At 40.0% G+C, this 123,709-nt stretch overlaps 1 protein-coding gene across 5 annotated transcripts; it reads left to right on the top strand.

The window, feature by feature from the left end:
• Positions 1–21,049: 21,049 nt before the first annotated feature.
• Positions 21,050–88,535, top strand: MTPAP (mitochondrial poly(A) polymerase). Of its 5 annotated transcripts, XR_009053200.1 has the most exons (12): positions 21,050–21,232; positions 26,616–26,788; positions 27,282–27,515; positions 28,782–29,006; positions 41,524–41,735; positions 43,925–44,151; positions 52,638–52,730; positions 52,810–52,883; positions 54,560–54,640; positions 56,224–57,157; positions 64,172–64,236; positions 64,600–65,077. XR_009053200.1 is itself a non-coding variant. In XM_057731829.1 (10 exons), the coding sequence occupies exons 1-10, from the start codon at positions 21,079–21,081 to the stop codon at positions 88,265–88,267; spliced, it is 1,491 nt and encodes a 496-aa protein (XP_057587812.1). In that variant the 5' UTR covers positions 21,050–21,078; the 3' UTR covers positions 88,268–88,535. The 5 variants fall into 5 exon arrangements, 3 of the variants coding, with proteins under 3 accessions (XP_057587812.1, XP_057587811.1, XP_057587810.1); XR_009053201.1 differs by lacking the exons at positions 56,224–57,157; positions 64,172–64,236; positions 64,600–65,077 and adding an exon at positions 52,991–53,083 and having other exon boundaries at positions 54,560–54,639; XM_057731829.1 differs by lacking the exons at positions 56,224–57,157; positions 64,172–64,236; positions 64,600–65,077 and adding an exon at positions 88,250–88,535.
• Positions 88,536–123,709: the final 35,174 nt, after the last annotated feature.

Here is a 123,709-nt window from a genome sequence, read left to right as displayed (position 1 = left end):
CTCTATCTGTTGTCTTTAACCAACGAAGGATGAAATTTATAAGCATTTTAAAAATAGAAACAGGGAACCGCCCCCTTGATGAGCTCATGAAAACCACACCTAATCTTCTGGGAACTAAGTATTAGCTTTACTTCCTACATAGAGGTCTTCCAAATATAGCTGCATTTTAGGGAGCTGGTGAAATGGCTGCCCCAGCTGGGTCCCCTCCAGCAGTTCATTGCTTACGCAATAGCAGATTTCATCTGGTGGGGTGAATTAAGAGGTTTTACTCAAACACAGTTTGAAAGTCCAGCGAAGATTGGATCTAGTGACCCGGATTACCGGAGAGAGAGCACAATGGAACAGAAAGAAAAAGTTTGCAGACTACTTGCATTTGTCTCATTAAAGACTTTGTTACACAGGTTTGCAAAAGCAGTCCTGCTCAGTATGCTAGAAAAGTGAGGTTTACACTTGCCAAGGGGCAGCCACCCAAGCAGGAGCCTGCACAGCCTGAGGTGGGTGATTAAAGCCCCTTACAAAACAGCTCTGGAAGTTGTTTGCACACAACAAAATGCACTTGAAAATTGAGTTGCAAGGTTGCAGTTTACTTGAAGAGGCTTTCTCCATTGGCAGCTTGGGACTCATAGGTTTGTCATCTGTGGTTTGGAAATCAGAGCTCATCTACTCACAGAACCAAAACGATTAACAATGGTAGGTGACCCGGTCAGTGCATTGGCCCTATGTAACCCTTCTGGGCTCTATGCTAATGAATAGAATACAGGACACTGCTTTCCAGCCTTTTTCATAGTCATAAAATTTACAATATTTTTAGAGAATACTGGGATAAACTGGAATAAATTGGGGGATACCTGTATGTGGCTTGGTGAAAAAATGTATTTCATTTTCTTCAATTATAATAACAATAAAATGCAAAGTGTTTGAGGAAGATCATTAAATACTGAATTTTAGTAAAGCTGTAAATTAGATTTTTTTAAAGTTAAGAGGAGTGTAAGCCTGATTTCATGAGTATAACTTTTTTCTCTCCGGTTTTTGTTGCAACTCTACATATTCACCCATTAAGAGGTTTAAATAATGACCTCTTTAAACTTCTGATAATAACCTTCAGATTAGAAACTGTACAGACACATGAGTAATCAATTTAAAACCACTATTATAATCTTTAAATTTTTCGAATAGTTGAAATAGTATGTTAAAAGTCCAGTAGGTCTTATTTTTTCATGGACATAGGTAAGTTTCTTATGATAATGTGAGTGGATTTCAATGATAATTGAACTGTTTCATATTAGGTCTTTCTGAGTTACAAAGCTGTAGTTTGCAAAACTCGCACTATCAGAGCATTTAGCTTGGATGCCACCGAAAGGACACAGCAGATGGAAGGATGAAGCATCCAGGGGAGGAGATTCAGGACCACCAGCCCCACCCCCACTGCTGATGTTCCTTGGGCTTTGGTCTCGCTCCCCTGGTACCTGAAACACGAACTGCTTCCTCCAGCCCAGTCTGGGCCCCCTGCAGCTGCTGGCGGCGGGCCTCACTCAGCATCTTGAGGCGGATTAGGATTCCATCAGACCTGTGGGGACCATGTGTGCATCATTACGTTTGGCTCTGCCTCCGCAGCCACCCAACAGTATCCCAGAGAAGATTGAAGAGGCACCTGAATGCCTTAAGGAATACAGGGGTATCTATATTCCTGCCACATCAGCGTGCTAGGCTTTCCCCTGCAGACTCCCCCTAGGACTCGGGGCAGAGGACAGACAAGGATGAAAAGGGACATTCTCCTCTGTCCTTCTCCCTCCTTTGCCTTCTCCATCACTGTACTCACCAACTTTTGCCATCACTGTGCAAAGTGGGAACGGCAAGGAAGGAGAGCAATGGGGACTGGGGCAGAGATGGAGTCCTCACGTGGGGGGACGGGGCGAGAAATCCCCTGCTCCCAGACTCTCAGCTGTGGCCTTTGTTTATCTCTGAAGGCCATGTGTAAACTGGGCCTGGGTGTGAATCGGAGACCTTCTGTTCTCATGTGCAGAAAGCTAAAAGTCGGGTCTCTCAAAGTACCTGAATCACACGGTTCCGTATGAAATATATTATGTTTTTGTGCATTGCTTCGTGCTGTGACTTCCTCAAATGTGAGGTCCGTGAATCACACTTCGAAAACAGAAACTGTTGCCCCGTGCTTCTCTCTTCCACCTCCCGAATGGAAACTCCTGGTACAGCATTTCTTAATCTCAGGCTTCCGAGATTACCACATGGGTTGGGATCCCCCCAGGAACTGTTTGAGGCTCTCTCCTCTGGCTAATGCGGTAGCTTTCATTTTTTACATTTTTAGAGGGGGGACAAGGGCTCAGCAGTGAGGCTCTCCCAAACTGCATGGGGCCAGACGTTGGAGCAGTCCCCGGGGATCTGTGGAAATTACCACCTAGGCACCTCCCACAACTCCATGTTAACTATGCCTCACCTGCAAACGCCATGTGAGGGACTATTGGCAGCTTATTGCTTGGCGGGGGCAAGGAATTGTTTTAAAAAATTAAGTACAGTCTGGTCTGCAAGTGTAAATGCAGAGATAGAAAAAAAAAATCACCAGAAGAGCATCGTTTCCAAAAACAATCATTATTAACCTCCTCTGAAATACTGTTCTTCATACACTATTAGGAAATTGGTCAGATTACTATTTCAACATCCTTTTTAAAAAAAAAAAAAAAAAAGGTGTTGCGTGCTTATTCTCACATGATTTGTTTAAACCAAGTGAGTTCAACACATTTTGGGTTTTGCCCTTGTAGATACAGCATTAAAAACAATTGCCAGCAGATTCCATCTCAGTGTGTATTGGGGAGACTTCTTCCCTTTCTTAATTAAAGCCCGGGATGAATGTTCATCAGAACTGTTTTCTAAGTATCAAGATCCTTTGATGGATGGATTTTATAATAATGAAGCATCCTGATACATTCCCACCATATTAAAAATAACTATAATAGCTGTCGTATTTTAAGCTCTAACTACGTCCTGGGCACTCTGCTCATTCCTATCCTGAGATTGCCACTAGTTTCTCCTTTTGCCAGTAGGATTTACATGACTTTAAAGAGGTTCAATTAATGTGTCCAAGGAAACCAGATTCTAGTCCTTGTCTGATCCCAGGTCCAAAGAAACAAACAACTTCTTGCATCTACCAGCATGGGGTTGCCTCCCGCAGTGAAGGCGCATGGCTGTTGGTGTTTTTGGAGGAAAAGAGGGCTGAACGTCTGGCCAGCTGTGAAAGGCCTCCCATTGCTTTCCCATCCTGGCCTCTCCTTTGTAGGACGTTGGCTTTCCTTTTCAGGCTCTAGCCTCTGGCCCCCTTCTTCAAGATGTGAATAAATTTCAGATGCACCTGCACCAGGTCTTTAAATGGGTAATCTTTTATCTCTACCCGTTGGGAAGAGAGGTTCTGAAAGCATTTCAGCTGTCTCCCAGGGGGTAGAAATGTGGAAGAGGGCTGAGCCCAGGAAACCTCAGAAATGGAAGACTAGTTTTGCTTATGCTTCAGGGAAACCAGCTTTAATTCCTCTTGGGGTCTGTGGGAACCCAGAGAGACTTCCTGCCGCCTCTCACCCTGGTTCTGGGTGGGACGATGGTTGCGCAGAGACACTGCTGGGGTTTGAGAGCATCCTGAGATGTTCTCACGGATGCTGAGGGCGGATGGATGGGTAGTTTTGTCCACTCACCCACCAGCTCTGGCACAGAGCACAGTGCCCCAGACCAATGCTCTCCCCAAAACAAAAGTCCTCACCCAAAGCCCTGCAGATATGCTGGACGGAGCCTACGTCTACCAGCTCGCAGAGCTGGTGATAATCTCTTCAGGATCTGTGAGAGTTGATGGTTAAATACAGTCATGACTAAAAATAAAATATAAAATTACAAGTGAATGAAATATATATTAAAGACAAGGTAATAAATACAAAAAACTTACCACTTCCTGGTTATTTTATTGCATTTTATTGTTTTCTGGGCTCTCACTCATGTCTGTTACATCCACGTGGTGGAAATACTACACAGTAAGGGGCGCCCCATGTCTCTTTCCAGCTCTGCTTTTGGCGGCCTCAAGTTAGCATCTTAAAATAGGCCATCGTGGGAGTATTTACACCACAGAAACCAGCAAATGCTACAAAGCAAGGCAGGGCTTTCACAAAGCTAGTGGGTTAATATTTATCAGCACAGCACTGCGTCCAGGTACTTTTGACACCCTTTTTAGGTACTTTTGACACACGTTAGGCTATTTGTGTTTGTACGCTACCCTTCCTTTTCTAATATTCAAGAGTATTTCAGAATCACTCTTATTTCTACCCAAGTGACTCTCCAACAATGAAGGGTATTGTGGGCCCCCCTCTCTCTGTCATTCCTGAAGCTTCATCTCTGTTCTAAGAGCAAAGCTGTGGGAAGCGGGGAAGGGCACCGGGGGGGTCTGTCCTGAGAGCCAGGCTGCAGCCTGGGGGGGCCCCTCGGGGGCAGTGGCAGCAAACACGTTCCTTCATAATCTGAACTCCCAAGCTGGTGCTGGCTGGGTTTACCATTAGTGTTGCCCACTGCCGCTCAGGAATCCCCTGGGGAATTCTCACTCAGTATAAGGGGGCTTGGGCCCCTGAGATCTGAATTTCAGAAAGCTCCAGGAGAACAGAAATTCTGACCAGGTAAAAGGAGCCCCATCTTGCATTCGAACCTCTGCTTTACCACTTTCTGTCCATGTGACCATAGGCAAATCAATAAATTTATGGAGCTTTAGTTTCTTTATTTATAGAAGGGGGGAAAAGTAAAAGCTACTTTGTTTTCATTTTACTTTTTACACTTTCCTTTCCTTTTTTTTTTTTTTTTAATAACATCAAGTGCTATCAACAACCCGCAGCTTTGACACCAGGAGAAAAGTGAAATCAATGGTTACATCTTTATACTGTACTAAAATACTTTTGAAAAACACAAGACTTTCATATATTTGTCAGTTATTATCACTCATACAATACCCTTGAAAGTGACTGTCCTTAGGCCTGTTTGACATTTGAGGAATCGGAAATTTAGAGATAAGTAACTCATCTGAGATTATTCAGATAATACACAGAGCCAAAATTCTAACCCACATTTGCTACTTTCAAAACTATGCATCCAGGGCTTCCCTGGTGGCACAGTGGTTAAGAATCCGCCTGCCAATGCAGGGGACACAGGTTCAATCCCTGGTCCAGGAAGATCCCACACGCTGCAGAGCAACGAAGCCCGTATGCCACAACTACTGAGCCCATGTGCCACAACTACTGAACCCCAAACACCTAGAGCCTGTGCTCCGCAACAAGAGAAGCCACCACAATGAGAAGCCCGTGCACTGCAATGAAGAGTAGCCCCTGCTGGCCACAACTACAGAAAGTCTGTGTGCAGCAATGAAGACCCAGCACAGCCAATAAATTAAAATTAATTAATTTTAAAAAAAGCACATTGTATAAAAAAAAAACTATGCATCCACTATACTCCAATATAAAATAAAAATTTTAAATAAATTAAAAAATTAAATAAGTAAATAAATAAACTAAAAAAAACCCAAAACTCATGCAGCTATTAGCATGTGATATTCTTGGACTTAGTGGGTACTAAGTCATTCATTCCAGAGCCACTTATGGGGATCAACAGACTCCAGGGACAAGCCGCATTGTCCATCTGCTGCTATTTATTTCCATGAAGCCACTGGCCAGTCCTCCTACTTCTGCCTGCAGCCCTGTTCTCAGAGGCCACACCAGCCTGCGGCTCCCGCACCTCCTTTGTTGCATGAAACCTGCCACCATGGCTGATTCTAGCTAATTGAACTGCTGCAGAGTCAGTTGCTCCCCGCCCCACTCGCTTCACCCACCAGATCCAAGATTCACAAACATTTCTAGGGCACAGACCGCCAAGTAGGGCTGGAGAGTAAGATGCCTCTTCTCAGCTGTAGAAAATTAAAGATGGGGAAGCTCCAGACACAATACGTGGTTCCCGTAAGCACCCCCATCCCAGTGCCCAGGTTGTAGCTTTAACTGCTTCCAGAAGAACTCCAAATTAGAGATCACACCAAGAGTCTGTACAGTGTAAAATCTTAAATCTGATGGCAAAACAAGTTATGTTCCATAAAGACATTCTGGATAATAGAAATAATAAAGTTTACCCGCAGTCCCAACACTCAGATCAGCGATAAGCACTGTCAAGACAGTAGTGAATATCATTCTGATTTTCTTGGTGATGCACAGAAATTAAGATTTCATTGCCTTTACCCCGGTGACTGCTTCTAAAATTCGCTTTGCAAGTGAGAAGCAAAGAATAACCACCATGCCATTTAAAAGGCAATTTGCTCACTCATTTGTTTTTTCACCAAACACTTGAGTGGGTATTATATGACAGGCACAGTTTCTGGTGCTGGGAAACAACAGTGGACAAACTTGATGGCCTTCAGGGAGCCTGTAGGTTGGAGACAGCAAGACACTGGACAAACAAATACATATAGGAGTTCAACGTCTAAAAAGTGCCCTGACGGAAATGAACAAGGCAGAGGAAATAAAGGGAAGTGAAAGATGCTTCTGAACTGGATCTTGTGAAGCTCAGGGGGGACCTTTCTGAGAATGTGCCCCTCACATGAAGATAATGATGTAGATGATAGCAACCTGGTATAGGTTAAAAGTCACCGGGTAGGTGTAGCTGTTTGTCACTTAAATCCATGCATCCATTTTGTTACGAGCTGATGTCAGTTAGTTCTCAAAGTAGGCAAAGATCTTAATTCAACACCTTCGCTTTATAAAGACTCATGTCACTAGCAGAAAGCAGAACCATGTCTAGTGGCTAACTTTTGTGACCCACAAATCCCATCTGTTATTACTATAACATGCATTTCCTTTTAGAGAAGCATAATATAAAGATACGTTGCTTTATATCGTTCCCATAAATACACTGTAATCAAATATAATCAATTACATAGTATCTTGTATATTTTTTTTCCCTTATGCAAAGTCTGGGTGAAAGAGACAATAGGGTTTCAGTGTTAGTTACATAACATCCCCTGTCATTTCTTTTTCTTCTTTCTTCCTTCCTTTCTTTCTTCCTTTTTCTTTCTTTTTCTTTCTCTTTCTTTCTTTCTTCCTTCCTTTCTCTCTTTCTTTCTCTTTTTCTTTCTTTCTTTTTCTTTCTTTCTTCCTTCCTCCCTTCCTTCCTTCCTTCCTTCCTTCCTTCCTTTGGTCACTCCCTAGCTGTGTGATTTGCAAAAGCTACTTAATCTTCTGAGCTTTAGTGTCCTTACTTATGAAAGCAGGTTGCATCATGTTTTTTATTCCAATGTTTAAATGGAAAAAATAGAGAGAGATTATAAGGGGAAAAATAGCATACATAGAGTGATAAAAGTTAATGTCTTCTACGCAGGGGAAATAGAGTCAAGCTTGCTAGTGGTTGGGTTTTTCTTGCAAAAGCCCTACCCAGAGTAGGGCTCTGGTTAGTAACAGAAACCTTGGGTCAGTGCGTGGAGAAACCTGGTAACCAATCCAGCAGGTCGAAGCTGTAATACTGTGGTTTTTCTCTTTAAGATACCAAAACTTCCGGTTTTCTTTGGTGCCTCTTTTCTAACACTTGTTTTATTTACTGCATCATCAGCCGTGTGGTAGTGGTTTCATTTTTACCAGTGAACTGGATTATCCCTCTGCAAATCTCCCTGGGGTTCTTGGAAACACATATGAAATTGATAAGAGCCAGGACATTTTGAAGGAAATACCCAACTAAGAAATCATTGACTGCTCTGCACAGTTTGCAGAGGTGTTAGGAAGATCTTAACAGTCTCTTTAGAAAGATCAATTTAAAGGTCTATTTTCAGGTCTCAGAGATCTGCATGGAATGCTCATTTTTTCAAGAAAACTGAAAATAGACAGGAAGAAGCCTAATTTTAATGTTTTCCAGCCCTTAGTTCTGAGGTTCCTCAAGCAGGCTGCACTTTTCCTATCCCAGCTAGGTTGCCACAGACCAAGCAGAAGTGGTCTGATCCAGGGAGATGTGTGCTGTAGTTTAAGGATGGGAATCGCACACTTCCCAGATGCCAGTCCGCTCCAACTCGAGACTGCTTTCCTCTGCTTTGTAGCCCCTGGCAGGCATTTCTGCCCCGAAAAAGGCATTCTCACTGTGGCCTGTTGGCAGCAACATTTCCAGAGGGGTGGTCAAGGCAGCCAGTGACAGATGGCCCCGAGAGGGGACACCAGCCTGCAGAGGACAGAAACCTGGTATGGCAATCTTGCTTCCCACTTGCCTCTTCAAAGAACTTTTCTTTCTTCTTTCTTTCCTTTCCTTTTTTTTTTTTTTAAAGAAAATAAAATATAAGTTAGCATTAAATGTGGCAAGAATAAAAATGAGTATTTCTGTGCTGGTGACTATATGTCTGAGTTCACGGGCTTGTTGGCATCTAAGGTCATAGACCTCATCATTAAAGACAGGATCACAATGAAAACTCACCTATAAGTGAATCAGTAGAACTCTTTGTAATCTAAGTAAAAAAATAGTATAAGCAAATATAGCTGCTATTATTATTATTACTATTTCTATTACTTTTAAGAGGGAGCAAAATATACCACCTTAAAATATACCACTTTAGTATACTGATTATTCTGAATTAAAAGTCACTTGAGAAACAGCTGGTGCAAGACACACTGACCCTCCCTTGTCCCTCTGAAAGCAGGAAATGTGTCCTGTGTGAAGTGATCCTCCCTGTACCAGGAGGGTAGAAAGACATCCTTATCAAGGTTGAGAAGACTGTGTAAACAAATCTTGCTATTTCCTCACTAATTTACTACTGCAAGCCCACATTTCTTAGTGTTATTGATTCTTCACAAATTACTCTTTCTTTGTCTAAAAGGGATAAAAGCTCCCTGCTTTAGTCATTTCTTTGAGTCTCACCTTTTTATGGACTCCCCACCACACAAAAATTCAATTTGTTTTTCTCCTGTTCAGTCCGTCTTGTGTCAATTTAATGATTAGATCAGCCAAAGAACTTAGAAGGGAAGAAGAAAAGTTTTCCTCCCCGGTGTTACAACTATGGCAAAAAAGCATCTCCATGGAGAAAAGTGCTTAACTCTAGCAATGACTAGATTAGATGAGGTGTTTTTCATGGGATAAACAACCTCTTCAGAAAAGTGTAGGACTTCCCTGGTGGTGCAGCGGTTAAGAATCTGCCTGCCAATGGAGGGGGACATGGGTTCGATCCCTGGTCCAGGGAAAGTAAGCCCGTGTGCCACAACTACTGAGCCTGTGCTCTAGAGCCCATAAGCCATAACTACTGAGCCCACGTGCTGCAACTACTGAAGCCCCTGCATCTAGAGCCCGTGCTCCACAACAAGAGATGCCACTGCTCTGAGAAGCCTGCACACCACAACTAGAGAAAGCCCATGTGCGGCAATGATGACCCAACACAACCAATAAATAAATAAATAAATAAATAAATAAATTTATATTAAAAGAATTCCATGAGATTCTACACACATACACACACACAGAGCAGTAATTCTAAAGCTTGCGCATACCTAATACTAATAGTTTGTAAAAAAAAAAAAAAAAAAAAAAAGCGTATTCCTGAATCCCACCTCTAGATAATCTGATTAAATAAGTCTGGAGGTACAACCCAGAACTCTCTATTTTACCAAGATCACCAAGTGCTTCTGATGCAAGAATCAGGTTCCTGGACCAACTTCAGAAACTCTAGCATCCCCAAAAGAGAAAGAGCACTTAATGTGAAATATACAAAGTAAAACTGCAGGAACATCTGTGTCACATTTCCAAAGCCAATGTTCACATTTTAAAACATTTGATTATGAGCACTTATTTGCACAGGACTTTCAGTCTAATGCTCCACCTTCCTATCCCCCAAACAGCAGCAACCACTTAGAAAAAAACATCCCAGGAGAAAGAAAAAAGCTGTCAGTGTTGCTAGTTTAAATAAAGCATCTCAGGAGGAAGGAAGAAGATACAAAACGCTTTCAATTAAGGCAACTTGGTAGCTCAGAGCTCTGTTTGATTCACTGAACAGAAGAGATTGTTGTGGTCCTAATAGAAATGTTTCCCAAGATTTGAGGTCGGTACAAAAGCCCTCTATGTGTTTTGAGGTGCCTCAACTACTCTTTTTTTTTTTTAAATAAATTTATTATTTATTTATGTTATTGGTTGTGTTGGGTCTTTTTAGTTTCGGTGAGTGTGTGGGCACCTCATTGCTGTGGCTTCTCTTGTTGCAGAGCACGGGCTCTAGGTGCGTGGGCTTCAGTAGTTGCAGCACATGGGCTCCATAGCTGTGGCGCACGGGCTTAATTGCTCCATGGCATGTGGGATCCTCCTGGAACAGGGATCGAACCCGTGTCCCTGCATTGGCAGGCGGATTCTTAACCACTGTGCCACCTAGGAAGTCCTCAACTACTCTTTCTTTAAGGGTCTTTTGTTGTTGTTTTTAAAAAATATTGTTAAAATATCATATTTTTTTCCTTGAGAAAGAGAGATTGACTGAGCTGGGACTGTTGGTTACCGTAATTACTATTCTACACTTACTCACAGCCCCCCCCCCCCCCCCCCGTTTTTAACCTTGGGCAAATTATTTAATCTCTCTATGCTTCAGTTTCCCCACCTATAAAATGTAGATGATAATAGTTTATCAGTTCTAAGATGAACGTTTTCTCCATATTTTAACATTTCTGAAGTCACAGTGCACCTTACCATTGACAATTTTTAAAAAAGCACCGTGTCCTAGATTAATGGACAGATTTTTCTTAGGGGTGCATAAAATAACGGAGTGTCTCATAATGATGACATCTTAGGCTAGGTGAAATGTGATAGTAACATGGATATCCTAAGGTTTTGGATATCATCAGTGAGTAATTATGATAGTAATATAGATATCCTCAGTGAGTGTTAACTGAGTCAAGAAACAAAATGCTTAGAACTGAGACTTACTAGTAATTAATCACTTAATAAACATAATCTATTAGTATTCTCACCCGTGAATGGGTTATAAATCAACTAGTCCCTCCTTGGTGGCCTTTTAGATTGTCTCCAATATTCTTACCATTATATACTGCATCAAATATCTTTGTATGTAAATCTCTATCTGCACCTGTAATTAGGACAGATTCCTAGAAGTGGAATTACTAGGTCAGAAAGCAAGGAGGAATCGAAAGGATGGACTTAAGAAAGTCAGTCAAACCTGGGTTAAGATCACCAAAGGATCTTAGTCCTTTTACTTAACCCTTCTACGTCTCGATTTTTGCATATATCAAATAGGGATAATAATAAAATTCACAGGTGTTACAGAGAAAAACTACAGGCCCAGAATGGCATCACCTGTGCTAAAGCCTAAGATATCAAGCCTAGACTTAATACCTCACTTATTTGCAGTTTCAACCTCCCCTAGAAATGTAATCTTAATCAGTCTGGAATCTTCTGGTCAGCACCAATGACATCATCTGTCACCTGGGCCCTTTCCATTCCCCCCACCCCACCCCCGGAGGAAGCAGAGGCCAGCTGTGTGATAAAATCCCTGCTGTTCCCTTACCCCTTTGCCACCAAGTGTCCTGGCCTAAAATAATCCTTTTCTTTCGTTTGCTAATAGCTCCCTTGCCCCACCCTTCTCTCTATAAAAACCCTCAATTTTGTACGGCCCCTTGGGGCACCTTTTAGTTGCTCTGTATGGTGATGCCCTGTTCTCAAACCATTGAATAAAACTAATTAGATCTTCAAAATTACCCTGTGGAATTTTGTTTTTTAACACAGGTATACTGTGAGGTTTAAATAAAATTGTGCAATTAGACACCGTACACTACCGGCCCATAGTAAGTTCAAAATGAATATGTAAGCTACTTTACTGGGACATTGAGACCCCAGCAGGACGTACAGCTTCACGCCTGCTTTGGAGGAGTCTGCATTGCGCTACTAGAAATCACCAGCTTCCAACAGTGACCCCGTGTGGCCATAGCAGAAACAGCAGTCGCAGAAAGGTGGCCTGTGTTGTCAGAAATGATGAGATTCCAGTTCTTTCTCCCAGTGTCCATTGCCCAGACCGTCCGTTGGCAGCAGACTGTACCTGGGATTCTTGAAGGACCTGAGATATACAGACTCAGGGATGGGCTAAGGGGCGCTGCCGATCTGAACAGAAGGGGCTGAGCGATTGCTTTAAATGTTGACAGAGATAGACACACTGAACTGGATACACTGAACTAGATACACAGACCTCACAGACACTGAACTAGGGAAACAGTTTGTTATCAATTCCACGGAAACTACATAGGGACAGTTGATCGCTCTGTGTAATCTAAGCATGAGACCTCACTTTGGCAATCGTACTTGTCCCCTATAAATCCTGACGAACTCTTAAGACTGAATTTTACTGAGTGATTGGGATGGGCAGCTGATACCCAGGCTGTGATTCACCAAAGGCCTCCTGGCTTGAACTTCTGGGGCAGCTGAAAGTTTATATAATGAGCGCATTGAATGTATTTAGCAACTGGCTTGTCAGATGATCAATTTTCATAGTTCATCGATTGTATTTCACAGAGCATCATGTCAGCCTTGATTCCCTGGTTTCTGGAAACTACTCATGAGGATTAATTCAAAGAGAATATGATTTTAAAAGAAGCTTTTCGTATGAGTAGATAGCTCCTAGAACTATGGAACTGCAAGTAACAGGTGAAATATGGCTATAAACCATAAAACCCAAAGATATGGATGTGAATCGTCAGTTTGAATTATAATAAATTTAGAATACGTAATTACAAAATTGTATATGATTTTTCAATGTATTTTGACCATATGGTATTTAAGAATGTATATAATAACTTCAAAAACCAAGTTATATGGAAGATCTAAAATGCTTAAAGGTGCATACTTCCTTTCCCCCCCAGATATACATGGTTAAAAAAAAATTTTAAGATGTGAAATGCAGACAATGAAAGTAAGTCTCCCCATGGATGGACCTAGAGATTGTCATACAGAGTGAAGTGAGTCAGAAAGAGAAAAACAAATATTGTATATTAACACATATATGTGGAATATAGAAAAATGGTATAAATCAACCGGTTTGCAAGGCAGAAATAGAGACGCAGATGTAGAGAACAAACATGGATACCAAGTGGGGAAAGCGGGGGGAGGGGGCGAGAGGGGGTTGGGGGGGAGGATGAATTGGGAGACTGGGATTGCCATATATACATTACCAATAAGAAAAAAAAATCTAATTGTACACCTTAAACATATGCAGTTTATTGTATGTCAATTGTATCTCAATAAAAGTTCTTAAAAAAAAAAAAAAGAAAGTCAGTCACCTTGCCTCCCCCAGCCATCAGATCCTCAGTTCATCTCTTTGGAGCCAAGCTGTAGATTTGAGACATTTTACATTTTTAATGAAGAAGTATTTTAAACCTTTAGAATCAAATTTAGAGTTATAATGTCTAAAAATGTTTAAAACTTCAAAAGCTACACAAGGTATAAACAATCCCACTCTTGTCTTCTAGCCTTTCAGTCCCATCTTCAAAGTCAACCAAATCTACCTGATATTTTGTATGTCCTTCCAGAGACAATCTGTACATACACAAGCGATTGTGTGTGTGTGTGTTTACTGTCCTACTCTCTGTTTGCTTTACTTAGCAATTTTGTTTTTACTATTTTATTTATTATTTATCCATTTATTTTTGGCTGTGCTGGGTCTTCATTGCTGCATCGGCTTTCTCTAGTTGCGTTGAGCAGGGTCTACTCTGCATTTCAGTGCACAGCATTCTCTGTGCTGTGGCTTGTTGCAGAGCATGGGCTCTAGGTGAGCAGGCTTCAGTAGTGTGGCACGTGGGCTTAGTTGCTCTGAGGCATGTGAGATCTTCCCGGACACGGACTTCAACCCGTGTCCCCTGCATTGGCAGGCAGATTCTTAACAACAGCGCCAGGGAAATCTCTTTACTTAGCATTTTTAACAATGTATCTTTTTTAAATAAATTTTTTTTCAATTGAAGTGTGGTTGATTTACAACATTGTGTTAGTTTCTGCTGTACAGCAAAGTGATTCAGTTATACACACATATATGCTCATTTTTTTCCATATTCTTTTCCATTATCGTTTATTACAGGATATTGAATTAACAATGTATCTTGAAGATTGTTTCAGATCAGCAGATAAAGAGCCTCCTCTTTCCTCTGGGTTATTTCTTATCACTTCCTCTAAAAGCAAGTATGTCTCTATAATAAATTTCTAAAAATAGAATTGCTGGAACAAAGATTACAAAGATGCATTTGTAATTCTAACAAGTATTGCCAAACCATCTGAAAGACATTCCTAAGAGGTTCAACTGGTTCAAAGAAACTCACACACAGTTGACATTTTAATTTTCATTGCAAAGCCCGTTTTCACAAACAATGGAAAGGTAACTTTAGTCTCATCTCTGTCCAAATTATCTTAACTCTAAATTGGTAGAAGATTAATAAGTTCCTCGTCTTCAAACATGTAAAATTATAGTAAAAAGTCTGTTTACTGTAAAGGAGCAAATGGAAGAAACTCAAGTGGAAATGAAACCAAGTGGAATCAAACCAAGTGGAAATGAAAACTAATAGGTCAGCTGATGGATAGATGCCCTACATCAGCGCTTAATTCAGTGAATTGTGAACGTGTTATGTTCTTACTGCCAGAGGAATGGGGACGAATGAGTCACAATCCCTGTAACATCAAACTGCTCACAATCTTGAGAGAGAGAGAGAACCGCTCTTGCCTGTTCCAGCAGCCCACCCCTCCCTCACAACACACCACACCTTTCTGGAACATCTGCTTCAGGCTCCCTTTCCCTTCTAGCATTTACCACTAGACACAACTTACCTGTGGACCAGTCTGCTTGCCTCAGCAGAGCATGGATTCCCTGAGGGCAGAAACACAGTTTTCTCTTGGTATAACCTTTTAGCACCTTACAGCACTGGCACAGAATTTTAAGGGAATATGTCTTAATTGAACTCTAAGTCTCGCTGTTGTGAGGAAAGAGAAGACCCCATGTTCCTCTTCCTGCAGTTGAGCAGACGCAAATGACAAAAGCAAGAATTTGAGCTTCTTTCCGAAGAACACAGATAGCAGATTCCTGGAATAGGCAGGACCAGAATCCAGTCTCCCAACTCCCAGGTCTGTGCTCTCTCCCCTACCTGCCGGATCCTCAGTTACTAGCCAGGGGCTGCCCTTGTGCCAGGTGCGAGGCTGAGCTTTGAGGAACAGCTCTGAGATTGGTTCTTTGGACTTAAGCAATGAATGGATGGATGGATGGAATTCATATAAATGTATATTTCTGTTTACCAATATATAAGTAAATCTTTCCGCATGTGTTGGTCTAAAGCAAGTAAAAGGGATTTGTGAGCTTTCCTTGCTGCTGAGAGATGAAAAGCTGGGCGAGGCGGAACATGTCGTGAACTAAAGGCCGTTTCCCCAGCGGGGTCTGTCCTGACTAGATGGTGGGATGCAGAGAAGTCTGTGAAAGTCTGCAGTTCCACCTTTGACTGGCCACTTGGGCATTTGATAAAGGAGAGTGAGTCCCCAGCATCAGAGCTGTGTCTTGTACATTGTGTAACCGAGCAGGACCCTAGGAGACCCTCCCAGAATAGACTCCCACCCATGTCCTCTGCCCACCTTTTGTCTGTAGAAGAACTTCAGTCAAAAAAAATTTAATCAGAGAAGTGAGAAAATGCAGAAAGAAAGGAAAACAGTCAGGCAAGACAAAATAATAATATTTTAGCCATTAAACAAAGTCAAGGACCTTTAGTTCCTCTTTAAGGGCTATAGATAATATTCTGAGCCATGTCCTTTGAGCTGTTTTACAGATAGTGAAACCCCCACCAGGTGGAAGAAGGTAACTGTATGCTGCCCACAAGCACGGAGACCCCAGACAGGTTGGAACCAGAAGGTTGATGCTATTGATTCCCATTCACCTCACCACCAACCAGTCAGAAGAGTGTCCACCAGTTGAACACGCCCTGCTCATTTAACACTATAAGACTCCTCACTGCCCCCTCCAGGGTGGGTCACACAGTCTTGAGGGCATTAGCCCGCTGTGGCCCCTTTTGCCTGGCAAAGCAATAAAAGCTACTCTTTTCCACTTCACCCCAAACTCTGTCTCTGTGTTTCTATTCGGCACCGGTGAACAGAGGCCGAGTTTCGGCAGCAGTGGGAGGGCAGGAATCTCAGGCATTTGTGTATGAGAACTGTGGATTTTACTCAAAGATGATTTGAAGGGAGACATAAAGTACAGCATCCCTCAGTATCCTCAGGGGATTCATTTCAGGACCCCTGCAGATTCCAAAATCCACGGATGCTCAAGTCCCTTGTATAAAATGACGTAGTATTATCATATAACCTACACACATCCTCCTGTGTACAGTCCATCTTTGAACAATGAGGGGGTTGGGGTGCTGACCCCCGTGCAGTGGAAAATCCACATATAACTTTGAACTCCTCCAAGACGTGACTACTAACAGCCTAATGTTGACTGGAAGCCCTACCAATAACATAAACAGTCAATTAACACATATTTTGTATGTTGTATGTACTATGTACCGTATTCTAACAATAAAGTAAGCTAGAAAAAAGAAAATGTAATTAAGGAAATCATAAGGAAGAGAAAATACATTTACAGTATCGTATTTATGGATACTGTAAGTTTATGTCATCTGTTTACAAGATGAATTGTCTGTCAGCACCTATGTCAGTATTGTCTTACATGATACAAAACACTGTAGACGTCATACATATTATTAACACTAGACAACAAAAGTTAAAAGATAATGTGAAAAAGAAACTCAGGTATAGTAATTCATGCATTGATAACGGGGAAGCAGAAATATGATTACTTTATGGTCCCCTAGTGTCACGGATAGGATTGCCTCACAGTTCACATACACTAATGAATGAATCATTACAAAACTTTATAGCATACAGTATTACCTCACACTCATAATACAGTATCAGAAAGATTGTTGCATTTTTTAAAATACCACTTACCTATGATGATAGGCTCATACACAGCTTCTCCAATTACAAGAGAGAGGCATTCTGTACAATAATGTAATTCTTTGAAAGCAAAGCTATAAAACAGTAAGGAAACTAACTCATTATTAATTTATATTAAATATCACTCACCTTATGCCTATGTAAGGATAGGCTAGTATCTACATATAGTTTATGAATTCATACCATAACCGTTTTCTTAATTTTTTTTTTTGTATTTCTAGGCTATGAGTTTCATCTGTAAGTTTTTTCAAATTGTCCCAAATCTCCAGAACATTTTCCAATAAATTTATTGAAAAAAATTCACATGTAAGTAGACTCATGCATTTCAAACCCGTGTTGTTCAAGAGTCAACTGTACTTTAAATCATCTCTAGATTATAATACCTAGCACAATGTAAATGTTATGTAAATAGTTGTCTTCATGGGGAAAATTCAGGTTTGGCTTTTTAGAACTTCCTGGAATTTTATTTTTCAAATGTTTTCCATCTGAGTTTGGTTGAATCTGCAGATGTGGAACTTATGGATACAGAGGGCTGACTAATTTCACTCTATAGTGAGGAGAAGTGTTATTTTTCTATTGCAGCAAAAATATAAATATTGTAGAGAATGCAAAATTTTCATGACTTTATAAAAAACATAATTTCAAAGGCGTTGCAAGATTGTAATAGCTCATGCCTTTCAAAATCTCAGTTATAAGTTTGCTTTTCTCTGCTAGTAAAACTGTCCCTGGCACCTCTGCTTGCTGAGCTGTTCTCAGTCAATATATTCATGACATGAAAATCCTTCCTGGTGACTTGAACAGGAAACCAGGATCTGAAAGCACATTAGTAATGTAGCCGGACAATTTATTGTCTGAACTGGAGCACTTCTGAGAGTGAAAGAGTGTGGAGTTAATAACTACATGGGCACAGACTGAATGTATGGTCTCTGGAGACTTAAATCACACATTCACATCATATCAAAGACTAGCTTAACGTGCAAAAAGTATTTTACTGGCATATGAAATGTAGACACAATTTATGAATTTGCTAACTCTTTTTCTATTGGCTTTCCAATCTGCATAGGATTCCTTTTTCTTTTTAATGATAAAAATAATATGTTTGTTTTAAAAAAATGCCAATTCACCCTTCTCCTTCTCCTTCTCAGCTGCGTTGGGTCTTCATTGCTCCACTTGGGCTTTTCTCTAGTCGTGGAGAGCAGGGGCTACTCTTTGTTACAGTGCATGGGCTTCTCAGTGCAGTGGCTTCTCTTGCTGCAGAGCATGGGCTCTAGGCGCATGGGCTTCAGTAGTTGTGGCGCATGGGCTCAATAGTTGTGGCTTGCGGGCTCCAGAGTGCAGGCTCTGTAGTTGTGGCGCACAGGCTTAGTTGCTCCGAGGCATGTGGGAATCTTCCCAGACCGGGGATTGAACCCACATTCCCTGCATTGGCAGGAGAATTCTTAACCACTGCACCACCAGGGAAGCCCTGTCTCACCTTTCTGAAGGATAGACATCCCTCTGAAATCTACAGGAGAATTCTTTCTGTCTGTTCCCAGCTTCTGTGGTTTGCTGGTCATCTTTGGTGTTCTCTGTCTTCTGGTCACATCCCTCCAATCTCTGCCTTATCCTTACCTGGGATTCTCCCTGTGTATCTGACTTCACCTGGCTGTCTTGTTATAAGGACCAGTTGTGTCCCCCTACTCCAGTAGACTTCATCTTAACTGATTACATCTGTAATAACCCTATTTCCAAATAAGGTCACATTATGAGGTCCTGGGGGTTAGGATTTCAACATACCTTTTTTTGTGGGGGGGAGGGCACAATTCAATCCGTAATAGAAGGTAAACTTTGTCAGCCAGTAAATTAAGGCTCCCATCTGTAACAAATACTCAATAACACCTCAAAGTTTAGTTCTTTTTTGCCATGTTTGAGAGAATCTATGGGGTAATTTTTTTTTTATTGAAGTATAGTTGATTTACAATGTTGTGTTAATTTCTGCTGTACAGCAAAGTGATTCAGTTTTATATGTATACATACATATATTCTTTTTCATATTCTTTTCCACTATAGTTTATCACAGGATATTGAATATAGCTCTCTGCGCTATACAGCAGGACCTTGTTGCTTACCCATCCTGTATGTAATAGTTTACATGCTCATCCCACCTCCCAATCCTTCCTCCCCCATCCACCCTCCTCCTTGGCAATATGGGTGCGATTATTGATAGACATAGAGAAACCTGACTGAACTGATCTCAGCTAACCAGAACCTCCAACTTATTGACCAAAATGTATTTGCACTGGTCTTTCCAAAAGAGCAGTCATTAAGGAGAAAACAATCAGATTACATGAGTGTTAACCTTTTATGAAATATTGAATAGATACAAACTAACATGTATAAACATGTGTCTGGTAAGAAGAATTCTAATACAATGAACAACGGTAGCCCCACCACACAGGTTAAAAAATAAAACACTACCATTATCCTTCAAGAATCCTCTATTTAATTTTTTAATGGCTAAATTAATATGTTGACAAATGCTTATTATAAAAACTTTATAATTAGAATTCGATTGAGCAAAAATAGAACGGAATAAATTTATAAAAAGGAAAATAAGAAGTATTGACAAGAATGTGCAGAAATTGGAGCACTCACACACTAGGGGTGAGAATGAAAAGGATGCGGCTGCTTTGGAAAATAGCCCACAGTTCCTCAAAAAGTTAACATATGACCCAGCCATTCTACTCCTAGGTACATACCCAAGAGAAGTGAAAACACATGTTCACACAAAAACTTGTACATGAAAGTTCATGACAGCATTATCTATAATAACGAAAACGTGGAAACAACACAAATGCCCATTACGTGATGACTGGATAACCACCTGTGGCATAGTCATATGATGGAGTATTATTCGGCCGTAGAAAGGAATAAGGTACTGATAGACACTACAACAAAGACGAACCTTGAAACCATTATACCGAGTGAAAGAAGCAGTCACAAAATACACACATTGTGTGATTCCATTTATATGAAATGTCCAGAAAGGCAATTTCATAGAGACACATAGCAGATAAGGGGTTATTCATGGCTGGGAGGAGTGTGGTGATTAGGTGTGGTAACTAACAGGCATAAGGTTTCTTTTGGAGGTGATGAAAATGTTCTAAAAATGATTGTGAGGGAATTCCCTGGTGGTCCAGTGGTTAAGCCTTCGCCTTCCAGTGTAGGGGGTGCTGGTTGGATCCCTGGTGGGGGAGCTAGGATCCCACAGGCCTCCAGCCAGAAAACCAAAACATGAAACAGAAGCAATATTGTAACAAATGCGATGAAGACTTTCAAAAGGGTCCACATCAAAAAACTTAAAAAAAAAAAAAGATTGTCATTATTGCCCATCTTTGTGAATATACTTAAAAACCATTGAATGGTACACCTAAAGGGGTGCATTGTGTTACATATGAATTAAATCTCAATAAAATTGTTACAAAAGAGAGAGAGAAAAAAGAAAGAAAAAGAAAGAGAAAGAAAGAGAGAGAGAAAGAGAGAAAGAAAGATAGACAGAAAGAGAAAAGGAAGAAACCCTGTACCAGGAAACCTAGATTTAACTTCCATCTCTGCCCCTGCCTGGCTGTGCAACTTTAGGGATGTTACTTAACTTCTCTATGCCTTAACCTCCCCATAAACAAATGGAGATTATAAGAGTTCCTACATCACAGGGCTGTTGTACGGATTAAAAATGTCAACACACGTAAAGCACTTAAAACAGTGTTTGGTAAAGGAAGAGTTATCGTTTATTATATTCTAAGTAGAGATTTGCAAGTCAGTGCTCCTCCCTCATGCCCTTGCTCTCTGGTTCTATTTTCATGACTTAGTGTGAAAGAGTAGGTGGCGTGCTCGTTCTCTTGGGAGTCTTCTTTTAGAGAACCGTGGGAGAGTGGAAATAATACACGTCTGAGAGCCTCATTCAAGCCGCAACTCCCTTTATTTTGTAAGCGAACGTCCTTCGCCTAGTTTGACCCTCTAGGCCTCCCATCCTTCTCTCCTGAGCGCGCATGCGCGGAAGCCCGGCGCCCTTTCGTCCGTGCTTCTGCCGCTTTGACAATGGCGGCTCGCGGCGTGGGGCTGTTGACCCGTTTGCCCCTACGTGCTCAGAGAAGTCAAGCCCAGCGTCCCCTCCGCAGGCTCCTCACTTGCCCAGGAACGGTGGCCGCCGACGTCGGGAGGGAAGAGCCGTCTTCGGGGAGCGCGGAGACAGGTGTGGCGCCGGGGCTGTGGCCGCGACCCGCCGCGGGCGAGGGAAGGGAGAAGAGCCCGGGGTCGCGGGCGGGCTCTCGGGCTGTACGAGCGGCGGGGGACCCCACGGCCGAGTCCCGGCCTCGTCTGACCTCGCTGCGGGAGCCTGGGGCCGCCGCCGTGGCTCGTGGTGGCGGCGACGGGGTGTGTGACGTTTCTTCCTTCGGGGACTGGGCGCTCAGTAATGAGGTTCAAAGGTCTGAAGTGCAGGCCAGAAGTAGTTGGTTCGTGTTGCGCGGTTTGGCGAAATACTGCTGCCAGTGATGCCACAGTTCAGTCAGGCGCGGTCCTCGCTCACAGGTGGGATTGGTGTTCTTGCTCCCAAGTTGCCGATGGAGGTCGAGCGCAGCGGAGCCTTGATGAGTAGTCAGGATCCCTGGTCCTCCCGTGGAGGCTCTGCCTCTGAAATTACTGCCGTTTGTCTTATTATTGTGGCCATTTTGGGTAGAATCAGCTTGGTAACAGATTTGCATGGGCTGGAACAGGCAGGCATTCTGAATTTATATGCTGCTGTGTTGAGAAGTCCATTCATCCCTCTTGTGACCCAAGAACTGCGTGTATGTTCTCTACATTTCTTAAAACAATCTGGCAGGAAATGTATCACAGTCTTCAGTTTAGAGATGTAGACAGAGGCGCAAAGGAGCTAAGTGATTTGCAGCCGAGTTAATTTAGACTTCGAGTCCCGCTGTTAAGCAAACTGTGTTGATTTTTGCCATTTCTTGGAGCTGTAGTTTTAATATATGAAATTATTTCTGGGAAGAGTTCTCAAGTAGACTAAACAAGTACAGTAATTTTCCTTAAAATAAATGGTAGGGTTGCTGTCCTCATCAAACTGTATGAAAGACTGGTATTGACAGAGAGTGGGAAATATTACTTTATGTGATAGTTCATTGAAATACTGATTGGGTTGTATTTAGTAGAAGCTGCTTCTGTTGAAAATTATTAAGTGACAGAAAATTTGAGTTAGGCTTTTGCCAAAGAAGTTACAGTGATTTAACATGTGTATAGTGGTTTAAATTTTAGAGTATTTTCATGTGCTCTTTGAGTTGTAAAACTCTGTGAAGTAGGTTTGGAAGGAATTATTATTACTGCATTTTAGAGATGGGGAAACAGTTTGGTTCAGATGGCTTAGGAAGTGGATCAGACTTACTCAGCTATTCAGTAGCAAAGGTAAGAACAAACGTTTTTGATTCCACTGCTTCACTTAATAGAGCTTTGTTGTTTTTCTCAGGAAATGTGTTTCATTTTGTATCATTAGGCTAATATATCTGTCTAAATATTCAGAGACTCTTGTGAGGCGTAACAAGTAACAAAATCCTCATTTGAATTTCTTTTCCATTTTAAAGAGAAGAAGGTGATTACACTATATAACTCACTTAGAAGCATATAGTTTTATAATTAGAAGGAAATTGAGAAATATCCAGTTGAGTTTTTCACTGTGTGAGAACTCATTGCCAAAACTTTGCTAATTACATTTTCTGGTAACAGGGAACACACTGTTTCATAAATCAGTCAGTTCCATTTTTGGTCAGGCTCTAATTGCTGAAAAAATATTTATAATGAGTTAAATCTACTAATTTCCCATTTCCCTGTTGGTCTTAGTTTTGATATAGCTTTCATGTGAGGGGTGGAAAGAACCCTGATTTCAGAACAAGAATATGTAGTGTATTGTTCAGGACTCTACGGGTGCAGGTGACAGAAGCAAACTCAAATTAGCTTAAGTAGAGAAGGGAGGATATACTAACCATTTAACCAGACTCCAGAGAGCGACATGACTGCCTTATGGTCTCCTGGATGGATGTGATCAGAGTGAGGTATTGTTTGCTCAGCTATTGTTTGGTGGCCTCCTTGTCTCAGGTTCTTCTTCTGCATGGGTTGTTGATGGGGGGGCGGCGGGGGGGGAGTTGGCCACCAGCAGCTTGCAGCTTTCTCCAAAGGGAAGAATAAAATGATCTTTTGCCTGAATTTGAAAGATTCTAAGAAAGAGCTGTTGATCAGCACACCCCCACCTCCTGGAGCAAGAGATGCTGTTTGAAATCGTCTGATAGTCCTGGCCCATCTAGTGGGGTGGGGGCATGTGTGATGGAGAATAACTATTGACAGCCCCCCACAACCACACAAGCAGGGTTGTGCTGTTACCAGAACAAGGGGGACAGATGCCAGTCAACCAAACATCAGCTAACCTCTACAGGAGGCTACCCAGCTTGCTAGATGTTTGCCTTTGTGCAGTTTTTTCACCAGTAATGATACCTGCCCTGTCTGTCTCAAAAGGTTATTGTGAGATTCAGAAGGGAATGTTTCTGTGAACACTGGGAAGTGCTACACCAATGGAAGGACAGCTCTCGGGTTCTCATTAGTTTGTTTCCGGGTTGTAAATCCCCACTTTCTCTACAGTAATTCTCTATCAGAGTGTCTAGACCTTTTATTACTCCTTTCCAGATGCTCTCTGGTTCCTCAGTATCCTTCATGTCCGTTGTGTCCAGAGCAGAGCGTGTGCTCCATTGTGGCCTGACCATAAATGGGAAAAAGTGCTATTACCCCTTGGATTTGGATTTTATATCTATATCTGTCTTCTCCCTGTCCTCACCCCAGAAGTTAAGACATTTCCTTGGCTCATTTTGAGCTTTCATCAAATCAAACTTTTGGTCTTCTTTTATATACCTACTGCTAGCTGAATTTTCCCCCATTATGTGCTTGTGTCTTTATGTTGTTTTTAATTCTAAATGCAGGAGGGTATTTTTTGTGTTTATGCTTATCAGATTATGTCATCAAGACCACTGCAAATTTGAGTCTGTCTGAAAATATTAACACTTATTAGTTTTTCCTCCCAAGTTTGTGTCGTTTGTAGATTTGACAAGCCTTTTGCAGGATGATGAACTTACGCTACCTGAACTTTTTGCCCCTTGCATGACTTTGTCCTGTCTACTCCATTTGTGCCTACTGTTGTTCAGGTCAGAGCGGTTAGTCCTGTAGACTCTGCCTCCCCCGTCTTCTCAAGCACCTTACCCCGTCTTTCATCAGACTTCTCCATCTCTTTCTCACGTTTGAATTCCTGCTCTTCCCCAGTAATCCAGCTGCAGGGAAATACCTGCAAAGAAGCGCAAAAACGTTGTATACCGATGACATTGAAATATTGTTAATGAGAGTGAAAAAGGTAAACCATCTCAGTACTTATCTTAGAGGATTTTGACTAAATTACCATAAATATCCAAGAATATTTATGCATTTATTTAAAAGATGAGGTAAATGTATATCTACCGACATGAAAAGATATCCATAATGTATTAAATATTTAAAAGCATATTACAGAATAGAATGTATAGTGCATTTTCAGTAATTTCAGTTGCATGAAAAATGTTTACCTCCAGAGAGATACAAATGTTTGTGTTTATATATGCCTTGAAAATGTATGGAAAGCTAAGTATCAAACCTAATAAATGGGTATTAGAGGGAGAGAACTGGGGGAGGATTTATACTTTTACTCTATGAAATTTTACAGTTTGACTTTACTTTTACAATAAGCAGTTGGACATCAGTCTAGACTCAGTAAATATCAGAGACAAGAAGATAGAGGCGGTAATTACAGCTGGAAAAGTGGGTGAGAAAAGCCTAGATGGAAAAAAAGAAGGAAATAGGGACCAGTTGGAAGGGCTGTCAGTAGACTGAGGTCAAAGAGAGTAAGAGAAGTCCCTGTCCTCAGGATGGAAGATAGATGTTCTTCCGTGTTGTTAAGTAAACACAACACAGTGACTTACATTCTTCTGTAGATGTTGAAGTGAGGCATTGCAGAGGTGGAAGTGATTCTGTCGAGGGGAGTCGGAAGTCTTCACAGAGCTGAGCACGATTTGGAGGATGTGGGAGTTTGCAGGGCAGAAAATGAGAAGGTGGGCATTCCAGCCAGAGAGAAGAAGACGTGAAGAGTTCATAGTGTGTGTGAAGAGCACCGTAGGTGAGCAGGGCGGAGGAGAAGGTGGTGGAAGTTGACTCGGCTGAGGAGAGAGGCCCGGATGCCGGGAGCTGTATACCCAGGCTGCCGGGCTTAGACCTGATCGGGAATGCAGCAGGGAAGCTGTTGACAGGCTTTAAGTAGGGAAGTCAAAGAAGACTTTCTGACAGAGATTATTTTATAGAGATGACTTTGGCAGTGATATGGAGAAGGGCAAGACTGGAGTGAATGAGACCAGTTTAGGAGTCAGGCTGTTAGGTTCCAGGTGTGAAATGAGAGATTAATGTTAAAGAATTGACATCTGGAGTAGAGATGAGGATGCATATTTAAGAGATGTATTTTTAGCATCTATACAGTGAGTGTGGGAAAGATATTCAGTTATGTTTGATGGGTTGTTAGGAATGTGGAGTAGGGCGGGGCCACGCGTGCCCTGGTGAGACTTGCCTCTAGGTGGGTGCTGCCCAGCAGAGTGTAGGGACCCGCCAACTCTTATTACCCGCATTTCTCTGTCTTGTCCATGAGGATGTCTTGGGGTGTGCTGAAACAAAGGTTCAGGGTGTGTGCCGTATTTCCTTTATCCATCAATTCTATAACCTTTTGAAAGAAGATAAGGCTAAAAGCCTTCGCTTATTTCTGTGCATCAGGTAAGTTTTCTAATCTGTTTAATCTCTTCAGAATTAGAACTTGAATGGTTTTCTTTTTTCTTGTATTTAGTTCACTTGTTGATTTGTGATCAGTGGATTAATATTTGCTTCTTGACCACCACAGCTCTTGTCTTCATTTTCTGTGCTTGTAAAATCCCTAACCCCTGAATAGTTTTTAATGAAAAACGAACAAACAAACCCCCCTATTTCTTTAGTAAAAAGTATCATGAGCTCTTTATGGGCAGCAACTAGGTTTCAGATTCTTAGATTTCCCTGTGATGCAGAGCACATGCTAGTTGGTAACTCACTGTTAACTTTTTCAGCCAGATCAAGACCCTTTACAGAGAAAAACTGGTAACTTACTTCAGTACTCATTATCTCATTGCGCCCGGGCTTGGAATAATTTCTGTAGGCTTTGGAATGTTACAGCTCATACAGACTTTGTATGTGTGTATTTGTGGAAGTGGTTTTACTTTTCTGCCTGTGCTTTTAAAATTTTGTGAAACGCTCCCTTTTTAGCACTATGCCTTGAGTGTAGTCAATCAAAACAGAGTGGACAGTGTTGATGGTATCACAGGAGTGTGGTAATAGACTGGGAGAAGTATCGCTTCACCCTTATAAAGGAGGAGAAGAAAGATGAGATTAGGATAAAGTTGGCTATAGTCAGGTGTAAAATCTTTACATACCTTATCAAGAGATGCTTTAAATTTTACGTGTGTATGTGTGTGTTGTGAATGTCTTTGTCTCACTTGCAGGCTCTGAAGACAGGACTCCAAAAAAGAGATTCTCTGAGGTGCAAAAAGAGAGACGAGAACAGGCCCAGCGGACTGTGCTAATTCACTGCCCAAATAAAATCAGCGAGAAAAAACTTCTCAAGCATTTATCCCAGCATGGGCCTATTAACAGCCACTTCTTCTATGAAAGTTTTGTAAGTATTTGAAAAACAATCTAACTTCACAGTCATATTTTTTTAAGTTATTTTTTGCTTTGTTGCCTCTACAGTATGGTAAAGTTAGATTGTTTTGATATCCTACGTCTTTCTTTGTCTAAAATTCTTTAATGAGGTTCTTCTTTGATATTAGAACAGAAATCTTATAGGAGTATCACAGAATTATAAACAGAATTATAACTGAATCATTTCATAATTTGAATACTTTAAATTGTTCCATTATCTTAGGTGTAGAAGCCAGTGGGAGATTTTTGTTTTGCCTTTTAATTTTGTATTTCAGCATTATTTTCAGCTTCTCCTAATATTATTTTATAATGTTTATAACGGTTAAAAACCATGGCTTGTGTTAGAAGCATATAGTAAATTTTAAAAAATTAATATTTTTTGTTATAATTGCTTTGAAATATGAACTGAAGTGCTATGTTAAAAATGGTATTTTGAAATGTGTTCTCTTCTTATATTTTTGGTATAGGGTCTTTATGCTGTTGTAGAATTTAGTCAAAAGGAAAGTATAGCTTCACTGCAGAATGTAACTCGTACTCCAAGCCTGGGCACAGAGGCTGCAATTCCGTTCAGATCACGCTACTTCAATTTAAAGTTGAAGAATCCAGTAAACCAGACTTCTGAGCAGTCAAGTATTCAATGTAGTAATCAGTCTTCTCCTTCAAGCAAGAAGCTTTTTGAATCACTTTGTTGCGCAGGAAGTGTAAGTTTATAGGTATACTTCCCTTACTTGATGTGTGTGTGTGTTTGACTTGTTTTATATAAGTTTTTATTACTAAATATTCAGACTACAGAATATACTGAGTGAAAAGTAAAAGTAATCCTTCCCTATTTCCTGTCACCATGCCCCATTTGTAATCCTCAGAAGGAACCACATTCTTCCAAAGTTTTGTGCCTTTGGATTTTTCTGGTTTTCTTTCTCTTGTCAACATGACATATAACTGTACGTGGCATTCTTTTGTAAGTTGTAAAATATCTTATTTCTGGTTCTATCTCTCTTTTTTTTTCCTGCTCTAATAATGTTTATAGTAGTTTTGGTTTTTCTTACTCAGACTTGTCAAAGGTTTAACTAGTCCTTTCCAAGAATCTGTTTATGGTTTTATTTATCAAAATACTATTTTAGGGGTTGATTTTCTAACTTTTAAAACTTTATTTCTAACCTTTTATATTTCCTCTACTTTCTGTTATTTATTTTTCTTTGGTTAAATGTTTAGTTCAGTTATTTTCAGTGTTATTTTCAAATGTGGACATTTAAGGCTGTGGTTTTTGTTTTAAATACTGAGCTCCAGCGCGCATCTTCACGGTGTGATCGTTTTGACACCGGTCTTCTCGGGAATGTACAGGCCCGTTATTCTAAAGAACTGGGGGATCTTGGGCCTTCATTCCTTGAAGCCTAGCTTATTTCTAGTGTTTCTTGCCTTTAACAATGGTTCTTCTCTTCTCCCCCCCCCCCCCCCCCAACTGTGTTTAAATGTCTAGATTTGTGGTTGTTTCGACCTCCCCTACTGGAGCATTTTACTATTTTCATTTCCCTAAAACAATAATTTATACTCATTGCCTAAGAAAAGTAGTAGTTTTAATTCTAGTCAACTTTTTTTTTGCTGGTGCCCTCATTCCTCCAGTGCTTTTTAAAGGGCATTTGTAAAATCTTCTTTTAAAGCTAAATGTAGAAAGATTGCATATTTTTTTTTTTTATTTTTTTTTATTTTTTTGGGGGTACACCAGGTTCAATCAACTGTTTTTATACACATATCCCCATATTCCCTCCCTTCCTTGACGCCCCCCCCCCCTCGAGTCCCCCCCACCCTCCCTGCCCCAGTCCTCTAAGGCATCTCCAACTCGAGGATGGAAGATTGCATATTTTTAACGTACGTCTCCTAAGCCATCCAACCTCTAGGAGGAAAATGACAGTTATTTTATGTGACCTGAACATTTCCTGTATTCTGTTGTGTTTGTTTTGGCCAGCTAGGTAGATGATCAGCTGAACACTCTCTTGAAGGAATCCCAGCTAACAGAGGAGAACACCAAGCTCCGATATCTCACCTGCTCTCTTATTGAAGATGTAGCAGCTGCGTATTTTCCAGACTGCGCCGTCAGACCCTTTGGCTCTTCGGTGAACAGTTTTGGGAAACTAGGATGTGATTTGGACATGTTTTTGGATCTGGATGAAATTGGAAAAATTAGTGCTCACAAGGTAATTACATTTCTTTACATCATAAAGTTAACATCAGAAAAAATAAAGGAACTCTTTGGACTTAATAAAATTATAACATGATTTCTAAGCTTAAGAAACGATGTGGTTAAAGAATAGGGTCTGTTTGATACCGATTCTTTAGAATTGTAAAGTCCTTCTTTGTATTGGTCTAATATGTGATCTTTTTTTGTGACTATCTTAAACATGTAATAAAATGGTTGTTCTTTTTGAGGGTTGAAAAGTTTTTTGGTTAGGGCAAGGTTACTCACTGTGTTATTCAGATTATGTGTGTATTAACTAATTTTGTTTATCTGCATGATCTAGTTTACTGAAATACTTCTTACGTCTCGTGATTTTTGTTTCTCCTCATTTCTCAGAATCGTTTTGATTTTTGCTTTATTCAAAGACTGTTAGCTACACATAGGTATATGATTATTATACCTTTTTATTGGGTCGTTCATTTATCGTTAAATTATGTCCATCATCTCTGTAAATGCCTTCTCTTTAAATTCTTTTTTGTTTGTTAAGATGGCTGCTTGTTACTGGTCTCACAGACCTTCTCCTACATCAATATTTCCAGCCTTCACATATGTTGTTATATTTTGGGTATAAATAGCAGATCACTGAATTTTATGCTTTTATTCCAATCTGTGAGTCTTTTTTCTTTATTATTACTGGTAATTTTTGGATTTATTTCTACTGTCTTATTTTTTATTTCCTATTTTCTATGCTTTTTCTTTGCTTTCATTCCTTTCCTTTTCTCCTCCTGTTGGAGTCTTTCTTGATTCTGTCCTTTCCTCCCTTCCTTTCTGTCCTCTTTAGCATAGAAATTGTATGTCCCGTTTATGTTCTTATTTTATTTATTTATTTATTTTTTTGGGGGGGGGGGTACACCAGGTTCAATCATCTGTTTTTATACACATATCCCCATATTCCCTCCCTTCCTTGACTCTCCCCCCTCGAGTCTCCCCCACCCTCCCCGCCCCAGTCCTCTAAGGCATCTTCCATCCTCGAGTTGGACTCCCTTTGTTATACAACAACTTCCCACTGACTATTTTACAGTTGGTAGTATATATATGTCTGTGCTACTCTCTCGCTTCGTCTCAGTTTCCCCTTCACCCCCCGCCCCCTCCCATACCTCGAGTTCTCCAGTCCATTCTCTGTATCTACATCCTTGTTCTTGTCACTGAGTTCATCAGTACCCTTTTTAGATTCCGTATATGTGAGTTAGCATACAATATTTGTCCTTCTCTTTCTGACTTACTTCACTCTGTATGACAGATTGTAGTTCTATCCACCTCATTACATATAGCTCCATCTCATCCCTTTTTATAGCTGAGTAATATTCCATTGTATATATATGCCACATCTTCTGTATCCATTCATTTGTTGATGGGCGTTTAGGTTGCTTCCATGTCCTGGCTATTGTAAATAGTGCTGCAGTAAACATGATGGTACAAGTTTCTTTTGGGATTATGGTTTTCTTTGGGTATATGCCCAGTAGTGGGATTACTGGATCATATGGTAGGTTCTATTTGTAGTTTTTTAAGGAACCTCCAAATTGTTTCCCATAGTGGCTGTACCAACTTACATTCCCACCAACAGTGCAGGAGAGTTCCCTTTTCTCCACACCCTCTCCAACATTTGTTGTTTCCAGATTTTGTGATGATGGCCATTCTGACTGGTGTGAGGTGATACCTCATGGTGGCTTTGACTTGCATTTCTCTGATGATGAGTGATGTTGAGCATCTTTTTATGTGTGTGTTGGCCATCTGTATGTCTTCTTTGGAGAAATGTCTGTTTAGGTCTTCTGCCCATTTGTGGATTGGGTTATTTGCTTTTTTGGTATGAAGCTGCATGAGCTGCTTGTATATTTTGGAGGTTAATCCTTTGTCCGTTGTTTCATAGGCAATTATTTTCTCCCATTCTGAGGGTTGCCTTTTAGTCTTGTTTATGGTTTCTTTCACTGTGCAAAAGCTTTTAAGTTTCATGAGGTCCCATTTGTTTATTCTTGATTTTATTTCCAATATTCTAGGAGGTGGGTCAAAAAGGATGTTGCTTTGATGGATGTCATAGAGTGTTCTGCCTATGTTTTCCTCTAGGAGTTTGATAGTGTCTGGCCTTACATGTAGGTCTTTAATCCATTTGGAGTTTATTTTTGTGTATGGTGTTAGGAAGTGTTCTAATTTCATTCTTTGACATGTTGCTGTCCAATTGTCCCAGCACCACTTATTGAAGAGGCTGTCTTTTTTCCATTGTATACTCGTGCCTCCTTTGTCAAAGATAAGGTGCCCATATGTGTTTGGGCTTACTTCTGAGTTCTCTATTCTATTCCATTGATCTTCCTTTCTATTTTTGTGCCAGTACCATACTGTCTTGATCACTATGGCCTTGTAGTATAGTTTGAAGTCAGGAAGCCTGATTCCACCTACTCCATTTTTCCTTCTCAAGATTTCTTTGGCTATTCGGGGTCTTTTGCATTTCCATACAAATCGTAAGATTTCTTGCTCTAGTTCTGTGAAAAATGCCATTGGTAATTTGATCGGGATTGCATTGAATCTGTAAATTGCTTTGGGTAGTACAGACATTTTCACGATGTTGATTCTTCCAATCCAGGAACATGGTATGTCCCTCCATCTGTGTGTGTCGTCTTTGCTTTCTTTCATCAATGTCTTAAAGTTTTCTGCATACAGATCTTTTGCCTCCTTAGGCAGGTTTATTCCTAGGTATTTTATTCTTTTGGTTGCAATGGTGAATGGGAGAGTTTCCTTAATTTCTCTTTCTGCTCTTCTGTTGTTAGTGTATAGGAATGCAAGAGATTTCTGTGCATTCATTTTGTATCCTGCTACTTTACTAAACTCATCAATGAGTGCTAGCAGTTTTCTGGTAGAGTCTTTAGGGTTTTCTATGTATAGTATCATGTCATCTGCAAAGAGTGACAATTTTACTGCTTCTTTTCCAATTTGTATTCCTTTTATTTCTTTTTCTTCTCTGATTGCTGTGGCTAAAACTTCCAAAACTATGTTGAATAATAATGGTGAGAGTGGACACCCTTGTCTTGTTCCTGTTCTTAGAGGGAATTCTTCCAGTTTTTCCCCATTGAGAACGATGTTGGCTTTTGGTTTTTCATATATGGCTTTTATGATGTTGAGGTAATTTCCTTCTATGCCCATTTTCTGGAGAGCTTTTATCATAAATGGATGTTGAACTTTGTCAAAAGCTTTTTCTGCATCTATTGAAATGATCATATGGTTTTTATCCTTCAATTTGTTGATATGATGTATCACATTGATTGATTTGCGTATATTGAAGAATCCTTGCATCCCAGGGCTAAACCCCACTTGATCATGGTGTATGATTTTTTTAATGTGCTGTTGGAGTCTGTTAGCTAGTATTTTGTTGAGGATTTTTGCCTCTATATTCATCAGTGATATTGGTCTGTAGTTTTCTTTTTTTGTGACATCTTTGCCTGGTTTTGGTATCAGGGTGATGGTAGCCTTGTAGAATGAGTTTGGGAGTGCTCCGCCTTCTGCAATATTTTGGAAGAGTTTGAGAAGGATAGGTGTTAACTCTTCTCGAAATGTTTGATAGAATTCGCCCGTGAACCCATCTGGTCCTGGGCTTTTGTGTGTTGGGAGATTTTTAATCACTGCCTCAATTTCCGTATTTGTGATGGGTCTGTTCATGGTTTCTCTTTCTTCCTGGTTCAGTCTTGGAAGATTGTATTTTTCTAATTTTTTCTAAGAATGTATCCATTTCTTCCAGGTTATCCGATTTATTGGCGTATAGTTGCTTGTAGTAGTCTCTCATGATGTTTTGTATTTCTGAGGTGTCCGTTGTGACTTCTCCTTTTTCATTTCTAATTCTGTTGATTTGCATCTTCTCCCTTTTTTTCTTGATGAGTCTGGCTAATGGTTTATCAATTTTGTTAATCTTCTCAAAGAACCAGCTTTTAGTTTTACTTATTTTTCTTATGGTTTCTTTCCTTTCTTTTTCATTTATTTCTGCTCTGATCTTTATGATTTCTTTCCTTCTGCTCACTTTGGGGTTTCTTTGTTCTTCTTTCTCTAGTTGTTTGAGGTGTAAGGTTAGGTTGTTTATTCGATCATTTTCTTGTTTCTTAAGGTAGGACTGTATTGCTATAAACTTCCCTCTTAGAACTGCTTTTGCTGCGTCCCATAGGTTTTGGGTTGTTGTGTTTTCGTTGTCATTTGTTTCTAGATATTTTTTGATTTCCTCTTTGATTTCTTTAGTGATTCCTTGGTTGTTTAAGAGTGAATTGTTTAGCCTCCATGTGTTTGTATTTTTTGCAGTTTTTTTCCTGTAATTGATATCTAGTCTCATGGTGTTGTGGTCTGAGAAGATGCTTGATATGATTTCAATTTTCTTGAATTTGCTGAGGTTTGATTTGTGACCCAAGATGTGATCTATCCTGGAAAATGTTCCGTGTGCACTTGAGAAGAAAGTGTAGTCTGTCGTTTTTGGATGGAATGTCCTATAAATATCAATTAAGTCGAGATGGTCTAATGTGTCATTTAAGGCTTGTGTGTCTTTCTTTATTTTCTGTTTGGATGATCTGTCCATTGATGTAAGTGGGGTGTTCAAGTCTCCCACTATTATTGTGTTCCTGTCGATGTCCCCTTTTATAGCTGTTAGCATTTGCCTTATGTATTGAGGTGCTCCTATATTGGGGGCATAGATATTTACCATTGTGATATATTCTTCTTGAATGGATCCCTTGATCATTATGTAGTGTCCTTCCTTGTCTCTTTTAATAGTCTTTATTTTCAAGTCTAATTTGTCTGATATGAATATTGCTACTCCAGCTTTCTTTTGACTTCCATTTGCATGGAATATCTTTTTCCATCCCTTTACTTTCAGTCTATATGTATCCCTTGGTTTGAAGTGGGTTTCTTGTAGGCAGCATATAGAAGGGTCTTGTTTTTGTATCCATTAAGCCAGTCTGTGTCTTTTGGTTGGAGCATTTAATCCATTTATATTTACAGTGATTATTGACATGTGTGTTCCAATTACCATTTTCTTAATTGTTTTGGGTTTGTATTTGTAGGTGTTTTCCTTTTCTTGTGTTTCCTACTTAGAGAAGTTCCTTTAGCACTTGTTGTAAGGCTGGTTTGGTGGTGCTGAATTCTCTTAACTTTTGCTTGTCTGGAAAGCTTTTGATTTCTCCCTCAAATCTGAATGAGATTCTTGCTGGGTAGAGTATTCTTGGCTGTAGGTTTCTCTCTTTCAGGACTTTCAGTATATCCTGCCATTCCCTTCTGGCCTGCAGAGTTTCTGTAGAAAGGTCAGCTGTTATCCTTATGGGTTTTCCCTTATATGTTATTTGTTGCTTTTCTCTTGCTGCTTTTAATATTTTTTCTTTGTGTTTAATTGTCGTTAGTTTGATTAATATGTGTCTTGGTGTATTTCTCCTTGGGTTTATTCTGTATGGGACTCTCTGTGCTTCTTGGACTTGGTTAATTATTTCCTTTCCCATGTTGGAGAAGTTTTCCACTATAACCTCTTCAAATATTTTCTCAGACCCTTTCTTTTTTTCTTCTTCTTCTGGGATGCTTATAATTTGAATGTTGGTACGCTTAATGTTATCACTGAGGTCTCTGAGACTGTCTTCTAATCTTTTTATTCTTTGTTCTTTTTCCTGCTCTGTGGTGTTTATTTCTCCCATTCTATCTTCCAACTCACTTATTCGTTCTTCTGCCTCAGTCATTCTGCTGGTTATAGCATCTAGAGTATTTTTAATTTCAGTTATTTTGTTATCCATTGCTGTTTGTTTTTCTGAGTTCTTATGAACTGTTTCTTGTACTTTCTCTATTTTGTTATCGAGATTTTGTATCATTTTTACTACCATTACTCTAAATTCTTTTTCAGGCATTTTTCCTATTTCCTCCTCATTTATTTGGTCTTGTGGGTTTTTTTCCTGCTCCTTTGCCTGCATGGCGTTTCTTTGTTTCCTCATGGTTGTCCAAACTTTTGGGGTTGCTTGTCCTGGCGATAGAGGTGTTTATAGAAGACTGTCCAAGCCTCAGACTAATGTCCAAGTATTGGATTAAACGAATATTAAGGTCGGCTATGTCGGGCTCCCCGCAGTCCTTTCTGGTGTCCGAGGCCGTCTGCTGGTGTTCAGCTGGTTCTCTGTGGGAATTACTACGTCCTTCTGTGCATTCCCAATGCATCTGTGGAGAGGGATGCACTCCACGTCTCTACTTCGCCGCCATCTTTTTCCACCCAGCTCATTTGTTTTTAAAGTAGAATTGGGACTTCCCTGGTGGTCCAGTGGTTAAGACTCTGTGATTCCACTTCAGGGGACACAGGTTCAATCCCTGGATGGAGAATTAGGATCCCTGTGGAGGAAGCTCTGAGGCTCTAAAGTGCACTTCAGCTCACTTTCCACTTCTAGGGTTTCATCTGGTAGGGACACTGACATTGATAATGGAAGAGGCTATGTGCTCACGAGTGCAGGGGGTATATGGAAAATCTCTGTATCTTCCTCTCAATTTTGCTGTGAACCCAGAGCTCCTCATGGCTCCTGCAAACGTCTGATGGAAATGTCATAGCCAAGAAGAGTCCAGGGAGACATGACATCTAAATGTAGTCATGGTATCACAGATGACATCAGCATTTACTTGATATATTTAGGTCTTCTCCTTCGTCTACTAACAAATATAGGCCAGGTAAATGTTAAAAATGGTTTTTTTTGTTAACACTTTTAAGTTCTTCTTTTATCTTTGTCCTTTTAAAAAGTTCTTTAGTCATTTATCATCCAGGCTGTGACTATTCAACTCTGACAAATTCTGAGAAATCAATTCATATGGAACATTTACTATATTTAGCTATACTTTAAAACCTTAGCAATAGCAAATTCATTCCTGTTAATTGGAAATCAGAAAAATCACACTTTATATTCCTACTGTACTACCGAGACCAGCTCGGCGACTCGAGGTGAGTGATGGGTGCCACAAGCTTAAAGAAAACACAGACACAGATTTAAGAGAAAGATGAGATGGGGGACTCAAGACCTCTAGGATCAAGAGCCTATGTTCTTATTAATGTGCGTGTCTGACAGAGTGAAGTTAATCAGTGTGTCTGCCATCATCCCAGACAGTGTAAGAGGTGCTTTAATTTCATTACAGCTTTGATTTGAAAAGGCTTCTGTGTTTTTGTAAAATCTTAGGTTTTTATGACTCTGTTCTTTCTTACTTATTTCAAAGTAGTAATCATTTCTGTGTAGCTGTCCAGTTGAAACTTCAAACTTAACACGTTGAAAATAAAACTTTATCTTCATCTCCTTATAAATATTCTTTATAAGTTTTTATAAAAGTTCTTAGTTATGTGTCACATGTTAACTAGTGGCATTTTAGCTTTCCTGACATTTGCTGTCATCTAAGCAAAGATATCGAAGCTAATCCTTCCAGTCTACCTCTTCATTTACATCCTCAGTTATAGTCACACGGTCCCTTATAAATTCTCGCTTAGATGATTGTAACAACATCCTGCTTTCCACCTGTTCCTCATGTCATGCCTTGGTCTGCCAGCCCTCAGTCTCTGCTGGAGTTATCTTAAAACAGATTGGATCATCCACAAGCTTGGAACAGTTCTTTTTAACAGAATTGAAGTGATCTGTCTCATAATTCATTTTATTGGTAATCATTTCTCATTCTATATCTTTACACCCAGTTTTCCAGTCACATCATTTAATTACCTAATTATGAGGCAGTTTTAGAATATGAATAACGACTAAACAGTTGTTCTGTCCTTCTGTTCCTCACTGCCATTCCTAACAGCTTTCAGGGCCTAGTTCTGACTCCACCTTCTTAAAACCATGATTGATTTTGTTTCTCTCCTCCAGTCAGAAGTAATCACTCCCTTTTTTGTAGTGTCCTGCTCATATTTCTGTCTCCAGATTCCTTCTATGTTGCGTTTAGTTAGTGGTCGGTCTGTGTCTCTCATTGTATCGTAAGCGTGGGCAGAGCAGGAACTGTGTCTGTTCATCTTCTCATCCCACACAGGACCGGCACAGGGCCCGCCATACTTTATTTCTCAGTATGTAGTTACTGAGAGTTGAAACTGGCCAAGGAGTAGGAAACACAGTAAAGTGAAACAGATCAGTCTTAATTTGTATTAAATTCCTGGCAGGGACACTTAAGTTATGTGAGGCTATTTTTATATTAAAGACCTTGCTGAATAATTAAAGTGCATAGTAATGTGTTGTAATGGTGAAAGCTTGGGCTTGGGAGCCAAACTGGAGAATAGTAATTCCTTTACTTACTAGCTGTGTGACCCTGGGTAAGTTATTTGCCTTCTCTGTTCCTCCATTTTCCTAGCCATAAAATTGGGAAAGTGCTATAGCACCAACTACTGGAGTGTTTTTGAGAGGACTGATAGACAGTAAGAAACATTTTTTTTCTGTTGGAAGCAGAAGGAGTTGGAAACTTAGTTGGATCTTAGATTTCTGAAATAGAAAGCTATTTAGATAAAGATATTTTAAAAGCCAGTGCTCCAATCTCACTAAAGAATTTAACATCATTTTGTGCATAGGTTTATCTTATGCAGTGTTGTTATAAACATATACTCTGAAATATGTGCTTTTTTAAGATTATAATAGCTTTGCTAATAGAAACATTTTAAAACTGAAATAGGAAAAACAGAAGCACTTTTACATTCATCCTGCCTAAAGCAGCTTCTCTGACTACTGTACGCAGTCGTGAACCTCTCACCTCTTGGTGCTCTGTGTGTCTTGGCACTCCGCCTTGGTTTCTGATTCTCTGGGCTTGTTTTATTCTTCAGCCTGAGTCGAGGGCAGTTAGCAAGAGATTATAATCTATGCAGATTTTAACTTTTTTTTTCCCACTTAATAGTGTCTTAGCAATTCAGTCTACTGCATCCTTTTCAGTGGCTACAGAATGTTCTGTTGAATGAATGTACCATAATTTACTTAATTTTGTAAGCTTATTTGTTAGACAGTTAGGGAATGATATCTTTTCCCCCCGCTTTATTGCCAGCTATATTAGGTAGTATTCTTTGCTTGTGCATAACAGAAACCAACCCAAAACAGCTTAAACAAGCAAACAAAAGAAGTAGAGGAAGCATCCTAGGACCCAGGGTCAGGACTGTGGGTGAGTCTTAGAAAAGGACTAGCACTAGAATGTATGAACGATCAAGAATCCATAAAGGGGGCTTCCTAGGTGGCACAGTGGTTAAGAATCTGCCTGCCAATGCAGGGGACACGGGTTCAATCCCTGCTCCAGGAAGACCCCACATGCCGCGGAGCAACTAAGCCCGTGTGCCACAACTATTGAGCCTGTGCTTTAGAGCCCGTGAGCCACAACTGTTGAGCCCATGTGCTGCAGCTACTGAAGCCCACATGCCTAGAGTCCGTGCTCCGCAACAAGAGAAGCCATGGCAATGAGGAGCCCGCGCACCACAATGAAGAATAGCCCCCACTCACCTCAACTAAAAGAAAGCCCACGCACAGCAGCGAAGACCCAACACAGCCAGTAAAACAAATAAATAAATTAAAAAAAAAAAAAAAAGAATCCATAAAGGGTTCTGTTTCTTCTCCACATATTTGCTCTATGTAGTAACTTCTCCCCTTCATTCCCTTCTTCCCACCCACTTTGATTTTCTTTACATTTTCATCCTCCTGGTATAGAACGTGCCTACCCCAAAGCTTCTGAGTTCTGTTTCAGCCACATGGTCGCCCCAGAACCTCAGCTGCAGTTCCTGGTGGAGATGGCTGGGTGGGTGAGGGTGCACCCCTATGGTGCTTACGTCAGCTGCCCTGCCTTGCCTAGTCCACATGCATCGTCAGGGCCTTGATCCTTTCAGGAGGAATGAGTTCTCCACGAGGGGTGGGTGAAGGAGGGTAGGGGACTTTATTAAGCTAGACAGAGCTCTTGAAAGGAATCTACCACACAAATAATGCTGCAGTGAGAGAACAGCTTTGTAAATCAGCTCATTTGTTTAAGCATTCCTTTGGGATGATTTCCAAGGATTTTAATAGCTAATCAAAATCTTACATATTTAAGTTTTGCTATTTCAATATTGAAGTTGTCCCAAAAGTATATCCCTGTTTATACTCCCACTGACAGGATGTATGTTTCCCCTCACCCACCAATGCTGGTGCTGTCAGCCGTCTTTGCCAGACTGATAAATGAAAAATCTCATCGCTGTTCTAATTTATTCTTAGTTCCTGGAAAACAAGAACATCTTTTACTGTTTCTTACTCATTTTTATTTCCTCTGTTAATTTCTTATTCAAGTGTTTTGGGCCATTTTTACAATTGGATGGGCTTTCTTCCCTTCCATTTGTACAAACCCTTCATAAATTAGGGAAGTTAGCCCTTTATGTGACATACATTATTGTCTTCATTTGTCTTTTATCTAGTAATGAATATGCTTGGCCTTAAGATGGTTTTAGTTTTTACTCATTCATATTCTTTTGTGTGTTCCGGAATTTTGTGTCACGCTAAGAGAATCCTTCACTCTGAGATTGTAAAACATTCACCCAACTGTGTTCTGGTACTTTATTTATTAAAATCATTTATATTTAAGTCTTTGATTCATGTTGAATTTACTTTGGTTTTGGACTAGTCTAGTTTCTTTTTTTAATGGCCACTTGACTCATTCTTTCAGTAGCAATTTTCCTGCAGTAATTTGCAGAGTTCATTTTGTTAGCTATTAAATTCCTATAGTTGCATCGGTTTATACTGTCTCTTTTCTTCTGTTGATCTGCCATTCTTATGTATTTCCTGTTATAACTACTGTGGGTTTATAGATCTTATTAAAATGGAAAGGCTAATTTGGAAAGCGCACATGTATGTTCACTGAATTTATAGAGTCTGTGGTTCTACATCCAATATTACTTTATGATATATACTATGGTATAAAAAGCCAATGAGGGACTTCCCTGGTGGCACAGTGGTTAAGAATCCTCCTGCCAATGCAGGGGACACGGTTTCAATCCCTGGTCTGGGAAGATCCCACATGCCGCGGAGCAACTAAGCCCATGCACCGCAACTACCGAACCTGCGCTTTAGGGCTTGTATGCTGCAACTACTGAAGCCCATGTGCCTATAGCCCATGCATTGCGATGAGAAGCCAGCACACCACTCGCCACAGCAAAGACCCAGTGCAGCCAAAAAAAAAAAAAAAAGCCAGTGATTTTTCAAGTTAGTATTACACTGTAAAGAAGCAAAAGGCAACTGAAGATTTCTTTAAAAAATATTTTTATTGAAACATAGTTGATTTACAATGCTGTTAGTTTCTGTTGTACAGCAAAGTGATTCAGTTATATATATATATATACTTTTTCATATTTTTTTCTATTACGGTTTATCACAGGGTATTTAATGTAGTTCCCTGTGCTATACAGTAGGACCTTGTTGTTTATTTTATAAACTCCTAATTTATCCCTCCCCTACCCCTTTTCCCCTTTGGTAACCAAAAGTTTGTTTTGTATATCTGAGTCTGTTTCTGTTTTGTAAATAAGTTCATTTGCATCATATTTTAGATTCCACATATAAGTGGTATCATATATTTATCTTTCTCTTTCTGACTTCACTTAATATGATAATTTCTAGGTCCATCCATGTTGCTTCAAATAGCACAAATAGCATTGTTTTGTTCTTTTTTTTATAGCTGAGTAGTATTCTGTTGTGTGTATATGTATGTATATATGTATACACACACACACACACACACACACACACCTTCTTTATCCATTCATCTGTTGAGGGACACTAAGGTTGCTTCCATGTCCTGGCTGCTAAAAATAGTGCTGATATGAACATGGGAGTGCATGAATCTTTTTGAATTATTGTTTTGTCCAGATACATGCCCAGAAGTGGGGTTGCTGGATCATATGGCAGCTATTTTTGATTTTTAAGGAACCTCCATGCTATTTCCCATGGTAGCTGCACCAGTTTACATTCTCACCAACAGTGTAAGAGGGTTCCCTTTTCTCCACACCCTCTCTGGCATTTGTTATTTGTAGACATTGTAATGAAGGCCACTCTGACTGGTGTGAGGTGATACCTCATTGTAGTTTTGATTTGCATTTCTCCAATAATTAGCAATGTTGAGCATCTTTTCATGTGCCTGTTGGCCATCTGTATGTATGTCCTCTTTGGAGAAATGTCTGTTTAGGTCTTCTGCCCATTTTTTGATTGGGTTTTTTGTTTTTTTGTTATTGAGTTGTGTGAGCTGTTTATATATATTGGAAATCAAACACGTGTCGGTCACATTGTAAATATTTTCTCTTAGTCTGTAGGTTGTCTTTTCATTTTGACAAATGAAAATTTTTGATCTGCTTTTGGCTGTGATTGCATGAGGAATTTTTTCTGTCTGTGTTTGTGTGGTTATTGATTTTTGTTTGTTTTGGGTGGGTGTGTGGATGTGTGTGTTGGCCAGAAATGACTTAGAGCATCCTTTTAGAAGAGTTTATTTAAGGAATTCCTTTTTATAAAAAGCTCCTATTTACAAATGTTTTTATTATTCAGGCCTCAGGAAATTTTCTGGTGGAATTTCAAGTGAAAAACGTTCCTTCAGAAAGAATTGCAACTCAGAAGATCCTGTCTGTGATAGGAGAATGCCTTGACCACTTTGGCCCGGGCTGTGTGGGAATTCAGAAAATACTCAATGCTCGGTGTCCCCTTGTCAGGTTCTCACACCAGGCCTCGGGATTTCAGTGTGATTTGACTGCTAACAATAGGTATGGTCTCTTATTATCTTAAATGTGAATGTTATAAGGTATTAGCATAGTTTTTCTTGTACAGAAAAAATGGCTTTCGACTCTGATATGCTTTAATAATAATTTTTTAAAAATTCGAACACTTGAATTGAAAAGTAGGAAATACTTTCTCTTCTATTATATGTATCTCTTGGGTTTTTTGGTGTTCTTAATAAAATGTTAAGGTATTGTGTTAGAATGTAAACATAACCTAACAAACATCTTCTGAGAATAACTGATTTCGCTGTTCTTGTTTAGGTATGATAACAACTCAGAAGTTCCTAGTTATAGTCTTACAGTATAGTTAGAAAATAAAGCAGCGACTTGAGTTTGTCCTCTGAATTGCCTCTAGGTATTGTCAACTTTGTGTCCAAATGCAGTATTTGCTTAGGTCAGACGGTGGTCTGAGCAGCCTAATAAAACTGCATAGTTTTTCTTAAGCATGTTTTCATTTTATTATCAACCTGTTTGCTAAAAAAAAAGAAAAAATGGGACGAGAATGGCAAGTTCTTTCATACTCTGATGACTTTTCTTTGGTTCTCAGTAGCTAAGACTTCTCAGCTGGGAAGTTTGTTTCTTTACACTCTAGTGTGCTCGCTGCATACATTTGGTTTCACTGTACTATCTGTTAGATAAATAATCAGAACTAAAAATAGATTCAGAGACTCCAGTCTAAAGCAGTTTTGATTAAACTCAAGTGTTCACTAGCAAGTCAGTGCTAAGTACTTAAGAATTTCTCTCAAGTAGCCCATCAAGTAAAAATATATACTGTACTTTCTGTCATTACTAAATTTTCTTTATAGTATGTAAATAGAATAAAATGACACTTATCTTTGTAATAGTGTTATTTTCATTGTCCTGTTGGTGTAGTTTTTAAAAATGTGTTTTAATATGCCTCAGGTTTTTATATTCTTGCATTATTTCTTTATATCAGATATCTCACACTACTGTATTTTTCAGCTTAATTTAACTTCATTTACATAGATAAGACAGTCACCATGAATTTCTAATTTGCCATTTCCTCTCTCTAAACTCAGGAAGTAAATGCCCCCATGGTGGTACTTAGTAGACAGTTTGGAGTTGATACTGTGAAACGATGTTATGCCCTCTCTCTGTTCTTTGAGAAATTAGTGGACATGTCTTGATCAGTAGGAGCTTAATTTGAAAATATTTCTTATAATCCTTTGCATTGTAACATTATGACTAGAAAACTTATTGAAAATAGGCTCTGAAGATTGATTTCTTAATAGATATTTTATCTTCATGGGTTGTAGTTTTTATAAATATTAAACTTGAGTAATTTGGGCTGAATTTTGAGACATTTGTACTTTATTAATAAGTAGAATATTTTCCTTGCCTGTCAAAGGACTAGATAACCCCTCTTTTCCATTCTAAAGTGTTCTGATTTGGATGAGAAAGTGAAAGGTTGCCTCACCTATATAATCCATAACAAGAAGAAATTGTTTTTTTAGTTCAGTTATCAGGAAGTCTTTACCTTGGAAGCATTGTCATATTTTCTCCTTGTGGCCAGTGTAAATCCTACAAATGACCAGAGATGAGCAGCTTAATTTTAATTAATCTAAAGAACCATCTGGCCGGAATGCCTACAAGCCTGAATAGATTTTGGTGCTGACTTTGTGTATTCTATGTCTTCTCTTGTCTAAATTTAGAGTCATACCTGGACATTTTACTACAGGGGTTCTTAAGTGTCCCCTAAAAACACTAAAAAAGCAATGGGTGCAACAAATAGACACTTGAATTAATGATAACTCAAAAAAAAAAAAGACTAGATAATCTAGGTGTGCAACTGAAGTGTGAAGCCTCTTATTTACAGATGTGCCTTTGTCTTTATTGATAGTTAATAAAGATCACATAGGTAGTGTTTCACTTATTAAGTCATACTGAAGAACTTTGAGTTAAAAATTTTAAGCTTTAGAACTGCATTGTGGTTGTCAGCATTTGAAAGAATGTTTTAATGGTAATGAAAGTATAACCGTTCACATTAAATTTTATATTGCGAATACATAATGCTTTTCATGATCTGTTCTTGTTGTTCTGAATATGTTCAAATAGAGTAAGATATTTAGCTCTGTCCCCAGGTATGTGTTTTGTTCTACTCTGGGATCATAATTTGGGGGTTTGAAAATTCCTGTTGTTTTTCTCTCTTGAAGGATTGCCTTGGAAAGCACTGAACTCCTTTATATATATGGTGCTCTGGACTCGCGAGTGAGAGCCTTGGTGTTCAGTATCCGATGCTGGGCTCGAGCACATTCCTTAACGAGTAGTATTCCTGGTGCCTGGATTACAAATTTCTCCCTTACCATGATGGTCATCTTTTTCCTCCAGAGGCGATCACCCCCTATTCTTCCAACACTAGACTGCCTAAAGACCCTTGCAGGTGAGACTAGAAGCATCTATTTTCTCTCTGACGTTTGGATGGATACAGTTTCCGTGTGTTATCAAAACCATGTGTGTGTGTTTGGGAGTCATGTATTTTCAAAGCCTTGTGAATCTAAACTTTAAGAGCTTTTAATTTTCTTAATGTCCAGCAGGGGTCATGAGAGCAGATGATTTGTGAAGCTGAGGCCTTGACAATTTTTCAAGAGTTCTGTCTTGTTGTGTCAGTTGGCAACATTGTTTACAGTCTCCTGAGCCAGTTGGAGCCTCTCCCTTGGTTGACCAAGCTTGGAATGACCTTGGAAAAAAATATCCCAGATGCAGCTTCTGATTGGATCCCAGCTTCAGAGCTGGCTTCCAAGTCTGAAGCTATTCCAGATTTCTCTTAGAGATGCTGAAAACTGTTTCATGATGTTTTAAGATCCTGGTTTTTTCTTTTTTTGGTTAGAAGTTTATAAGCAATTGTAGGTAAATTGTTTTAAAATTAGTATACTATTTAATTTATATTTTAAGTAAATTGAAATTTTAATATACTGCTGGATGAGATGCTAAAGTATTACAGTCATAAATTCTAAAAGGAAGGTAATTCAGGATTTACTCAAAATGTATATGCACTCCATTTTCTGCCCCTCCTATTCAGGAAGGTGGAGCGGTGGGCCTGCATCTCACCTTTGAGGCTGGAATAAAGGGCATTGTCTGTGCCTGTGCTCATGTCATCTTGGCTCATGCACCAGGGATCTGTTGGTTACTTACTACAGGTCAGGTGTTATTTTTGGCACAGTGAGTTATACAGATGATGTTCTCAGATAACTCATAATCTAGTAAAGAGGTGAGGTACACACAAACAGAAAACATGGGTAGATCTCACCAATAAGCAGCCTGGAAATAGCACTTCCTATTCAGTCCCTGCTGTGTGCCCTGGTGCTTGAAACTCCTCTCCTAGAAACCATTTCGGGGAAACAATGTGGAACTTTGGAGTTCAGAAGCTAAGAAAGAGTAGAAACTGAAAAAAGGAGGAAGAATTGGGGCAGGTGTATGTTAGGGGCTGCCTGCTTCCAACGTTGTGATTGTTCTCTTAAGCTTGATGAGTGCTGCCGCCTGCCACGCTCAGGCACTTCGCATCCCTGCCCGGGAGGTTCATACTGCCTCTCTCCTTCCCCCCACTCTATCCTTAACTGACAGTAATTTTCAGAAATTCACATCTAATTGTATTATTCTCTCTTGAAATCCTTCAGTAATTTCCTAGTATCTTTTTTAATTTCTACTAATTGTATTAGAAAAATAATATGATTTGTGAACAAATTTAAATTGACATGTTGAGTTTTTATTCTAAATCTTTTTTAAACCAAGTTTAAACTTATTCACATCTTATGGTATCAAAACAGACAAAACTAGTTCATTTTCTGCTTAAAAATACCAGATTGGTTGTTTAAAATTTTTCCTGTTAGTTTTTAAACATGGTCAGAGAAATCTTTGGGCCATTTCAGTTGCTTCTCTCTGCACAGCACGTTACAGATTTGACTTGCCAATAAATGTAAATCGAATTTGATGTAATTGTGGCTACTTTTTTTATCTTTGGTTTTTGAAGTTCTAGTGAAATCTTAAACTTGCTATAAAAGAATTTTTCATAGGTGAATGTATATGAAGAATGTGGTGAAGATGATTTTGAGGAAAATTTATCAAAATATTTTTTTCCTACTCCCTTATGTATTTTTAAGAATCCATGATTTTTATACTTTATGATTTTTAACCAGTGGTCCCATACTGATGTATATTCAACAGTGTATGGCTAAGAATGAAAACAGTGTTAAACTGTGAAATAATCAGAGCCATTGTGGGAACTCCATGATTAATCAGCTGAGGGACTTTGAGTCTTGTTAGTCAGTTTCGCCTAAACTGTGCCTCTTAGTTGATATTCAGGTAGAGCCTATCAATTTCTAGTGTGTCAAAAAGAAGACAGTAAGATTGTTTGCTTGAGTGCCTGCTTGTTTGTTGGTACAACACAGCGTCAGTTTCTGAAACACCTGTCAGTACTTCTAGGACTTTGTCAACCACTGTTTGAAATCCAGAAGTTGAAGCCCAAACTTTTTAGCCTCGTGTTTGGGGTCCTTCGTGATCTTTGTTTTCCTCCTCTTTTCGTACCTTCGCTCCTGTGTGCAGATCGGGAGCTGCAGTGCTCCAGGCTCTTCACTGGACCACAGAGCTTCTGCACACCTCTGTGCCTTCTCTTCCTACCCGGAGAACCTCATCTCTATCAAGCCAGGGAGCAGAGAAGACAAACTCAGTCTCAGATATTACTTGTTAGGTCTCTCCTGTCTTCCTGTCTCCACCCTTCCTCGCAGGAGGCGGTGCCCCGTTGGCTTCCAGGCACCTGGAACACACCTGGATTGTAACCACTGTTAGGTTGTTGTCGTTCGTTTCTTTGCCCACCTGGGCCAGGCTTTTCTAGGGCAGGTTGCTTGGTTCATCTCTGCATTTTCTGCTCCTGCTTAGAGGGGTTCAGCACGTAGATTCAAATGATTGGTGAACATTTTAAAGTTGAAGGTTGTTTATAGTGAGCATGATGGCAACTTTCATATTTTGGTTATTCTTGAATTTTCGTTTCTTTGTGTTTTCTTACAATCTCTACTACCTTCCCTCATGTGTCTCTTATTTTCTTGGTTTTTTACCTTTTTTTGGCTTTGCTACCTTTGCTGTGTTTACTTCTTAATGCTTTTAATTTAGCATCTTCCTCTTACAATCAGCTGTTTAATTAGAGTTCTTTTGTTTAGGATTTGATTTTCTCTCCTGTGATGAATTAAAGGTTTGAGAAAGAAACGACTGGGTAGCATTTTCAGCAAATTTGATGCGGAGACCCCGGTAGCATAGAAGAGAGCTTTAGTTGCTAGCTCTCTGTGACCCAGTAACAATTCAATGAGTGCCAGGCATTTGGCTAAAAACTTTTATGCGTCATCTACATTTCCTAAGTTCACATAGTTAGAGCATGCTAGAGCCAGAATTTGAATCCAAGCACGTTTCAGAGCTTATGCTTTTTTTCAAATTGAAATACAATACATATCAAAGTGCATAAATGTGTGTGTATATATATGTGTGTGTGTATATACATATATTTTTTTTTCTTTCCCAAACTGCACACACCCATGTATCCACCATCCAGATTGGACAAAGCAGCTGTAAGTACCATCTGTGCTCCTTCCTGGTCACTGTACCCCCCCGCCTCTACTGAGGGCATAGAGTAATCTTACCTGTCCGTGTCGCTTAGGTAAAAGGCCTCACAGAGCGCACCTTCTGTGTCTGGCTCTTCCCTCTCAGCGTTGTGTTTAGGAGAGTCATTCATCGTATTAGTGCGTTTGTGGGCCGTTCTTTTCCATTGCTCTGTAGTATTCTGTAGTATGAATATTGCAGAAGTTTTTTTAACTTCTATTTTTGGTGAACATTTGAGTAACTTGTAGTCTGGGACTGTGACAGGTAGTGTTGGTGTGACCCTTCTGGCACATTTCTCTTGGTGAGAACTGAACACAGGTACTCACTTCTGTCCAGTTTATCTGAGGAGTGGAGTTTCTGAGTCTCAGGCTTTGGGTATGTTGAGCTTTGGTAGACACTGCCAGACAGTTTTCCCAAGTGTAAACTCCCACAAGCATAATACACAAGTTCTAAGTGCTGTTCGTCTTTGTCAGCACCTGGGATTATCTTTTCTCGTGGTGGTTCTTCTAAATGCATGTGTTGTGGCATCATGGTGAGTTTTGAGTTTCTCTTCCCCTGTGACTAGTGACGTTGAGCACCTTTTCATATATTTATTAGCTATTTGGGTATCTGTGACTTGTGAAGTTTCTGAGCCTTTGCTTGTTTTTCTGTTGGATTATCTGTCATTTTCTTATTCATTCGCAGGAATTCTTTATTCTGCATGTGAGTCCTTGGTCACATGTTATGTATGTTATGCTTGTCTGTGTATCTCAAATATGTGCACACTGGTTCCCTTCACTCTTAATAGTGTCTGATGAAAAGGACTGTGGTTTTTAAAGTTCAGTTCTATCCAAGCTAGAGATGTACATAGTTATTGCAAACTTTGTAACTAGTAACTTACCCTCTGCGCCTGTGCCTTCTACTCCTTTAGTCTCTCACTGTAGGCAACCATTTTTAACCCTTTTACTTGATCTATTTGGTATTTTAAACCATATTTCCAAAATAACATCCCTGAATTGCTGTTTCTTGATTATTTTCCCCCAGCGTTAGGCACTGTCAGTGACTTCCCTTTATGGAAGAAGAGGAATAACTCTTCCTCCTGTGGGGCCCACCCGCCCCCACACACCTGTTCCATCCCTCATATTGTGACTATAGCTGCAGCATAACTTTGCTCTGCACTCTTTACACGCTTGTGACTGTGGAAGTGCTATTCATATCTGATCCGTGGAGTAAACTGAAATTAATTTCCTTTCCTGCTCAACTTTTTATATGTTTTTGGAGTTAACAGGCCTTTTATGTTAATAGTTTTTAATACCACGTATTTTCTTGTTTTTCTGTTTGCTTAGTTTCTCATGTACTTAACATTAATTGAATCTCAAACTTGCTACCAGTTATCTAAATAAATCTTTTCTCAGAATAGTCAGAAGCATCAAATATTCTATTAATTAATTCTTCTTTACCTAGCCTCTGTTTTTTAAAAAATATTTTTTCATTTTATTTTGTTTAGTCTCATGTTAGAGGCCTTCCTCAGGTGTCTGGTAATCTTTGAATTTCTGCTCATGTTTGAGTTAGAAATTAAAAGGCTGAGTCTCTGAGCCCAGGTGGAGCTTGTTGGCTTTGATAGGCCACCTGAGGGTCCTTTGGCTGGGATGTTCGCTGGGGGACTTTAGAGTCCTTATCTCTGGGTCATTCCTCTGGGGCCTCAGGTTCCCCAGAAAGGACTGCTTCAGTCTTTTTTCTTGGCAGAAAAGGCCTGGCTACTAGCATGCTGGAACTTTAGCATTTATTGTGCCATGTGTTGCATTTAGAACAGTTTTTCCACCCTCAGCTGTGTCTTGCATCTTCCAGTCTAGAGACCCTTTCTTCTGCCATGTCCAGGATAAACCTGACATTTTCTGTCAGGAAGAGACCTGGGGGTCTTGCTGCTTCTGTAACCGTCAGGCATCCAAGCTGGACCTGGCGCTTCGGCTCCTGGGCGGTTGGGAGCTCTGCCTGGATATCTGGTTTCTTCTCGGCTTTGTTTGCTGCTCGTTTAGGACCCGGTGTTTTCAGATAACCTGAGTCACTGATGCTTGTGCATCTGTTCTTCAGCTTAAAAATTTTGGTTGTTCTTGTCTCTTCAGTTCTCTGCCTTTAAGATTTTGTGTCATTTTACTGTCATTTCAGCGGTGCTTTGGAAAGAAGCGAAGATAGATGTCTGAGTTTATTTCGCCATCTTTACCCCAGAACGTGTGTTCTGAACCAGCATGTAGGCTGCCACCCAGAGGGGTTGTGTCACTGGAGCGTGAGGCGTGGTGGGAGGAGTAGTAGGACTTGACCTTGTCTGTAGGTTAGCATGAGTGGTTAATAATAAGTAATCTGTGTTATAGATGCGTATGTGTGAGGAACAGCATCGGAGTATGAACTGTTGTGGACCTGAGAGAAGCTACAAGGTGTTAAAGCTGCCTTGGGCGGGGGGCGGGGGGGGGGGTGGGCGGCAATGTAGCCATGACGCTCAGAGTCTTCAGAGTTAGATCCAAGTGCTTGAAAGGCAGTTGCTGCTTGGATGTGCATTTTCAAAAATCATTCTGGGTGGGTGGATTAGAAGGAAATAAAATGGCAGTTGCCTAAGTGTATTACACCCCCCCGCCCCCCCAAATATTAAAGCGTTAGCCTCCTAAGTGAGTAGAGCGGAATCACCTATTGGCGTCTCTCATTTAATGACTGCTGACCCACTGGCATTACTGGAAGGCTTGGCGCTGTTAATAGTTATAATAGAAGCTGAATGTAGTTAGTTACCTAATTTTAGCTGTTGACGTTTAGTTCCAGTAAACTCTTCTTATAAAAGTAGGACATTGTAAAGGATTCGTTACCAAAGAAAAATTAATCAGCTTTCATATAAACTTGACGCCTGTTGTTCTGTCCCTTGTTTAGGTGCCTGTCCACTTCAGGTTGTTTGTTGGAAATGCATGTGACTGGTGCAGTGTTGATGTTGGCTCTTTTGAACAGAAAGATTAACCTAAATAATTACATAACCCATAGATATGATTATCTCTACTGCAGCCCCTAGTAATCTATATACCAACTCTTGCCAGTAGTGATCTCTGTGGCTGATTACGGGTTATGGTAGTACAGTATTAGTTCCCTGAAAAATGTGGGTGAGTTTATCAATCTGGATATGTCTGTGAGAACGTTACTCAGTGAATTTCATATATCATAGGTATCATGTTGAAAAACAGTAACTGCTATACTGTACAACCCTTGAGAATCTAAAGATTTCCAAAGGAAGCAAGAAAGTCAAATTTAGTAATTCCATAATCTTAATTTTTTCACATAGTTTTCAAGTTCACCTAAGGGGAAGGACTCTGTTATGATTTCATTAAGGTGCTTACATGGCTATTTTTTCCACAGCCGAGAAAGTTTGTATTTAGTTAAGAATGTTTGCCAGCTTTTCATACAGTACAGTTAAGAAGAAAGTCATTGGCACAGGAGTTAACAAAGAATAACAGGGTGTCGTATATCTGAGTAGGTTGAGAGTCGTTTCTCTGTGGCAGCACTCTGTCCAGTAGAACTTGCTGTGATCATGTTGTATGCTAGGGCAGCCGCTTGTTACCTGTGGCTCTTAGGCGCTTGAAATATGGTTAGTGTGACTGAGGAACTGAACTTTTAATTTTAATGGCCGCATGTGTCTAACGGCTGTTTTATTGGACTGTGTAGCTGTTATTTGGGTGATAGTTTAATAGCAGGAAAATAGGGGTGAGAGAAAAAAGAGGAAGACTTAACAGCTGAGTTGTCTCTTAGGTTTGAATGCCTTGGGGATTTTGAAAAAACAAAACTGACCCTATCTTAAATCAGAGGATAATTTTTTTCCTTTAAGTTTTACTACTTTCTGTTAAAAACTCTTTTAGTGAAGACCAGCAGTCATAAACACTGTCTGTTTTCCATCACTGTACATTCCTAGAAATACTTCAATGTAGAATTACTTTAATGTGGATCTCATTTTTCTATTGGAAATGTATTCCTGGGAAAGAAAAAGGACATAGCAGCTAAAAGAGCATCAATATATGTGACTGGCCTGTGTCACAAAAAATATAAACTGTTGATAATTTGAAATAATAAAATATGTGCCCAGGTTCCATAAAAAATAGATCTAAGTGGACCTGTATGTAAGTTCTTCAGTTGTATAAAATTTGCTATTAAAATTAATAGAATTAAGTTTAGAATCTAGAATTAATGTTAGAATCTGGAATGATTTTTGAATACTTAAGTCAGTAACAGGTCTTAACCAAAAAATAACCAAAATCACAAAGGGAGACAGAAGTTTGAAGGAACCTTGTTTATCTGGTTCTCAGTTTCTCTCTGGCTGTTATAGATAAGCATTGAAAGTCAAATATCAGCGATCATTCAGATCTTGGTTACATGCCTGCTGGATGCTGGACTCTGTGGTTGTGGACTAGGTGGTGGGGGGAGGGAAGGTCTCACTGCTTAGATTGGACACCGGCCTCTGTAGTTCCAGACTGGGATGAGGGCATAGACAGCACGCACACAATCATAGTGCAGTCGGGTAAGTGCTGATGGAGCACGGTACAGAAAGGCTGGAGCGCCAGCTTGAAGTTAGGAAAGGCCAAAGCTTTTTTTAGGTGGCCGTCGATTAGACTTTTAAGAGTGGGAGTTTGACTGCATGTTGTACAGTGGAAGGTAGATTAGAATGGGTGAGGGATTTCATGGTGGCTGTATGTTTATCAATAACTAGGGAAATGATTACCTCTGAAGATGTAAATGCTGTTAAGAAAGGTGAATGCCTAAGTCCACTGTGCTGTTAAATGTGTGGTACTGAATCCCAGTCTCTCTAGAGGCCTGCATCTAAGAAATTACTGGAAGTTTTTCAGGCCTCTTAGAACAGTTTGTGTATCTCTTGGATGAATTGTTGAAAAGAAACACACAAAAAGATGATAAGAGTGAAAATAGAGATCTAAATTAAATATTATTGATCAAAGATAGTGCCAGGATTTACATTTGTGAAAGATGGGAACTGTCTACATTTTCATTCATAACTAGAAAACTGATGACCTCAGAAGATAGATTAGGAATAGTCAAGTGTTGATAGACAATTCTGGTTTGCTGAAATACATGTAAAGTAGTATAGTTGCTCTCAAATCTTTTTTAATGGAGTTTTAATCCTATTAACCATCTATATATAAAAAGCACTGACTAATAAATAGGACACATTAATCTGTATCTTTAATTTACGTGATTATAGATCTCTGAAGTGGGAAATATCTTTGAAGTAGAATGTGAAATATTTTTCATTTCTGTTTATTTAAGATGCAGAAGATAAGTGTATAATCGAAGGCCACAACTGTACATTTGTTCGTGACTTGAATAGAATTAAACCTTCAGGAAACACAGAAACACTAGGTAGGTGTTTCCCTTTTCTTTGCTATTTTTGGACTGAAACAGACTTTCTTATTATTTTCCTTGTTTTATTTTCTTACAGAATTACTACTGAAAGAATTTTTTGAATATTTTGGAAATTTCGCGTTCAATAAAAATTCCATAAATATTCGACAGGTAAGTACTGTTTTATTATTTGGTTATTGAGTATATGGTCTTCTACTGTACTAATATTTAACGAGTTTTGTTTTCAGAGCACTCTAACAAATGTCATTGCATGTCAGCTGTACGGTGATAGAGAGTAATAAGAAAATTGACGCCTAGTGGAGCTGCGTGACTTGGCTAAGATCAGTCATCCAGTGTCTGGAGGAGCAAAGGCCAGTTCTTTTTGACATCTGCCTTTGTCACTTTGCCATGGTACCTTTGGGTCACTTACTGTTAATACTGTGTCCTTCAAAATGTGGAATATATTCTGAAGGTTTTTTAGAAAGCATAATTTTACATACAGTTCTCTTTAAACTGTGTTTGGGTTTCTGTGGAAGAAATGGAATACCTAGTCCCAAAGATAGAATATTAGTAATTCCCTCAGTTTGAGCCCTTAGGATTTAATTTACTTAGGCAAGGGCATTTATAATTTTTCGTTCATCTGAGTGGCTGGAATGACAGACATTTTCCATAAAGAAAATCTGTCAGAGCAAACCCTAAGCTAGGTTTATTTACAAGTGGGGGATACTTGAGATGGCTCTCTCGGTTTATTCCATTTAGCATGTGATTTGGCATTTGGTTACAGCCCTTCTAAGATTGATTTCATAAAACATATACTCAAATCTTCTTTTTTGTTGTTTCTTCAACTCTTTTTTTTCATTCTTCCCTAACCCTTATCCTACTCATGGACGTTTTGTTTAAAAAAAAAGAGAAAGTGTGGGGTTGCGAGAGGGTTGACACACAGAGCTCTGGAATGCAGTCTAGAGGAAAAAGGGCACGGAACGTAGGACATGCTTTACCCTTTCTATACCCTTACCCCTTAGGGCTCAGAGGTGACGGTCAGGTAGGACCTCTGCTGGAGTTAGGGAGTTAACAGGGGCTGCTCACATTGGCGACTCCTGATGGTTGGTTTTGTAGTGTTGAAGTTATATATGTGATATCATTTGAAAGAGGAAAAGATTATATAGGCTGTGGATCACTGATGTTCAGATGAGTCATAGCTCCAGCTTTTCTTTTTAGTTCTTTATCTTACCTGGCAGAGCCTTATTTAAATTGGATCTTTAGAAATGTATATAGGAAACTTTTAGTATTTTAAAATGAATAATGAATAATCCTTTGTTCCTTCTCTCCCTTTCTCATTTCATACTTGTGCAACATTAATTACTATATTTAATTTAAGGCTTCTAATTTTGTGTGCTTCTGTTCCCACTGTAATAGGTATGTTTTTAGCAAGTCTCAAAAATAACTGAATCTTATTTCTGCCTTTTTTCTTTTTCATTTTTTTTCCCTTCCCAGCTCTATTCTGTTAGGTAAACGTTATGTTATTTTAAAGATACTTTTATTGGTTGACTTAGTCCAGATACCTCTCATCGGAGCAGTGACATCATCGTTCGTAGCTCATAAACCTAACTTATTTTCCTCTGAAGAATACTCATAAAACCACAGTGGAAAAACCAGTCAGAAGCACACACACATGTGTACACTAACGCATAGCAAGCGTACATACCCAGGCCCCTTGGGGAAGAAATTCTTTCCTCTGTAAAGTTAATGCTGCTATTATATGTTTTTTGACATTTTATTAAACCAGTTTTTATATTTGAGCGCTTCATATATTTATACATCTTTTTCTTCCTTGTAATTATCTATAGGGAAGGGAACAAAACAAACCTGAATCTTCTCCGCTTCACATTCAGAATCCTTTTGAAACTTCTCTCAACATTAGCAAAAATGTAAGTCAAAGCCAGCTGCAAAAATTTGTAGATCTGGCCAGAGAAAGTGCCTGGATTTTACATCAGGTAGATAAATATCGCCCTTCGCCATCAAGTCTTCAGCCCTGGGGGCTGGCAGCCCTGCTGCTACCTACCGTAGCAAATACTATGTCTGTTGCCAAGAAGAAAAAGAAGCCTGCAAGTGAAAGAATTAAAAACTTATTGGAATCCATAAAGAGTAGCAGTACAGAAAATTCCACAGCCACCAGTGGGAAAAGAGCAGTTAGTACTCAGGCATAGTGCCTGCTGCTTTGCTTTCAGAACTGGTTTTATCCTGTAAAATGATCTCTGGACTGCTTGGAAGAGCGGTGTGAAACTCTGGCACATCGTGCTTTTATCCCATGTCTCTCTTTTCGTGATCTTCTCACTGGGCCCTTTACACGGGTCTCACGTTCCACGATGATTTCAGTCTGGAAGCCAGGAGTGCTGTGTTAAGACACTAGCCGTGGGAACAGGTGAAAGAAGATTGGAATGTACTTCAGATAAAATGTACAAAGCAAGTGGGAAAAAATCAGTTCTAGAATCAAACCATTGTTGATATCCGCGTCAGTCTGTGGGTGTAAATCATTTAAGAGGACTTCTAGGTATGTACATATGTAGGCAACGAATAAAATAAAGCTGCAGAATTTGACAGTACTCTTTATTTTGTATTCTTCAAAGTACTCTTATTCACCTAGAAAGGAAAAACAGATTGGTACTGATTTCCAAAAATGTCCATATTTTTAAAAGAGATGCATGCAGACGCTTTAGTTACTCTATTCTAGGTATTCTAAGCCAAATATATAAAAATATTGGTACACTGTATTTAAAAATATTATTTAGTTAATTTTTCTATTTTCAAAAATAAAATCCTTTTTCTACTAGTATGTGGTATTCCCAGTATTCCTTCACTTCTCTTTTGAGGATTCCTTTCTGCCTGTGGGAAATAGATATGTGTTGAAATAGAATTTCCGTTACATTCCCTGTAGAGTAGCTTTCAGCTTAGGAAGCAGGTAGTAGTGTTGGAAAACACAGACTTGAGCCAGCTGACTTCCCAGTGAGTTGCTCAGGCTCTTTGGGCCCCAGTTGTCTCATCTGTTAAATGGGGATGATAATAGTGCCTCCTTCGCCAGGTGGTTGTGAAGATCAGGTGAGGCCCGTAGAGAGTGCAAGGTCATGTTTGTGGTATATAATTATTATTCTTGCTGCCAAGAATTCAGATTTAGAGTTTGTACTGGTTTTCAAAATAGTTTCCCATCTAAATTTTAGGTCAGAAACTAATGAACGCTGCTTGGGGTATTATGGGAAACTCACTAATAGAATTGTCATGAAGCAGGTAAGTTCTGTGCCATGTGGCTCTGCTGTTTGATTTCACACCTGAAATCAACAAACAGGCATCAGTGTTCTTCTACGCAGATGGTGTCCTTAAACTGAAAGCCATTTTTCATTTTTTAATTAGGTTAATTCTGTTGGGCTAGAAATATGTATTGAGAGTTAAAAAGAGGTTTTAAAAAGCGTATTTGAGAGTTTTTAAATGAAATGATTCTTTTTTTTTCTGTTCACAGATATTTGATTGGACATTTTCATGTTTAGGTTGGTGTTAAGTCTAAAAGTCATTTTAGCACATAAAGTATGAATATGTGTTACATTTCTTTTCTTTTGTAATTTATAGAATAACTGACATTCTAGGTCTGTTTTACTTTTCAGAATGAATTTTAATCAAAATTGATCTTTTAACATGAAGTATTCATTCTAGTAAACTGCGTATAGACTACAGATTATTATGTTTTCTCATAAGTTCATTGTATCACTTCCCAAATTTTTAAAAGATAGTTTTTATTACATCTTAGGGATAACGAGCAGTTATTTGATTCCATTTCTTAGTTAAAACTAATTGCAGCAATAAAGGTAAGGAAAATTTTTCAAGGTTTTCCTTTTCTAGCTATTATGAGGCTTTCATTCACTAGCTCTTATGAACAATGAGTTTTAGTCTCTGTGTGAAAGTAATTTTGATATGAGCCTACCTGGATGAGATTGATTTCAGTATACCTCATTCCTTATTTCATAGCCCACTAACCTAATTCCTGGAGTTATTATCCCTTTTTAGGAAATTAGAGAATTGTCCAGACAGTCTAGGAAGACAACATATAATCTGTCTCATTCACAAGCCTTCAGTCATCATAGAGAAGAGAGAATAAAGACAGTTGCAGTAGGACTTTCTTCCTGCTCTCATTTACTACTTACCTCTTTGTTTTGCTCTAGGGTGAGACCAGAATTAGACTGTTTCAAGTCACTTCATGTTCCTAGAAATTCCTTGGCCTTAGATGTACAGCTCTGTTAAGTTCCTTACTGCTGCCATAGTAGGAAAATGCTGCATAGACACGTGTAATTTAAACCCGCACAGGGAACATCTGCAGTAGAACCAGCAGAAAGAGCCACCGAGCCACCTGTCCAGGCAGCAGCTCTCTCGTCCACTCTCCAGACTTTGGTATTCAGCTGGTGAGTAGCTGTCCTCTTGTCTCAGTTCAGCCCCTTCAGGAAGCACTGTAGGAGTGGAACGTTCAAAACGCCATAGCAAGGAAGAAACAGTTTCTACCAGCAATGATTGGAAAAGGCTTTGTTGAATAGGATAGTGTAGGCCTTGAAGGGATCATAATCACTAGACCAAAGGAAGGCCATAGGGATTATCATCCTGGGAGCAGAAGACAGGGTAGATAGGAGTCAGGAAGATGGAAACGTATGTGGAGAACGGGCAGCCCAGACTGGCTGGGTGGCGTTTTCCCTGTGATGCTCAGAGTCAAGGTTGAGCGAGATTGTGAAGGATTTCCCGTGGCAAGTTACAGAGGTTGAGTATATTTTCAGCAGTAAAGCATTGAAGGTTTTTGTGTCCGAGAATAGTGAATGTTAAAGCAGTGCTCTAGATGTTAATCTGTTGATATCAAGTCGTTATCAAGTGCTGTTCCTTTTTTCTGGACAAATTTGAGTACCTTAGGTCCCATCATTAAGTTAGGTAGAATTTGGCTGTTAAATTCTCCACACAGGTCCCAAAGCTGACTCTCATACACCTCACAAGAGTGTTTAACGAGAAAGTAAAGTTTAAGTGGTTTAAAGCTATCATCAGGAAGTATCATCAGGTCATGATATGTAATTTTATGTAAAGCTTACTAATGAGAAATTCTTTGCAGTAAATACTTGGAAAGGAATGAAAACATGACCAGAAATCACTTTTCACCTTGGGATGATTTTGGAAAATTTATTTTAAATACTTGAAAGGCTTGTTTTAGTTTCCATGCTGCGTTCAGTTACTTGCGGATACGTATTCCAACGAATATAAACATTACGTTGGTCCTCTGGAATTCCCGTGGAGCAACTCCCAGAAAATGTCTGTTTTAGATGGAATCTTTAATCTGAAATATCTATGATACAGGATATATAAATCACCACGAATTATTTTTAAAATACACTATATTTTAAATGTGATCCCTTTTGTTATCTGTGTGTATGTGTATCCACCCATCTTTAGGTACTCAGTGGAGTCAAAGCTAGATTAAAGGCATTATTCACTTTTTCTGTCTGCTTTTAGATGAATACATTTAAACTTTTTTCCCCCCACAGCAAAGTTTCTGATCTTTTAGGACGTAGGTGCTGAGATGTTTTATTAAAGAGGGTATTGGAAACGTGGAACTTGAAACAGTAAATATTACACTGTGAAGAATATATAGTATGGAAAAATACCTAATTTGGAATAGACCAAGTCTAAATTAATGAAAAATATAAATTATAAATTATCTTTTCTGGGTCTGTTTTGAAGTATGACATTGAAAACTTACTATAATGGATACTGTCAAATAAAATGGAGCAAATTAATGAAAGATTACAAGTTAGGTTTGTGTCATGTTCTGTGTGACCAAAATTCATTAACGTGTCAGGTACAATGGAAGTCACACATTTGGAAGCTTCCTGTTGCAGAGTTACTGGTATTTGGCTTAGGTGAGTGTAGCTTAATAATTAGAGTTTTAATTAATCTTTGCTAAACTTACACATGGGCTTGGAGAATGGTTTGAAATAACATTAACGTCTTCTCTTTTGTCTCAAAAACTGAGTAAAAGGTAGATTATGAAGCTGGCTGATGTCTTGCAGTGGAATTTGAAACTCAAAGCCTGATTTATTTATTTTTTCTTCAAGTAAGATGTGTATTATCATTCTATAGATATGCATATCAGTATAAAACTAGCAGAGGCTTCACCTTGTTTTTCTTAAGCAGTTAATTTTGGTGATTTTAGAAGGCCTGTTTGTTCATGATTTGTGTGATAAGGTCCCCTTCCCCCAGCTCTCTTACTGAACCTACAGGAAGCATCTTTGGCGTTTCCCTGCTTGGTTCTTGGCGTCACTGGTTATAAAGCTCAGTTACAAGGACTGAGTGGTCTCCTTCAGCTTTATATAATGGAGTTTTTAAAAAAGAGAATTACAGCATTTCTCACATATTTTACATTTTTTATTTGATCAAAATATTTTTAAATTTTGACTTCTTTTTTAAAGAAGTGATGACTAGAAAAACAGCAGTGGCACTTCACTTATCTGTTGTTAAGTGATAAGTTGTGTTCAAATAAACATATTTTTCACATAGCACTGATTTCCAGATCTTCATCCTCAGCTCCAGACATAGGACTGCCAAGTCATTATTTTAGTCCCACCTCTAGACCTTCATCATACACTAGACTTTGTGCTTTTACCTTCAACTCAACCTGTTTTATCTATTTATTTTATTTTTTTATTTTGGCTGCGCTGGGTCTTCATTGCAGCACACTGGCTGTTCATTGCAGGCTTCTCTCTCGTTGTGGTGCACAGGCTCAGTAGTTGTGGCACATGGGTTCCAGAGTGCACAGGCTTGGATGCTCCGCAGCATGTGGGATCTTAGTTCCCCAGCCAGGGATCGGATCCACGTCCCCTGCATTGAAAGGTGGATTCTTAATCACTGGACCACCAGGGACGCCCCTCAACCTGTTTTAAATTAAAATTATTTTCTTCCTCATAATTGACCCATTTCTGTTGGTACCATTCTCTGCCAGTATAGCTCAGACTCTGGGATCCTTTTACGCTCCTTTTTCACCTTGTTTAAGTAATCTATTTCTGTTGTGATTGGCTTAGTTTATGTCATTACCTCTCTTCTAATTTAATACGATAATCTATTAGCTAGTTTCCCAGCCCATTGTTTTCCCTCTTCTGTGTAACCATGTAAACCATCCATTTTCAAAGGAATAGGAGTCAAAGTACATTTTATGGTAAATTAATATTAAATTATATGTGTTTATTTATTATAATTCTAAAGATACCTTGGAATTGTACAGAGCTTTCTAAATATCAGGTGTACAAAATAGATACTGATTGAAGGTTCTGATTAGTAAAAAGCACTGGCTTCTATAACATCAAAATATATTCTGTTCATAAACTCCACTGACTTTTTTTTGGGGGGGGGGCGGGGGCTGCATTGGGTTTTTGTTGCTGCGTATGGGCTTTCTCTAGTTGTGATGAGCAAGGGCTACTCTTTGTTGTGGTGCACAGGCGTCTTATTGTAGTGGCTTCCTTTTTTGTGGAGCTGGGGCTCTAGGCACCCGGGCTTCAGTAGTTGTGGCACATGGGCTCAGTAGTTGTGGCTATCAGGCTCAGGCTCAGTAGTTGCGGCACACAAGCTTAGTTGCTCTGCAGCATATGGGATCTTCCTGGAGCAGGGGTCGAACCCGTGTCCCCTGCATTGGCAGGCAGATTCTTAACCACTGCACCACCAGGGAAGTGCTCCACTTCTTGAAGTTTTCAAACTTCCGTGCTAATGACACTTAATCCCCAAAATACTAGTACGATGGAGTCATTCATTCAGTAAACATTTACTCATGATTGCTATGTACCAGACACTGTAAATTGAGATGTACCAAGAGATGAAAGGTTTGAATTGCTACAAAAATGATTTTTGTTCTTGGATAGAAAGGGTTAGTGTAAGGGTAATAGTTTTGCCTACATAGCAATTAATGATGATGCAGTCAATTAAAATTCTGTAAGAATTTTTTTATAGAAACTTGAAAGTCGTTGGCAGTGTATGAGGAAGAATAAACGTACAAAAATAGGAGAAAAAAAATTTTAAACTTATCAGGCAAGGTAATTAATACTACTGGTTTGAGATAGGTAAACCAGTGGAACACTCCAGAAATATACTCAAGATGTATAAGGGAATTGATAGTGATATGATAGAGAGTAACACTTCAATCAGTAGAGACGGATTATTCAGTAAGTTGTGTCAGGACAGCTGGTAGCTACTGGAAAAAAAGTAGTTTGATCCTAGTCTCTTATACCCCAATAAATTCCAGGTGGGTGGGAATTTAGATGTGGAGGGGAGTAAGTGAGATCATAAAGTAGAAAAGAAATCCTGGATGAATATTATGAACTTGGGGTAGGGAAGGGTGCCTTTTCAAGTATGACATGGATTCAGAAAAGAATATATTGATAAATTTGACTACTTTAAAATGGAAAGCTGTGCCACAAAATTCTGATTCTGATGAAAAAGGGCTAAATTTTCTAATAGTGAGCTCCACAAATGTGTAAGTAATAGGCAAAGACAAAGCTATATCATGGAAGCAATTAAAATGGACAAGTAAACAATAAACATGGTCAAGCTTACTGATAATTACATAAAACCATTATTTATTTATTATGGAGAATTTTGAATACAGGCAAAAGTAAACTGAACAGTATAATGAACTTGCATAAGTCCATCACCTGTTTCAATAATTAACTCATGGCAAACTTGCTTTAATATATAACCCCATTTACTTACCAACCTGTATTATTTTAAGCATATTTCAGTCATTCTGTTATTTTATCTGTAAATATGTCAGTTATTGCTAAAAGATAAGGACTTCTAATGTAATCACAAATCATTATCATATCTAAGTAGAACAAACAAAACAATTCTCTAGTATCTTCATATCCACTTAGAGTTCAAGTTTCCAGTTGTCTAACAGATATCACAGTTGTTTTTTCTCAAGAATGTTTATTTGCATTGAGATCCAGTTACGGTCCCCATGATGTGGTTCATTGACCTGTTTCTGAAGTCTCTTCAATTCTTACGTTTCTGCTGCATGTCTTTTTTCCTTTTCTGATGTATTGAAGATACAGAGTGTCTCTCTTGGGGAGTTTCCCACAACATGAATGGTGCTGATTTTGTTGGCGCATGTGATTCTGTGCTGTGGAGAGGTTAAACATTACTTAATGACGGAAAAATATTTATCAGTTTTAGAAAACTTTCAATCATTGTTCTTTCCTGTTTTTGGTTTTTTTTTTCTATCTTCATCTCTTTATTGTGGGTATTTCTAACCTATATTACAGCTTATCACTTTTTTTCTTTAGCTGTGTCTGATTTTTTAAACCCATTCATTCAATTCTCAATTTCAGTAGGGTTTTTTTTTCCCCCCAGTTCTAGAATTTTATTATTTCTAATTTTCTGACAATTCTCAGTCTCATCTTTGATTTTCTTATAAAGTCTGTCTGATAAGTGGATTGATTCTCTGATCTGCTTCTGTGTTTCCTGATGCTGACTTCTCTCCTAGGATGCCTGACTGGGGGTGTTTTGTGTGTTGACATTGTATGTGGAAAATAGATTACGTGAGAGAGGGTGATGTTGATCTTCCTGCAGAATGGATTTATTTTTGCTTCTGGAGGGTGGGTGGGAGTACTTAGGATCGTGAATCATCAGAAGGGGCTAGAGGTTTTGAAGTTGGATTCCATTCCAGATTCTAGCCTCGCCCAAAACCAAGAGCACTCGGTGGGGCCCCTTCTCCTTGTTAGGCCCTGAGCTGCAGTGCTCGTCCCCTTTCCCTGCGATCCTTCCAAAAGCCCTGCTCAGCTCCGATTGCCTCATCGGTGGCGGCTCTCCCTGTGGGGAAAGCAGTCCCACCTGCCAGGCTCACCTGTGTGGGTCTGTGTCTCCATAGTCCTGTAGGCTTTCACTGCCTTATTAGCATTCAGATGCTTTCAAGCAACTGCTTTTTGCCTTGCCCAGCTGCAGAGCTGTTTTCAGTGAGAGTTGGTATGTACTGCCTAGTCTACCATTGCTAGAAGCCACTGAGTTCTTTTTGATTCCAGCTTCTGATTCCATATATATTTTTTTTTCTAATTTTGTAGGAATGGCTTATACTGTTCATTTAGTTTACTTCCTCGAAAAGGGCTTTCACATGATGTCTCACTTGCCAATGAGCCTTGAGTCGGGCTTTACCTAGTAGTGCGGATGCCTGGTTCACCACTGAGGAAACAAGGTGGTGTTCTGTGCTCGGCTGGAGAAATCAGAAATTTCCAGCTTTTATTTCTGGGTTGCGATTTCCTCATGGAGGATTTTGTCCATGCCAACTCAAAGTTTAAATTTATGCCATGTGTGAATGAATGGCACAGTGCCCAAAAAAGAATGGGGGAAATATCTTCTTTTTCCAACCATATTCAGACACCTCAAACAACTATGAAATACAATTTTTCTTCCAGTTTTCCAAAGTATTTATCTGGTCTGAGACCAAGAATGAAAGCATTTTAGGCCAAAATGCTCCTTGGAACTTTTATGATTTATAATAGAGTTCTCTTTTGAATTTTAGGCATATGTTATGAGAGTATCTTGTTTATGAACACAGAATTTTAGTGCATTTTCGCATCATTGAAATAAGTGTTTCTTTTCTATATTATGAGTTATTTTTCTAATATTTGACTATTTCATATTTGTAGTTTTTCAGCTATAATATCAGCCTATATTTGTTTAGACAACAGAGAAGTAGCAATTAAAATAGCTATCATTATTTTGAGTTAGTTTTCAGCTTATAATTTGCTACTTGTATTCTAGGATTGCTATATTGCTAGAAACCTTAATTCAGGTCTCTAAATATTTAATAAAATCATTTCTAAAACTGAAATTATTTGCTGTTTTAATCTTGGTTGCCCCGAACAAAACCAATACTTCAAACTTCTTGACACTTCAGGGTAAAAATTGTGTTGGGCAGTATTTGAATTTAAATGTGGTTTAAAATGCTTCTTAATTCTAAAGCCCCCTATAGTTCCTGTTTTCTGAGCAATATTACCTATATTTGATCTTCGAGATGAAGAAAGACTTGACTGTGATTAAATATGTATAGTACCATCCTGGAATACATTTTATTCATAGATTAATAAAATATGTGCAGCATGATTTAGGAGAAAATATTTTAGGCCATTAAATTTAGTTACATAAGCTACAGTCTGTTTTAAATTCTGTGCAATGAAATCTGTTTTGCTTTAAAAATAAAAAGTTCATTATACTGGAAAATGTGGAGTCTTTGTTTTCCAAGACCATCAAAAGCATACCCTATCACACTTTTAGGAAAATTTTGAAATACCAGTTTTCGCCTGTCAATTTAATGGCATTTGTTATGACTATCTAATATTCTTATCTGTGCTTAAAAGCCTTGAGAACACTCTTAATGTTTGATTTGCTTACGTTTCTTTTAGTACACTGGCTCTAATGCAGTTCTTTTCTCTGATACGGAATAAATACAGGACCTGGCACATATTTGGTAATTGATAAACATTGCTTTCTTTCCCTTATCCCGCCCTCATTCTTAGCCCATGACTTTAAAGGTATTAAGAAATAAAAATAAGTACTAGGAAAAATTTAAGAGCTCAGCTTCCATTTAAAAAATTTAAACTTCTTTTTCTAAAATAAAGATTCAAAATTAATGCATGGTGTTATAGGCAGGATTCTGTGATGGCCCCAAGATTCCCACTCTCTGGAGGACATGCCCTTGTGCAATCCCCTCTCCTTGAGTGTGATCAGACCTGTGGGTGTGATGGAGTAGTCAGTCCCTTGATTGGGTTGCATTACTGGCAGAGGTGATGGTTGAATCAGTCTGTGACTATTACCTGCTATGACTCCTTAGACTGGAGAGAGAAATTCTGCTGGCTTTGAAGAAGTAAGCTGCCGTGTTGTGGATGGCCACATGGCGGGGACCTGAGGTTGGCTTCCAAGAGCCGAGAGCAGTCCCTACCAACAGCCAGTAAGCGATCAGGGACCTTGGTCCACCCACAAGGAAACTGGGAGATGACAAACGTAGGAGCTTTGAAGAGCATCCTGAGGATGGGTGAGATGACACCTTGGCCAACACATCAATTTTAGCCCCCTAAGACTGAGTAGAGGACCAGTTAAATCGATTTCTGACTCCCAAGCCACAAAAACTGAGAAAAATCAGTGTATATTGTTTTAAGCCACTTAGTTTGTGGTAATTTCTTATGCAGTAATAGAAAATAAATACATTAGGGAAAACCTCCTTTGTGAAAGTTGAATCATTGTTTATTCACTTTACAGTGTAAATATCTTTGTTCAGGACCAGCAATCAAGGGATAAAGATGGAATATGTGTAAACATATCATCCTCACCAGTAAACAAACAAAGGCTATAGCCGTGTTCTGAATAAAGGCCCCAACTATGTCTGTGCTAATACCAGAAACTGAGCATGTCACTTTACATGGCTAATGGGACTTTGTGGGTGTGATTAAGGTAAAGGCCCTGAGATGGGATTATTCTGGATTTTCCAAGTGGCCAAAATATAATCAGAAGGATCAGAGAGAGGAAAGAGGATGTGATGAGGGAATCGAGGTCAGACAAGAGGTCTCTGAAGATGCTGCACTGCTGTCTGAGGATGGAGGAAGGGCAGGAGCCAAGGCGTGTGGGTGCATCTGGAAGCTGGAAAAGGCAGGAAACAGGTTTTCCATGAGGAAACATGACACTCTGATTTCAGGAGTCTGACTCTAGGACTGTAAGCTAAGAAGCCACTACATATGTGGTAGTTTGTGCAGCAGTAGAAAAATAGTACACAAGATATCTGAGAGAAGCCTGCTACATCGAAGAAACCAAAACAGTGATTTGTAGGACATAAGCCATACAGGAGGAAGAATACCTCAAAGACAGAAACTTGAATAGTTGATAAATTGTTTTGGGAGGTTCTAGGATTGGGACCTCCCAGTCTGCTGTCGTGCTAATGTCCCACGTATGTCTTCTGTATTATATTCTTATTATCTACTTACATCTTTAGATATTTTATATATATTTTTTTCTTTTGTTGTTGTTGGCTGCGTTGGGTCCTCGTTGCTGTGCACAGGCTTTTTCTAGTTGCGGCAAGCGGGAGCTACTCTTCATTGCAGTGCACAGGCTTCTCAGTGTGGTGGCTTCTATTGTTGAGGAGAATGGGCTCTAGGGCACACGGGCCTCAGTAGTTGTGGCAAGTGGGCTCAGTAGTTGTGGCACACAGGCTTAGTTGCTGCACAGCATGAGGGATCTTCCTGGACCAGAGCTTGAACCTGTGTCCCCTGCATTGGCAGGGGAATTCTTAACCACTGCACCACCAGGGAAGTCCCTGTATATATTCTTTATTGAGGTGTTTTGTCAAATCTTTTGCAATTAAAAAAATGAGTTTTTTTACTGAGTTTTGAATATTATTTTATATATTTTAGATACAAGTCCTTTATCAGATGTATTTTCTTTCAATCTGTAGCTTATCTTTGCGTTATTTTAACAGTATCTTTTAAAGAGCTGAAGTTTTAGATTTTGATGAAGTTCAGTTTTTACATTTCTGCTTTTATGGGTCATGCTTTTGGAGTGATATCTAATCCTTGCCTAATTCAAGGCAACAGAGTTTCTCATTTGTCTTTTAGATGTTTTACATTTTAAATTTAGTTTACGTTTCATTCTGAGTTGACTTTTATGTGTGGTGTAGAGTCTGGATTGAGTACTTTGTTTTGCATGCAGTTATCCATCAAATTGACTTTGTGCCATTGCCCACGAGTGTCATCACTGAACTTGGTGGAGCAGGGAACTCCAAAATGCCATCCCTCCCCTGAAACAAGGATTAGGCTGGTAAAAGCTTTCAGAATCAACTTTTCTTGAAGTTTGAAGTCTAACAAAGAACTTAAAACAATGGGAGGACACATGATAAAGAAGGAAGCTGCTGAATTTCAGTGAGGGCTCGGTAGCATTTTAACTCACCTGTTTACCATTTCTTACTCCTCTGCTTGGCAGTGACTGTGAAGATAGCAGCCCATGTACTTAGCTTCCTGGTTCAGAGGGAGTAATGTGGACCCAGTTCTCAGATACTTGTGATTATGTGTTTTGGTGACTCCCTGAGGAATCAACTCGGGCTTGGCTTGTTTTCATCCACCTCAGAGCTTACTCAGAGACAAACGAGATTCCTGGGAAACATTTGTCTAAAGTACTTAGTGGCAAATATACTGGCTGTAGCTGCCTGGGAGTAAGAGATAACAATTGGGACAAACAGTAGACACACTGAAAAATCCTGGGAAAGAGGAGACTGGGAAAGGAAATGCATAGGGATATAAGGGCTTTGAAAAGCTCTCAGGTGTGCAGGGAAACTAGAAGGCCACATACATGCCCAAGACTGGAGACATGCTCACTAAAGACCTGAGAAGATCCTCAGCTTTCACCTCCAGCTGACCTGAGGCTCCAGAGAATCAGAAAGTGCAGTCATAAACAGCTTGGCTAAGCACTGGAGTGCTCAAACACAGAGCCAATCTGCAGACACTGGGAGGTGACTGATGATTGGATCAATCACTAGCTGCCCAATAAGCTTAAATGACAGATTTCAGTGGCCATTAATGACAAAGAATACAGTCTTTACACAATTAGTCCAGAAAAGCCACTAAAGAATCAACTACAACCTCCCTCAAAGCAGCAGCAACAAACCCAGAGTTGCCACATTATAATATTCAAAACGTCCAGATTTCAAAAGATACTGTGATGCATGCAAAGAAACAAAGTATGATCCGTTATTTGAGAAAAAAATAAATTAACAGTAACTGTCCCAGAGGAAGCACAGATGTTGGACTTACTAAACAAAGAGTTTAGAACATCTTAAATATGCCAAGAGATCAAGGAAATCATAAGCAAAGAAGTAAAGGAAGTAGGGGAATAACGTCTCACCAAGTAGAGAATGTCAACAAAGAGATACAAACCGTAAAAAGGAGCCAAATAGAAATTTTGGAGTTGAAAATTGTAAGAATTTTAAAATTCCTGGTTAAAATAGAGGTTTGAGTAGGCAGAAAGAAGGATCTGTGGGCTCAAATGTAGGCTGAGATTATCCAGTCTAGAGAGCAGAAAAGAAAATGAAGAAAAGTGGACAGAACCTACAGACCTGTGGGACTTGATTAAGCTTACCAACATACGCATAATGGAAATCCAAGCAGAGAAGAGAAAGAAAAGGGCAGAAAGGATATTTGAAGAAGTGAATGGCCTTCACCAAATTTGGTGGAAAATGTGAATCCACATTTTTTTTTTACTTATTAGTGGTTATCCTAGGGATTAAAATTAACATCTTAGAATAAATGCAAGGAGATTCACACCAAGACTCATAATTAAACCATCAAAGCCAGAGAGAGTCTTGAAAGCACCAAATGAAAAGTGACCCATCACATACAGGAAATCCTCACTAAGATTAACAGCCAATTTCTTATCAGAAATTATGGATGCCAGAGAGTGGATAATATATTGAAAGTACTGGAAAGAAAATACCTATCAAACAAGAATACCATATCTGGCAAAACTATCCTTCAAAAATGAAGGAGAAATAGGATTTTGCTGGATGAACAAAAGCTGAAGCAGCAAGTCACCTGGAGACCTGCCCTACGAGAAATGCTAAAGGGAGTCTTCAAGTGAAGGCATTAGGTGTAACTCAAAGCCATATGAAAGAATAAAGTACAAGATGAGGTCAACTATGTAGGAAAATAGAAAAGCCAGAATTATTGTATTTTTCTGGTAATTTTTATATGATTTAAGGGTCAAGTGCATAAAACTGTGATTATAAATCTATGTAATGGACACATAACATACAAAGATGTAATTTGTGACAATTACAACATACCGGAGGGACAGCCGTGTAATAGAGATTTTGTACACTATTGAAGCTAAATTGGTGTTCAAACTAGATTGTTGTAGATTTAAAATGTTAATTTTAATCCCTAGGATAACCACTAATAAGTAAAAAAAAAAAAACCACACAGAAAAGTAAATTAGAGAATCTTACATTATCCTAGAACAAGACAGTAATGGAAGAGTTGAGGAACCAATTTTTAAGTTTTAAGTGGGATAGTAAATCCAGTCCATTACTCCATCTCGGCTGGAAGCAGAAGACAATATTGGTTAATTTTTTTGCATCTATAAAAGTCATATAATGATTTAGGGTTGTCATTTTTTAACCGTTTAAACTTGGATTTTTTAGTAAACTTTGGTTTTCACCAATTACTCTGTAAACTAGATTTACATTGATAACCTTATCGTTAAAAAAGGTATTTCTTTGGCCTCTTAAAAATGATTTTCATGATGATAAATATGTTAATTGGGAAACACCCTAGTTTTTTTAAGCCTGCTGTAAAAGTGCTTTATACTGATCTTCACCTTTTGGCTTTTCTCCCCCTAAGAGTAAGAGGAAAAAAAATTAATTTTGAATGTGTTGACAAGTACCCATTGCTACTAAGCTATTTTTTATGTCTCAGGAAAATAGTTACTGTGTGCGCTAGGTCATCATGGATGAATATTAATTACAGCAGTTACAGGGGTAAAGAAAGAAAGAAAGCTTAAATAGGCATTCTAATTACTGACCTGGAAACAGAACAACTGGAAATGTGGTTCTAAGTTTTCTTTAAGAAATAATGGCTTTTGATCTAAAAACATTAGTTTAGATAGCAAGAAACTCCTAAATTTGGATATTTATATCTTTTAGGTTTAATGAAAATAGTTTTGTGAGTCTATGTCTGTACTTGGTCTCTTCCTCTGAAAGCTGCTTTAGGTTAGAACACCCTGCTCATTTAAATGAAAGGAGAATTTAGCCTTAAGTGATGAAAAAGTAGAAGTTTCATGACTTACATTGATATGAAAAAAGGATATAAGAATAGTGATGGATATTGTTTTAATTTTGCCAGTACAAGTTGTAGTTAACTCGTGGTGAATAACAAGATTATATGTACTGTAGATGTAACACCAGCAAAAATAATGCCTCAAACATACAGTAATAATACTTGGTCCTGAAATACATCAATAAGCTATAATACAGTTTTAATATAATATCCATTATGATGCATGTTTCTTGACATAAATATTAATCTTCAAGGAGTTTATAGCTGTGACTAAGAAAAAATTACATAATTAGTCTTGAATAGGAAAAATTTTAGAAATGAATTTAATAGTCATTTTGCTAATAAGAGTTGCCACACAGCATTTGCTTGCAGCAGAGCAGTGGTATTTTGTGCTTTTGGACACCTTACCATTGTGGCTGACAGTAAGGCTGGGTATTGGTCACTGGACCAGAATCGTAATGTCAGCACTGGATAAATTAAAGCTATTATTGCAACTTTGATTCAGTGGTTTTAGAATGGGGCAAATCAGACATGCAACAAATGAATGGCAGTTTGTTTGATTTAAGAGTATCCTGGCATATCTCTGCCCCCAGCCTCGATACTCTCCTGTCTCTGCTTTATTCCTCAGATCCAGGAGGAACTGTACTCAAAAGAACACATTCTTTGCAGAGAAGCCTGGTCAGCTACTCTGGAGGGTTAGTGGTGTAGGGTCACATTACAAAAGCCATTTAACATGACCAAAAAAAAAAGCAAACTTTTGGTAATGAGAAAAATTTCTGTATTACAAACTAATTACTTCCGTCCTTCTCTGCTACTAAAGCAGGTTATGCTGCTGCTGTGGACTGGAAAAAAGGGCTGGTGTGCTCTGAAAACGCAAAAGCAAAATGAGAGCTGCAGTTTGGCTCCAAAGTAGTGGTGTCACAGAAGTTTCCAGAAACTCATTAAAATGATACGTGCCCAAATGATTTAAGGGCAATGTAGACCTTTGTCATAATGTATACTCTTCCTCACTGTGCGGAGAAAACATAGGTGAGGCCTTATTTTGGGGAGCTGGGAGGGAAGTGGCCTATGTCTCTTTCAGATGCTGTTGCCTACATTTACTCAGATTGCAGGAGCCTGTTATATTAATATATACATTGAGTCATATTATAAAATGATAATTGGTACTGATACAACGTCACTGTTCTTTCTGTCTGAAAATATCTTCTGATTCATCTTGAAGCATATTTGTTTTTCAGCTGAGTGATTCTTCTTGAAGTCCAAACTAAAAGTGGAAAGTGGGCCTGACTTATGTACCTCCCTATATACCTGGAATCTGGTTCCTCTGTTTCCTGCATCCCCACGTTCCAGTCCATTGGCCTGTCCTGTGGGCTGCTCTCCAGAGCATAGCCCAGCTGTGCCTGCTTTCTGCCATCTCCACTACAAACACCCTAGCTCAAGCTGCTGTCACTCCTAACTGTTCTCACTTCCAGTATTGATTTTCCCCTCTCTGTTTACACACAGTAGTTGGGTAGTGGTGTGTGAGGGATGTCATAACAAGATACCACAGACCAGCTGGCTTAGACATCAGAAATTTATTTTCTCACAGTTCTGAAGTCCAAGATCAAGATGCTATCAGGGCTGGTCTCTGCTGAGAGCTCACTTCCTAGCTTGTAGATGGCTCCTTTCTCACTGGGTCCTCACATTGTGAAGAGAGATCGCTGGTGTTTCTCCCTCTTCTTTTCAGAACAACAGTCCTGGGACTTCCCTGGCTGTTCAGTGGTTAGGACTTGGTGCTTCCACTGCGGGGGGCCTGGGTTTGATCCCTGGTTGGGAAGCTAAGATTCTGCAAGCTGCTCAGCACGGCCAAAACCAAACCAAACCAAAACAAAACCAAAACAGCCCTATCAGATTAGGGTCCCACCTTCATAACATCATTTAACCTTAATTACCTCCCTAAAGGCTGTCTCTCCAAATATTGTTACCTTGAGAGTTAGGTCTTTGATATCATAGGAAATCTCAAGTGACTCTGAGTACGCAAAACATCTTAAAAAAGAACAAAATTGGAGAACTCACACTTCCTGATTTCAAAAACTTTTTACAAAGCTACAGTAATCAAAACAGTGCCAAGACTAGTCAACAGTAAAATGACAGTCTTTTCAGCAAATGGAAAAACTGGATATCCATGTGCAAAAGAATGAAGATGAATCCTTACTGTATATAAACACTAACTCAAAATGAATAAAGACCTAAATGTAAGACCACAATTATAAAACTGAGAAGGAAACAGGAGAAGAGCTTCATAATGTTGGATTTACTAATGAGCTCAGAAAAGACACCAAAAGAATAGGCAAAAAAAGAAACAATAGATAAATTGGACTTTATAAAAATTAAAAAAACTTTTATGCATCGTAGGACAGTATCAATAGAGTGAAAAGGCAACTCACAAAATGGGAGAAGATATTTGCCAACCATATATCTGATAAAGAATTAATATGCAGAATGTATAAAGAACACCTACAACTCAACAACAAAAAGACAACTCAGTTAATGTAACAGGCAAAAGATTTGAGTAGACATTTCTCCAAAGAAGCTGTACAGATGGCCAATAGGTACATGAAAAGATGCTCAACATCATTAGTCATTAGGGAAATGCAAATCAAAGCCACAATAAGATACCACTTCAAACCCTCATTATGATGGCAATTATATTGAAACAATGGAAAATAACACACATTGGCAAAAATGTGGAGAAATTGTAACCCTGGTCCAGTGTTGGTGGGAATGTAAAGAAAGGGCAGCACTGTGGAAAATATTTAATGATTCCTCAGAAAGTAAGCATAGAAAGATCATACCCTATGATCAGCAATTCCATTCCTTGGAAAATACTCCAAAGAACTGAAAGCAAAGACTCAGATACTGATACACCAATGTTCATAGAAGCATTATTCACAATAGTAAAAAGGTGGAAAGAATCCAGGTGTCCATGAATACTTAATAAGTCAAATATGGTGTATACAAACAAATATGGTTTATAAAAAGCCTTGAAAGGGAAGGAAATTCTGACCCATGCTACAACATGGATGAAGCTTAAAAAACATCATGCTAAGTAATATAAACCAGACACAAAAATCAAATATTGTATGATTCCACCTATATGTTATTTAAAATAGACAAATTTATAGAGACAGTAGAACAGAGGTTATCAGATGCTGGCTAAAAAAGATTGACATTAATGTGTTTACAAGGAGGTAGAGCAACTAAAATTCTCATACTTTGTTGATTTGAATGTAAAATGACATACTGTAGCCATTTTGGGAGTCTAGTTAGCAGTATTTACTAAGGCTAAACATATGCTTAATCTCAGACCAACTTCCACTGAGGACGCAGTGAGCTGGAATGATCATCACTGTCACCATTACAACCACAACAAGAGGAAACTTGAGAAAACCTCAAGTTCACAACTTTCTTGAACTCATTAGAGAGCAGAGGTTGAAGTGCTACCAGCTAGCCCAAACATCAGTGAGAAGAATTTAGCTAGGATTGTTAGAAAATTGGTAAAAGCCAAGTTGGATTGGTGACAGAATTTGGAGCCTATGGGCACTGCAGATACAAGGGAAAATTACATCCAGGTGTATCCTTTTCTTCACACACCTCACCAGGTGTTCACAGAGATGATACATGAAAATTCTGAGAAAGGGTCTCTTGTTGTGCCAGCCTGGAGGGAAAGGTATGAAACCCTACCCAGATCCTTTCCCCCTTAAAAACCTTAAGCTGCAGAGGAAAGGGTAGCAAATGCTCACTCTTAGGGCACTGATGAAACACCTCTGCAGCTGAAGAAAGGGAAAAGGAAAAAAACCTCTCCCCTGAGGAAGGACAGCAGTACATGGTGGGCCCAGAACTGTGGGAACAGAAGAAGCACTGAGAGGACCACATCCCTAGACCCAGGGACATAGGGCCCGCTTTAGACCGATGCTTAATCAGAGCAAGAGGGTGCTTCCCCTTAGATCTCTGCCACGCGACTGTGGCAAGTACCAGTGAAATATTGCTGTGAGAATTTTAAGGGCGTGAATCGAGGTGCAGCGCAGAAGGATGACCTGAAGTTGAAGGAGGAGCTGACATTGAGAAAAATCCTCTGGTAAATGAGCCCCACCCTAAACACAAGTATTTTTAGAAGAATTTGAAGACAGGTGCACAACGCACCCTAAACCCAGCTCAACCCTACTGACTGACTCAAAGCCCCATACTAAAGGACTAAAGGAAGGAAAGGCATGTTCACCTCCAGGCATTAAAAACAATTTACCTGAGTTACTGCCGACTAATGTTAGAAAAAACGACAAGGCATATGAAAAAACAAGAAAAACAACACACTGTCAATAAGAAAAGCAAACAATAGACCAGACTGAGATACGACACAGATGTTGGAATCAGCAGATAATTTAAAATAACCATAAGTGATATGCTGATGGTTCATAGGAAAAGGTTAGCAGCATGCAAGACCAGATGGACAATTTCAACAGAAATGGGTACAATAAAAAAAGAATCAGGTAAAAATGCTAAAGGTAAAAAAACACAGTAACAGATGAAGAAAACATTCAGTGGGCTCATCGGTAGACTTATGCAGCTAGGGAAAGAATTAATGAACTTGAAGATAGGTTGATAGAAAATGCAAACTATAGCCATTATATTATAATAACCTATAATGGAGAATAATCTGCAAAAATTCTGTCACTATACTGTACAGCTGAAACTAATATAATATTGTAAATCAGTGAGTTCAATGAAAAAAGAAATTATTCAAACTAAAGCAAAAAGAGTGGGAAATAAAGCATTCAAGAGCTGTGGGACAATAACAAATAGTGTAATATATGTGTAATTGGAACCCAAGGAGAAGAGAAAGAATAGGACAGAAGAAATATTTGTTGGAGAATTTTCTAAAATTAATGATAGACACAAATACCAGATCAAGAGGCTCGGAACACCAAGCAGGATAAAATCAAAACACACACAGCCCCCAAGGGATTTCCTATTCAAACTGTTGAAAACCAGAGACAAAGATAAAATCTTCAAGGCAGCTAAAGGGGAAAAAAAAAATCAGTAGTATAGAAAACCAGTGCTATGAATCACAGGACTTTTCATCAGAAACCACCCAAGCTAGAAGACAATGGAGCTGTATCTTTTTTTTTTTTTTTTAAGTTCTTTATCGGAGTATTACTGCTTTACACTGTTATGCCAGTTTCTGCTGTACAACAAAGTGAATCAGCTCAGCTGTATTTATGCATATATCCTCATATCCCTCCCTCCTGCGAGTCCTTCCCACCTTCACTATCCCACCCCTCTAGGTCATCACCCATCATCAACTTGATCTCCCTGTGTTATGCAGCAGCTTCCCACTAGCCATCTATTTTACATTTGGTAGTGTATATATGTCCTAAATTTTAAAAATTCCTAAAACTAATAAGAGAGTTTACCAAGAACACAGGATATGAGGTTAGTATATAAAAATCAATTGTATTTCTCTACATTAGCAATGGGAATGCAACAATTTAAAAAGTGCACAAAAGTGTGCACGTGCTGGGCTTCCTAGGTGGTGCAGTGGTTGAGAATCTGCCTGCCAGTGCAGGGGACACAGGTTCGACCCCTGCTCCAGGAAGACCCCACATGCCGCGGAGCAACTAAGCCCATGCGCCACAACTATTGAGCCTGTGCTTTAGAGCCTGTGAGCCACAACTATTGAGCCCATGTGCTGCAACTACTGAAGCCCACGTGCCTAGAGCCCATGCTCCACAACGAGAAGCCACGGCAATGAGGAGCTCACGCACCACAACGAAGAGTAGCCCCTGCTCACCACAACTAACAAGAAAGCCCACGCACAGCAAAAAAGACCCAACACAGCCAATTAAATAAATAAATGAATAAATAAATAAATAAATAAATAAATAAATAAATAAATTTATTTTTTAAAAAAAGTGCGCAGGTGCTCACACATGCACACATTTAGGTATCAAGCCAACAAAGTATGTGCAGGGTATGTGTGCTGAAACTACAATCACTGATGAGAAAAACGAGGAAAACAAGTAGAGACACATACCTTGTTCATGGATTGGAAGAATCATTAGAGTTACATTGTCAATTCTCCCCAAATTGACCCATAAATCCAATGCAATCCCAGTCAAAATCCCAACAGGAATTTTTTATAGATATTGACTAGCTGACATTTAATTTATATGGAAAGGCAAAGGAGCTGGAGGAGTCAAAACAGTTCTGAAATAGAAGGAAAATTTGGAGGATTCACATTACTTGACTTGAAGACATTTAAAACTACTGTCATTTAAACAGTGTTGAATTGGTGAAAAGATAGAAAAATAAGATCAGTGGAACAGAATAGAGAGCCTAGATATAGATCCATCTTTGAAAAAGGTACAAAGGCAATTAAATAGATAAAGTAGTCTTTTCAACAAATAATCCTTGAAAAATTGAAGGTTCATATACAAAAAAAAAAAAAAGTTGACCAATAATTAACACCTCATGTGAAAATTAACTCACAATGGATTATTGAGCTAAATGTAAAACCCAGAAGTATAAAACTTTTAGAAGATAGCATGTAAGAAAATCTTTATGACCTTGAGTTAGGTGAAGAATTCTTAGATATGTCACACAAAAAAATGCATTAAAAAATAGGATAAATCAGATTTTATCAGAATTGAAAACATTTTGATCTGCAATGACAGTATTAAGAGTATAAAAAGACAAGCCACAGACTAGGAGAAAATATTTGCAAATCACATATCTGATGGAAGAACTGTATCCAGAATATATGAAAATTCTCAAAACTCAACAATAAGAAAACTCAATAAACACCAAATTGGCAAAGGATTTGAATGGACATTTCATGAAAGAAGATATACAATTGCCAAATAAGATGCTCAACATCGTTAATCTTTAGGGAAATGCAAGATACAATATAAATGAGATACAACTACTCATTGATTAAAATGACTTATTTAAAAAAATCAAACAGTACCCAGTGCTGACAAAGGTAGGAGGAAGTGGAACTCTCGTACATTGGTAGTGGGAATGCAAAATGGTACAGCAACTTTGAAAATCAATTTGGTAGGGCTTCTCTGGTGGTGCAGTGGTTAAGAATTAGCCTGCCAATGCAGGGGACATGGGTTTGAGCCCTGGTCCAGGAAGATCCCACATGCTGCAAAGCAACTAAGCCCGTGCGCCACAACTACAGAGCCCTCGAGCCACAGCTACTGAGCCCACATGCTGCAACTACTGAAGCCCATGTGCCTAGAGCCTGTGCTCCACAAGAAGCGAAGCCACTGCAATAAGAAGCCTGAGCACTGCAATGAAGAGTAGCCCCTGCTCTCCACAACTAGAGAATGCCCATGTGCAGCAACGAAGACCCAATGCAGCCAATAAATTAAAAAATAAATAAAATTTAAAAAAAAAGAAGGAAATCAATTTGGTAGTTTCTTAGAAAGTTAATCATATACTTGACAGCAATTCCATTCCTATGTATTTACCCATGAGAAATTATAAACTGTTCACACAAAAATCTTTATGTGACTATTTAAAGATTCACATAAAAAGCAGCTTTATTTATAATCATGGTTCATGAGATTTAACTGAAGAGGTGATATTTGGGCTGGATGTGTACTGAAAAGCCTGGTCACCACAAAACTGGTTCAAGAGGTAGTAGGAAAAGTCTAGAGCAGCACTCAGCACTATGCAGTAGAAGTATAACGTGAGTCACAAATATAACCATGTAATTTAGATTTTCTAGAAGCCACATTAAAATGTAAAAAGAAAACTATTAAATTAACCTTAATAGTTATATGTTGGTTAGCCCAATACATCAAAAATAGTCATTTCAACACTTAACCATTATTAAAACATTGACATAATATACATTTTTTTGCACCAGGATTTGAAATCCAATGAGTGTTTTACCCTTACAGCACATCCTGATTTAGACCAGCCACATTTCAAGTGCTCAGTAGCCACGTGTGGTCAGTGGCTGCCATGTAGGACACCACAGTTTCTACTCGAACTTCATAGTCATTCTTGCTGGAAGAAAATGTAGACCAGAACAGTACATCTCAAACTAGCTCTGGTGTAGGACCAGTGCTTTTGTTTTTTAAACTTCCAATCTATTTTGGACTGACATTTTTGTAAAGTAAAATTTAAAAAAAATTACTGGAAAAAATTAAAATGAAATAGAAAGTGAAACGTAAAATGCAAGCTTAATTTTAAAATATCGGATTCCATATTTTGAATCTAGGCTCTCAGTTTCAATTTCTGTACTTGTCTCACCCAGGACCAGTTATACACAGTTCACAGGCCGAGATCAGTCTGCAGGAACCCTGGTCTAGAATCTGGTGGGGCTCGCTTGTCTCCCCACCAGTCGTGTCAATGCCTGCATAAAGGGAAATGCCTCGTTTTTCGTTGACTCATAAGATAGCGACTTGACTGACGACTTGATGCTCAGGATACCCAGCTAGGCTTTAGCGTTGCTCCTCCCTGAAGATAATGGAGTGGTGCTGTCACCCCTTGTCCGGTAAACAGATCCCTGCGGGCACACCACAGATTCTGTCTGCACCATCTGCAGTGCCTCTCGTAGTCTAGGTTAATCTATTAATTTGTTTTTGCTTTTGTTCTCTAAGCCTTAAAGATAGTCTTGCAAAGGCAGGTTCCCTTTTCAGTCTTCTTTGCATGAACTCCAGGAGAGTAGGGTTTCAATTTTATGTCTTTTAAAAATATATATAGCTGGGACTTAGAGTTTGAGCCAAAGTCATGTTTTCATGTAGGATTCAAACATATTGAAAGAATCATGGGGAAGGCCAATCAGAGGCCTCCTTGAATGCCTGAAGGACTCTTCCCGGGAGAGAGTGGACCAGTGGCGTTGGGACCGGCCATTGTGACAAGACGCAGTTCCCATCCCAGACAGCAGTGCTCACCCATTCTTCAAGAACCACTTGTTGAATACCTACTGTGTGCTGTGGAGCTTATACAGATCATCTATCACCTTTAACCCTCCCCCTGAAATGAGCTTGAAGATATACCCCTTATAATATGGTTTAATTCTTTTGAGGTAAAACTTTTGCACTGTTCAAAATTCAAAATGTACAAAAGGATATACTGTGAAACATAGTGAAAAGTCTTCCTCTTACCCTGCCCCATGCCACCAGGTTTTTGCCATTGGCATCCAGTTTAATACATTTCTTGCATATCTTCCCAAATATCTTTTATGCTTACACAAAAGTATTTGCATATATTTTCTTTTCCACTTTTTGCCTCCCTGCTTCCAGTTGTCGTTATATTTTAGTAATTATTCTATCTCAGATAACAAGTGCTTCCTCACCCTTTTGGGGGGGAGTGGTCGTTGTTGCTGCACGCGGGCTTCTCTAGTTGCGGCAAATGGGGGCTACTTTTCGTTGAGGTATGTGGGCTTCTTATTGCAGTGCCTTCTCTTGTTGTGGAGCACGGCTCTAGGTGCACAGGCTTCAGTAGTTGTGGCACGTGGGCTCAATAATTGTGGCACACAGGCCCAGCAGTTGTGGCGCATGGGCTTAGTTGCTCCGCAGCATGTGGAATCTTCCCGGACCAGGGCTTGAACCCATGTCCCCTGCATTGGCAAACGAACTCTTAACCACTGCGCCACCAGGGAAGTCCTCCTCACCCATTTTTATAGCTGCATAAGTTTACACTGGATGCATAAATTACAATTTGTTTAACCAGTCTCCTATTTTCAGACATCTTTTCACAAACAGTGCTGCTAATAATATTTTGTATCATTGTTTGTTTTATGTATTAATGTATCTGTAGGATAAATTCCTGGAAGTGGTGTTTCTGGGTCAAAGGTTTTGTGCATTTGTAATTTTGAGAGTACTTGCAAACTACCCTCCCACCAATGTATGAGAGTGTGTGTTATTTTACACCCTCACCAAGAGTGTATCTGTTTTTTTAATCTTTGCTAATATCAGTTCAAAAGTGGTGTCATGGTTTTACTTTGCATTTTCTTTACTATGAGTAAGGTTGAGTAGCTTTTAAAGTTTTTTGAGTTTCCTATTCTGCGAACGATTTACTTCATAAAGATTTTATTGTCTTTTTTATTGTTTTGTAAGAACATTTTATATATTAGGGAGATTGGCTCCTTGACCATGAAGTGGTTGTGTTTTTCTCCTGTTTGCCATTTGTCCCTTGGCTTTGCTATTGTGTTTTTTGCCAAGTAGAAATGTTTATTTTTACATGGTAAAAGTATATGAATTTTTTGTTTATTTCAGAATTATTTAAAAAATTATCTCATGGTTTCTTCTAATTTTTTTGCAATTACAGTGCTTGCAGTGTTGGATGTAGCTAGAATTTATCCTACCATGATATGTGAAATAGGTATCCATTATTTTTTCATTGGCTACCTAATTGTCCCAACACTATTTATCAAATAATATATATTTCTCTCATGAATATTAAATCCTACTTTTATTATATAATAGATTCTAATTTGTATTGGGGTCTATTTCTGGCTTTCTCCTAGTGATTTGTCTATTCCTGTGTTCATTCCAAACTGTTTTAACAAAGTGTTTAACCAAAATGTTTAAATTATAGCTTTATATTTTGTTTTAATATCTGGAAGGGCGTATGTCCCTCTCATTACTCTTATTTTTCAGAATCTCCCAAGCTATTTTTGTTTATTTACCTTTTTATATGAACTTTAGAATCAGCTTGCCAAGTTCCAAAAAAACCTGGTTGGTTTTAAAAATTGGGATTGTATTAAATGAATAGATTAATTTAGGAAGAGTTGAGAGCTACATGGTGCTGAGTCTGCCTCCCGAGAACATGGAAACCTTTCCGTTTGTGCCTCTCTTCCTTCGTTTCCTTCAGGAGTGGGCTTCAGGTTATCTTCACGTAAATCATGTCCATTTCTTGTTGGGTGTATATTTCTAGGTAGTTTATCCTTATTGTTGCTGCTGTGAAAATGGGGACTTTTCTTTCATTGTGTCTTCTGACTGAAGTTGTTACTCTTCCCACTCTTAGCAGTGAGTAAACTGACACTAAGAGAAGTGACCTTCCAAAGTCTCACCAGTGGCCACTGGCCCAGGTGGAACTTGGCCCCAGGTCTGATTTTACCCTGCTACCAACCTGTGGGTAGAAACCATCCACTGTTTAATATACACCTTGGTGATGGATATGTGCCATTACTATCAAGTTTGTTTCTTTTCTGCCGGAGCTTAAAGGAATCCTGAGACGTAATGCAGCCCACTCTCATTTTATTGATGGGGAGAATGGTGCAGTGCTATCAAGGAGCTGACCAGCGTTTACAGGGGAAAGAAGGATAAAGAGGTTCCGTCTGATCCTGTCACCTTTGTTTTACCACTTCCTGTTCCGTGAATCAGCTTGAGGACACGAGGGAGGCCTTTGTCCGTTGCAGCTGGAAATGCTGCCTTGCAGCCTTGGTTTTGGCTTTCGAGCTGGTAATGTTATTTTAATGACCCCCTGCTGAATTTTTTTACAGAACTGAAATTACAAGGGCTGCTTCTATTTTCTATACTTGTTTAAAATACTGTTTTTCTCTGCTACCCTAGAATGCAAAGGAGAAAGGTTTTTTATTTTTTATTTTATTTTATTTTTTGGTGTCAGCACATTTCATTTCATTTAAAAATAACCACATCCTGGTGGAAGAGGGTCTTGGATTCTTTCACGGAAGCCGAGGATGGAGAGGTGGTCAGTTAATACTACAATTGGCCTGCAGAGGGAGCTCTGTGGTTTTCTTTTTCTCCAACGCACAGCAGGTCCATTGGTTACGGTAGCAGATTTTAGGGCTGTGTATCCATCGTCACACAGTGACTTATGAACTATATAGTATTAGAGTCAAGTTAGCTCTTCCTCTCCCTGCTGTTCTGCTATGTAATGGATCACCACCTAAGGAGGTTTTAGTCAGATGTGCTCCACAGCGCTTCTGAAAGGCTCTGGAAAATCTCCCTTCTAGAGATTTTCACAAGAAATCCGACCTCCTGAGAACTCAGCATCCTTGGGTTCTCTACGAAAAACCATTGCCTTTTCCAAATAGTTTGCCATTTACTGTTTAAATTCATTTAAAAAATTATAAATGTAGACATGTTCATTGCAGACAATTTTGAAATTTGAAAACACATTAAGAAAACAGTTGCTCATAAGCTCCAACGCAGAGCTACCCACCGTGGATGTATTTCCTTCTGGTCTCGTAGGCGCTTTATTGCCTAAAGCCTTTACGCTCTGCGATTAACAGTTGAAAAAAAATCCACGTCAGAACAACTTCCTGAGCTGAAGAAGGTCAGAGCAGGAATGGCCTGGCATCCACAGAACGTTCTGTGACTTCAACTCAGCTTGTGAAGATAAAATCCTTCTCCCTCCGTGTCCTGAATTCAGCTGATGATCTCAGGGTGAGTGGCTTGTTCTAGGGCAGCTTCAGGCTCGTTTTCTCCGCCTATCCGACCCAGACCTTGAAAAGCTAGTTCACCATCCTTTGCTGTGCACGTGATGGCAGAGAACTCTGAGATCCCATGTGACACGGCAGCACACATCTAACTTGTCATGAAACATGTTTTATCGGGAGCTGCACGTCGGACATGAGGCACTGAGTCTGCTCCTCACACTGCGGCCTGTCTGCCCTCGAGTGTTTGGAAGAAGCAAAGAGGGTGGAGACCACAGCTCTGGCGCTGGCTACTGTCCATGGAGAGAAAGAGGTGAATTTTTAAGAAACTTGTTGCCTGTGCTTCTCCCAGGGAGGAGATATTCCTTTGCTTCAAGGAAACTTAAAGAGATAGAAAAGAATGGAGCACTGAGGCCCTCGAGTGAGAATTAAAATAGATATAGAATCCCTTCGAGTCCTTTACATCTGTGACCTGATGTCTATTTCTCTGTCCGCCTTTGAATCAATGGACCCTTCAGACCACTGTGGGCAAAATGGCTGAGTGTGATTTCCAGACACTTATTAGTTTCTTGAAAGGAGGGAGAACATCAGACAGAGAGAGATGGGGATCAGGAATGGTCGTGCTTCTTGACCTCTTGGTCCAGTTAAATAATATAAGGATGTTTCCTTATGGGGCATGTGGGTTTCCTTCTCTCAGTCTTTGCTGTGTAAGAAAAATAATTTTTTTTAGTTAGTTACAGTTATTTTGTGTAAACCTTTAATAACTAAAGGGGGGAAAAAAACCCTGTCAAGCAATAATTTACCCAGAGCTCATGTTAATTTAGTTTAAACCAGTGTAGGGATTCTAAAGGAATAAAGTTTATGATAACTTAGATGTTTTCTAGATTAGTTAAAGTGTCATTAAATAAATAAACAATATTTGAAAATAATAAATGTGGAACACAGGCCAAGACCAAAAGAAAAAGTCATTTAAAATTTTTTTATTTGAGTTTTCTCAGATTGATTTCTCATGGATGAAACGTTTCCCTGCTCGATTAAGTGAGGTCTCGTCAGCATCTCAGCAACGAAGAGGAATAGAATTTGTAGGAGATAAAAGGCTAAACTCACCAGCTTTTTATTTTTTTTGGGGGGGGGGTACACCAAGTTCAATCATCTGTTTTTATACACATATCCCCGTATTCCCTCCCTTCCTTGACTACCCCCCCCTCGAGTCCCCCCCACCCTCCCTGCCCCAGTCCTCTAAGGCATCTTCCATCCTCGATAAACTCACCAGCTTTTAATTCAAGAAGAAGTGCATGTATCGTAAAGGGTTCTGGACACTGTTGGTCTACACATAGCTTTTGTAAGAAGGGTTAGAAGGTCCAGGATGAGCCAGAGAAGGTAAAGAATGGGATCCTGAGGAAGCATCTCTCCAGGTTTGTGCCCAAAATGACTGGGGGTGTGTCCCAAGGGCAGGTTTGAATCTGAAGGCCTGTCAGCCTTGTCAGACTGCCAGTTCAGACCTGGGCAAGTCTGAGATGAAAGATGTGCTTTCAGCAGGAAGCGTTTTCTAAACTTCCATCAGGCAGGATGTTTCCATCCAAAAGAGACTAAGGGTTCACTGCTTAAAAAGTGCGGCTAGACAGTAACATTGCAGCTGAGCAGTTTCTGTGCTGCAGCCTTGATTTGATTTGGGGAATGGGCATGGGTGCCATAGAGCGTGATTAAAGCCTGAGGAACTCACTTAATCTAAGTGCGTGACCATCAAATAATTACTTGAACATTTGTTGGTACCTATGAGCTTATTGGGGAAGTCTTATTCCCAGACGAAGAACTTTTATAATCTTGCCACAGGAGGAGGTTATGATTTACATCTATGTCAAAGGTAACTTATTGTGATCTTTATTTAAAAAAAAAAGGCACTAGAGGAGTGTATTGAAAGAGGCTAATTTTCCTTGAATGCAAGGTTGCTTGACCTGAGAGATGGTGTCCATCACGTGGCAAGTGTCCAGTCAACACTGGCTGAATGAATGGAATGAATCACCGTTGTCTACCACTGTGGACTGTACACCTGACCTCGTTTCCTCAGATGACAGAAAGGAAATACCTATATGACTCCCCATGTAACTGAGCGTCTTCTTGGATTGGACCAAGAGAACAAAGTCTAAGCAGCTGACCCTGGACAGACAACTGACGAGAGACACAGCTGGAGATGCTGGGGCTTGACGGTAAAGACTCTGGCTGGCTCGTGTGCTTGGGACCCGTGACGTTAGGCTCTGCAGGACCAGGAAGTATCAGAAGCAAGTAAGCCTCCAGCTGGGCAGGCAGGAGATGGCTTCTCCCTCCTCTGACTCCCACCCTACCCACCACATCGATTTTTTCAGTCTTTGAAATTCCAAGCTCTTTGTTTCAAATTGCATGAGTAATATGTGTTCCTTGTAGAAATATGAAAAGTAAGCACAAAGGCAAAAAGTTCCCTGTGACCCTGGTACCCAGAACAAGGATTGTTCATATTTCAGTGTAGGATGCACCACGCTTGTTCCTGCAACGAAATATCCCCATGTGTAACATACGTATGTGTGTTTACAATTTGAGATTTCACAATACAGATGGTTCCTATGTTTAGTGTTGTTAAAACACAACATTTCCTAGAACATGTTTCTTATTGGCTGCATAATCTCATAAACACAATTGTCATGGTAGTTCTGGAAAACCGGCTCAGGTTTGTGGGGAGGGGATATAGGTTCTACCTCCTAATGTGGGCGGTGGCAAGGTGCTGGAAGAGCTTGTGACCTGAGAAGACACTGGCATTTATGAAAAACCTGCCCCAATGTTCACTGCTTGGATTGGCCGTCACACCTGCTACATGACCTTACCTGTTCTCCTGTGTCCTTCTGTCTTCTGCAGAAGGTTAACCCCCGGAATGATGTAAGATTAAACAGAGGTGACAAAGACAGAACAGCCCAGGTCAGACCGAGGGAGGGGACTTCGGGGCGTTCAGTACTTGCCATGGTGGTTATTACCAGGCTCTCAGCACCAGCTGACAGTGCCCTTGGCCTTCGGCTCTCGACTGTGGTGAGCGTCCCAGAAAAGCATTTTGAAATAGGAAGGGGCAAGCCACTGAAAACAGAACCTTCCTAAGAAAAAAGTGAGGGGGGCTCTTCCCTTTGATCACTGGGTAACTTAGGTGAATTATATGTGCGTCTGCATTTTCTTATCTGTAAGATGGGAGCGGTTATGATACCTGTCTCATGTGGTGATGACGGAGGCCAAAAGGTCTTCATCAGTAAAGTGCTTAGAACAATGCCTGCCACTTAGTAATAAACTTTTTTTGAGGGGGAGGGGTGCTGCATTGAGTCTTCGTTGCGGTGCGTGGGCTTTCTCATTGAGGTGGCTTTTCTTGTTGTGGAGCATGAGCTTGAGGTGTGGAGGCTCAGTAGTTGTGGCACATGGGCTCAGAAGTTGTGGCTCATGGGCTTAGTTGCTCTGCAGCACATGGGATCCTCCCGGACCAGGGATTGAACCCATGTCCCTGCATTGTCAGGCAGATTCCTAACCATTGCGCCACCAGGGAAGTCTGGTAATAAACTCTTAATAAATATTATATTTTATCACTATTAGTAGTAGTAGTGGTGGTGGTAGCTGTAGTAGTAATATGATTAATTGCGGGATATTTAGATCTCAGGTTTTTGACATTATAAATCATTTATTAGAACATCCTTGCAGATGAATTTTTGCCCATGTTATCTGATTATTTCCTCAACGTGTAATTGCTCGGCATGTGTATTTTAAGGCTTTTGCTACATGTTGCAAACTCTACTCCAGAAAATGTGTTTCAAGTCACTGTACAGTCAATGTTTTAAAAGAACACCAATTTACCCACTCCCTTCAGCACTAAGGGTTGTCATTTTAAAATCCTTATGTGAATTCATTGTTTCTTTAATTACTAGGGAGGCTGAGAACTCTTTCCATATGTTTATAGTCAGCTGTATTAAATCTTTCATGGGTTGCATCCTTTTCCATTAATTGAGTTAAATCTGTCTAACAAATGTAAGTTTAATGCATTTATATTATACTTATATTTTAATATATATTTTATGTATCCCACATTTATTGTGATACAGAAACTTAACTTTTCCTGTATTATTTTGTGCTTTCTGTTCACAATATATATATGCATATTATATGTACATTTCTTTTCCTCTTATTTTCTCCTTTCTGCTAGAACAATTGAATTTTCTTAATTTCCTTTTCTTCTTTTGCTGCTGCTGCTTTGGAAGTTATATATTCTATTTCTGTTCCTCTAGTGGTTGCCTTCCAATTTTCATCTTGTACCTGAATTATAACAAAGTCTGTACTCACTCAGCCTTTCTCCCTTCCTCTTTATAACGTACAGACCCTGGGGTGCCTTTCTTTCTACCCCTCTTGTCTCTCCTCAAACAAACATCTTATTGCTATCTGGTATTTCATTTCACTTTTTGTACTTCTTTCCTAAAATCTGTCATTGATTTTATTTTTGAGGTACACCAAGTTCAATCATCTGTATTTATACACATATCCCTGTATTCCCTCCCTCCCTCGACTCCCCCCCACCCTCCCCATCCCAGTCCTCTAAGGTATCATCCATCCTCGAGTTGAACTCCCTGTCATTGATTTTTATGCAACTGATTCTTGTTTAGATTTACCTGAATTCTTACCTATCTCATTTCTGCTTCCATCATATTTGTTTCTTCTGGATTTGATTACTTCTTCCTGAAGAAAATCCTTTAGTAGTTCCTTTGGTAGAGTTAATGGGCTAAGTGCTCTCAGTCTTGGTTTGTCTGAAAATATTTTGTTTTTCCTCACTCTTGAATCAGCAGATATAAAAATCTAAACTGTGAATTATATTCTTCCAGCACTTTGAAGATAATTATTCCATTGTCTTTTGGCTTTTATTGCTGCTATTGTAGTATATCTGCCCAAGGATAGGATATCAGTCTAAAGAATGCTCTTGCTCATTGCTTTGAAGCTTTTTCTCTTTGCTTCTGATTTGCAGTTTTACCATCATGTGTTCAGGTGTGGTCGTGTTTTACTTATTTTGCTTACAGTGTGTTGCACTTCCCGAATTTGCAGATTCATATCTTTTATAAACTCTGGAAACTATTCAGCCGTTCTCTTGATGAATGCTGGCTCTCAGTCTCTTGATTCTCTCTTCCTGCAACTTTAATCAGATATATTTGGATGTTTTCATTGTACTTGAATATCTCTTAACCCCTCTTTCATATTTTGCACCTCTTGATCAGGGTTTTGCATGCTGTATGATTTCCTCATATTTTCTGTTCAGTTCACTGATTCTCTGATCAGCTGTATCTAATCAGATAAAACCTACCCGCTGAGTTTTTAACTTCAATTACTAGATTTTTATTTCTAAAACTTTTATTTGGTTACTCTTCATTTTTGCCCAGTTTCATTTTTGATAATGTTTTATTCTTTTCTTACTTTTTGAATTCTTTCCTTTTTGACATTAATCATGTCAAATATTTTCATTTTATAGTCTATAAGATTATCCAGTATCTGAAGTTCTTGGGTTCTCATACACTCTTTTTTTTAATGTCTGAGGGCTCTTAATCATAGCATATTATTTCCTCAGGCATTTCAAGAGTTTTGTTTGTGAGCTCATCCTCTGTGGAAGTATTGTGTAGCCTGAGTTCAGTGCCCTGGGGATTTTCATTGGCTGGAACAGATTTCATATTCTTTTCTTAATTTGGGTTTTCCTGAACCATGCTGTCAGTGTGAAATCAAATCAAAATCTGCATGAAGAGCAGTTACGAATTCCGAGGAAGGATTTTTCTTTTCTGACTCCCAGTGCAATAAGCAACACACGAGCTTTTTTGTCATGTCTCTGTGATCTTACATGGACATTTATCTAGTCTGATCTTTCATTGAGGGTGTGTTCTTTAAGGACCCCTACTTGCTATGGGAGTCTTGATCTTACTTACATGGGATCAAAACTCTGCCTTCTGTCTTGGCAGGAGTATTAAAATTCGAGCCTCAAAATTACGTAGGCTGACAGCCCTACCTCTGGGGCAGTCACAGTATCAGCTCACATGCTCATGCTTTTGTCTTTAGCTTGTTCTTTATTCCTTGCTTCTAGGGTTTCCTTTACTTTCCTTCAAGCTGCACTTAATGTCATATTTGTCCGTCTTTATCTTGCATTACCAAATACATGTAGTGGTTTGGGTTACAAACCATCTCTCTAAAAATGGAAGTCCCCGCTTTTTGTTCAATTGCAGCTGATGTCTTTTTTCCTGTAGGATGTAGCTGGGGCTTGAGGACCCACCTGTGCCTGCTCCCCAGAGATGCGAAAGCCTCCCTTCCGATGCAGCCTTCCTGATTCTTATGATGGAGGGAGGCCTCCGTGATGCACAGAGAGCACAGCTGTGTGCTCTGGAGTGGGGCCATGTCATGCTTTCAGGTGAAGGTCAAAAGTCACAACTCAGGACACACCACACGCAAGACTATGCGGTGCAGCTACATCCCCAAGAGGAAGAAGAAAGGGCAGCCTGACGTGCCTGAGCCCCAGGGCTTTGGAATGAGTGCCATCCTTCTGGAAGTAAGAGTCCCATGAGGAAACTGAACAAATCCGAGGTGTCTCTTGGCCCTGGACAGGGGAGCTCACATCATCTGCATGGTGGAGGACACTGGCTGAGAGATGCAGATGCGGGCATCCCCTTCCCGCTGCTGCCAGAAACGCAGCCGACACCAGCCCTAGCTTGGAATCTGAGTAGAGTGTTCCAGTTCAGAGGAAGCTCTGTCACAGGTGTCTCGCTGGGAATGGTCATTCTGACTCGCAAACTACAAACCACGTTTGCACCAGCCCAACCGATGAAGCCGGGAAGCGAACTTAGTGTGAGTGAAGATCCTATGTGAAGGGCCACTGGAACATGTGCCCTTTGGAATGAGGCTCACTGGTACTCTCTGTGCTCCAGAGGAGTGCTTGTTAGTGCTTAAAAGGTTGAAATGGAAGACAGTTTTAAGAATAAAGAGAGAGTTTTAGGGCAAAAATGTAGGTCTTAGGAGTGACAAATATTTTTTATTAATTGCATTACAGAGGGCCTGGAATTTACTAAATCAGATCAAACTTTTAGAAAAATGGATGTTCAGAAAAAGCTCCAGTAAACTTTCCAATACCTCATTGATTCGGGCCTGAACCTCTGGAACATATATGGCCTAGAATCCCCTAGAAATGAGCTTGTGTCCCATGTAGCAACTATCTCGCTATTTAATCTATCAGAAATTAATATACACAGCTTTGTGGGATTTCCTGGCCTTAGGTGTTGTGGCAAAAAGTACTGTTCTACATAATCTGTTTCCCTTTCCCTCTTGAACATCCAATAGACTCCCTTTCCCAGACTCCCTTGCAATTCGATGTGATCACATGACTGACAGTGAGTGGGACGTGAGCAGGAGAAAGTGCGTGTCACTCCCAGACCTGCAGACTTTATGCTCACTCCCTGACATGCTCTTCTCTTCCGAGTGATTGGGGTGGCAACCCCCAGGCGACCTGGGAAGTCGCACGTCAAAGATGGCCCAGCCACCTTCAGCCTGGGTCCTCATACGTCTACATGGAGCAGAGCCGCTTCCCTGGACCTCCATGGGTGGTGCCAGTTCTCTTGTGTTGAAGCCTTGCACATTCGTGTCTGTTCTGTTATCACAGCCTCGCCCACCTGAACGAATGCAGACCCTAACAAGGACACCAAGGGTGTGGGCAGCCTGTGCGACCCCTGCGTGCCTGCCCCAAGATGGAGTGCTTTTTCCTAGTGTGACCTATGCAGGGTGCTCTGCAGCGTCTTTGGCCATGCTCCCCTGGAGAGAGGTCCTCTGTGTCCTTTTGTCACCCAGCACCCAGGGCCTGCAGTCCTACCTCTGTCACCCACGGCAGCCAGGTCGTCAATCAGCAGTTGCTCTAAATGCACAGCGATTTGGGGATATCTGCTTATTCAAACTCCGGACACATGAAACTGGGCTCTGCGTTCTGCCACACCTTCCCGGAGCACTGGGCTTTGAAGATGCTGGAGGAGAAAGAATATTATTTTCATATTAAAATAAACATTAATGGGCAGAATGCAAAATTGGATGAATTTCAAAGACCAAGCCTAAGACTTCAAAGAGAGTTCAAGTTTGCATTTGCAGTTCTGGATCAAGTGCTCAGCCCTCCCCTGGGGTGCTCGTCCACTGTGCTTTATTTATTTACTGTTATTCTCAGGGTTTTAGGTTTTAATCCAGTAGCCAAATATTTTCCTCCAATACAGTGAAGACACCTAATTCAAAGGTTGTCAGATGATTTCTTCTTGGCCTCCCTTCTCTCCCTCTCCTCCCCCCTGAAAAAAAAGAAAGGGATAAATTTACTACCCAAGCATATAAACTATGAAGTAGGCTATAATGGAAGTCTCCCCGCCGAACCCTGGAAAGGGCCAAGGTTCCCTGCAGCCTGTGGCCTTGGGAACCTCCTCCCCGACAACGATGCCCTCCCTGACCCCCCGCCCCGCCCCGCACTTTCCATGAGGGTGGGAGTGGTTCTCGGGCCCAGGCCCCACTGCAATTCTTCACCATGAACCCAGACCAATCCCGAGTTTGTGAGTTGAGCTCGTGTGATCTGGCCATCTTGCACAGAAGGGCCAGCTTCTGCCCTGAGGGGTCTTGTGTTTAACTTTCAAGCTGGGCGTTCTTTTGTTTTTCCAGAAGTGCGTGTCCTCTTCTGATAGCCAGTGTACCTACAGTGAGCATCCACTTGGGAAGGAAACCTCTGGCTCTGGCGGCAGAAAAGGAAAGACCTTCTTGTTTTCTGGGAGTGGACCCTCCATCAGCAGCTCATTTCAGGGTCACCATCCACATTTCTCTTGCTGCATTCACGGCCCTGCCTGTGGGATCCTCTTGAATTGCTGGACATGTGTACTTGACTCTGGTGAGGAAAGTACTCCCAGGGTCAGATTCGCTCTGCTTCCAGAAAGGGCCAGGATGAAGCTGGCGGAGATGGGCCAGCACCAAGGAGGGGTCCAGAGGCAGCGCCTCCCTGAGGCCAAGGAGGTCTGAGGGGTGACCATGGCCAGTGTCAGAGGAGCTGGGACCCGTCTCCTGTGCCTGATGCGAAGGTGTGAGAGCTGAACTCAGACAGGAGACAAAACCACAAGGCAGGAGAGAGGGGGGTCGGGATCAGGTGCAGAAATAGAGGCCAAGGTAGGGGGGCGCTGAAGTGACAGAAGTAGGAGACACATGGCTCAGGGGGTGTCAGCCAGATTGTAAAATTCAGACCTCTTTTGAGTTTTCAATAAGAAATCTTAGGTAAAGTGCCTACTGTGCCATTAAGGCTAAATAAATGTTAGTTATCTAAATGAAACATTATAGAAAGATGGGAGTGGAGACCTGCCACCACCTCCAAGGCAAAAATATGCTACTAATAATGAAAGACTGGGGGTGGAATGGAACCCTTTTACAAGAAACGTAATTTACAGGGTTATAAGAATAATGTATGTGAAAGCACTTTCTTAAGAGATTTTAGAGCAGTTTTAGATTCATGGCAAAATTGAGGAGAAGGTACAGAGATTTCCCACGTACCCCCTCCCCCTACACATGCACAGTGGTCCCACTGTCAACATCTCCCACCAGATGGGACATTTGTTACAGCTCATGAACCTACGTTGATTCATCATTGTTACCCAAAGCCCATAGTTTACATTAGGGTTCCCTCTTCGTGTTCTGTGGGTTTGGAAAGTGTATAGCCACCTGCATCCATCATTATAATATTAAACAGAGTACCTTCACTGTCCTAAAAATCCTCTGCACTCTGCCTCTTCATCCCTCTCCACTTCAGCCCCTGGCAACCACTGACCATTTTACTGTCTCTGTAGTTTTGCCTTTTCCAGGATGTCATTTAGTTGAAATCATACAGTGTGTAGCCTTTTCAGATTGGCTTCTTTCACTTAGTAATATGCATTTAAGTTTCCTCCATGTTTTTTCATGGCTTGATAGCTCATTTCTTTTCACTGTTGGATAATAATCCACTATCTGGCTGTACCACACTTACCCATTCACCCACTGAAGGACATCTTGTTTGTTGCCAAGTTTTGGCAATTATGAGTAAAGCTGCTATAAACATCCACATAAAGGTTTTTGTGTGGATATAAATTTTCACCTCCTTTGAATAAATACCAAGGAGCACAATTCCTGGATCATAAATGTTTAGTTTTGTAAGAAGCTGCCAAAATGTCTTCCAAAGTATCTGTACCATTTAGCATTCCCACCAGCAATGAATGAGACTTATTATTCTGCATCCTTGCCAACATTTGGCATTGTCAATATTTTGGATTTTGGCCATTATAATATGTGTGTAGGGATAGTTCATTGTTATTTTAATTTGCATTTCGCTGATGACATATGACGTGGAGCATCTTTTCACATGTTTATTTGCCAACTGTATATATTCTTTGATGAAGTGTCTCAAGATATTCTGCCCATCTTTAATCAGGTTGTTTACTTTCTTGTTGAGATTTAACAGTTCTTTCTATATATTTTTTAATAAATTTATTTATTTATTTATCGGCTGCATTGGATCTTCATTGCTGTTCACGGGCTTTCTGTAGTTGTGGAGAGCAGGGGCTACTCTTCATTGTGGTGCATGGGCTTCTCATTGCAGTGGCTTCTCTTGTTGTGGAGCACAGGCTCTAGGTGCGTGGGCTTCAGTAGTTGTGGCTTCCAGGCTCTAGAGCATAGGCTTAGTAGTTTTAGCACATGGGCTTAATTGCTCCATGGCATGTGGGATCTTCCCCGACCAGGGATCGAACCTATGTCCCCTGCATTGGCAGGCAGATTCTTAACCACTGTGCCACCAAGGAAGTCCCTCTTTCTGTATTTTGGATAATAGTTCTTTATCAGATGTGTCTTTTGCAAATATTTTCTCCCCATTTGTACAACAAAGTGAAACAGCTATATGTATACATATATCCCCATATCTCCTCCCTCCCAGCCTCCCTATCCCACCACTCTAAATCATCACAAAACACCAAGCTGATCTCCCTGTGCTATGCAGCAGCTTCCCACTAGCCATCCATTTTACATTTGGTAGTGTATATATGCCAGTGCTACTTTCTCACATCCCAGCCTCCCCTTCCCCTGCTTTGTCCTCAAGTCCATTCTCTACATCTGCATGACATTGTCTTTTGCAGTGCAGAAGTTTTAAATTTTAATGAAGTCCAGCTTATGCATTCTTTCTTTTATGAATTGTGCCTTTGGTATTGTATCTAAAAAGTCATTGCCATACCAAAGATTATTTAGGCTTTCTATTATGTTATCTTCTAGGTGTTTTATAGTTTTGCATTTTACATTGAGGTCAATAGTCCATTTTGAGTTAATTTTTGAGAAGGATATGACGTATGTGTTTAGATTCATTTTTTTGCATGTGGATTTTCAGTTGCTCCAGTTCCATTTGTTGAAGACTATCTTTGCTCCATTGTATTGCCTTTGCTCCTTTGTCAAAGATCAGTTGCCTATATTTATGTGGTTCTATTTCTGGGCACTGATTTATTTGTCTGTTCTTTTACCAATACCACACTGACTTGATTACTATAGCTTTAGAGTAAGTCCTGAAGTTTGGTAGTGTCAGTTGTCTAACTTTGTTTTATTCCTTCAATATTGTGTTGGCTATTCTGCATATTTTGCTTTTCAATATAAACTTTAGAATCAGTTTGTTGATATTCATGAAATAGTTTGCTAGGATTTTGACTGGATCATATTGAGTCAGGTTGGAAGAACTGACATCTTGACAATATTGAGTCTTCCTATCCATGAACATGGACTATTTCTCCATTTATTTAGTATTTCTTTTATTTCTTTCATCAAAATTTTGTGGTTTTCCTCATATAAATATCATATTTTTGTTAGATTAATACCTAAGAGTTTCTTTTTTTTGTAGTGCTAATGTAAATGATATTGTGTTTTTAATTTCGAACTCCATTCATTTATTGCTGGTATATGGGAAAGAAATTGCCTTTTTTTATATTAATCATGTATCCTGAAACCTTGCTATAATTGCTTATTAGTTCCAGGAGCTTTTTTGTTGTTGTTGATTTTTTCAGATAGATGATTATGTTATGTGCAAACAAAAATAGTTTTATTTCTTCCTTCCCAATCTGTATGCCTTTTGTTTCCTTTTCTTGTCTTATTGCATTGGCTAGGACTGCCACTGTGATATCAAAAAGATGTGGTAAGAGGGAAATCCTTCCTTGTTCCTGCTCTTAGAGAAAAGCTTCTTGTTCCTGATCATTAAGTATGATGATAGCTGTAGGGCTTTTGTAGGCTTTTATCAATTTGAGGAAGTTCCCCTTTATTCCTAGTTTACTGAGAGTTTTAATCATGAGTGGGTGTTGGATTTTTGTCAAATGCTTTTTGTACATCCATTGATATGACCATGTAATTTTTCTTTTTTAGCCTTTTGATATTCTGTATTACACTAATTGATTTTCAAATGTTGAATCAGCCTTGCATATCTTGGATAAATACCACTTGGTCATGGTGTACGATTATTCTTATACACTGTTGAACTCAATTTGCTAGTATTTTGTTGAGAATTTTTCATCTCTGATCATGAAAGATATTGGTTTGTAGTTTTCTTCCCTCATAATGTCTTCATCTGGTTTTGGTGCTAGAGTCACGCCAGCTTCATAGAATGAGTTAGGAAGCATTTCCTCTACTTCTATCCTCTGAATGATATTGTAGAGAATTAGTATCATTTCTTCCTGGTGCTTTCGGTTTGGGAAGTTGTAAATTATTGATTCAGTTTCTTTAATAGATACAGGCCTATTCAGATTGCCTATTTCTTCTTACATGAGTTTTGGCAACTTATGTCTTTCAAGGAATTGATCCATTTGACTTAGGTTATCAAATTTATTGTCATAGAGTTATTGAAAGCACTTTTTAAACTATGAGGAGGTACAAAAATCTGAGGACATTTTGTTATTATTGTTATGGTATTAGTCTGAGTTAGATCTCCATTTTTTAAAAGATATTCATTCATTCATTCATTCATTCATTAGACATTTATTGGGCATCTGCTCTGTGCCAGGCATTGTTTTAACTTTGAGCAGCAACCAGTAAAGCTCTGGCATCTGCCCTCATGGAGCTTGGGGTCTTATGGAAGGGACAGACAATGACAATTATGCAGGGATGAAAGTTAAAGAACCACAGGTGCTATAGCAGAGATCCAGAGCAGAGGCCCATCTCTAGGGAAGTCAAGAGGCCTTGTCAGAAGTGATGACTTAACTAAACTAGAAGAACTACCTGGAAGTCAAAGCCAAGGAAGGGACGTGGGAGCAGGCAAGTATCCCAGTGTTCCAGGCAGAGAGAACTGTGCAAAGGCTGGTGATGGGAGAGAGCATGGCATAGAAGAGAACTTAAAGGGACCAAGGTCAGTAGTATCAGAATAGAAGAAGAAAAGGGATCCAAAAGAAAGGACTAGAACTTTATTAAAAAATGAGGCACATACAAATTCTCTTTGGAGGGGATGATAAATGTTTCAGGACACACCTCCTGGGACTGGTCTGAGGGAGCTGAGAAGTGTAAAGCAGAAGCTCTGAAGTAGGTTCACTGGGGTCCCCCGGGGAGCTCTGAGTGTTGCAGCCACTGGTTGGTGCAGTGTCAGCAGCCCGGACTGGGAATCCTGGCTCCCAAGGAGGAGGAGAGGGCCCTCTGTGCCCTGCTTCTGCCTGTGCTCATGGCGTGTTAATGGGGCTGACGGGGCAGGGTGTTGGTGGCCACCCCACTGGCAAGCCCCACTGCACACTTATAGGCTGTGGTTACAGAAGTCTGCACCACTTCTCCGGAGGTTCCATGAATTTGTGTGACATCTCCAGACGCCAGAGGGCAAGATCTGTTCTATGACATTTGCTCCCTAATTTTCACAGGGACCCAAAATCAAACCAGGCAGTCATCCAGGGGTTCTTTGGCCTCATTCCACTTGGCTTTATGCTTTTAAGGTTCTTTTCCTCCAAAGAATTAAAATACTTTATAGATTTCATGTTGTAGCCTCATCAGGGATCAAGGACGTGATATTCACGCACGTGGCATATGGGGAAACAGAGGTGAGGGCAGGCAGTTGGCCCTGCAGTTGTGCTGCAATGACCCAGGACTTTGAATCAGGACCACCAGGGCTTTAATTCCTGCTTTTCCATTTTCTTGCAGCTACGTGACCTTGGGCAACATTTTCTATGAGCCTCGGTTTCTTTGTGTGTAAGTAGAATAATAATGTTCCATTGCAGTGTTGTTACAGAGTGATGCACTTCATGTGTGTCAAGTGTCCAGCACAATGAGTTCCTACTGCTCTCATCCTCCTAGTCTGTGCATCCTGGAAACGTCTGCAGGTGTACCTGTTGGGGGTGAGTGGGAGTGGGTGGGGAACACGCTGCAATACCATTTCCTTCCCTGATGCACTTTGTGCTTCGTAAGAAACCAAAATGGCAGCTTCATGTATTGGCTTTGCCAACTGAAACCTGCTCTCCAGGGATTTGCTATTCTTGGAGGACAACACTGATTTTGGGTTCAGGCCTGGTGCCCTTAGGTAAATGATCCCTGATTATTGGCAAGGCATCTCGGGGCCCACTACAAGTTGAGAGCATCCTGGAGCCCGAGCAGCCTCTGCTAGGGTCTGGGTTCAACCACCATTCTCTTCATGCCGTACATGCTTCCTCATCCAAGGATTCAAGGCAACTTACAGAACTACAACCAATATAAGGTAACACATCATGAGGCTGTAAATATAGTGCCCCAAATGCAGGGCATGTGGTTTTGATCACACTAGTAGAGGTGGGTTTCAAATTTGGCTCTGAACATCTTTACTATCAGTGAGAAAAGGAACGTAGACTTAGCCAGCTTGTAGAACCATGCAACAAATACCTATCCCGCAAAGCCAAGTCCCCAGGATGAAAAGGAGGGTGAAGTGTTTTCAGTTGTATTCAGTGTATATAAGTAGTGCCCTTTACAGCAACGTGGATGGACCTAGAGATTCTCATACTGAGCGAAGGAAGTCAGACAGAGAAGGACAAATGTCATATGATGCCACTTATATGTGGAATCTAAACAAGGCTACAAATGAACTTATCTATGAAACTGAAATAGAATCATAGATGTAGAAAATAAACTTATGGTTGCCGGAGGGTAAGGGCGGAGTAGGGATACATTGGGAGATTGGGGTTGACATATGCACACTACTCTGTATAAAACAGATAACCAGTAAAGACCTACTGTAGAGCACAGGGAACTCCACTCACTACTCTATACTTCTATGATGGCCTATATGGGAAAAGAATCTAAAAAACAGTGGATACATATATATGTATAACTGATTCACTTTGCTGTGCACATGAAACTAACACAACGTTGTAAATCAGTTATACCCCAATAAAAATTAAAAAAAAATTAATACCCATCGGGCACTTGGGACTTTTGTGGAAATGGGTACTTGTTGGGTTATACAAAAGCAACTACCTTATCTTTGAGCTCAATACATCTATAATCTGATTTTTCAAGGAAATAAGTTTATGAAAAGTTGCAATAGAAGATATTTTGAACAGATTCCATGGGAAGAAATGAGGTGTCAGAGACCTTGGCCTGTTCTGCACTCTGAAGTGCCCCTCAACCAGCATCGACGAGTCTTATGTACCCATCATTGCACAGAAATAAAAATCTCGGGGCTCCCACCAACAAAGAGGAAAGCCAGCATGTGTATATATTTTAATCCAACTGGCTTTGACCACACCCTTTCAAAGCTATTGAGGTTTTTGCCTGCAGTAAATTAAAAACTGTCAATTTAGTGGGAAATTGAAAAATATGTGATTCCAGTTCATGCTGTGAGACCATGATTCTTTGTGGCTATTTGGGAATCTCTTAGGGTTACATGTGGTGCTTTCAAATCCCTGGTAACAGAAGAGGCTCCTTGGGGAGAGGCTGAGCCTGGAAGACCTGAATGGGTACCACGAATCTAGCTGCTGAGTGTTTCCCTGAGTGCTGTGGGGGGAATGGGGGGCAGAGGTCGAGGAGATAACCAGGTGTGTGGGGGGAAGGGGTGCAGGCAGGTGAAATAATCAGAACGCACTGAAAGGCCACAGAAAGTCTTCCCTTAATAATAGACAAAAAAAAAAAAAAAAAAAAAAAAAAGAAAGAAAGAAAAAAGCCCAAACACTCTCCCGGAAAATGGGAAACATGACTCGCCTGCGTTAAATTATTTTAAGCTTCCATCTCGGAGCCCACATCTCAGCCCCAGATTCCTGTTCCTTCACTCACTTTGCTGCCTTCGCGTCGTCCTTGTGCAGTTGACATACGTCTGCTCCGTCTCGCAAAGGCAAGTCTTGTTTACTTCCCTCCCAGCTCTTTGTTCTGGAGGAAAAAAAGGTCCTCTCATCCTGCAAGCTTTGTCTCCCTGGACCCTTGGCTGCCCTGGAAAAGGGCTCCTTGCTTTTGTAGCGAGTGCTTGGGAGCACGTGGATCAGGTTTGCCCTTTTAAATTAATGAGGTGCGCTCAGAATCAGAGTGAACTTGACGGTGGCGCCGCGTTCCTCCCCAGCTGCGGGGGAAGTTTCTATTCTTATCTAAAAGCACAGATCAATCATTTCTCTCTCCTGCAGCAACTTAATTTGATTTTTCAAAGGTGTTATCACCAATACTTTCCCCTCAACTTCTTATTTTGAACATTTTTCAAGCATACAGAAAAATGGAAATAATCAAAAAACAGAATCCATGTACTCTTGACCTAGATTCACCAACTCTGCCTCGTGTGCTTGCTCTGTCTCTGTTTCTGTCTCTCTCTCTCCTTCTTTTTTCTCTGGGTTTATATACATATATTAGCTTTTTTGGCTGAACTATTTGAAAGTAAACTGTAGTCACCACACTGGTTCACCTCTAGGTACTTAAGCTTGACTTTCCTTAGAATTAGAACACTCCCCAATATAACTCTGATGTCATCATCCTACCTGATATAATGAACATGTCATTATATCATTTTATTGATATATGTAGTCTGTACTCTTTGCTCAATTCAGGATCCTATTAAGTTTCTTTATGACACAACAGTCTACTTGCTTTTATGTCTTTGTGACTGAATTTTTTTTGAAGCGTGCAGGCCCATTGCCTTGTATAACATTCTCCCTTCTAGACTGATCTGACTGTGTCCTCATGGTGGTGTTTGCTTTGCTCTTGGTAAGCCTGTATTTTTGCTGTAACTTGGAGTAAAGACTAAGTGTATAATTAGATTCTGGTTAAATAATTCTCTAAAGAATATTACATAGGTGGTGTTGAGAACTTCTATTCCATTACAAGAGGCACAGGGTGTTAGATTGTCCTAATATTTGTGATGTGAGCTTCATTTTCTTGGCTAAGGTTGTGGCCACCAGATTCCTCCACTGTATGGATAGAATTTTCGTTTTGAAATTGGTAAATGATCGGGGGTGGTGAATACTTAGGGATTGTGTGACGAGCCGTGTCACTGGCAACACTTTGTCCAACAATTTAAGAAGATGTGATGACCCCTGCCTGTGTGAATTATTATATTGGGACTGCAGGCTGATGATTTTTTTTAATCGTGTAATATATATTTATTAGCTGGCATTCTGTAAAAAAAAAAGAGTTTTCTCTCTCTCCACCTCCATTTCCCTCTGTTTCACTCCCTCCCCATGCCCCCCTATTGCATATCATTATAAATTCATGATTTTTGCAATTTAATTTGTTATGAACAATGACCATCATTTTTCCAATACCCACATTGTCCTAAATTTCACCAGTGGGAGCCCCTTTATTTGCGTCCCATAACCTTTTATGTGACCCCATGAGTCTTTTTTTTAAGATTTATTTATTATTTATTTATTTTTGGCTGCATTGGGTCTTCATTGCTGCACACGGGCTTTCTCTAGTTGTGGCGAGCAGGGGCTACTCTTTGCTGCAGTGTGTGGGCTTCTCATTGTGGTGGCTTCTCTTGTTGCAGAGCACGGGTTCTAGGCACATGGGCTTCAGTAATTGTGGCACACGGGCTCAGTAGTTGTGGCTCACAGGCTCTAGAGCACAGGCTCAGTAGTTGTAGTGCATGGGCTTAGTTGCTCCACAGCACGTGGGATCTTCCTGGACCATGGATCAAACCCATGTCCCTTGCATTGGCAGGTGGGTTCTTAACTACTGTGACACTGGGGAGGTCCCTACCCCATGAGTCTTTGATCACCACTTTGTTTTCTGTCACAAGTTGTCCCAGACCTGTCTGGCGCTTTCTCTCACCCAGATCTGGAGTCAGCTGCTTCTCCAGGGCACCCTGGTTTCTCGTAAAGGGAAACAGCATTTAGAAACCACAGTCTGGATGCGTGTGTGCTCACTGCTACTAGCTGTTTCACTGAACAAAGCTGGGAGATATGTGCTCAAAATAATCATGAGTCCTTAGTGAATTTCCCACATGTATGTCATAGTATAAGGCTTTTCCTTATTTTATATTTTCACATCTTTTTTTTTTCTTACACAGAAAGTTTTGTTTCTTAAGAATTTTAATATATTTACTTATTTGCCTTATCCAGAATAAAAATAAAGTTGTTTTAGACTTATAATACTGTATTGGTCAGTGTTCCTATAGAGAAACAGAACCAATAGGGGATAGATATATACATAGATATAGATATAGATATAGATCTTTGTCTTTCTCTCTCTCTCTCCATATGAGATTTACTATAAGAGATTGGCTCACCTGGTACGGAAGCTGACAACTTACAGGATCTGTAGAGTGAGTTGACCAGCAGGAGACCATGGGGAGCAATGGTGTAGTTTCAGTCCAGAGGCTGGCAGGCTTGAAACCCAGGAAGAGTCAGTGCTTCAGTCTGAGCCCACAGGCAGGGAAAAAGGATGTACCAGCTTATAGGCCACTAGCCAAGGGGAGTTCCCACTTTCCTGAGGAAGAATCAGCCTTTTTGTTCTATTCAAGCCCTCGATGGACTGGATGAGACACACCCACGTTAGGGAAAGTCATCTGCTTTACTCAGTCTACCAATCAAATGTTAATCTCATTCAAAACATCCTCAAAGACTCATTCAGTGAAGGGGAAACATAAAATTAATCATCACAAATACCAATACTACAACTACCCACAAACCTAGCAAGTAGTGTCAGCTTTCTTTGCTATTCTTTTTGACCTTAGAATATATTCCATTACAAGCGTCACAGATAAAAGTGATTTGGATTAGTCAGAAGCAAAAGCTCCTTAAAATCAAGTTACTGGAAATGGTTATTTTTCAAGTGTGACTATTTTATCAATTTGATATATATTTAAGTCTATTTGCTTCTGTTTTATTCAGAGTATATGTTCACAACACCCAAAGCAATCCACAGATCCGATGCAATCCCTATCAAAATGCCAATGACAAGGAATGAGATGGAGCTATATGTAATGAGGGGGATAGACCTAGGGTCTGTCATACAGAGGGAAGGAAGCCAGAAAGAGAAACACAAAGAATGTATGCTAACTCATCTGTGCAGAATCTAAAAAAAAAAAAAAAAAAGTGGTACTGATGAACCCAGTGACAAGACAAGAATAAGGATGCAGATGCAGAGAATGAGTTGGAGGACACGAGGTTGGGGAGGGCGGGGGTGAAGGGGAAGCTGGGACGACGTGAGAGAGTAGCACAGATATATATATACCACCAAGTGTAAAATAGATAGCCAGCGGGAAGGTGCTGTATAACCAAGGGAGATCAACTCGATGATGGATGATGCCTCAGAGGGCCGGGACGGGGAGGGTGGGGGGCAGTCGCGGGAGGGAGGGAAGATGGGGATATGTGTATAAATACAGCTGATCGACTTTGCTGTACCTCAGAAACTGGTTCAAGAGCGTCAAGCAATTATATTCCACTTAAAAAAAATGCCAATGATTTTCTTTTTGGCTGCGTGGGTCTTCGTTGCAGTGCACAGGCTTTCTCTAATGGCATCGAGCGAGCGGGGCCTACACCTCTTGCGGTGCACGGGCTTCTGGTTGTGGTGGCTTCTCTTGTTGCTGAGCCTGGGCTCCAGGAGGGCAGGCTTCACTAGCTGCAGCACGCGGGCTCAAGAGTCGTAGCTCACAGAATTAGTTGCTCCTTGGCATGTGGGATCTCTCTGGGCCAGGGCTTGAACCCACACCCCCGGCATTGTCAGGCGGATTCTTAACCACTGCGCCACCACGGACGGCCTGACAGTTTTCACATAAATAGGAAAAACAATCCTAAATCTTGTATGGAACTGCAATAGACTTCAAGAGCCACAGCAAACCTGAGAAAGAAGCACTAAACCGCAGGCAACACTTTTCCAGATTTCAAATTATACTACAAAGCTGTAGGAATCCAAATTGTGTGATACTGGCCGGAAAGCAGGCACAAACACCAATGGAACAGAATGAAGAGCCCAGAAATCAACCCACACATATACAGTCAACTAATTGACAGGGATCCAAGAATACTCAACAGGGAAAAGATGTCTCTTCAGGACGTGCTGTTGGGAAAACTGGAGATGCACATGCGAAAGAATGAAACTCGACCCCTATCTTACACCATTTGTAACAATTCCCTTGAAATGCATTCAAGATTTAATGTAAGACCGGAAACTCTCAAACTCCTAGAAGAGAACATAAAGCGAAAGCGCCTTAACAGTGGCCTTGGTGCTGATTTCTGGCTGTGACATCAAAAGCACAAGCACCAAAACCAAAGAGCAACCAATGGGACTACATCAAACTCAAAAGCTTCTGGAGAGCAAGAGAAACAAGGAACAAAACGAAAAGGCACCCTAGGATCGGGAAAAAATGTTTGCAAGCCACATATATGATAAGGGGTTAATACCCCAAATCTATAAGGAGTTCACACAACTCCATAGCGAAAAAACAATCTGATTTTAAAGTAGGCAAAGCAGGGGCTTCCTAGGTGGCACAGTGGTTGAGAATCCGCCAGCCATTGCAGGGGACACGGGTTCCATCCCTGCTCCAGGAAGATCCCACATGCCGTGGAGCAACTAAGCCCGTGAGCCACAACTATGGAGCCCATGTGCTGCACCTACTGAAGCCCACGCACCTAGAGCCCATGCTCCACAACAAGAGAAGCCACGGCAATGTGGAGCCTGCGCACCACAACGAAGAGTAGCCCCCACTCACCACAACTAAAAAGAAAGCCCCCGCACAGCAAAAAAGACCCTACACAGCCAATAAAATCAATTACTTAATTAATTAAAAATATAAAGGAATAAATAAAAAAATTTAAAAAAAAAATAGGCAAAGCAGGGGATTTCCCTGGCGGTCCAGCCATTAAGCCTCTGTGCTTCCACCGCAGGGAGCAGGGGTTTGATCCCTGCTGGGGGAACTAAGATCCCACATGTCATGCAGTACGGACAGAAAACTAAGCGAAACAAAACTAAAATAGGCAAAGTAAGGCATGGAAACAATGAAGTGTCCATCAACAGGTGAGCGGATAAAGAAAAATGTCATCGTGGCGTTTCATTCATCCACACAAAAGAAGGAACTCTGCCCTTTGGGACAACACAGACCTTGAGGGCACTTTGCTAAGTGCATTCAGTCCGACGGAGAGATACAAATGCTGTACGAGATCACTTCTATGTGGAATCTTGGAAAAAAACCTCATAGATGCATAGAACAGACGTGCTGGTTGCCAGAGGCGGGAGGTGGGTGAAATAGCTGAAAGTGGCCCAAAAGGACAGACTTCAAGTTATCAGAGACATGAGTCCTGGGGATGTAACCTAGAATGTAGTGACTCTAGCTAACAATAGTGTTGTATATTTGAAAGTCGCTAAGAGGATAGGTCGTGAAAACGCTCACCACACGGAACACATATAACTATGGGTGGTGATGTATCAAGCTATCCAAAGCCACGGGAGAAGCTGAAATGCATATTGCTAGTGGCAATCAATCAGTCTGAAAAGACTCCACACACACTGGAGGATTCCAACCATATGACGTTCTGGGAAAGGCAACACTATGAAAACAAGAGAACGTGTGGCCCCAGTGGACAGCATCGTCTCTCCTTCCAGGAGCCTCCAGCTGCTGGGGACCTTCCCACCTGAGATCCAGGGCTTCGTGAAGGACTCCAGTGGCCAGAGCAAGCCTTACGCCATCGACCCTGGTGACTCCAGCCATGACTTGAGAGAGAAGATTGAAGAGACTGGAGGGTCTTCCGTGGAGGCTCAGATACTCAGCTTCCGGGGCCGGACCCGGGAACCAATGGCTTCTCAGACCTGCACGCGGAGGGCTGGGACACCATCACGCTCCTGAAGAGAGGCCCCGCGTGCCCATGAGTGCCCACGGGCAGGCTCTTCCTTTTGTGGACTTCTGTGGTCCTGTCCCCGTAGCCCACCACTTTCTCCCCACACCACTGTGCTCTTTTGAAGCATATATAGAAACAGACTCCTCCTCTGCTCAAACTCCTCCAATGGCTCCGATTACCTACAGAATCAAGTTCAAGTGTTTTTGCTTGGCATTCAGGGTCGTTGCCCATTTAGCCCTTGCTAATCCCTCAATCTCTTCTTTTTTTTTTTTTTAGGGATACGTTTTATCAATGTAGTTTTCCAGATGATTGTCAGTCATGTAAGCAGACATTTCTAACAGTTTCTGATACTCCAGGATGTATATTCATCGAATATGTGAGAAATTCTTATCAATATAATCTGCTAGTGCATAATAATACATTGTTTTTAAAAAAATAAATTTATTTATTTATTGGCTGCATTGGGTCTTTGTTGCTGCATGTGCGCTTTCTCTAGTTGCAGCAAGCAGGGGCTACTCTTCCTTGCTGCGTGCAGGCTTCTCTTTGCGGTGGCTTCTCTTGTAGAGCACGGGCACTAGGGCATGTGGGCTTCAGAAGGTGAAGCACATAGGCTCAATAGTTGTGACTCACAAACTTTAGAGCACAGGCTCAATAGTTGTGGTGCATCGGCTTACTTTCTCTGTGGCATTTGGGATCTTCCCGTAGCAGGGATTGAACCCGTGTCCCTGGCATTGCCAGGCGGATTCTTAACCACTGCGCCACTTAGGACGCCCCAATAATATATTCTTATACTCACTTTTCTTTTTTGATTTTTTGCTGCATTTGGGTCTTCGTTACTGCATGTGGGCTTTTTCTAGTTGCAGCGAGCGGGGGCTACTCTTTGTTGCGGTGCACCAGCTTCTCATTGTGGTGGTTTGTCTTGTTGTGAAGCGTGCTCTAGGGCATGTGGGCTTCAGTACTTGTGGCACACAGGCTTAGTTGCTATGCGGCAGGTGGGATCTTCCTGGACCAGGGCTCGAACCAGTGTCCCCTGCATTGGCAGGCGGATTCTTAACCACTGCACTACCAGGGAAGTCCCTTATGCTCACTTTTCATATGCATTAGTTATCCATGGGGAACATCTTCCTTGTGTCCCAGTCTGCAGGCTCTCTGCCCCTCATTCTCTCACTCTCCAGCTGGCAGCAATGGGAAACGGGGGCAGAAACGTACTGAAGATTCCTTAGCATGCTCATGCCATTGGAAGATGCTCAGGTCAATGGAAAAGTGGCATTTGCTTCACCATCCTGCTTTACAGTTAAATTTCCTGCTGGTGTTGGGGGGTTGCCTGCGGAGCTGGGGGGCAGCTGTGGCTCACTAGGGAGACGGGGGCACTGGCGGCGGCAGTTCTGGGAGATGCTCATTGGCGTGAGCCCTCCCAGAGTCCACCATTGGCCCCCCTCAATCTCTTCTTAACTATCTCAAAACCACCCAACGTAGTGTTTTCTCTGGTGGCACCATTGTTAAGAATCCACCTGCCAATGCAGAGGACATGGGTTCAAGTCTGCGAAGATTTCACATGCGTGGAGCAACTAAGCCCATGTGCCACAACTACTGAGCCGCCGTGCTGACAACTACTAAATCGCAAGGGACTAGATCCCATGCTCTACAACAAGAGAAGCCACCACAACGAAACCTTCTCATGCCACAACCAAGAGTAGCCCCTCCTCCGTGTAACTAGAGGAAGCCCGTGTGTAGCAATGAAGACCCAACGCAGCCAAAAATAAAGAAAGAAATTAAATTTATTTTAAAAAAAGTTGTTGGTTTTAATTTTTACCATTGAATGTTCTTAGAATTCTGAAACTCTAAATAATATCTGCAACCTGAAGGAAAACTTTTTTCACTCTGTGGTGGAAGCTTATAATTTGGAAAATGAGTATCAGAAAATGACCCTCCAAAATTTTATCTTTCAGTTGACCAGTGGTGCAGCATAGAAATCATAAGAAGGCACGGCCATGGGGAAGGCAATGGCAGGAAGTTAGAGGGAAAAGGAGTGATAATTTCATTCAACTTAACAACAGTATCCTTTATTTTTATTTTTTTATGTATTGATTTATTTTTTTGCCACAATGTGCAGCTTTTGGGATCTAAGTTCCCCGACCAGAGATTGAACCTGCGCCCTTGGCAGTGAGAGTGCCCTTGGCAGTGAGAGCGCAGAATCCTAACCACTGGACTGCCAGGGATTTTCCAACAGTAGCCTATAGACAACAGCACTCAATGTCTGCAGCACCTAAGGGTCATTGTTAACCTTGAGACACTCAGGTGCAGTGAAATGTTAGAAAAAAAAAAAACTCCATGACTTCATAATGGTGAAAATGTTTATGTAAGAATATAGGGAGATAGTTCAAGATGGTGGAGTAGGAGGATGTGTGCTCACTCCCTCTTGCAAGAGCACTGGAATTACAACTGCTGAACAATTATTGACAGAAAGACACTGGAACTCACCAAAAAAGACATCCACACCCAGGGACAAGGAAGAAGCCACAATGAGATGGTAGGAGGGGCGCAATCATGTTAATATCAGGTCCCATAAATGCTGGGTGGGTGACTCACAAACTGGAGAACAGTTATACCACAGAAGTCCACCCATTAGAGTGAGGATTCTGAGTCCCACATCAGGCTTCCCAACCTAGGGGTCCAGCAAGAGGAGGAGGAACCCCCAGAGAATCAGACTTTGAAAGCCAGTAGGATTTGATTGCAGGACCTCTGCAGGACTGGGGGAAACAGAGACTCCACTCTTGGAGGGCACACAAAAAATACTGTGCTCACCAGGACCCACAGGAAAGGAGCAGTGACCCCATTGGAGACTGAACCAGACCTACCTGCTTGTGTTGGAGGGTTGCCTGCAGAGGTGGGGGACAGCTTTGGCTCACTGAGGGGACAGGGACACTGGTGGCAGGGATTCTGGAAAGTGCTCATTGGCGTGAGCCCTCCCAGAGTCTGCCATTAGCCCCACCAAAGAGTCTGTAAGCTCCAGTGCTGAGTCGCCAGGCTGGGAACAGAGCCCCACCCATTGGTAGACAAGCAGATTAAAGTTTTGCTGAGCTCCACCCACCCAGCCCTACCCACCATCAGTCTCTCCCACCAGGAAGCACGCACAAGCCTCCTAGATAGCTTCCTCCACAAGAGGGCAGACAGCAGTATCAAGCAGTATCAGCAGTATTTCATTCTGTGGAACTGAAAACCACAGCCACAGAAAGAGAGAGAAAATGAAAAGGCAGAGGACTTTGTACCAGATGAAGGGACAAAATAAAACCCCAGAAAAACAACTAAATGAAGAGGAGATAGGCACCCTTACAGAAAAAGAATTCAGAATAATGGTAGTGAAGATGATCCAGGACTTTGGAAAAAGATTGGATGCAAAGATCAAAAAGTTTACCAAAGACCTAGAAGAATTAAAGAGCAAACAAACAGAGATATGCAACACAATAATGGAAATGAAGGAACTAATAGCAGATTAACTGAGGCAGAAGGGTGAATAAGTGACCTGGAAGACAGAATGGTGATCATCACTGATGCAGAAAATAATAACGAAAAAAGAATGAAAAGAAGTGAAGACAGCCTAAGATACCTCTGGGACAATGTTAAATGCACCAACATTCCCATTATAGGGGCCCCAGAAGGAGACAAGAGAGAGAAAGGACCTGAGAAAATATTGGAAGAGATTCTAGTTGAAAACTTCCCTAACATGGGAAAGGAAATAGCTACCCAAGTCCAGGAAGCACAGAGAGTCCCAGGCAGGATAAATCCAAGGAGAAACACGCCAAGACATCTAGTAGTCAAACTGACAAAAATTAGACAGAGAAAAGTTATTAAAAGCAACAAGGGAAAAATGACAAATAACATACAAGGGAACTCCCATAAGGTTAACAGCTGATTTCTCAGCAGAAACTCTGCAAGCCAGAAGGGAGTGGCATGATATATTTCAAGTGATGACAGGGAAGAACCTACAACCAAGAATACTCTACCCAACAAGGATCTCATTCAGATTCGATGGAGAAATCAAAAGCTTTACAGACAAGCAACAGCTAAGAGAATTCAGCACCACCAAACCAGCCCTACAACAAATGCTAAAGGAACTTCTCTAAGCAGGAAACATAAGAGAAGAAAAGGACCTACAAAAACAACAAAACAATTAAGAAAATGGTAATAGGAACATACATATCAACAATTACCTTGAATGTAAATGGACTAAATGCACCAACCAGAAGACACAGACTGGCTGAATGGATAAAAAAACAAGACCCATATCTATGCTGTGTACAAGAGACCCACTTCAGACCTAGGGACACATACAGACTGAAAGTGAGGGGATGGAAAAAGATATTCCATGCAAATGAAAATCAAAAGAAAGCTGCAGTAGCAATACTCATATAAGATAAAATAGACTTTAAAATAAAAAATGTTACAAGAGACAAGAAAGGACATTACATAAAGATCAAGGGATCCATCCAAGAAGAGGAGATAACAATTATAAATATATATGCACCCAATATAGGAGCACCTTAATACATAAGGCAAATGCTAACAACTGTGAAAGAGGAAATGCAAGGAAGAAATAGAGACACAGGTGTAGAGAACAAACACATGGACACCAAGTGGGGAAAGCGGGGAGGGTTGGGGGGGAATGAATTGGGAGATTGGGACACCAAATTGTACACTCTAAATATATGCTGTTTATTGTCTGTTAACTGTATCTCAATAAAAGTTCTTAAAAAAATAAAAAAAATAAAAATAAATAAATTTAAAAAAAGACTATATGCAAAAAAAATCAAGTTACTGGAAATAGTTATTTTTCAAGTGTGACTATTTTATCAACTTGATATATATTTAAGTTTATTTGTTTCTGTTTTATTGTTTTAGTTTAAAAAATCCATTTTGATTTAATTTTGAGCTTTTTGAATGCATAAAATATATATGGTTCAAAAATCAAAAAGATATAAAAAATATACTCCAAGATGTCTCACTTCCACCAGTACCTCCCGTCCTGTTTCTACCCACTCATCAAATTTATCATTCTTCTGTTTCTTTTTGCAAATACGCTACATACTATTGATATTTACTGGGATCCCTTTCTAATAGAACCCTCTCCATTCTTAATCAGTAAAATATCACAAGTCCACTGTAGACATTTCACAAAATGCAGAGCAGCACTGAAGCAGCACAAAAACATCTGGACACATGTGGTTTGATAAATTCTCGTTAATTCACTGACCTTAGTCAGATATTCATATGATTATATTTAGATTTGGTTCACTGGAATTTTCTTTAGGTTTTTTTAAACTCACATATCTTGTTATTTTGATTTACATGATTTAATTATTATTTCTATTTTAGCAAACACATTTCCTCTCTAAATTCAGTATTTCCTGACAAGGATGAGACCCTGGAGAATAGAACACAGGAAGTCGTGAGGTACTTTCTTTGTCTACTTAACAGAGGAGAGGCTTCAGTTGTACTAGTAACACCAGGAAAGACCTCCACCTTGGCCCCACCCAGATTCACGGGAGGAAGTGCTCATCTCCATATGCCAGGATGTAGTCTGATAGCCAACTCCCTAGAGGAGGGAAGGATTCTTTGAAAACACTCTGCCTTTCAGTAGCATCTCAATGTTACTTTTAGCCTAGCCAGCTGGTACACAGTTGCAATCGGTCATATTTCTCAGGCTAAATATGAAAGCCCAGTTGAGATTATACAAGGGATGTGTTATTTAAAGGGGCAGAACAAACAATGACAATAGGGCCTGGTCTGGCTTTTTAAAAGTATCCATTTCATGTTCAGTAATTCACTTGTTGGAAGAGTTTTCACCTGTATGATCTAAACTGCTGGCTATGGTAACTATGAAAAGTAGGGCAGGAATTACTATGCCTTTTTAAAAGATGAAAAAAATGAAAGTGGTAAAATGAGAGATGCCTGGCCAACATGCTATAGAGCAGGTTCAGGGAGGGACTTTCTGGGCCAGAGTCATTGATCTTTGTATGTCAAGTATGGTCAAGTACAGACAAAGCTTTCAGAGAGGACAAACTCTCTTTCAGCAACGTCTTACATGAAGGCAAGAACCTTGTATCACAAATACTCAGTATGTTAGTTACCTATTGCCATGTGACAAATAACTCCAAAACAGAGTGGATTAAAACAATAAACATGTTATCTCAAGTTTTTGTGGGTCAGGAGTCTGTGTGTAGTTTAGCTATTTATCTGTGACTCTTTTCCTTTAAGATAAAGATGCTTATATTTCAGGGCTTCCTAGGTGGCGCAGTGGTTAAGAATCTGCCTGCCAATGCAGGGGATGCAGGTTCGATCCCTGCTCCAGGAGGATCCCACATGCAGTGGAGCAACTAAGCCTGGGTGCCACAACTATTGAGCCTGCGCTTTAGAGCCCGTGAGCCACAACTATTGAGCCCATGTGCTGCAACTACTGAGGCCCATGCGCCTAGAGCCCATGCTCTGTAATAGGAGAGGCCACGGCAATGAGGAGCCTGTGCACCACAGCGAAGAGTGACCCCCACTCACTGCAACTAAAGAAAGCCCGCGCACAGCAAAAAAAAAAAAGACCCAACACAGCCAATAAAATTAATTAATTAATTTTAAAAAAGATATTATATTTCCATAAGATAAAGTGTGTACACACACACATGCAAACACACCCACATTCAAATGCCTCAGATTGATTAAATCAGGATCTCTGGGGTCAGGCAGGTATCAGTAGGCTTCTAAAGCTTCTCAGGTGATTCTAATGTGCAGCTGTGATTGAAAACCATCGCCCTAGCCTTCGGTTACCATTTTTGGTGCTATTTTCTCCAGAAAATAGAAAATTCAGTGGGAGTCTATTTTTATTCCTTATCCAGGTTGTATTCCAGCTGCATCTTCATAAAGGATGCAGATGGGCAGGTGATATTCAATAAGTACTTCATAATACTTAATAAAAAGTGCATAAGAGAGACTTGGTGGGTCAGCCTTCTCTTGCTAATCCTCTGTGTGTAGAGATGTACTCAGGGTTCCTGTGGGGGGGAAGTCATCGTCTCATTCCTTCCTCTTTTTGAAGGGTCTGTTAGTCATTGACTCTCTTGGTCTTTTTCTATATGGAAATATCTTTAACTTCACTCTCGTATGATAGTTTAGTTAGGTATAGAATTCTAGCTCTATTACTGCCATTGAGAAGAGTAATTTTAGCCAAATTATTATTCCTTTATAAGTCACATATATTTTCTCTCTTGTTGGGTTAGTTTTATTTTCAATTTATATTATGGAAATTAATGAGAACTTAGGAGGTCTTCACATGTGGGAGTTATGTATTGTCTGGCTTGAGAGATTCTTCCTCAAGAGAGATTATAGATTTCTTTCTGCCAGATGTTTTGGGGCTTATCAATGGCCCAAGATAACATTTTATGTTAAATTTTAATCTTAGACATTACAGACTATGAAGGTGCTATTTTTTCCAATCTTAAATCTGCATAAGAGGAGGCCTATGGTTTACAAAATCTTAGGGAAACATTATTTTTCTACCCAGTCCCAACTTCCTTGTTGTTAACCTGTGTCTGTGGACAGATTTTCAGACTTTTTGTAGCCCTTAAGAATTCCAGTTTTATGTGGAAGCGTTATTTCCAACCACTCACCTTACTTGTGGGATCCCTTGATTACTGAATCTGAAATCCTATTCTCCACCCTCTGTCCCCTGCCATTGCATTCACTGCTATGAAAGTCAGTGCCTTCTTTAGTTCAGGCCCTGGGAATTTACCTTAATTTTGTGCACTCAGTGTCGTATCTGAAAAAATGTATATATTTAATCTATTATTACTAGGTTTGTGTGTGTGTATGGATTTGTTTTCAAGTTATCTGATCTGTTATCTTGCCCTACTATTTTTGTTGTAATTATTTTCTTTAACCTCTGCCATTTTATTCATGATTTCCATAAAAATTGTTTAAATGAGATAAAAACATTAACAGGTGGTTAGGAAATTTTTATGAGTGTGCCTTATTTTGTTTTTACTTCATTTCTAATCTTATAGCATTGGAGATAATGAGGTCAGTTTTCATTCCATCTGTGCTTGGAAATATAGTGAGTCTGTTTTCAGGGTACACAGTCATATATATGTGTGAATATATATATAAATTATATATGTGTATGTGTATATGTATAGATGTGTGTGTATGTGTGTGTGTGTACAACCTTACTGTTAATTGAGTTTGTATCCTCACCTTTTTGTCCATTAGAGCCTCCAGGACTGAAAGAAATTATTAAAATTTTCCTACTATTATTCTTTTTACGTATTTTTCCTTGATTGTTCTAGCTATATGTAAAATGTCTTTGTTGCATTTTTTGTTTTGTCTTCATTTTGTTTTGTTGTCTTTTTTGTTATTGTTGTTTTGTTGTCATTTTGTACGTAAAGAATGGACAATTATATCCTCATTTTGAATCATTCCCTTAATCATTGTAAATTGCCCCCTTGGTTTCATTTAATGCTTTCCGTCTTGAGTTCAACCTCATCTCCTATTAAAGTTAAAATCTCCACTTGCTTTTGTTAGCCTTGCACCAGTATATCTGTCCATCCTTTTGTTTTTAATGTTTCTGGTTCAATTTATTTTAAATATTGCTCTTTTGTGTACTTAATAGTTAAGTGAGTTGTTTTAACCTAATCTGGGACTGTTTTTCTAGTCTAGAAACCTAATTATGCTTATTCTTATAATAGATATATTTGGTCTTAATTTTTCCTCTTCTACTTCTATACTTTAGCTTTGTTTTTCTTTCTTTTTTTAATAGTGTTTTATGTTATGTTATTTCTTTGTATTGTTTTATGTTGTTTTATTCTCCTAGTAATTTGGAAGTTTTATAGATGCATGTTCATTTTCCCTGTTGGTTCCCCTTATAATGCTTTAGTCTGTTTAACCCCTTATATATTGATTTTATAATGTTCTTACTGTCCATATCTATTAAATTCTACTTTTACAACCCATTGTTCCTCTCCCGCTCCTCTTAATCCTCATGCCTGTTCATTATATTCTTTTTATTTGTACATTTTGGGGGCCCCTTTTTGCTAGAAATAGTAAACTTAAGCGGGTATTTTGTCTTTACCCACTTTAGACTGCTAGGACAAGCTGAGAACCAGCAAATGTGGACTTCCACCCAGGAGTCCTACTACCCCACCCCCACCCCCTGCCTGTTCATCCTGTCATTGACCTTTGTGACATTTACCTCAATGTCTCTTCAGCCGTGTCATGCTCAGGACAAACCTGTGGCCTAGCGGATCCCGAACCGTGGGTGCCTAAGGACCACCTGGCTTGCAGACATCCGTGTTCTCTGATTGTGTTCCCTTTCCTGCCTGCACATAAATGAATCACACCAATCAGACCAGAGGTCTAGGCTGGCCCCAGGAATCTGTGTTTTAAACAAGTGCCCCAGGTGAGTGTGTTGCAAGGGTTCTGGAGGCTGCACTTTGAGAGCATGTCGCTCTAGAGAGTCACATTGCTCTGAAGCCTGAGGGTTCACTGCCTTGTGCGGTGATCAAGAGGCTGGTGGGGACAGGCACGTGGAGTTGCTACTGCATCCTGTTTTGCCCACTGACAAGCGTCACGTCTCTTCTTAGTTGCCGTCATGCAGACTGAGGATGAGAATGGTGGTGGCGTGCCAGGTAAACCACCGAGGTAGTGTCTTTAACCCCAATGACTTATTCACCTACACTCTTCTTCGCTGAGCAGAAAAGACATAATAACAGCTCATTTATACCATAAGTAGCTCCTAACCCACATGTAAAGATGGTTTTATAAAAGTCAAATTGAGTTTTGTGCTTTTCCAGGATAGTGAAGAAAAGCGATGTGTACATATCTCTGAGAGATGGCCTCCTGTGGTGGTTGAGATGCAGGCTCTGCTGTGAGAGTTCAGAGTTCAAATCCCCATCCACTACTTATAAGCTTGGCCAGTTTCTCACTTACTCCAAGCCAGCGTTTCCTCACCTATAAATGAGGAGGAAGGCGGTTCTACCTCCCCCACAGAACTCTTGGTAGGGTCAAATGAGATAATACATGTAAAGTGATTGAAACAAGGCATGGTCCAGAGTAAACGCTTATTATTATCATCACCCAGAGGCATGGCTATTTAAGTGCAATTCCTAATATGTAGGAAGATTGTTGGCAGTTTTTTACACTGACGGAAAAGCTTGGATACCTCAAGATTTGTTTTCATTTCTTAGGCAAGTCTGAACTCCTTTATCTCATGGTCCATCTGTTCTCTTTCTCCATGCTCCTTGGAGCCACTGGATTCAATTTCAAGGAAAAATATCAGGGTCAGATGAAAGGAGCTGAAGAAAGTTCAAGTATTTTTGTTGGAACTGTTAGCATTCTGTGAGAGTTTTCTCTGGTTTGAGTGTGGGGTGGGTGTTCGGTGACTATTGAGGTTTTGTAGAGCAAATGTGGGGCTATCCAAGGGACAAACAGGAAGCACGGCCACCTCTCCTGGCTGTGTGACTTTGATTTTGCATCTAAATCCGCACTCCCAATTTCTGGTGCTCACGATCAGTAGAACAATACCTGTCCCATGCTCTGCTCAAAGATCATGGTGGAATGAACGGAATGTCAGGAGGGTAGGAACAGATACTGTTATCAGGGCTTTTACAGGAGCCTCCCTCCTTTGTTCCAGCTATAAAGCTAGACATCACAGCTGGGAAGCTGAGGGGGCTGGGGGAGGTGGTTCCTGCTCTTGAAGCTACATTGTGAAGTGTGGACAAGATACGTCAGTGAAGACGAACCACAGTTACTAGCAGCTCCCTTTCCAAGGCTGTTAGGGCTGCACCTGGCTCTCATTTCCATCCCTTTCTGAGTTCTTGACCTCTTGGCTTCATCAGCTCTTTTCTCCCCTCTTGCTCCTGTTGCGTAGTTGCTCTCTCTCCAGTGGATTTGCTCTTGTCTACAAATGGCTCCTGTCTCCCCATCCTCAACAAAATCTTTCCTAGATCAGCTTCCACCCTCAGCACCTGTTTGGTACCTGCCATTCTCTGGCTTCCACAGTCTCACACGCTGCCCTTGATGTTTCTCCAGGTGCACTTTGCTGTGTTCTTCCTCATCTTGTTTCCTTACCTGTCCCTTGACTTAACAGTCAGTTAGGAGTGACCGCCAATTACTGGACACTTTTCCATCCAATCTCTTCAGCAGTATTTTGACACCCTACCTCTCTTTGTTTCTGCACCTGTGCGCTGTTCTGGTTTTCTTTTCTTTTCCTTTCCCTTCTTTTCTTTTCTCTTCTTTTCTTTCTTCTTCTTTTTTCTTTGGGGGGGGGGTGTCCAACTCTTCCCCTCTTGTTAAGATGACATAAATGGAAACGACACTTTTCAAGATTCTCTTTTTCATCTTTTTCTCTTGCTACACTCATTTGTCCCTTGGTGATGTCATCCTCTTTCATGACTTCAAATCTGGGCCAAATCAGCTAAGAGTGGTCATCTAGGTCCCTGGTTCCAATTTCCCACTGGGATGTTGTATTTTTTATCCTTCATTCCATTAATGTGGTACGTCACATTTATTGATTTTCATATGTTGAAACATACTTGCATCTCAGGGACAAATCTCACTCTATCATGGTATACGATCCTTTTAATATGTTGTTGAATTTGGTTTGCTGGTATTCTGCTGAGAATTTTTGCATCTATGTTTGTTAGGGGTATTGGTCTGTAATCTTCTTTTCTTGCAGTGTCCTTGTCTGGCTTTGGTATCAGGGTAATGGTGGCCTCGTGAGATAAGTTAGGAAATGTTTCTTCTTCTTCAGTTTTTTGAAAGAGCTTGAGAACGAGGGAGGGAGGGAGGGAATACGGGAATATGTGTATAAATACAGATGATTGAACTTGATGTACCTCAAAAAAATAATAAATAAAAAAATTTAAAAAAAGAAAAAAAAAGAAAGAGCTTGAGAAGAATTGGTATTAATTTTTATTTAAACATTTGGTAGAATTCACTAGTGAAACCATGCGGTCCTGGACTTTTCTTTGTTGGGAGGTTTCTGATGACTCATTGTCTCCTTACTCATTATTGTTCTGGCTAGATTTTCTATTTCTTCATGATTCATTCTCATTAAGTTGTATGTTTCTATGATTTTACCAGTTTCTTCTACGTTATCCAATTTGTTGGCTTATAACTGCTCATAGTAGTCTCTTGCAAATTTTTTACGTCTGTGGTTATCACTTGTATTTATTATTTACTTCTATTCCCATTTCCAAGTTCTACTGTATTGGAGTCTTTTGCAGCATGGCAAAACCCATAAAACCTCAATGTCCTAAAACAACAAGAAACATTTATTTCTCACTCACGTGTATGTTGGTGGACTGGGGCAGAGATCTTTCAGGCTGTGGTTCAACCAAGTTTGATCTACATGTTTCATTCTTTTGGAGAGGCTGTAGCAACCTGAAACATGTTATTCTCACGGTGAAGGTCAGAAACTTCCAGAGGAGTAAGTGGAAGTGTGACGTGTCTTAAGGTCTAAGTTCAGAACTAGTTCTGCTCTGACTCCATTGATCAAAGAAAGTCACGTGGTCAAGCCAAACATTAGCGGATGAAGGCGATAGGAAGGAGAAATATAGTCTACTTCCCCTACACCCTTCCAGGTGATATGAAGAACCCTGCTTTCTGTTTCTTTTAGTTTTTAAAATATTTATTTATTTATTATTATTATTTTTGGCTGCCTTGGGTCTTTGTTGCTGTGTGTGGGCTTTCTCTAGTTGTGGAGAGCGGGGGCTACTCTTGGTTGAGGTGCACGGGCTTCTCATTGTGGTGGCTTCTCTTGTTGTGGAGCACAGGCTCTAGGCGCACAGGCTTCAGTAGTTGCAACACACAGGCTCAATAGTTGTGGCTCTCGGGCTCTAGAGCACAGGCTCAGTAGTTGTGGTGCATGGGCTTAGTTGCTCCGTGGCATGTGGAATCTTCCCAACCCAGGCAGATTCTTAACCGCTGCGCCACCAAGGAAATCCCAAACCCTACTTTCTGATTTACTTTTTAGGAGTTGATGTTGGGATTGTTGTAGAGGTCATTTACTTTCTATGGTCTATTAAGAGTTAATGTTGTACCAGTTCACATACAATGTAAGAACTTCGCAAGTATGTAGCCCATTTTCCAGCCCCATCTGTTATGCTACAGTTGTTATATGTAATATGTCTGTATACATTATACACTCCAGAATGCACTGTTTTTCTTTTTGCTTTAAACAATCGTATGCATTTGATGAAATTAAGAGGAAAAACTAGCCTTATATTTATTTAACATATTTACCGTTTCCAGCCATCTCCATTGTAGATGCAGATTTCCATCTGCTGTCATTTCCCTTTATCCTAAAGAACTTTCTTGAGCATTTATTGTAGTCCAGGTCTGCTGACAAGAAATTCTCTCTCACTCACCTTTTTTTTTTTTTTTTTAATTTGAAGTGTCTTTATTTTGCCCTCATTCTTGAAAGATATTTGAGCTTGATAAAGAATCCAATGTTGATATCTTTTTTTCTTTCAGTCTTTGAAGATGTCATTCTACCTCTCCTGGCCTCCTTGTTTTCTAGCTGCTCCCTACCAGCCTTCACTCTATGACCCTATTGTCTATGCTGCAACCTCCTTCTTTCCCAAGAAAGGTGCCTACTTTGTTTAGAGATTCATTCTTGAGTTTTATCCCAGGAGAAATTGCTCTAGTCACCTGTGATTGGGAATATACTGGAAGGGGGAGGGGCATGGCTGACCCCATGGGTATATAGGCAAAAGAATCAACAGTACCTTTATTTCAGATGATAGGTCTGTAGCTCCAGAAAATTAGAGAGATCTTAGAATTAATAAAAGAATTTTATAATATAAACTTACAGTGTAAGTTTACGAAATCAATACCTTCTCTTTATGCTAACAATATAAAGTTGGAAGTTAATTTTTTTTTTGAAATTACATTCACTTTGTTTTATTTTTTTATTATTTTTATTTATTTATTTTATTGGCTGTGTTGGGTCTTTTTTTTGCTGTGCGGGGGCTTTCTTTTTTAGTTGCGGTGAGTGGGGGCTACTCTTCGTTGTGGTGCACAGGCTTCTCGTTGCCGAGGCTTCTCTTGTTGTGGAGCACAGGCTCTTGGCACGTGGGCTTCAGTAGTTGCAGCACATGGGCTCAATAGTTGTGGCCCACAGGCTCTAAAGCACAGGCTAAATAGTTGTGGCGCACAGGCTTAGTTGCTCCGTGGCATGTGGGATCTTCCTGGAGCAGGGATTGAACCCGTGTCCCCTGCATTGGCAGGAGGATTCTCAACCACTGTGCCACCTAGGAAGCCCTAATGTTTTTATAAATACCACTTATATATAGAAAAAACTATAACCTATTTAGAAATAAATTTTTAAAAGGCTCAGCATGCTTATGAATATAACTGTCAAATATTACTGAAGAACATAAAACAAAGCCTGAATAGAGACAATTCATATTCTTAGCTAGAAAGATTTAATTACAAAAAAAAGATCAGTCATTCCAAGCTATTTTAATGTAATTTCAATGGATTCTTCTTTTTTTTTTAAGCTCTTTATTGGAATATAATTGCTTTACACTCTTGTAGCAGTTTTTGAGGTACACCAAAGTAAATCAGCTGTATTGATACACATATCCCTATATCCCCTCCCTCTTGTGACTCCCTCCCACCCTCCCTGTCCTGGCTTTCTAAGGCATCACCCATCATCGAGTTGATCTCCCTTTGTTATACAGCAACTTCCCACTAGCTATCTATTTTACGGTTGGTAGTGTATCTATGTCTATGCTACTCTCTCATGTGGTCCCAGCTTCCCCTTCACACACCCCGCCCCCCCAACCCCGTGTCCTCCAGTTCATTCTCTGCATCTACATCCTTATTCTTGTCCTGTCACTGGGTTCATCAGTACCATTTTTTTTTTAGATTCCATATACATGAGTTAGCATACGATATTTGTTTTTCTCTTTCTGGCTTACTTCGCTCTGTATGACAGTCTCTGGGTCTATCCACCTCATTACATGTAGCTCCATTTCATTCCTTTTTATGGCGAGTAATATTCCATTGTATATATGGGCCACATCTGCTTTATCCATTCATCTGTTGATGGGCATTTAGGTTGCTTCCATGTCCTGGCTATTGTAAATAGTGCTGCAATGAACATTGTGGTACGTGTTTCTTTTTGGATTATGGTTTTCTCTGGGTATATGCCCAGTAGTGGGATTACTGAATCATATGGTAGTTCCATTTTTAGCTTTTTAAGGAACCTCCAAACTGTTTTCCATAGTGGCTCTACCAACTTACATTCCCACCAACAGTGCAGAAGAGTTACATTTTCTCCACACCCTTTCCAACATTTACTGTTTCTAGATTTTGTGATGATGGCCATTCTGATCGGTGTGAGGTGATACCTCATTGTGGCTTTGACTTGCATTTCTCTGATGATGAGTGATGCTGAGCATCTTTTCATGTGTTTGTTGGCCATCTGTATGTCTTCTTTGGAGAAATGTCTATTTAGGTCTTCCACCCATTTGTGGATTGGGTTATTTGCTTTTTTGGTATGAAGCTGCATGAGCTGCTTGTATATTTTGGAGATTAATCCTTTGTCCGTTGCTTTGTTGGCAAGTATTTTCTCCCATCCTGAGGGTGGTCTTCTTGTCTTGTGTATGGTTTCTTTCGCTGTGCAAAAGCTTTTAAGTTTCATGAGGTCCCATTTGTTTATTCTTGATTTTATTTCCATTATTCTAGGAGCTGGGTCAAAAAAAATCTTGCTTTGATGTATGGGATTCTTCATTTTTGGGAAAAAATAAAATAATTACATAGTTCATATGGAAGAATGCATGTCTGAAAATAGTGGAAGAAAATAGGGTTTGATATGGATTTATGAATATATGGGAACAACATACACAAAGGTGGGATTCCAAGCCATATTAGAAAGTAGGCCATATTCTTAGTAAGGCAAAAAAATACTGAAGCAGTGAATGAAAGAAAAAATATATACCATGGTAGGCAATATATATAATTATATATGTATGAATATAAATACATATATACTTGATGGCATACAATTTTTTGAGATGTATCTTTTTATTTATTTTAAATTTTTATTGGAGTATAGTTGATTTACCATGTTGTGTTAGTCTCTGCTGTACAGCAAAGTGAATCAGTTATACATACACATATATTCACTCTTTTTAAGATTCCTTTCCATATAGGTCATTACAGAGTACTTAGTAAAGTTTCCTGTGCTATACAGTAGGCCCTTATTAGTTATCTATTTTATTTTACTTTTTTATTTTTAAAATTAAGTTTTATTAGAGCTTAGTGGATTCACAATATTGTGTTAGTTTCTGCTGTACAGCAAAGTGAATCACTTATGCATATACATACATCCACTCTTTTTTAGATTCTATTCCCATATAGGTCATTACAGAGCATTGGGTAGATTTCCCTGTGCTGTACACTAGGTTCTTATTACCTATCTATTTTACATATAGTAGTGTGTATATGTCAATCTTAATCTCCCATTTTGTCCCTCCCCTCCTTTCCCCTTGGTAACCATAATTTCGTTTTTTACATCTGTTGTTCTATTTCTGTTTTGTAAATAGATTCATTTGTACCATTTTTTCAGATTCCACATATAAGTGATAGCATACGATATTTGTCTTTCTCTGTCTGACTTACTTCACTCAGTATGACAATCTCTAGGTCCATCCATGTTGCCGAAAATGGTATTATTTCATTGTTCTTTTTTATGGCTGAGTAATATTCCATTGTATATATGTGCCACATCTTCTTTATCCATTCCTCTGTTGATGGACATTTAGGTTGCTTCCATGTCTTGGCTATTGTAAATAGCGCTGCAATGAACATTGGGGTGCATGTATCTTTTTGAAGTATGGTTTTCTGCTGATACATGCCCAGGAGTGGGATTGCTAGATCATATGGTAGTTATATTTTTAGTTTTTGAAGGAACCTCCATACTGTCCTCCATAGTGCCTGTACCAATTTACATTCCCACCAACAGTGTAGGAGGGTTCCCTTTTCTCCGCACCCTCTCCAGCATTTATTGTTTGTAGATTTTTTGGTGATGGCCGTTCTGACCTGTGTGAGGTGATACCTCATTGTAGTTTTGATTTGCATTTCTCCAAAAATTAGTGACATTTAGCATCTTTTCATGTGCTTTTTGGCCATTTGTATGTCTTCTTTGGAAAATGTCTATTTAGACCTTTCACCCATTTTTTGATTGGGTTGTTTGTTTTTTGATATTGAGCTACATGAGCTGTTTGTACATTTTTAAAAATAATTATAAAGCAAAATACATACTAAATAGAATCCAAAGACACACTGAGTAGAATCCAAAGACAATTACTAATATACCAGGGGAAATATAATATACACATATGGTGATCATATGTAATATATAGACATACACACGGCAATCCCTTCTATATAGAGAAATCACATAGATAAAAAAGAAAAAGACAGACAATCCAACAGAGATGGCCATATACTCTCGGGTCATAGTTTCGAGTTGTTTCTGGAAAGCAGCTGGAACCAGTTTTCCCAGCCCCTCCCCACTTGCATCTAATGACGTCGTCAGACTAGTTCTCACTGATGAAAGTGATTGTGTGATTGCTAGGGTCAAAGAGATCAGGAAAGGTGTTGATTTTCCATCCTCTTTTCCTAAAGCTCTAAGGAATGGTGGGGCTGGACGATGGAAGAAGCCCACATCCCTGAATCACCTAGAAAGCTGCCCACCAGACTCACTGGACAGTTACATGAATGAAAAACAAATGTACTATCTAATGCTTCTGAAACTTTGAGGTTCCTTTTCTTTGAAGCTAGCATTACCCTAACAAATACAGGATAAGAATATAAAATTGACAGGAGGGTAGAGCCCAATAGCAATGAACATATGACTAGAGTTTTAACCTCCCCAGCAGTCAAGAAAATGCAAATTAAAGCAAAAATACACCATTTTGAAGAATCGAATCAGATTTAAAAGACCAATAATATTTAAGGCAGCTAAAATGCAAGGGTAGACATTGCTGGTGGGAGTGTACAATGCTACAATCTTTGGGAGATGTAATCTGACAAAATTTATTGAAGTTGAAAATATATGTTTATTACACAACATCACATGTTTTTGTTTTTCTTGCTGGAAATATGTAGCCTGAATTACATAGTCCAGTCTCAGAAATCCCAGAAATAGCAGATAAGTTAAATAATACCAGGGAGGGAAGTAATCAGAAATCCAGGATGTGGGACATTCTACAAGATAACTTAGCTGGACACCTTGACCCCCAATGTCTCAAGAAAAAAGTGACAGACTCTTCTTCACTGAAAGAGACCAAAGAGATACAAAAACTAAATGCAGTACATTAGCCTAGATTGAGTTCTGACTAAGAAAGAGACTTATAAAAGACAGTCTTAGGACAACTGGGGAAAATCTGAATGTGGACTGAATATCAGCTGATATTATGAAATTATTCTTAATTATCTTAGGTAAGAGCTGTCTAGAAGATGCCCTCTACTCCTAGAGAGGCATGCTAAAGTATTTAGGGGTGAATTGTCATGATATTTAGGGAAGAACTGTCAAGGAGTATAGCAAAGGCATAAATTATTTATACTTATAAATAGAGATAAAGCATATGCATCCATTTTCACCCAGCAAGTCTATCTTTGCAAACTTATACTACAAAGTAAATACATTAATGCATAAGAATGAAAGTGCAAGGACGTTTGTTGTTTCACTGTTTATTGTAACAAAAAATTGGAAACACCATCAAGAAAAGATGATGAAGAGATCGTGGCACATCCAAGCCACGGAATATCAACGTCAGCTACAACAAATGTGATAAACCTGCCTGTATTGAGTTGGAGGGATACACATGGTATATTGTTAAGTATGGAAAAGTCTGCTGAATAAAAGTGTAGTATAAGTTCATTTCGTATAAGACAATATTTGTATAAAAACAAAACATACCCTCTTTTTTTCAATGTTTTAAAAAATTTATTTATTTTATTTTTTATTTATTGGCCGTGTTGGGTCTTCGTTGCTTCATGTGGGCGTTCTGTAGTTGTGGTGAGCGGGGGCTACTCTTCATTGAGATGCGCAGGCTTCTTATTGCGGTGGCTTCTGTTGTCACGGAGCACGGGCCCTAGGCACGTGGGCTTCAATAGTTTCAGCGTGTGGGCTCAATAGTTGTGGCTCGCAGGCTCTAGAGCACAGGCTCAGTAGTTGTGGTGCACGGGCTTAGTTGCTCCGCGGCATGTGGGGTCTTCCTGGGCCAGGGCTCGAACCCGTGTCCCCTGCATTGGCAGGCGGATTCTTAACCACTGTGCCACCAGGGAAGCCCAGAACATCCCCTGTTTTATCTATCAATCTATCTATCATCTATCTATCTATCATCTATCTATCTATCTATCTATCTATCTATCTATCTATCTATCATCTATCTATATCTATTTATCATC

Source organism: Hippopotamus amphibius, chromosome 4 (assembly GCF_030028045.1).
Source record: "Hippopotamus amphibius kiboko isolate mHipAmp2 chromosome 4, mHipAmp2.hap2, whole genome shotgun sequence".
Lineage (NCBI taxonomy): Eukaryota > Metazoa > Chordata > Mammalia > Artiodactyla > Hippopotamidae > Hippopotamus > Hippopotamus amphibius.
This window is presented reverse-complemented; position numbering and strand designations above follow the sequence as displayed.

Excerpts from the sequence above, each read along its gene's own strand:
- MTPAP (XM_057731827.1), top strand. The coding sequence starts at position 21,079 with ATGGCGGCTCGCGGCGTGGGGCTGTTGACCCGTTTGCCCCTACGTGCT. Across the intron at positions 27,516-28,781 it reads CACTTTGTTGCGCAGGAAGT|GTAGATGATCAGCTGAACAC; the intron begins GTAAGTTTATAG and ends TTGGCCAGCTAG. Across the intron at positions 52,884-54,559 it reads ATTCCATAAATATTCGACAG|GGAAGGGAACAAAACAAACC; the intron begins GTAAGTACTGTT and ends AATTATCTATAG.